At 42.6% G+C, this 144179-nt stretch overlaps 2 protein-coding genes across 10 annotated transcripts; both read left to right on the forward strand.

The window, feature by feature from the left end:
* The first annotated feature begins 16639 nt into the window (after nt 1-16639).
* LOC109416999 (uncharacterized) lies at nt 16640-108117 on the forward strand. 9 transcript variants are annotated; one of them, XM_019691116.3, is made up of 8 exons: nt 29086-29376; nt 77234-77785; nt 104079-104169; nt 104282-104450; nt 104720-104856; nt 104937-105134; nt 105195-105713; nt 105777-108117. In XM_019691116.3, the coding sequence occupies exons 2-8, from the start codon at nt 77682-77684 to the stop codon at nt 106029-106031; spliced, it is 1473 nt and encodes a 490-aa protein (XP_019546661.2). In that variant the 5' UTR covers nt 29086-29376; nt 77234-77681; the 3' UTR covers nt 106032-108117. The 9 variants fall into 9 exon arrangements, with proteins under 9 accessions (XP_029732444.1, XP_019546661.2, XP_062709371.1 ...); XM_062853387.1 differs by having other exon boundaries at nt 29087-29505; nt 77217-77785; nt 104279-104450; XM_029876583.2 differs by having other exon boundaries at nt 29087-29505; nt 104279-104450.
* Nucleotides 108118-117765: 9648 nt separating this feature from the next.
* On the forward strand, nt 117766-137036 carry LOC109408975 (2-amino-3-ketobutyrate coenzyme A ligase, mitochondrial). The gene is made up of 3 exons (XM_019682409.3): nt 117766-118172; nt 135693-135913; nt 135981-137036. The coding sequence occupies exons 1-3, from the start codon at nt 118124-118126 to the stop codon at nt 136998-137000; spliced, it is 1290 nt and encodes a 429-aa protein (XP_019537954.2). The 5' UTR covers nt 117766-118123; the 3' UTR covers nt 137001-137036.
* The last annotated feature ends 7143 nt before the right edge of the window (nt 137037-144179 follow it).

Below are 144179 nucleotides of genomic sequence, written 5' to 3' on the forward strand. Positions count from 1 at the left end.
AAAGCGGGAGCTAAAATCTACGAATGAGCAAGCTTAGCGTCTGTCGGATTCGTGATTTCGTACATGATACAACTCCATTTGTACTGTTTCAGCGTGGTGGCACGAATGGACCGTACATTTTACGCAAATTGCTTTCAATTTACGAAAATTGGTTTTACGAAGCATATTCGTTGAGCTTTTACGAAAGTATCCCAACTAACATTTTCAGCGCTATAAGCTTCAGTCATTTGCTTTCTGTTGTGTAACCATCGAGTAAAAGCAGTCAACGCTGAATAAAAGGAAAGCTAGTCAAATATAAATCATAAGCTAATACACGACTGCAAAACAAGCACCATACAGCTACCAAACTCGGTTTTCAGAAATCCATTACTTGTCACTGGGGCTGCCTTTACTCCACCCTATTCCAACTCCGGGAGATTTCCCGGAAGATGTGAAAACTTGAACACATCGAATAGGAGTCCCCACTAACAAAACAGCTGCTAGTATACAGTAAAATTCATTATACTGACAAATCCCCAAACCAGCAGCGCTTTAAAGGCCGTTATGCGATTTCATTACGGCTAGAAGCTGTAATAAAGAAACTGTTGGTTTACCAACACGGCTTGTCGGATATAAACATTATTGTCAAAACAAACTTTAAGCGGGATATATAGCTACTACACAAATTCTTTACAGCTATCCATGTATGTGCTGTGAAATTATTTGGGTTGCTTTTATTGCACTTTAATTCAATGCCGGAAGATTTGCCGGAAGATATGCAAATCGAGTAAGAGTCCCAGCCACTACAACAGCTGCTTTTATACAGTACGTTTTGTAATGTTGCCAAAACACAAAACAGCAGCGCTTCGTAGCCGTTTAAAGAACACTCTTTCAGCTAGAAGCTGTGAAGAAGAATCTGTTGGCGCCGTTGGCGCACCCACACAGCTTGTTCAATGTAAACATTCAATGAGAGTCTAATGAAGGTGTGGAAGAGACACTTCGTGTGCGTGAGATCCGTGTTTGGTGCAAAACATATCACTACTACAAGTAAAGCGAGCTCTCATAAGAACGCGTGTCAAATAGTGACGTCACTATTTGTGTTTACATTTTTCTTTGCTTACTAATACATAGCCATCTCTTCTTCTTCCTCACCTGTAATATACTCTCATTGGTAAACATTATTGCGTTTGACGTTTCACAAGCTTTTACAGCAAGATGAAGTTGGGTAAGGTTTCTTGTGGCAGAATTATGAAGCCTTGTCTGGAGTAAAACAAAACGGGCTATTTTCTATGTTATTTATATATAGCAGTGTGGCAGCGAGGACAGCATCGGGACCAGTGGATACGGAGATCGGGAGTTCGATTCCAAGTAGCGGCAAGTACTTTAATTATTCAATTTTAAAAATGATAATTCCAGTTCCACATGTATTGCATCACGGTATCCATAACCTAATTATATTTAATCGTTTAATTTGGGGATGCCGTAAAACTATTATTTAACAACTGCGAAAAGGCTGAAAAAGCGCCTTCTCAAGATGTTATTCAGTTAGTGGTTACATAGGAGCCGAGAAAAGAGCTATGACTAGCTGGCATAGAAGCTGATCGCACAGCATGTACAAGCTGATTAAGTTCGCCAGATTCATTGGTATAGGGCTTGCATAGAAGCTTCCTTCCATATGTACAACACAGTAACTCAGCATCAAGCCGTATTAAGGACGCTTTGTTGACGTTTACATTCGCAATAAATGTTAGTTGGGATTTTATCAGTGTATTTTCTATTATGGTATTTTAATCAATAGTGAACCCCTTTGTAGCTGAAATTATTTCTGATAATTGAAACAGCATGATATCCGAAGTAAATTGTCTTTACCAATAGTTGATTAACACTGCTTATACCAACAGGGTTTTTGTAACGTTTAGTACCGACGTGGAACTAATTTTTTTGCACATCCATATCTCAGCAGTTAGTGAATGAATTTCAATCTTTTTGCGTTGACGGAATCCTACACTATCCTAGAGAGGTGTAGTGAAAGCCGATTGGAATTTCATGCAGCTTCCGGTGAGAACCAGGCAAAACATTAGTTCCACATTTTTAACTTCTTCCGGTTCCGTTTTGTTCCCAGATTGGTTGTGAGTACCATGACTTTGTAGCGAGTTCTTTCGGAACTCTTCGACAAAATAGCAACATTCTGTCTTCGGCAAAGTTGGTCAGAACAACAACCACTTCCTGGTGATGGATTTCATAGTTTCGAATTTCCCCACCATGTGGCGCTAGTGTACATAGTTAGTTACTTCCGGCACGACTTTGGTGGGATATAGCACGAGATTGAAGCCGGTAGTAAGGGGCTGTTCATAAACCAAATTTTGGCCATCTCAGACCCCCCTCCCCCCTCGTAGACATTCGTCCATACAAAAATTTTGAAATTTGTTTGGAGAGTAGACTTTGGCCAGACCCCCCATCCCCCCAAAAAGTCTACGTGGTTTATGAATGGTCCCAAGATACGATCTTCGGCAAAGTTGTTCAGGACTATGAGTACTTCCAGGTCATGAAGAGTATAGTTCGGAATTTCACCAACACGTGGCGCTAGTGTACATACACACTTAAATTCAGAAATTGTTCTCGGTAAACGGTTTACCGAGAATCCAACAGCTGATATCTCGGTAAAATATTTACTGATTCTCGGTAAAAAATTTACCGAGATTTCGGTAAACCATTACCGAGTCTCAGTGAACTTTGCCGAAATCTCGGTAAAAAGTTGGATTACCGAGATCTCGGCAAAGTTTTAACGACATCTCGGTAAAACTTTTACCGAGATTCAGTGAAAATTATTACCGGATTCTCGGCAATCCGTTTGCTGAGGTCGGCGATTTAATTTAAGTGTGTAGGGGGATTAGGAGCATAATGGACACCCTAAGCAAATCAGTACGTAAGGGAGCATCCATTAAGTACGTCACGCTAAAATTAGGAATTTTCGACCCCCCCTCCCCCCTTCGTACGGGTTTTTCCTATACTTGAAACATTACTTGTCACACTTTCACAAACCCCCCCTCCCCCCTAAGACCGTGACGTACTTAATGGATTGCCCCTAAGACCTGTATAACAGAGTAAAACTTAACATATTATCCGTTAGCTTACATCTTTAACTTGTTTCCTACGTAATTCAATCATTTACAGCTTGTAGAATGCCTTTATTGTGAAGAAATAATGAATTGTAAACCGTGTGTTTTCCAGAGCTGACAGGAAAGGTACGGGACGAAATGGACACCCATCGGGGCATAATGGGCACCCCTGCATATGTTATGCTAATTCTTTGGTTACATCGACCAGTTAAGTAATCTGCCTACGGAGATCAATACCACAGATATAATCGGATTGATTTTTTTTTCCAAACTCTCTAAAACGCCTAACAGTATGCAATGCGCGTACAACCATTCGTAATTGCTAGTGTTCATTTCGCCCCGAATCGACTACAACATTAAAATTGCTATTTTAAGTAAATTCTGATCAAAAATTAAATATGTACTTCATCTATTGCTAAATCTTTGTTTACATGTAGATAAGGTAACAATTCACTTGTTTTTATGGTGGACACACTCCAACACTCGTAATACCTTATTTGATGCTGCTTCGAAATTATAAGAATTTCATCATATGAAAAACATATTTCAATTTAAATGGTATTTTGGTTATTTTGGAGCAATATTAATGGTACTTTTGAAAAATAGAACAATGACTTGTTCCTTTACACTTATGCATTAAAAGTTTAACATAAAATTCAACGGTTTCGGCAAAAACAGGGGTGTCCATTTCGCCCCGGGTGTCCATTATGCCCCTAATCCCCCAATCTACTTTCGGTATGACTTTGGAGGGATATAGCACGAGATTGAAGCCAGATAGGAAGGTACGATCTTCGGCAAAGTTATTCAGGACTACGAGTACTTTTAGGTGATGAAAAACATAGTTCGGAATTTCACCACCATGGGGCGCTAGTGTTCATAGTGACTTCCGATACGACTTTAGTGAGATATATCACAAGATACACACTTAGAAATTCTGAAATTTGCACGAAACGGAATCACCAAAAAACGTGAACGTTTTCAAGACTGAATCACAAATTAGACTCAATTTTATGCGCCTCATGTAAGTGTTGGTTGGTTGCGTTAGATGTCAACAATTCCGTTTCACCAGAAACGTAGAATTAGTATCACGTTCATCAGCCACCTTCTAACTCGGTGAAATAGCCGAGAGGTAACAGATGTGGCTCACGATCAGCAGATCCGGTGTTCGAATCCATGCATGACAATATTTTACTTTTCTATGTTTTATCTGTCAAATCGGTTCTAGCGATTGCTAGACGCTAAGAAAAAAATAAGTTTTATTTTGGGGTGTCTTGAAAGACGCAAATTTACATGTTTTAAGCTTTAAATTTGTATTTTTGAAGATACTCGTATAAGTCAGGTTCAGGACACTTAAAATTACATGATATTTTCTAGGTGTGAAGAAGCCAGATAGGAAGGTAAGATCTCCGACAAAAATGTTCAGGATTACGAGTACTTCCAGGTCATGAAGAGTATAGTTCGGAATTTCACCACCACGTGGTGCTAGTGTACATAGCTACTTTCGGTATGACTTTGGAGGGATGTAGCACGAGATTTAAGCCAGATAGGAAGATGCGATCTTCCTATCTGGCTTCATTTGATCTGGTCGCCATTTTTGGACTCTGGACAGCTTCACCATACCAAATATACCCATATTGCTTGGTTTTAGATCCTAATACTCCATTGAACAGCAGCCATCTTAAATGTTGAACCGCCATCTTGGATTTGAGACCGCCATTTTGGATATTCTGGTCGCCATTTTTCGACTCCGGATATCTTCCTCATACCAAATATAGCCATATTACATGGTTTCAGAGCCTACAACCCTATTGAACAGCCGCCATCTTGAAGATTAGGCTGCCATCTTGAATTTTGGGAATTTCTGGTCTCCAGTGTTCACTATCGCATAAAATATTTCAACCATACTAAGGCTGTGCAGTAAACTCGTTCAAAATCAACTTTCCGGCAGAAAATCTCCAATCACTGTTAACAACAAGTTCACGCAATAAGATATCTGATTCAGATGGAAGAAGTGGACGAAAACGGTCGATTCGTTGTGAATTTAGGCAATGAGCAATTTCATTTACCTGTTGTGCCGGGAATAGGGTCGAAAACCCTACGGCCAATTCCACCGGTGCTGGTCCGGATCAATGAAATGGCCATACCTCCGGAACGCCTCGACCGATCCGAACCATTTTTTATAGCAAGCAATGCGGTAAAATTCCGGTTTGATTCGAGGTCGAAAAATCGACCAATAGGAAGTGCCTTAAAAATGAGTGAACTTTTTTTGCGCACAGACATACATACATACACACATACAGACATCATCTCAATACGTGGAACTGAGTTGATTGCTATATGTGACTTGACTCCCCGCGCCTTCTATCGAAAATTCATTTTTTGAATGAACATATAGCCTTTCAGTATACTTTGGTGTAGGAGAAAGGCAAAACTCTTTAGAATATCCCAAAAGGAACTTCTGATTGAATCCTAGAGTTTCTTAAAATAATGCGCGTAGGAAATTCTGATGAATCAGAGTAATTCCTGTAGGAACTTCAGGAGGAACATCTGGGTGAATCTCAAACGAAACTCTTGGAGGAATTTCTTGCTTACCACAGAACGACTTTCGTTATGAGTACCTATTCCAGGTGGAATTCTTGAAGGAATCCCCGAAAAAACTCCAGAATTAAATTTCTTCGCAAGGGAAATTCGCGAAAAAATACCTGGAGGAATCTCAGAAGATACTTGTGAAGGAATGCCTTTTGGAAGGAAATATACATATCTTTCATTGTTAAGATGTTGTTCAAAGAAAAATCGCTTGGGGTCCTTCCTAAAAATAAGTCGAAAGGTTGGTTTCTCGTTCAATGCAAAATATTTACGCCAGATCAATTTAAATAATGCCTTCCCATATTAACGTACTGAATTCCAAATAACGCTTCATCGATTTACGCACCTAGAATGTGAATGGAATTTTAGATGTTTGTCGGCGTGGACAACTGAAAATCTCGAATTTGTAGGTATGTTATTCTCAAATTTTCTGTCTCAAGGAATTCAGAAGCACTGCTTTCAGTAGTAGTTATCTCAAGGTGCAATATCTTCCATTGCAGAGCTCAATGGTTCCCAATCTAGGGTCACGGACCACGCTAATTTCTCGAGAACTGAAAGTGTAAGGACAAAGTGGAAATGCTTTCTGGATTGAGTTGCATCAAGAAGCATTACAAATGATATAGTGATGCTGCAAAAATCAGCAGCTCCCTATATGTGGAATCGGTCCACGGCCATGGGGGTTTAGAGGGACCTCGGAGGCCTTTTAGGAAATTTCGGAGGATTTTCGGCGAGTTTCAGAGGCGTGACGTAGGAGTTTTCGGGGGTTTTGGAGGGTCTCAGGTGTGTAACATGGAGTCCACGGGGGTTTTAGGGGATTTGAGAGGCATTTCAGGATTTTCGGAGATCCCTTCACAAAAACCCTTGAACCCCTGACACCTCCGTAATCCCATTGAATTGCTCTTGAAATCCACTGCATGCATTTGAAATGCCCCATGAAACCCATTTGATTTAAGGGTCTCCTTATGCGACCCTGACCTGAAGTACCTCGAAACGGTACACTGAAACTCTGAAAAAGTTCTAGAAACCCCCTGAAATGTACCATAAAATCCCCTTGAAATGCTATCAAACGCTCCTAAAACCACTAGAAATGCTCTTAAAACGTTCTAGAAACCCTTTGAAACTCTCTAAAATGCCTCTGAAATACTTAGAAACGCTTCTGACTTCTGAGACCCCCTCCCTGAATCTCCCTTAAGCGTCCCTGAAACCCCATTAATCCCATTAAAATGTTAACAAAATTTGGCGGAACGCCATTATATAAAAGGCTTCTGAGATCCCACACTGTTTCCAAAGGCCTAATTTCGTGATCGAAATTATTTTAGGCATGAAAAGTTGTTTGATAGAGGTTTAGTGTCTTCGACGAAGTCTTGATTTATTTACGATAAATTTTAGTGATTCTTTCAGAGATTCATTATGAAACTTCACAATTGATTATTTAGGAAAGCTTTTTAGTGATGCTTTCGGAATATATTTTGCAGGGATTGCTACGTAATTTTTTCCTAGAGTTCGTTCGCGAAATCCTCGAAAGATTTCTTCAGAAATTTATGCAGTGATTAATTCGGAAATTCCTCTCCAGAGTGCCGAAGTCCGAGGCACAGTTTATCGCATGTTCTCTTTATTTGCGGATGGTCATAGGTTTGATATACTATTCTGGTTAATAAATATGAAGTTGGAGCCACAACATTATTTGAATATCTTTGCTAAAACTTGTTTGTGAATTATCATTACATTTTTCACGAAAACGAAAATCTGCCAAGAGAACAAAGCTTTTGCAATAATTATACTGGAACCTTCATTCTACTAGAACTGAATCTCTTAGAAAAACGCCATGAACATTCGTGGAAAGTATTTCTGTAGATATTCTTGGAGAAAGTGTTCCTGAAATGATCCTTGATCCTTGAATGCGGGAACTAGACTTGTTCCTTTCTATCTGGCTTCAATATTGTGATACATCTCACTAAAGACGTATCAGAAGCCACTATGTACACTAGCGTCACGTGGTAGTGGAATCCGGAACTATGCTCTTAATGAACTGGAAGTACTCGTAGTCATGAACAACATTGCCGCAGATCGCACCTTCCTATCTGGCTTCATTCTTATGATATAGCGCCACGTGGTGGTGTTAGTCGGAACCATGCTCTTCATTACCTAGAAGTACTCACAGTTCTGAACAACTTTGCCGAACATCGCACCTTCCTATCTGGCTTCAATCTCGTGCTGTATCCCACTAAAGTCGTACCGAAAGTAACTATGTACACTAGCGCCACGTTGTGGTGAAATTCTGAACTATGCTCTTCATGACCTGGAAGTACTCATAGTCCTGAACAACTTTGCCGAAGATCGCAGCTATCTATCTGGCTTCAATCTCGTGCTACATCCCACCAAAAACGTACCGGAACCTGCTTTAGGCGCTGTCCATAAACTACGTAGACTCATTTTGGGGTATCTCAGACCCCCCTCCCCCTTGAGGCAGCAGGGACGAAAGTCCTGGGGCCTGACGCACCCCCCCCCGCTTGCGAGTCAGCCGCTTAGTCGCCGGCTAAGAATAGGTCTACTAACCCCAATTCAAGGTGTCAAGCGACCCGTGCTGAGGAATGAGTGATCGAGGGGGTGAAAAAGATGCTCGATCTTTAACGGAGCCTGTGGGGTACCTGGGCACCCCCCACAGTAAGCTGTCCCTTACCGCGTTAATGCAGGGCTCTGGCGTGGTGGACATTCTTTCCCGTGCTACTCGTGGGATTTAATCATGAAGTCAATTAAAAATCAGAATCTAGGTGGAAATAGTGGTGGGATCAACCCCTTCGCAAGAAGCGGGTTGATGAGATCTCCGACAAGGAGAAGTGAGGAGATAGGCGCTGGGAGTTGCGTACGCAGCTCAAGCGTGGGTGCTCCAGTCCACTTCCCGGCAAGCCAGCCGGTGGAGGTTATGGACGGAGCGTGGTTGTTGAGGGCCGTCAACCGAGGATCCAAAGGACGGTCCGCAATAGAGGTGGCTGAGCAGCAGCTTGGCAAAATCATCGACTTTGCGTCCACTAAGTCGAACATAAGCAAGGACCTGAAAACAGCCTTGCTTCGACTTAGGGCGTCGATCGACGATGCCAAGCAGGAGCACGCGGCACTCGCGTTGCTGACTGCTGCAGCAGCGGAGCCTGCAAATGAGAAAGTGCCGAAGTTTACCCAAACGGAGGCCTTCTCCTTCGCAGGAAGTCCGAATAAGGCGGAAGCGACTGCTCGCGACAAACGGGGCAAGCAATCGCAGAAGCGGGCGAGGCAACCGTCAGGCGAGGAGCTGCCTGGCGGTGCCCGCAAGGCCAGGCGAATCATTACCCCGAAAGTCGGTAATAATGCCGGAAGGTCGGACCCCAGCCAGGGTTCCCGGAAAGCTGGGAAGGGTGGGCCTGAAAAGGCTGGCCCGTCCCGGAACGATGGGAACAAGGGGTTGCGACCGCTAGTGGGCCCTCAACAGCCACAGAGTAGGGCGATCCAAGGGGAGGACCCCCCTTGGACGAAGGTAGAGCGGAAGAGGAAGAAGAAGGCGAATCCGCAGGTAGTAGCGCAGGACGCCAAGCCAAGGCGTAGGAGGGCAGGTGCCAAGCGCGAGAAAGGCGACGCTATCGTCATCAAGACGGAACAGTCCAAGTACTCGGACGTCTTGAAGATGATGCGAAGCGACGCCAAGCTTGAGGGTCTTGGAGCCGACGTACGCAGTATTAGACGTACTCGTACGGGCGAGATGATCCTGGAGCTGAAGCGCCAGAAGGAGCACAAGGGCGCCGCCTATAAGAGGCTGGCAGAAGAGGTCCTTGGTGAGGGTGTGCAGGTGAGGGCTCTGACACATGAGGCGACTCTGAAGGTCAAGGTCATCGATGAGATCACCGAAGTGGAAGAGCTCGTCACGGCACTGCGGCAACAGTGCGATGTGCAGGTGGCCGCCGCAGCCGTTAAGCTACGGAAAGGGCCAGCAGGGACACAGATAGCTTTGGTTCAGCTACCTGTGGCGGACGTCAAAAAGTCCGTTAAAGTAGGGAGCATAAAGGTGGGTTGGTGTGTATGTCACCTGACATTCCACGAGCCACCAGAGGTTTGCTTCAGGTGTCTGGAACCAGGACACAAGTCGTGGGACTGCAAAGGCCCCGACAGGCGCAAACTGTGCAGGCGATGCGGCGCTGAAGGTCATAAGGCCCAAAGCTGCACGAGTCCGCCCATCTGCATGATCTGTACCGGGAAATCCTCGAACAACAGACATCCGATGGGTGGTCCAAGGTGCCCGGCCTTCAAGAAAGCCGCAGTGAACAACAAATCACAGTGCAGGTGACGCAGCTGAACCTGACCCACTGTGATGCGGCTCAGCAACTGCTTTGTCAGGCAGTTTCTGAGTGGGAGACGGATATCGCCATCATATCGGACCCATACCGAGTACCCGCCGGCAACGGCAACTGGGTCGCGGATGGGACCAGAAAAATGGCGGCGATATGGACGACGGGTAAATACCCCGTTCAGGAGTTGGTGTCTACTACCTATGAGGGCTTCGTGGTCGCCAAAGTAAACGGGGTCTTCTTCTGTAGCTGTTATGCGCCTCCGCGGTGGCCGATCGAGCAGTTCACGCAAATGCTGGACCGCCTAACGACCGTGCTAACAGGGCGAAGGCCGGTGGTAATAGCGGGCGACTTTAATGCCTGGGCCGTGGAATGGGGAAGCCGTTTCACGAACCAGCGGGGTCAGATCCTGCTAGAAACACTGGCCATCTTAGATGTCGACTTGGCTAATGTCGGTACCAAGAGTACCTTTAGTCGAAACGGAGCGGAGTCAATTATTGACGTGACCTTTTGTAGTCCTGGCCTAACAAGTAGTTCGAACTGGAGAGTAGATGATGGCTACACTCACAGCGACCACCTGGCGGTTCGCTACAGTATCGACTACAATAACAGCAGACAGCGGATAGAAGAAGAGGCGGCTAGGCCAAGGCCAAGCCCTCGCAGGTGGAAGACATCATACTTCGACGAAGGGGTATTTAGGGAGGCGCTCCGCCGTGAGCGAAACTTAATCGGTTTAGATGGCGACGAGCTGGTAGCGGTGCTCTCACGTGCGTGTGATGCGACCATGCCTAGGCGAGTCCACCCTAGAAATGGGAGGCCACCGGCTTACTGGTGGACCGACGCGATTGCGGACCTGCGCCGCGCCTGCCTACGGGCTAGGCGGCGGATGCAGCGAGCACGATCAGAGGAAGAGCGAAACGAACGGCGGGTGGTGTTCGCCGCTGCAAAAGCCGCGCTTAAGACCGAGATAAGAGCAAGCAAAAAGGCCTGCTTTGAGGGTCTCTGTCAGAGTGCCAATACGAACCCGTGGGGTGACGCCTACAGGATCGTTATGGCCAAGACGAGAGGTGTGATGGCTCCTACAGAGCAATCTCCAGATATGTTGGAGGGGATCATTGGAGGACTTTTTCCGCGTCATGATCCTAGTCCTTGGCCTCCTTTCGTAGGACAGCCGGGGACTGGGGCTGGCGATGAGGAGAGGGTCACCGGTGTGGAACTTGCGGGGATAGCTAAGTCCCTTAGCGTAGGTAAGGCCCCAGGTCCGGACGGAGTTCCGAACCTGGCCTTAAAAGTAGCTATTGCAGAAGCTCCCGAGATGTTCAGGTCTGCTATGCAGAAATGCCTGGACGAGGGAGTTTTCCCAGAAGCTTGGAAGAGGCAGAGCCTGGTACTATTGCCAAAGGCGGGGAAACCACCCGGAGACCCGTCGGCATATAGACCAATATGCTTGATTGACACGGCGGGGAAGGTGCTCGAAAAGATCATCCTCAATAGAATGTTGCGGTTCACCGAGGGCGAAAATGGTCTTTCGAGTAACCAGTACGGCTTCCGGAAGGGGAGGTCCACCGTAGACGCTATCTTGTCGGTTACAAAAACCGCCGAGAAAGCACTCGAGCCTAAGAGGAGGGGAATTCGCTTTTGCGCGGTAGTGACTCTGGATGTAAGGAATGCGTTTAATAGCGCCAGCTGGTCTGCTATTGCCGATGCGCTCTTGCGTCTGGGGATACCGGAGTACCTGTACAAGATTCTCGGAAGTTACTTTCAGAATCGTGTACTAGTCTACGACACGGAGGTGGGTCGGAAGTGCTTTCACATAACCTCAGGAGTCCCGCAAGGTTCCATCCTGGGTCCGGTGTTATGGAATGTCATGTACGACGAGGTGTTGAGGTTAGAGTATCCAGTGGGAGTGGTGATTGTCGGATTTGCCGACGACATTACGCTCGAAGTCTACGGTGAAACGATCGAGGAGGTAAAGTTGACTACCAACCACTCGATCAAGGTTGTGGAGGCGTGGATGCGGTCCAGGAAACTGGAGCTGGCTCACCACAAGACAGAGGTGATGGTTGTTAACAACCTGAAGTCGGAGCAGCAGACGGAGATCAGTGTAGGGGACTGTACTATCCTGTCAAAGCGCTCCGTCAAACACTTGGGCGTGATGATCGACGATAAGCTTACCTTCGGTAGCCACGTCGATTATGCCTGTAAAAGAGCCTCCACAGCTATATTGCGGCACTGTCCCGGATGATGTCCAATAGCTCTGCGGTGTACGCCAGTAAACGCAAGCTTCTGGCTAGTGTTGCTACGTCCATACTTAGGTATGGCGGCCCGGCGTGGGGCACCGCGCTAAGTACTAAATGCTACCGACGGAAGCTGGAAAGTACTTACAGGCTTATGTGCCTGAGGGTTGCGAACGCGTACCGTACCGTGTCACACGACGCTCTCTGCGTCATTACTGGTATGGTGCCTATCAGCATTCTTATCAGTGAGGACATGGAGTGCTTCGAAATGCGCGGCACAAGAGGCATACGCAGGACTGTCAGGATGGCCTCTATGGTCAAATGGCAGCGCGCGTGGGACAGTTCCACCAAAGGAAGGTGGACCTATAGGTTGATACCGAGGGTAGATAGTTGGATTAATAGGCGCCATGGGGAAGTCACATTCCACCTGACACAGGTCCTTACAGGACATGGTTGCTTCCGACAGTATCTACACCGTTTCGGGCATGCGGATTCTCCCGAATGCCCAGTGTGCAATGGTTTAGAGGAAACGGCGGAACACGTTTTGTTCGTGTGCCCGCGTTTTCGCACAATGCGTGACCGCATGCTTGCCACATGCGGGGAGGACACAACTCCGGACAACTTGGTCCAGAGGATGTGTAGGGATGAGTTTGGCTGGAACGCCGTTTCAACGGCTATTACCCACATCGTCTGGGAGCTACAGAGGAGGTGGCGCGTGGACTCGGAGAATGGCTAGTCCAGATGCAGTACAAGAGGTGGTCCAGGGGTTCGGAGTCGGCTTCGTAGGTCATACCGGTGCCCTGCGGTCGAGATCGACCCTTACAACGATTAAGTGGCCGCGGAGAGGAAGTCCCGGTAGTGGTGCTGTCGTGGCGTCGGTCTACTGGGTTGGATCCGAGCCCGCGGTTGGAAAGGGGTCCCCGGCAAGGGTCGGGGTAGGTGAGATCCTGCTGTCTGCAACCTACGGGTGCATCTGATAGGGCCTGAAGGGTAGTGATACCCTTCCTTTGCGGGCAGGTCAGATCGGGTTGCACGTGGGCATCAGTTCTTGATGTCCGCTCAGCAGTAGGGCGCGGGCGGGGTTGACCCTGCCCGCCTTCCGAGGACAAAGGGAGTGGCGAGGACCACTCGGGAAACTGGCTAAGCGCCAGCATGCTACCGTGATGGACTCTCCAAAGCGAGCCATCGATGTTCGTTGCTGCAGGCTACGCAGCTAACCTTGTGGGTGCGATGTGCACTAGCCCCTCTCTGAAGCAATACCTTCTTGGTGGTTCCGGAGAGACGTAGGGTTTGGCGACCATAGGAATGGTTTAGTGGGTACGAGGAGAGAGTAGTCCTGGATTTTACTTTTGTTGTAGAAGACGGCCTGTCAGACCTACACTACCCTAACCTTCTGTTAGGGTGTCTGTTGTGCAGATTATCCCCCTATGGTTTAGAAGGAAAAAAAAAAAAAAAAAAAAAAAGACCCCCCTCCCCCTCCGTAGACTTTTGTTCATACAAAATTTTCGAAATTTGTATGGACCGTAGACTTTGGCCAGACCCCCCCGTCCCCCCCCTTAAAGTTTAAGTAGTTTATGGACAGGCCCTTACTAGCGCCACGATGTGCTGAAATTTGGAACTATGCTCTTTATGACCTGGATGTACTCGTAGTCCTGAACAACTTTGTCGAAGATGGTACCTTTCTATCTGGCTTCAATCTTATGATATATCTCACTAAAGTCGTACCCGAAGTAACTATGTACACTAGCGCCACATGGTGGTGAAATTCGGAACTATGCTCTTCATGGCGTTGAAGTATTCGTAGCCCTGAACAACTTTGCCGAAGATCGCACCTTCCTATCTGGCTTCAATCTTATGCTATATCCCACCAAAGTCGTACCGGAAGTATTTACGTACACTAGCGCCACGTAGTGGGGAAATTCTGAACTATGCTTTTCATGACCTGGAAGAACTCGTAGTCCTGAACAACTTTGCCGAAGATCGCATCTTCCAATCTGTCTTCAATCTCGTGCTATATCCCACCAAGATCGTACCGGAAGTAGCTATGTACACTAGCGCTACGTGGTGGTCAAATTTTGAACTATGCTCTTCATGAAGTACTCGTAATCCTGAACATTATTATCGAAGATCTTACCTTCCTATCTGGCTTCTATCTTGTGATATAGCTCACTAAAGTCGTACCGGAAGTCACTATGTACACTAGCGCCACATGGTGGTGAAATTCCGAACTATGGTTTTCATCGCCTAAAAGTACTCGTAGTCCTGAACAACTTTGCCGAAGATCGCATCTTCCTATCTGGCTTCAATCTCGTGCTATATCCCACCAAAGTCGTACCGGAAGTAACTAATGTACACAAGCGGCACGTGGTGGTGAAATTCTGAACAACACGCAAAAAAAACCGTTCCGATATACGTGAATTCTCAATCACGGCAACGGGAACGAACGGGAACTATGCATAGCAACGATAACAACAATAAGACATGTACACCGTGAACTAGATTTCACGTTTTCTAGAACGCCCATATTGACAGCTGAAACTAGTTCCAGTTCACGGTGTATATTTGCCTGTTCTCACATTTGCGTTTGTTTGCTCACGTTTATCAGAACGGTTTTCTGAGCGTGTATACTCTTCATGACCTAGAAGTACTCGTTATCCTAAACATTTTTGTCGAAGATCTTACCTTCCTATCTGGCTTATCTTGTGATACATCAGCTGTTTAATGGAATTTTAGGCTCTAAAACCATACAATATGTGTATATTTGATATTGGAAAGATGTCTAGAGTTCAAAAATGACGATTGAAATATCCAAGAAATTGACCAAAATATCCAAGATGGCGTCTCAAAATTCAAGATGGCGACTGTTTAATGAAATTTTAGGACCTGAAACCATGCAATATGGGTATATTTGGTTGGGCGAAGAAATCTGGACTCAAAAAATAACAACCAGAATATCCAAGATGGCGGTCGAAAATCCAAGATGATAGCTCAAAATTCAAAATGGCTTCTGTTTAATGGAGTTGTAGGAGTCTGGAGTCCAAAAATGACGATTAAAATATTCAAGATGGCGACCAAAATATCCAAGATAGCATCTCAAAATTCAAGATGGCGGCGTAAACTTCAAGATGGCGGCTATTTAATGGAGGTTTAGGCTCTAAAACTGTACAATATGGGTATATTTGGTATGGGGAAGACAACCGGAGTTAAAAAATAGCGACCAGAATATCCAAGATCGCGTCGCAAAATTCAAAATTGTGGCTGTTTAATGGAGTTTTGGGCTCTAAAACCATTCAATATGGGTGTATCTGGTATGGGGAAGAATTCGGGAATTCAAAAAATGGCGACCTGAATTTCCGAGCTTCCGGACTCAAATCCAAAATGGCGGTTCAAAAGTCAAGATTGCGGTTGTTTCTCAAGAGTTTAAGGCTCAAAAATCAAAAGCTAGATAAACGATATGATCTCTGATGCCATGAAATGGATTTCTGTTAAACGTATGAAAATGCGACATGTTCATCAACATGTCACTTGAGTCGTGTTGAAATGTGTTTTCGAAATCACGAGAAAGGCGCCATCACCGCTAGGTGGATTAGTTAGGAGATTCTATGGTATTTTTCCAGTAAATCTTTGTTGAATCCTATCGTTTTTCCAGGAGTTCTTTGAAGATTTTCCGCAAGAGTTCTTTTTTGGTATTTGTGCAGCAGAAGCTCCTTCTTGGAACACTTCCAAGAGTTGTTAATGGATTCTAACTTCATTCGTCTTTGGAATTTATCCAATATTTCTCATTACGTTTGCTTCAAGAGTTCCTAAAGAGAATCCTACCGGAGTTTATTCGAGAAATCGTTCAGTAATTGTTTCTTGGAGTCTTCCAGGAGTCGCTTTTGGGAATCCTCCAGGAGTTCCTTCTGCCAATCTTCAGAAGTTCCTTGTGGGAGCCCGCCTGGTGTTGTTCATTTGAATCTTGTAGAAGTAATATCTGGCAATCCTCCAAAAGTTCTTTGTAGGAATCCTTCAGAAGTTCTATTAAGAATTTTCACAAAAGTTCTTTCAAGAAATTCTCCAAGAGTTCTTTTTGAGAAGCCTTCAGGAATTATGGGATCCCTTAAGGGTAACCCTCCTGAAATGGCCAAGCAGAATACAGAAGCATAAATCGCAGTTCGTCCAACTGTCAAATCAAACGCCTCATCAAAAAACAAACCAGTTCGCACCACTTGTCTTGCTGTCAAGCCATCTGAATGGTTCAACTATAGCACATCATATAGCATATCATCCATACCATAGAGAACCATTCTCCAAATGGTTGTCGTGCACTGTTTGACACTTTCTCTACGCCTGCTTGTTTCGCATTCCCTTTCGACACCTTAATCGTAATAAAGTCGTCTGGCGGAATCTAATTACCATTGCAAAACATAGAGCCGTCCGTCCTTCGTCGGACACGGTTAATAGTCATTGTACCAATCGCGAGACAGATGTATGTTTTTTTGTATCATTCTTTCGTAGTTTTGTTTTGAACACCAAACTCGGTTTGTTATTGTGTGTAATAAGAACGGAAGAACCGCGTCGATCCAATTCGTTCGTAGTCGCTTGATAAATTTTAATTACCATTGACGTGACGTGCACGCTGTAATAAATTTGAGGCTTTTGTTTTTTTTTTCGGTTCATACGGCGGTCTCGCGGTTATCAGTAGATAATTTGAGGAAACACAGGGTTTTATATTATGTAAAGTGCAATAAAATACGCTTTGGGGAACTCGAAGTTACGATTGGGTTCAGGTAAGCGTGTGAAGTGACCCTTTTAGATTGTTCACGATTTGCTTCAAGTCAATTAAGCGGTGCAATAATCCATCGTACTGGGAGAAAATGAGTAAACTAGCTGTGATTTCCCTTGCGTAGGGACGTAAGATCTCCGTCCTTGTAAATATACGTAGAACGTCGGTCCAGTGGAATTCGGTTTGGCGTAGTGTCGCCAGAGATCGATGTAGATATAGTAATTCATAAATAAAAACGGGAACCAAATTCCGATAGCAATATGATGAACGGGGAACGAAAGAATGAGTCCTTCAAACTGCTACAGTTGTCGGACGATTCCAAAAGTCTGTCAGACCTTGAACTGCCGGAGATCGTCAACCAGAGGAAACGGAAAGTGCGAAGGTTAGTCTTGAGATCGAGAGATGCGTGTTTTCTCTTTTTTTCTATTTTTAGAAACATCACAGACGTATCTAGAAGGCAGGAGCGAACAAGTTTTGAAATGATCCCTCGGGATCCATTCTTTAGGTACTGAACACTTCAACCACCTTCAGCCTTGAAGGTTCTAGAGCACCCAGAAAGATTTGGATACTCTCTTGCTGAGGATTGCGGACTGAAATTTGACAGCAGCCAGGCTGCTGCCAAACCTAAAAAATTATCAAAGTGTGCCAGGATACAAATTCGGTTTGCTTAGTCACGCTAAAGCAAACGAAACGTTAAATGACACACAAACTTTGCCATCTGACACAAACATATTTTTCTAACGTTTATCTGTACGAAAATTATGTGTAAAACATGCCCAATGTTTGCAAATTATCCTTTCAAGCCCATATAGAACCAATCGAGCTGAATATATACGTTTGATTGTAACTTTTGCTATTATTCATCTGTTTAAACTTTGTGTGAAGCAGTTCATGCGTGCACTTTGAAATAAATCTCCATGGAGATAAGCAACTCAACAACGGGGAGCACTGGAAGAAAACGTACGTGCTCAAATTGAATGACCAAAATAATTGAGTCCGCACACCTCAGCTCTCTTGCGCCTCCTAGATCCGCATATGATCGTGGCGTATTATACCGGCAATTTTCCACTTTCTTCGCTCACGTCTCAACCGTACATTTCAGAAAAACACGTACAAGGACAAACTCGGGCCGACACGATGACGATCACCATCGGTCAGCGGTGGCCGGATCGCACATCGACTGCAAAAACTTCGGCCTGTGGTTGGCCATACTAATGACGGTAATGTGGCTGTTCATCATATCGTACATCACGTCGGTGGTACACAGCGAGAACCGCCGACTAGAGATAGCAATACAGAAAGGTGAGTAAGTCGGGTGGATAGAATACGGCGTTGTTTGCCCATTGGAAGTGTATCGTATACAGCGGTAACAGATTGTTTTGCGCGGGGAAAGGGTGCTAAACGAGGTCGCTAATTTGTTTGCAGTGAAATGTTATGGATTTCCCTATTTAATAATGCTGAATGGCTTTTAAACCTTTGAAGCCGGAACTTTTCCAAGCGTTATTAAGGAACTTTTTCTACATTTTTCTGTTATTTTGGTGCTCAATAGCATAAAAAGGGTAGAATATCATTCAGAATATTTTTCTGGATATCCTAGGTCATTCAAATTGTTCTTGAGTTTAGATCGTAAAGTCTACGGATGTAACGGTAACTTCTTTCATTATACAAAACTATTATTTGTAATATATCATGCCCAGTAAGTCTTCTGTAAATTCAATAGGCAGTATCGGATCTGTTGGGCAGGGATGGGAACACTCACTTTCAAAGAGTTACACTCACTTGCTATTTTCTCAGCTCAGAAGCATGCAATCAAGAAATGATGTATGGACGACTTTTGCCTTGTGGTTTTGTCTAAAACTTTGCCGAATGGAGTAGGGGTCGTACACGAATCCCAACGTCGTGACAGAGCTGAGAAAGCAACTCTCCACGAGGTGAGTGTAATTTACATTCACCTCGTGGAGAGTTGCCTTCGAAGCTCCCTCACGACTTCGGTATGCGTGTGCGACCCCTACTCCATTCGGCAAAGTTTTAGACGAAACCACAAGGCAAAAGTCTTCAATACATCGTTTCTTGATAGCACGCTTCTGAGCTGAGAAAACTTCAAGTGAGTGTAACTCTTTGCAAGTGAGTGTTCCCATCCTTGCTGTTGGGTCCTGTCCTAGGTCATCCAAACTATTCTTGAGTTTAGATCCTAAAGTCTACGGGTGTAACGGTAACTTCTTTCATTATACAAAGCTACGATTTGTAATCTATCATGTCGTGTAAGTCTTCTACAAGTTCAAAAGGCAGTATCAGATTAGTCGGGATATCCTAGGTCATCCAATCTGTTCTTGAGTTTAGATCCTAAAGTCTACGGTTGTAACGGTAACTTTTTTCATTATACAAAGCTACTATTTGTAATCTATCATGTCCAGTAAGTTTTCTCAAGTTCAATAGACAGCATCGGATCAGTCGGGATATCCTTGGTCATCTAAACTGTTCTTGAGTTTAGATCCTAAAGTCAGCGGATGTAACGGTAACTTCTTTCATTATACAAGGCTACTATTTGTAAATCTATCATGTCCAGTAAGTCTTCTTCAAATTCAATAGACAGTATCGGATCTGTTGGGATATCCTAGGTCATCCAAACCGCTCTTGAGATTACACTCTAAAGTCTACGGGTGTAACGGTGGCATCCTTCATTATACAAAGCTACGATTTGTAATTTATCATGTCCAATAAATCCGGGGCCATGCAAACTATTAGGATGTTTAATATCTAGCATCTACAACAATTGCAGTTTCTGTTTTGACTATATAGAGTTATGTTACATAATCTATTATGCTTACTGGAGCTCACAGAATACAACCAGAGACTACGACATAGCTAAATTATCAAAAAATATTATTGTGTAACATTACTATCTGAAATGAAATCGCCTCATGTCACAGTGGTTGTTTTTATCGCTTCATAAAAGTAAGGAAGCCCATAATATCCCAAAAATATATAACAACGCTTATTGTTCCTCCAACTACTGTGGTAAGTACAGTAGGTTATGTAACCACAGACAAACAGACGTAACTCTTAGAGGAAATCCATCAAAAACTTTTGTCCGGTGTCATTTTCATGAGCACACTGCCAACTGTTGGTAGAACCGCGCGCGACACTGTCGGCCATGATGGATTTCGATTTGTTGTTTTGCTGACACGCACACTACTTCACAAATTGCCTGTAATTTTCGTTTGCATCATTTAGCAACGTGTACACTGGCAAACATCAAAGCGATTGAACACTAGCGCATCTGGTGGAACGATCGCGAAAATCAAATGAAATTTGAATTGATCGTAAAATGCATGTACCAAGCCGTTTTGAAGAGTGTTACGTCTGTTTGTCTGTGATGTAACACTATTCAACGTAGTGGAAAAACTATTATCACAAGTGTAGATCTGAAGCTATGGTCTTCGGAGTAGTGTTGTGGATCTGGAATATCTCAAAACAATCTTGAAATAACTCATGATATGCCGATTACAGATTACAGTTTTAAGTTTATTATGAGAATAACTACTGTTACTATCAAGAGCTGAACGTCAGGATATTTTGGACGACTCTTATAGGTAAATCCAACGGAAGCTAACGATCCCTCCGCATCTGGTGGCAGGAATGAGAACCCTACGAAAAACGTGTCTCCGCAAAAAAGTGCCATGGCGCAGCATAGGCAAAGTGCACTTTTTTCACTTTTTCGTATCGAATTCCGCATCGTAGAGAAACAAACGAGTACTTTTTGGAAAGAAAATTTACTCCTCTTTCAGATGCGTTCAGATCAGATAGGTACTTACGAACAATTTATGTGATTAATATGAGGAGCTCTTGCTATGCCTCCGGCGGGCGATCTTCCGGATTTTTTGTTAGCTGGCCAATCCGATGTCTGTCGGCGTTGGCATCAAGAATTATGATAATGGAAGCCATTGCAAATGGAAAATAGCAACTTGTAGAGCAAAAAATGAGTAAAATTTGACAACAAAAAATGACTTTTTTATGTAAAAAACGGTTTTCTCCTTATCTCACCAAGCGCCTCTACAATTGGGGGTCATCTGGATTAGCCTATTGTCCCAAAGGTTCATAATAATATATAGTAGACTTCAGGTTGGTCCAGTCACCTTGATTGATTATGAAACGTTACTCAGTATGTCAGATATAGCTGATGTTACGAGTGTAGACCTGAAGTTCTGAACTCCAATGTAGTTTGGCTAACCTGGAATATCCCTGTAATGTCTCTAAATGACATTAGAGATTTCAAGAGCTTCGCGTATCCCAGCAGATTATGCAATGCTATTATTTATGGCGAAAACACCTAAAGTTATTCTTGTAGATTTGAAGGACTTCATTATAGAACAGTTTGGACGATCCTGAATGTCCAAAAGGTTTGTAATAAGCTAGTAGATTTCAGATTGCTCCAGTAACTGCGGTTGAATATGTAACGTTACTCAGTATAACAGATATGGCTACTGTTACGAGTGTAGACCTGAAGTTCTGAGCTCCAAGGTAGTTTGGCTGACCTGTAACATCCCTGTAGTGCCCATAAATGACATTGTAGAGGATAAGAACTTCACGAATCCCAGTAGGGTATGCAACGCTATTATTTGTGGTGAAAATAACATAATAGGGTTACTCACTAAACAGATTAAATTGCTGCGTAAGCCATGATTTCCTGCTTATTTGAAATGTTTCGTGATTTTGCGAATGAAATAATCAAAGATTGCCTTGGTGATCGCGTCGTTTAATCGGTTGACGCTGTTTAGTGAATCCCCCTAATATAATTCTTGTAGATTTGAAGGACTTCACTATAGGACAGTTTGGAACACCTAGAACATCCCAGAATATAAAACACCTTTTGATATTCATGGCAAAGGTTAAATGAATACATATGAACGTAACCCACATCCAAGTTCAGCTTTTAGATCAACTGGTATGTCAATTATTTCCTTTTTTGTAAATTTCATGGTGTTCAGGATGTTCTAGGTTGTCAATGAAGCCCCAAATACGAATATATGCATTTTCCCTAACAGAGGACTGAATTTGCAGCAACTGTTGGATCTTAGAACTGCACCGCGCTTGCGTTGTATACGACAAGCGAGGTTTTTTGGTGGTGTTGTACTTTTTACAACGGCGCGCGTCCTCAAAGGTTAAGGTTCATATAATGTAATCGCATAAATCTCCCATAAAAACAGGTGATTCAAAATCGGCAGTCAATGAAAGAAAATATTATCCAACGGATGTTTTTCCTCACAAAATTCCCAAAATTGGGATCATCCAAGATATCGGTATAGGCAGGGCCGGATCTAAGGGGGGAGTGAGGGGGGGGGGGCTGGGCCCCGGGCCCCCACATTTTAGGGGCCCCCACAAAAACCATTTTTGATTCAAGTACTGCACAAAAATAAATAAAAACTGTATTGCTCATCGCGTTTGTACCTCCGAGGGGCCTTCACAATCGCTCGGCCCCGGGCCCCCACAATCCTTAATCCGGGCCTGGGTATAGGTCTTTGCGTTAATTTTTAGAGAGGAATTTGGAGTCTTCTATAAGTAATGTACAAAGGCACAATTTTAGTATTATATACACTCCCGTTCAAAAGTTTGGGGTCACCCCCTCAAAAACATGTCATTTTTTAGGCCCATATCTCCGCCAATTTGCGTCCGATTGGTTTCATTCAAAAGATAATAAGTCAAAGAAACTTTGAACATGATTTAAAAGAAACTTTTTCAAAAAATTTTGACCCCAAACTTTTGGTCGATGACATCAAGGATTAATTTACTTAATAACTTTTTCTAGATTTTTTAGCTAACTTCTGTAATAATCAGTTGAAAGCTAATAGAAAATGCGTCATATTACCGCTCTCATCTTAAAATTTGGTCGACCCAACTTCCAGCGACACGGCCGTAAGTTTACATTCATTTTTTAGAAAATTTGGCAACTCTGGGTTAAGTTTACATACAATTTTTTTTGAAAAAGTTTCTTTTAAATCATGTTCAAAGTTTCTTCCACTTATTATCTTTTGAATGAAGCCTAGGGTTTTGAAATCGGACGCAAATTGGCGGAGATATGGGCCTAAAAAAATGTCATGTTTTTGAGGGGGTGACCCCAAACTTTTGAACGGGAGTGTAAATAAGTGCAATATATACAACAGCCAATTCCATTATTTGACAAATAAAACCATGTAATCAATGTCCATTGAACAATGAAAACTAATGTGAAAATAATGATAACACATTAGAAAGGTCAAAACAATATAAAAAAAGTCACTACTGCAATTTGTTGTGAGATTCAAATGCCAAAAGCTCAACAAAACCCGCAAAGGCTTTGTGCTGCGAGCTGAAATGTGCAAGGACGGAGATGGAAGCCTCTTAATGGATGAACTCGAAATGATTGAAAGGTGAAAGCACTACTTCAATGAACACCTGAATTGTGCAATGTATGAAGGCATGGCATGGTTCAAGGGAGCTTATAAATGACAACGAAAGTACAGCAGAAGAATATAATGAACCAACTCCCATGCATAGGGAAGTTAAGAACAAACGTATTGGAGCCCTAGTTTATTATTGCATCAGAACCTCAGCTGCACAAATCTCAAGAAGCAAACTTCTAACGATAGTGTATCTTTTATTTTGCTTTTGCTCACCTGTGATAAGTTAGAAATAAGAAGATTCGGTGTGCTGGTGTAGTTTTTTATGAGGTTTGTGCGCTTAAAATCGCGAGTAGATGCAAAATTCGGCCATTGCTGCAACCATTATGGGATTCCAACGAGCTTGTCCTTAAGAAGGCATTAACCTGCTCGAGATGATAAGGCATTTCGCAAGAATCGTATGGCAGCTGAACTTATCAAGATGGGTTCAGATTACTTAGCTGCCTCTTAATAGTCGAGATCAAAGAAATCGTTCAGACAACCAATTTACACGTACATATAAAGAAGTTTATGGTCGCGTTATACGTAAAAGATACGTGAAAGTTACATCGCATAAGATATAGCCAGAGCCGGATCTAAGGGGCGCCCGGGGGCTATTTTAGGGCCCCCTACAAAAACCGTTTATGCTTGCTAAACATTAACTTTATGTACATTTCTTAATTTTGCTTTGGCTGACCAAGCCATGTGGGAAATTACACCGTTGAAAATGCTTTGACATCCATGTGCACAGCAGAATATGTGCTCGATGAACAAATTGAGATTTGAATGATGCAAAGAAATCCACGTACTCCGGTGAGACTCGAACTCGCGACTCCCAATTCAAGCTTTGAACAGCCCACCATAGTACGCCACTGGCTTCCAAAACCCACCACCAGATGGACAAGCAGATCTTGTTGGGAGCCTGGAAGGAATGACGATAAAAAAATAAAGATGGCCGGGTTAACAGGCACAATGATGAGACAGGGACACGAATGGTCTAGGTCGCTGACCAAGTATGAAGGACAGTGACCCATTTGGACTACCCCCCCCCCCCTTTGTTGGGAAGTTCGGACAAGTCCCGCCGTCAACCGAGTCCATCGCCGTATTCGGCAACCCGAAGACCAGAAGGGCCTGAGAAAGTCGGCATCGCTATCCCGCAGGTCACCGAAGCGCAGAGATTGGAAAGCCGCCTTCGTAGGAGATCAGGTGGTGGTGAAAGGTGGTAGAAGAAGGAGCCCCGAAGAAGAAAAGCAAAGATCAGGTTAGAGTAGGATTGAGAATGTGGGAAAGTGTAGAGAAGAACCCGGAAAAGTCCGAGAATAAATGTGCGTAAGAATGTCCCAACTAACATTTTCAGCGCATAAGCTTCAGTCATTTGCTTTCTGTTGTGTAATAATCGGATAAAAGCTAGTCAAATATAAACCATAAGCTAATACACGACTGCAAAACAAGCACCATACAGCTACCGAACTCTGTTTTCAGATATCAATCACTTGTTACTGGGACTGCCTTTATTTTACTCTATTCCAACTCCGGGAGATTTCCCGGAAGATGTGAAAACTTGAACATATCGAATATGAGCCCCCACTAACAAAACAAGCAGCTACTATACAGTACAATTCGTAATACTGACAAATCTACACACCAGCAACGTTTTGAAGGCCGTTATTTAATATTAATACAGCTTGAAGCTGTAATAAAGAAACTAGACCAACACGGCCTGTCGGATGTAAACATTATTGTCAAAACAAACTTTAAGTGGGATATATAGCTACTACACAAACACTTTACAGCTATCCATCTCTGTGCTGTGAAATTACTTGGATTAGTTTTTTTATTGCATTTAATCCAACTCTGGAAGATTTGTCGGAATATATGCAAATCGAATATGAGTCCCAACCAATAAAACAGCTGCTTTTACGTTTGTACGTACGTTTTGTAATGTTGCCCAATACAAAAAACAGCAGCGCTTCGTAGTTGTTTAAAGATGATTCTTTCAGCTGGAAGCTGTGACGAAGAACCTGTTGGCGCAACCACACAGCTTGTTAAATGTAAACACTATTGCGTTTGACGTTTCACAAGCTTCTGCAGCAAGATGAAGTTGGGTAAGGTTTCTTGTGGCACAATTATAAAGCCTTGTCTGGAGTAAAACAAAACGAGCTAGTTTCTGTGCTTTTTATATATAGCAATGTGGCAGCGAGGACATCATCGGGACCAGTGGATACGGAGATCGGGAGTTCGATTCCAAGTAGCGGCAAGTACTTTAATTATTCAATTTTAAAAGCGATAGTTCTAGTTTCACATGTATTGCATTACGGTATCCATATCCTTATTATATTTATTCGATTAATTTGGGGATGCCGTATAACTACAGTCAGGTCTTTTTAACGCGGTTTTTATTTACGCGGCCGCGTAAATGAAAACTCCGTACAAAAAAAAAAATCATCATCTTATTTTTGCACGATTCGTTGAGAAATGGTAAGATTTTTTTTATGCGGTTTTTTGAATTTTGAACTGAGTTTTTTTTCACGCGGTATGTATCCCCCGCGTAAAAAAACCTGACTGTATTATTTAAAAACTGTAAAAAGGCTGAAAACCCGCCTTCCCAAGATGTTATTCAGTTAAACCGTATTGAGGACGCTTTGTTGACGTTTACATTGACAATACCCTGTTGGTTTGAACGACACCTCATGGAAACCAACGGGGTTCATTTTTTAATTTAAACTTCTAGTAACCCTGTGGGCATCGAAAAACACACTGATGGCAACCCTTTTTGCTTTTTGTTTTGATTCTGCGTTTCGTTTCACTCCGTTCCATGGCCAGAATGACGTTTGAACCATTTTTAGTTTAAACGATGTGCAGATTAGAGGGGGTCAAATTAAAAAGTGTTCAGATTAGATGAGGTCAAACCAACGGGGGTAGACGGTATATGTTAATTGGGGTAACATAACATCAGTTATTTTTTGTACTACAGTGCAGGGAATCGTTCCTGCCCGCAATTAACTGGTCGAGAAGCATTCCGACCCTGAGGTGTTGTTTCAGTCTCAGGAAGGCTACTGAGCTATTCGGCAGTTATTACTCTCAATAAGTTTAGGGGGGGTTCTATCAGGAGATCTCAGGAACCTTTCAGGCGGTCCCGATAGGTTTCAGAGGGTTACCTGGAGGTTTCAGGGGCGTTTCAGTATGCTTTCAAAGGCCTTCAAGGGAATCCGATGCGGTTTCAGAGGTGATCAGGGCGTCTCAGGGAGGTTCCATGTGGCCTCAGGGGGCGCTTCAAGGGGTCTCAAAAAGTTCTAGGGGATACCAGAAGATCTCAGGGGCATTACAAGGAGGCTCCAGGGGTTCCTAGGGGCAATTCAGAGGGTTTAGGGAGGGTTTCACGAGACTTCCAGGTGGCCTCAGAGACGCATCTCAGGGGCATTTCAAGGGGCTTAAGGAAGGTACCAGAAGATTTCATGGGCGGTTCAAGAGAGTCACATGAGGTTTCAGGTGGTACCAATAGGTCTTAAGGCGAAACTGGAAGCATTTCCTCACTTTTTGGTTTTTGATTTTTTATTAAATAACGAAGCAATATTTTCAAAATCGGTTTTCGTGCACATGTAGAGTATGGATCAAGGTATCTTCTGTTTTTTTTTGTAGTGGAAAATGTTTTTCGTTTTCACAGAAACCATTTTTGAACAAAATTTCACAAAAAAAATGGTTTCTGCAAAAATGGAAAACATTTTCCATCTCAAAAAAATTCAGAAGATACCTTGATCCATACTCTACATGTGCACGAAAACCGATGTTTAAAATATTGCTTCGTTATTTAATAAAAAATCAAATACCGAAAAAATGAGAAAATGCTTCCAGTTTCGCCTTAAGGGCGTTTTAAAGAAGTCCCAGGGAATTTCGAGAGGTACCATGAGGTCTCAGGGGCGCTCCAGGGGCATTTCATGGAGCCTCAGGGGGTTCCGTTGGGCCTTTGCGATGCTTGAATGGGTCTCAGGATATCCAGGTAAGTTCCAGAGGATCTCAGGGGCGTTTCAGAGGGTTTAAGGGGCAGGGTACGGTCATGAACCAGGTACACCAAAACCAAATCCACTCCTCCCTCGTTCATACAATAATTAGAAAATTTGTACGGAGCGTAGACATTGACTAGAACCCGGGGAAGTTCAAGAGCGCCTCAGGGGTGTTGCAGGGAGGCTAAGGTGGTTCCAGGAGGTGTTTAGGATGCTTCAAATGGTCTCACTAGATCTAGGCACCCCATGAGACTTTCTTGAAACGCCCCTGAGATCTCCTGGTACCCCCTTGAAACACCTTGAAATGCCCCTGAGACCCATCGAAGCGGTCCTGAGACCCCCTTGAACGCCCATGAAACCCCCTGGGACCCTCTTGAAACACCCCCGAGGTTTCTTGGTACCCCTTGATACTCCCTGAAATGCCCCTAAAACGCCCCTAAGACCATCTGGAACTGCCCTGGACACTCCGGAGGCCCCTTGAAGCGCCTAAGAGGAATCCCGCTGAGCCCCCTGAAACGGTCCTGATACCCCATCGGACTCCCGTGAAGGCCTCTGAAAATCCTTTGGAACGTCCCTGAGTTCTACCAGGTACCCTCTCTGAAACTCCCTGGGCTGGGACCTCCTTGAAACGACCTCAAGATCTCCGATACCCCCAAAACCGCCTCTGAGACCCTTATGAACTCTTCTGGAACTCCCTGAGACGCCCTGATGCGCCCCTGAGTCCCATCGGACCCCCTGAAACCCCCCTGAAACCTCCAGGCGCCCCCTGCAACCGCTTGAGACCACCAGAAACGCCCCTTTAACCTCCCTCTACTCTACCTTATAAACGCCCCCTGGCCGCCGATGCAATTACATGTTATTGTGCACAGTATTGGTTCTGAATTGCTCTCCTCTTTTTGTGCAGGTCATAAAAATGGCGCAAAAATTAAAAGTGCATAAAAAAAACCTGCATAAAAAGAGGTTTTAGAGTATACAGTATTTTACCATATCATTTTGGAGTCAAACAGATGTTGATCCTTTTGCTCAATCCTTGTCAATTCCTGTGTACTTAAAACCTTGCACAATCACCAACGGCAGTATACTGCCGTTTTACATATAACCGTCCCATGTAGATAGGAGAATTCGTTGATCAGAACAGCAGTATACTGCCTATGATCGCATATCTGTCCCATATGAAAACTCAGCAAATATGGGACTGATGTGCGATCATAGGTAGTACAACTCATCGAATAGAGTATCCTTGAATGTTTAAAATCTTTCGCTGCACGATAATGCGATTCCATTCGTGCAAAACTTCCTATCGAAAGTTCCTTAGATTTTTCCTCCTTCTTAAACCAAAACTACTCTTGCAAAAAGCAAACATTTTCCGGAAAACTCACTAACAAGAAAAGCTCTCTCTCACATTCCTTTGTACAACAGTAGGCCTTCATCACGCAAAAAAAAATGCACACATTTCTTTCTAGTAGTGGATCTGTGTTATACAAATACATATTCTTTACACAGACTTTTAAAACCGTATAAAAGTTTGAAGTTACGAGAATAAAAAAACAAAGGATTTGCTTATAAGATATTAAGACGCTGAAAACCCGCGTAGTTACCTATCACATGACTCGATTTGGAGTGATTTAATTTAGCGTGATCCACCATCACCGAAAAGCTCTGTCTCTGAGAGAACAACCGAGTTAACTGTGCTCACGGAACTCGATAGCAACTCGGTGGGTGCTCCCAGCCAGCAAAGGCCATCACATTTTTCCACCCCAATCAGTTATCGCTCGGAATCGGTAACACTTGTACGGTCGTCGTCGTAGCCGTCGTCCCTAGACCTCGTGGAGACAAAGCACGGTGTCCGTGGCCTTCCCAGAAGAGCGGGAATCCCCCGTTCCTTTGGACCGAGTGTGTGTGAGGAAAAAAGTTTAACAAAAAAACAGAACTTCGGGGTGGAAAATTCTTCTCGTTACTAGTAAGTGTTGATGCGGGGAAAAAAAGGACGCGCGTGTCCTCGAAGGAAATAAAGTGGAAAAGCGGAGATGCCAAAATAAGGAAGGGTTGAAAAAGTGTTGAATTTTGCAGCGGAGTCCCAAAATTCTTGGTGGGTTATTGCTCCCCATTTGTGTGCTTGGAACCCCTTGCCTGGCTCGTATGTTGATGACATGGAAAGGAAACAAGTGTTCTTGGCTGTGAGTGGTTTATGATAGCACGTCTGAAAGACGAAAATATATGAAAAGTGATACTTGGTCGTGGATAAAAACCAAGCACATAGGAGGGGAAGAAACACAATCGATATCAACCAAAAAGTTGTGAGAAGTGCTAGAAAGCCAAACGGAAAAAGTTCCTCTTGAGGAGCCCCAGAGTCTCCACAGTGGGGAAGAGAAAAAGCCATCAGGATGATCCATCTCGAAGCTATAAAGGTGAAACCTAGGAAAACAGAAAATTCCGCCCGTAATTGTGTGAAAAGTGAAAAGTTTGCTCTTCTTGTATTGTGCGATGGGTCTTGCTCACGTTCAGTGCTTGGCGGCAGTGTAGATACGTAGGTACTCCTACGTGGGAAATTGGATTAGAACGAGCAAGGTCGCATTTTCGGTAGAGACGGCCCACTGAAGACGAATCGTGATACAGTGGCATACTTTTGTATGTGTACCAGGCACCTTTCTAATAATGAGTTAATTTGGAAATACCTAACAGAAAAGATATTGATTTCCCAGCAAGACCGAAACAACAAAAAAGGCTTATTTTAGCATGTTGTTTTATCAGTTAGATACAGGTAATCCAAAGATCCCTAGGATATAGCATAGCACAGTTTTTATCAGTGTTATCAAAATTATCTTAAAAATCTATATATCTATATCGATATAAACTGTTTTGCAGAGTGAAATACTTCTCGAAGCAAGAACCTACTGCTAAGGTTATAACTGCGTTCCAATATCAGTTTGGTCGAATATTTGGTCGAAGTAGAAACCATCTGTGTAGGTATACGGGCCCTAACGGTAAACGCGTGGATATTCAACTAGAGAGGATCACGGGTTGAATTCCCAGTCGGTCGAGGTACTTTTCATAATGCTAATTTCTGGAAAGGCCCAGCCTTCTAAACTGTGTAACAAATAGTTAACTTTCAAGGCATAATTTAGAAATACACCCTTGCTGAAAATGCCATCATTCCTAGCAAAAACTCTTGACCAAATCTTAAGGAATTTCCATTCTTAGTTTGTAAAACATGTTTTGAAATACTTCTGATGTGTCGCAATATTTTAGGTAACGATGTTATACACGTCCCTAGGCAACTTGTAGGAGAGTTGTTAAGGTGTGTAGGTCCAAAGCGTTCACTTTCAACAACGCTTTTTTTCTCACCTAGAAGAACTTCAAATTAACGCCCCAGGTGTCTCACAATTTAAATCTTTTAATAAATTTGTTATCAAAGGTCAAGTTCCAATAAAATAAGCATGATTTGACGAAAAAAAATGGAAGTCTTTGGTGTAGTTCAAAAAAAAAATCTTCATTGTAGGTTCTAAATATCTGATAATTTTCTCGAGTTCTATTTCAGCACAACTTCTACGCTATCGTTATATTCTGATCCCGTTGTTAGATACAATACAGCTCTAAACAAGTGAAAAAGGTGATAACCACTCAAGAAGAATAGAAAAAGGACTTATAAATTGGGGCAGAAATATAACCCGATAAACGCCTTAAAGTATGCAATGCATGGTCCTTGTAATTTCATGTAGTTTTGACTGCAGTGTTCAACCTTTCTCAAATTATTTTTTTTTAACAAATCAAATAAAGAGTGCTCACTATGTGTAGCATAACCAAACGTTAGAATACTGTAGAAGTTAGATTTTGCGCAGATAATGGTTTCTAATAAAGTAATTGAGTTTTTTCTTCGTTACCCCACAAACTCTCTTTACGTACTCACCATACGTAAACTTTTCCGAAATTTTGCATGTTTTAAAAAGAAAATCGTGTTAAATACTGTTCCTTTTAATTTGTATCCTTTGACAGATACGTTTTTAGACCTCAACTATAAGATCGTCTTCAGTGTCTCGTACTTACAGGTATTCCATTAACGTGGAGCGGACCTGGTGTGATGGTTAGAACACTTGACTATCGCGCCGAGGACCTGGGATCGAATCCCACTCCCGACATACTCACAAAATGTGGGTTCTTCCTTCGGAAGGGAAGTAAAGCGTGGGTCCCGAGATGAACTAGCCTAAGGCTAAAAATCTCGTTAATATAGAAAAAAAAAAGGTGACCCCTAATTCAAGGTGTTATGCGGCTTTATGCTTACCGTACCTAGGAATGAATGGTTAGGGGGTCTTATGAAAACCTAATAGCAAACGGAGCCTGTGGAGTACCAGAGCACCCTCCACAGTATTTTGCCCTTACTGCGCTAACCGGATCAATAGCGCGGATGAGCTTGTGTTTCTCCGAGACAATCAGCTGCCCTTCTTCAATCTCATACACGAGGCTGAATAAGGGCGGGATTATGAAGATGTTATTAATTAGTTTAAAATTTCACCTATATGGTTTCGCATTATGCGTTTTACACAGTGTATTCTGTGCATCCTCGCCTTTGGCGCATTAGAATCGATACCGATCTGGCTTTATTGTTGCTGTTCTTTTTTGTGCTGTAATTGTTAAGAGCTTAATCTTGTCTAGTTTGGGTAGTAGCTACGGTTAAGATAGTTCAGATCAATCTTAGCATTAGCATTAGCATTAGCTCAGATCAATCTTCAAGTTCTTAGCCCAAGAACCTTACTTTCGTAAGGGGAATTTCTATCTAGGAAACTTTGTGAATCCGGTGTTTGCTACTTTCAGTAAAAATGAAATGGCAAACTCACGTGTCCTGCCTCGAGCATGTGTGCTTGTCAACAACGCAATCGTTGCTACACTCATCTCTGAACTAACTACTAGAGATGTATGTGCTATCACAATCGATGTACCTGTTGGAAACCTCAACAGGAAATACGTCTATAGTTCGGTTTATTTACCGCATGATGAACCATCCCCTACGGATGCTTTCAAGCAAGTCATTGCATAGTGCAAGGCCTTCCGCTAATTGTTGGCAGTGATGCTAATGTTCTCCATATAATCTGGGGCAGCTCAGATATCAATTTGAGAGGCTCCAGTTTGATGGAATACTTAAGTAGGACAGATCTTGGATTACTTAAAATGAAGATATGACGAAGCCACACCTCAAATTTTCAAAAGCACAAATATGAGGAACCGATAGTTGGATTGCGCTGAAAAGTTGATCGATTGGTTACCCGCTGATGGTGACCAATCGATCAACTTTTGAGCGCAAACCGACACTCGGTTCTTCAGATTTGTGCTCTTGAAAATTAGAGGTATGGCTTCGTCATACCTTCACCTTAACATAGGCTTCCGCCCAACCTTCATGGTATCTGCTAGAGAGGAAGTGTTAGACATAACGCTTTGCTCTAGCAGAATTAGTCCCGAGCTGACCAATTGGCATGTGTCAGATGAAGAATCTATATCTGACATCTTTTTTGAACATGTGAATGTTACTTCGCAAACTTTGCGTTTCAGGATAACCCGGTCAAACAACTGGGATCTCTTAACCGATTTGGTTGCAGCCAAATTTCATGGATACACTCCATCCATTGACACTCCATGTGGTTTAGATGATGCCGTTGATATTACAACGACCTTCATCATGGAAGCTTTTGAAAAAGCTTGCCCTCTGCGGTCCTCTGTGAAGACCACAAGAGAACCCCCTTGGTGGAACTCTATCTGATCTGGCGAAGCTCAGGAAACAATGTAGAAAGAGTTGGAACAGACGACGTTCGGCTGGATCGGAAGCGTTCAGGTCGGCTCGCAAGGCTGAAAAAACCGTTGTACAAATGTTTCCAGTTTGAGTGAAACCAGTCGGTTGAACAAAATCCTTGCAAAATCTAAGGGTTTTCAAGTAAACGAACTTCGTTTGCCAAATGGTGATTGCACTTCCTCTGATGAGGAAGTTTTGGAATGTTCATTCAATACACACTTCCCCGGATGTGTGGATATTACATTTTCTGATGAACCTGATATCTTTTCTTGTAGTTAAGGCTCTCTAGCTTAGGCTCAGAGTATCATAACTTTAGAATCAATTGAATGGGCACAAAATAGTTTTGCTCCTTTCAAATCTCCTGGGGCAGATGGGGTTCATCCTATTTTGCTTCAGAAGGGATCTGATTATTTTAAACATGTTTTGAAAAAAACTACTTGTTTGCAGTTTTGCTACAGGGTATATTCCCAAATCCTGGCGGGGTATTAATGTAAAGTTTATTCCGAAAGTAGGTCGTGCGTTGTATGAATAAGCAAAGAGTTTCAGACCTGCCCGTTTGAACTCTTTTCTTCTGAAATGCTTAGAACGCATTGTGGATCATCACATCCGTGATGTTCGTCTGGCCAATGTGCCTCTTCATGTGAACCAACATGCTTACCAATCTGGAAAGTCCACTGTGACTCTTTTACACAAAGTTGTTTGCGATACCGAGAAGACATTTGCTCAAAAGCAATCCTGCTTAGGTGTTTTCTTAGATATCGAGGGTACCTTCGGCAACGTGCCTTTCGATGCCATATTGGAAGCCGCACGGGGTCATGGTATCTCCAATGATTTCCAATTGAATTCACCAAATGCTCAAAAACCGACATCTTTTCTCGACATTGCGTCAAGCGGCGATTAGGAAATTGAGTGTTTGTGGATGCCCCCAAGGGGGAGTCTTATCACCACTTTTGTGGAATCTCGTAGCAGATACGCTATTGAGGCAACTCAATAATAGCGATTTTCCTACTTATGGTTTTGCCGACGACTACCTAACATTATTAGTCGGTATGTGCATCAGCACCCTTTTCGACCTGATGCAAAACGCTCTTCAGGTAGTTGAGGGTTGGTGTCGCCAATTAGACCTTTCGGTAAATCCAAGTTAAACATCTATTGTTCTTTTCACAGAAAGGCGAAACCGTAATGGCGTTCGACCTTTGCGTCTCTTTGATTCTGAAATCGATGTGACTGAACAGGTAAAGTACGTTGGAGTCATTCTTGATTCTAAGCTTTCCTGGACACCTCACATTGAGTTCAGAATCAAGAAAGCTTGTATGGCCTTTGGGCAATGCCGGCGAACCTTTGGTACAACTTGGGGTCTAAAACTCAAGTATATCAAATGGATTTACACAACTGTTGTTCGTCCAATATTGACCTATGGATGTCTTGTGTGGTGACAAAAGGGCAAAGTGAGAACGGTCCAATCAAAATTAGGCCATCTCCAAAGGATGTGCTTAATGGCGATGTATGGAGCGTTCTCTTCAACTCCCACGGCAGCGCTCAAAGTTCTCTTTGACGTTGCCCCACTACACATTCATCTCAAATAAGAAGCACTTTCTTGCACTTATCGCCTATGGGTACTCGGTTTACTATAGAGGAAACTTCTGTGAACCGCAGTTCAACACACACCTCGTTGTTTCCACTTTTGGTGAATTGGGAGAAAGTTGTCCTTGCATCAAGTGATCTTACAATTGCTTGTAATTTTCCATGTAGGACATTTTCCACGAAATTCCGTTACCGAGAAGAGTGGACATCTGGATATCTGGAGAGAAGTATTTCAGACGGCATTGTATGTTACACTGATGGCTCCCTCCCCTTTAAAGGAAGGGCTAGGGGCTGAATATACGGACTACTTCCGTTCAGGTAAATAGGTCTGGTATTCGCCTGATAACCATCCTAACGGAATCCTTGAATTTCCTTTTCTATACGACCTCGTACCCGTTGTTAAGAGCGGTCTCACACGGCGGTTCGGAAGTCAAGATGGCACCCGAGCCTTATAGCAAAGGATACGCCATCGTCCATTCCCGGACAATCTTCTCAGGCCAACCAGTTATCGCATAAGATGTTGAATAAGATGTTAAAGTGGAGGCGATATGCGTACATCATGCGCCTAAATGGAGGCATGCACGCATATGGCCTCCACTTTATCATCTATACGTATACGTAACGATTACCGGTTGCCTAGGTAGGCCTGAATCGTCAACGAGGAGTTCCCCTCTCGGCCGTCCAAGGTGGCCATGCCACGGCCGGCCAATCGTGTCTACGAGGGAAGATGCGTGACGCCTTGGCCCCATATCGACTATGCAAAATTTCAGCTCGCTCGGAGAAACTATATTTTAGCGCCAACCATTTTAAGTTTTCATAAGATTTATAGAAAAACCGTGTCTGGTTCGTAAAACCTTGAACATCCCGTTGGGTGTTTGTTGTTCACGTATTTCTCGGAACAAATCAATCACGTGGGGTGGGCGGACTCGTGAAGCCTTGTGCCTTATAACCTTCGCCGTCGCAACACCTACACTGGTTGTGATAGGAGCCTTTTCAGTCCCATGACTTATGTCCTGTTTCCATACACCCGAAGCAAACCTTCGGTGGCTCGTGCAAGGTCTGTTGACAAACTGAACAGTCCACCTTGAGCTTCCCTAGTTTAACGGACTTATTTGCGTCCGGCGCAGGTAGCTATACCAATGCTACCTGTATCCCTGCCGGGTCCTTCCGTAGCCGAACGGCTGCGATGGCCACCTGCGCCTTGCACCGTTTCAGCTGTGCCGTGATAACCTCTTCCGCATCAGTGATCTCTTCCAGGTTCTTCGTCTCAGAGTCACCTCCGCTGTAAGTGCCCTCACCTTGACACCCTCGCCAAGGACCTTTTCCATGAGAGTTTAGTAAGCGACGCTTGTCACGCTTGAGCTCGAGGATCATTTCACCCGTACGAGTACCTACGTCTAATACTTCGCACGTCGGCTCCCAGATCCACGAGCTTGGCGTCGCTCCTCATCGCCTTTAAGATGTCCGGCTCGGACGAGTCCGAGTGTATGTATCATTCGGAGTTTAATAAAACATTGTATAATGTTTTAAACAAATATGGATGCAAGTCACTGTATTTGAAGTCAGAGAAAGAGAATAAACCAGTGTGTTGTTGAAGGCAGTAGTGGAAAACTAGAGAATCCTAAAAGGAAAACTCCAAACAACGACTACGACGACGGCAGCCTATAAACACAAAGAGACGAAAAACTGGCACACGAAAGGATGCTTCTATGCTCAAGCACCGACTGGGCTCGTTGTCGCCGTCGTTTTCTCCATTTTTCCATCGTTCCGCTTTGACTAGGAACAAGGATAGGAACTGAGGTTCCGCCAACGACGACGACGACGACTGCTGCTACCGCCCACACTCAGTTTAGGCACTTGGGTTTGGGTGTCACATTGAATACGCATTTTCTCTCGTCCGGCGAACGACGAGCTTTGGCGGTGGGTGGCTGGGTTGCATGGAGCAAAGACAGAGTGTAAACGTACCTACATTCCAACTACTACCTATAGGAACCCCCTGGATAATGTGCTTTTACGTCTGCGATTGTTAACTGCTGCCGCAAGGTTGGACGGTAGGGATACAAGTTTTGCGATGCTAACAGCAGTTCTGAATTTAAGCTCTGAACTGGCTAAATTCTACATTTTCATTGCATTCTCTGCACCGGAGGTCTGGTAAATTTATAAGAGTGACTACCAACTAGGACAAAACCTGCTTCTAAGCTTATTGTTCTATGAGCGCTTCCACATTTATTAACTGAGAACATTATCTGCCAAAGATTATTTTGAATTTGTACATCGTGTGGTAGGCACAAAAATACTCTATGTCCGAGGAAACAAAGCAAATTTCCATTATCAAAAATTCCTGGACCGATCGGGAATCGAGCCCGTCACTCTTAATGCTGAATACCCATACATTTATCGCTGCGGCTGCTATATGGGCTTTAGGGGAGACTGAGGAGACTTGATCCCTGGGGAGACTTGTTCCCCCCATATTTGCTCGGAATCAAAAACATTTTTCTTCTAGCATATTTTTTCTAAAACTACTCCTGGACAAACGACTATGTTTTGGCTACAAGTGATTTCGATTGTACATTGCATTATTTTTTAACGGCTGATGGTTTGTTTTCAGTCCTTCAGAAATCTTTTAGGCGATTCCGAAAAATCTCAATAACTTTGTGAAAATTGAACCAAATGGTGTCAAAATTTCACAGCACATATTTTAAATAAAACACTTTCAAACTTATTTATCCAAATAAGGCTGTTGTTAACATATTTTAATTAATTCAGCTTAGTATACACAACAGTGACATGGGGAGATTTGATCCCTCGAGGATTACACACACATTATACACATGTGAAAAATAAAATTCTATTCTGAAGCCTCTATTTACTTGGAATTCTAGTCTATTCAACGATAAAATGTGTCAGATAATAATAACTTTTTTTTTTTTTTTTTATCACTCTTTGGCGAGCGTTCGTGCGAGACAGTCGCAACTTTTCGTTCGTCCGGTTTGTCTCCCGATACTATCCAGTTCGGTGGCTTTTTCCAGTGCTAGTTTTCCGAGTGATCAAGTGTTGAAGTGAAAATCCCTAGTGGGACGCGTGCGGTTGGCTAGGCCACAATTTTTGCCGCAAAAGTTCGTTTAGTTTGAGTAAAGTTCACGTTTTCATTTTATCACGTGGCGCATTGACCGATTATCGAGCACATCAGTGCAGCACCCCCCGCACACCGCGCCGCTCGCGCGGCCGTGATCGGCTTTTTCCAGTGAGTACCCAAGCTCATCGTCGTCGACAGCAGCAGCCCACCGAGAGAAGAGCAGAGAGCGTTCAACCGCCGCACACCAGCGCAGCGTCGGGCGCTCAGCAGCAGCTCGCTTCCTCCCTGTGCGGGCCATCCGATCGCTTGGACCTGTCGTCGTCGAGCCTGTGGCTAAACAGAGTGCACAAAGATAAGTACATAAAGTTACCTCTCGTTGTTCCCCCCTCTCCACTGACTCTTTGATTAGATTTAATTTGGTACATAAGCAGTTTTTTCTCTCTTTTCCTGTAGCGTTAATTTTGTCCCTTGTTTTTTGATTATTTCTCGTCCCTGTGATAGTGGTAGTTTAAGATTTTTGAGTGACCCGTGGTGGTAGTTAGCTACCACAATGGGCGATGATGATGATGGCGGGGGAACATCGTACCGCATCAACGAAGCTTCGTTATTGGCATCGGACTGCTCGAGCCAACAAGGCGATGTAAATGCTAATCCCTTTGTCTCCCTTCACCCTGGTGCTTCTGCAATGGACACCAACAGTAAATCTGTTTCGACGTCCCCCCGCCTCAAGGCCTACCCTCCCGACTTTGGCGGGCCATATGTTGTTTTCTTCCGACCCAAAGGCAAACGTTTGAACACCGTTCAAATCAGCAAGGATCTGACTAAGCGGTATTCTTCCGTTGTCTCCATTGACATGGTCGGTACAGCTAAGCTTCGGGTGACAGTAGGCGACCGAAAACACGCTAATGAGATTGTGGCCTGCGAGTTGTTTACACTTGAGTACTTCGTTTACCTACCAAGCGCGTCGATAGAGATTTCGGGGAAGGTCGCCGACGCATCTTTGACCTGCGAAACGATCATGCAAGGCTGTGGTCGTTTCCATAACCCTTCTCTCCCTCCTGTCCAGATACTGGATTGCCGGCAACTGCATTCGGTGTCCCAGGAGGGCGAGAAGAAGGTTTACACACCATCTGAAGAATTTTCTGTGACCTTCTCCGGATCTGCATTACCAGATCTGCTGGTGATTGGCAAACTTCGGCTACCTGTGAGGCTGTATGTACCGAAGGTAATGAATTGCATCAATTGCAAGCAGCTGGGCCACACCGCCCAGTACTGCAGCAATAAACCTCGCTGTGCAACATGCGGGGAGAGACATGTGGACGGTGCGTTTAAAACGCCGCCCAAGTGTGTTTATTGTGGCAGCGACCGTCCACATGATCTGATTGATTGCCCAAGGTACATACAGCAGAAAAAACATCAAAAACGATCGCTGCAGCAGCGATCACGGCGAAGCTACGCCGAAATGCTGAAAAAAGCTGCCCCGACCGTTGTGTGAGATATAAGATGTACTGCATAAAGCTGTGGAAAGGAGATTGATCACAGCAGGCGATATAGCGCATTTGAATGTGATGCGAACTGTCAAGCAGACAATGTTAGCATCCCTGCTTGCGTAGCAACAACTCCAGGCGTCACCCAACCGCGTTCACTCTTGCCACTTGCGAACCGACGGCAACTTGGGTAAGTTGTGTGTGCTGCACGTGAGGGGTGATTCCTTCCCAGTGAAATACTAAACTCCACATTGGCGATTTCCTGCCAGTTTTTTCATTTAATTGAGGAAATGGAACCTATATTTTTGCTGGGAGGAATCACCCTTCAATGTGCATGCATTAGTGAACAAGTGAGGGAAACACAAAACCCATATGTGAAAAGTGGAAGTTCGGTGTTATATTTTTCGGGGACGTAGCTCCCGCTGGAGCATGCCTGCGGAAAACTGTTTGTGCATGGGCAATTATCGACGGGAAAGAGTGTGAAAGTGCAACAAAAGAACGAATTCCAGCAGCGCTAGAGTGATCGAATCGTTTTGTTTTGTGCTTACAGCGTGTTGTTTGTCGTGGAGGAAGACTCCCGGCAATGTCCGCTTACGAAAAGCTAGGTTAGAAAGATCCTGTTGTTTTGCTTCGCGCAAATGTCGGATCGGAAGCTTACAGCGTGTTGTTTGTCGTGGAGGAAGACTCCTGGCAATGTCCGCTTACGAAAGGCTACGTTAGAAAGATCCTGTTGTTTTGCTTCGCGCAAATGTCGGATCAAAAGCTTACAGCGTGTTGTTTGTCGAGGAGGAAGACTCCCGGCAATGTCCGCTTACGAAAAGCTAGGTTAGAAAGATCCCGTTGTTTTGCTTCGAGCAAATGTCGGATCGGAAGCTTACAGCGTGTTGTTTGTCGTGGAGGAAGACTCCCGGCAATGTCCGCTTACGAAAAGCTAGGTTAGAAAGATCCCGTTGTTTTGCTTCGAGCAAATGTCGGATCGGAAGCTTACAGCGTGTTGTTTGTCGTGGAGGAAGACTCCCGGCAATGTCCGCTTACGAAAAGCAAGGTTAGAAAGATCCTGTTGTTTTGCTTCGCGCAAATGTCGGATCAAAAGCTTACAGCGTGTTGTTTGTCGAGGAGGAAGACTCCCGGCAATGTCCGCTTACGAAAAGCTAGGTTAGAAAGATCCCGTTGTTTTGCTTCGCGCAAATGTCGGATCAGAAGCTTACAGCGTGTTGTTTGTTGTGGAGGAAGACTCCCGGCAATGTCCGCTTACGAAAAGCTAGGTTAGAAAGATCCTGTTGTTTTGCTTCGCGCAAATGTCGGATCGGAAGCTTACAGCGTGTTGTTTGTCGCGAAGAGAGAGTCCCGGAAATTTCCGCTGACGAAAAGCTAGATTAGAAAGATCCCGTTGTTTTGCTTCGTTCAAATATCGGATTGGAAGTTTGCATCGTGTTGTTTGTCATGGCAGATAAACATTGGCAATGTACGCAAAAAAAATATTAGAAAAATCACGTAGTTTGGTTCGTGCAAATGTGGTATCGAATGGTTCTTCTTCTTCTTTTCTGGTCGCGGCCATCAGCTGTCAGCCGCTGTTGTGTAGGGCTAGTTGCGATGACTATATGCCCTATCGAATGGTTACGATATATTATTTATCAAAGAGTGTCGTCAATGTCGGCTGGCCAGAAGAAGGATTATGTCAATGCAGTTTGTTTTCTGAGACTAGTGTTCCAATGAATGGCAAGGGAATAAACTTGATCTATAATGTATTTTATCAGATATCTCGAATATAAACGACGGAACAATGGGATAAATTTGAGTATAAGATTAAATAAAGACTCAAAGAACAAGATTTTTTTTCTGGATCACCCAGTACCAAAACGGTAATTTCTTTAAAATACTACAAGTATAGAGGCTTGCATTACCAACATAACTAACGAATTTAGATACAATTTGTAAGCATTGCCACCAAAATTATTTCGCGAGCAAGGACGGCTGTATCGAGCGACCTCGAACGAGAGAAAGAGAGAGAGAGATGATGATGACGTCACTGTGCAGGCTCCTATTGCTCGTCGGAAAATATCATTCCCACAATTAAGAACTAAAATGTTCGAGCTATTTTGAAAAAAGTAGCGGCAGCATAGTCAGAATGGTACCTCACAATGAAACTGTATCCGGTAGCTTCATGGCAGCAATTGCAACGTACGCGATGATGTAATATAACAGTAAATTATTGCCCGTTGTGATGATTTATAGATTCCGACGCAAATGATTAGGCACATTTTCAGCGTAGGTGCGTGATAAATGTTTGCTTACAATGCAAAACTATCACCAAATGTGTACCTAGCAACACAGCGTAAAATATTCACCAGGACGCGGTCTGGTTTTATATCTGTGGGCCCACGCAACTAATTTTCGCGCAGGAGTCTAAACAGGTGGAATCTCCGCAATATGTTAAATCGTTGTAAGTAAACACTCCAAATTGAGATACGGAAATTCATTTTTTTGTTAAAAATGTGTGAAACTTCTTTAGAGTAGAAGGAGGATGTGAGATATAAGATGTACTGCATAAAGCTGTGGAAAGGAGATTGATCACAGCAGGCGATATAGCGCATTTGAATGTGATGCGAACTGTCAAGCAGACAATGTTAGCATCCCTGCTTGCGTAGCAACAACTCCAGGCGTCACCCAACCGCGTTCACTCTTGCCACTTGCGAACCGACGGCAACTTGGGTAAGTTGTGTGTGCTGCACGTGAGGGGTGATTCCTTCCCAGTGAAATACTAAACTCCACACGTTGAATCCCGTAACATCTACTCGTCTTTATCTCTCGATGATCAGGGCTCTGACTCTGAGGTCGGGGACGGGGTTCCCTTTGTTTTCAAGGGTGAAACGAGGAAACGGATGAGGCTCCAGAGACCCACCAAAAAACCTCGGAATCTGCCTAGCAGCGACCCCCAACCCACCATGACAAATTTGAAGAGTGGTAAGAAAGCCACAAAACGTTCCCCTCCGGGATTCAAAATCCAGGACGAACGAGACTTTCCATCACTCCCGGGAACATCTAAAATCCCAGATGTCCCACGTTTTTCGAATTCTCAACCGGAAAGACAGCATTCGGAGCACCAGGAGCAACCTCAGGGTGCGCCATTGTTTACGCTCTCTGGCATTGTAGACATCATCCTCAGCTTCTTCAATGCTTCAGACTCCGTGAAGAACATTGTAAAAGGACTTCTTCCTTGCGTGACCCCTCTTTTGAAGCAGTTGGCTTCTAAAATGCCCCTCCTTGCGACAATCGTATCTTTCGATGGCTAATTTAACCACCGAGGTCGAAGATACGATTTTGGTTCTACACTGGAACTGTCGTAGTATTACACCGAAATTAGACGTTTTTAAATTTTTAGTTTACAATTTACAATGCGATGTTTTTGCACTATCCGAAACATGGCTGACACCTGATGTAACCTTACCTTTTCCCGATTATAATATCATTCGCCTTGATCGATCCGACTCTTACGGAGGGGTGCTTCTAGGGATCAAGAAGCAGCACTCATTTTACAGAGTCGATTTTCATCCGATGACAGGCATTGAAGCCGTCGCATGTGAGGTGACTATCCGAGGTAAAACCCTCAGTGTTGCCTCCATATATCTTCCACCGAGAACTGCAATATTTCGCAGGGATCTCGCCCACATCTGCTCGGTTATGCCCGAGCCTCGGCTGCTCATGGGAGATTTCAACTCCCATGGTACAGGCTGGGGGGAACTGTACGATGACAGCCGTTCAACGTTGATATATGACCTCTGCGACGACTTCAACATGACAATTTTGAATACCGGAGAAGTTACACGAGTGGCACCTCCAGCTCAAGATGGCAGCCCTAGAAACAGCCGATTAGACCTCTCAATCTGTTCGAGCTCACTATCGCTGGAGTGTACATGGAAGGTTATCCAGGATCCTCATGGTAGTGATCATCTGCCGATTGTTGTTTCTATTTCCAATGGGTCACATCAACCTCCATCTATCGACATCGCCTACGATCTCACCAAGCACATTGACTGGGAGAAGTACGCAGAAGCAATTATCGACGGTGAACGACGGTGAGAATCGGTAGAAGTCCTTCCACCGCGGGAAGAGTATCAGTTTCTATCAGAACTGATCATCAGTAGTGCGCGTCAGGCACAACGTCGACCAGTGCCAGGTCCGTCGGTTCGCAGGAAACCCCCCAATCCGTGGTGGGATAGTGAGTGTACAGAAATATATCGCGAGAAATCCGCGGCGTTCAAAGAGTTTCGGAAACGCGGTTCGGTCGAAAACTTCAAGCGGTTCGCTTCCCTTGAAAGCAAGTTCAAGAACTTGATCAAGGCGAGGAAAAGCGGTTACTGGCGTCGGTTCGTCGAGGGTTTGTCGCGCGAGACTTCGATGAGAACTCTTTGGAACGTCGGTAGAAGAATGCGTAACGCGTCTTCGGTCAACGAGGATCGAGAAAGCTCTCCTCGATGGATCCTCAAGTTCGCAAAAAAAGTTTGTCCAGATTCCGTGCCCGTGGAGCGAATAATTCGTGATGTTTCCGACGATAGGGACCACATGGATAGGCCGTTTTCAATGATTGAATTCTCACTTGCTCTTCTTTCATGTAACAATTCCGCTCCAGGAATGGATCGAATCAAGTTCAACTTGCTTAAAAACCTCCCCGACGTCGCTAAGAGGCGCTTGTTGAACTTGTTCAATCAGTTCCTGGATAACAACATCGTTCCGGATGATTGGAGACAAGTGAGGGTGATAGCTGTTCAAAAACCCGGGAAACCCGCGTCGGATCATAATTCGTACCGTCCAATCGCGATGTTGTCTTGTCTACGGAAGCTGTTGGAGAAGATGATTCTCTTTCGACTGGACAAATGGGTTGAATCGAATGGCATGTTGTCAGACACACAGTTTGGTTTCCGCAGAGGCAAAGGTACGAACGACTGTCTTGCGTTGCTTTCTTCAGAAATTCAGCTTGCCTTTGCTCAAAAGCAGCAAATGGGCTCAGTGTTTTTGGATATTAAGGGTGCTTTTGATTCAGTTTGTGTCGATGTTCTTTCCGACAAACTACACGACTGTGGCCTTTCCCCAATTCTTAACAACTTTTTGTATAATTTGCTGTTTGAGAAGCAGATGAGTTTCGCTCATGGTGACTTGACAGTTTCACGAATTAGCTACATGGGCCTCCCCCAGGGTTCATGTCTAAGCCCCCTTCTTTACAACTTTTATGTTAGAGACATAGATGATTGTCTCATGGAAAACTGCACGTTAAGGCAGCTTGCGGATGACTGTGTTGTCTCTGTAACGGGATCAATAGCAGTCGATCTGCAAGGACCACTACAGGATACTTTGGACAATTTGTCTACTTGGGCTCTCAAGCTGGGTATCGAGTTCTCTCCGGAGAAAACTGAGATGGTTGTCTTTTCTAAAAAACACAAACCGGCAAAGTTTCCGCTCGTTCTGATGGGTAAGACAATCACTCATAGCATGTCTTCACAATACCTCGGCGTCTGGTTCGACTCCAAATGCACCTGGGGGAAGCACATTGTGTATCTGATACAGAAATGCCAAAAACGAATCAACTTTATGCGAACTATTACCGGAACATGGTGGGGAGCACACCCGGAAGATCTGATCAGGCTGTACCAAACAACCATTCTATCGGTTTTAGAATACGGTAGCTTCTGTTTTCAATCCGCGGCGAAAACACACTTGCTGAAGCTTCAACGGGTTCAGTACCGTTGCCTTCGGATCGCGTTAGGTTGCATGAACTCGACTCACACAATGAGTTTAGAGGTACTTGCTGGTGTACAGCCTCTGACAGACCGCTTTGCGGAGTTGTCGTTCCGGTTCCTCATCCGATGCGAGGTTGTGAATCCGTTGGTCATAGAAAACTTCGAAAAGCTGCTCGAACAGAATCCCCAAACTCGTTTTATGAGTGTGTACTACTGGTACATGACGCTGGAGGTAAGCCCATCTCCGGTTAACACCAATCGTGACAACTTCTCAGACTTCGACAGCTCCTCTGTGGATTTTGATCTCTCTATGAAGGATGAGATCACCGGTATACCGGAATCTTTTCGTTCCATAGGTATTCCACAAATTTTTGCAAGTAAGTTCGGGCATGTTAGCGGGGCCAGACAGTTCTTCACAGATGGTTCCAAAACCGATGATTCGACTGGATTCGGTGTCTACAACGAATTTCATAGCGCCACCTTTATGCTTCAAAAGCCATGTTCGGTATATATTGCTGAGCTAGCGGCTATATACTACACCTTAGAGTACATTCGCACTCTCCCACCTGAGCACTACTTCATTTTTACCGACAGTCTAAGCTCTCTGGAGGCTGTTCGGTCAATGAAACCGATGAAGCACTCAGCGTACTTCCTGAAAGGAATACGCCAAGTCTTGAGTGCTTTATCCAAACGCTCATACATCATCACCATAGCTTGGGTCCCTTCACATTGCTCAATTCCGGGCAATGAGAAAGCGGACTCTCTGGCTAAGGTGGGCGCTAGCGAAGGCGATATTTATGAGCGTCAAATCGCCTTCGACGAATTTTTTGCATTGGCCCGTCAGGAGACCTTGATCAGCTGGCAACACAAATGGAGAGATGGAGAGATGGGTAGATGGTTGCACTCCATCATTCCACAGGTGTCGAAGAAGCCATGGTTCAAAGGGTTGGATTTGAGCCGCGATTTCATTCGTGTAATGTGTCGGTTGATGTCCAACCACTATTTGTTGAACGCACATACCTTCCGTGTTGGACTCTCAGAAAGCAATCTCTGTGTCTGTGGCGTGGCTTACCAGGATATCGAACATGTCGTGTGGGGATGCAATGAGTATCGTGAGGTCAGATCTGAGCTACATGAAATTCTCCGGGTCCGAGGAAAACAACAGAAACCCGTTAGAGAAGTGTTGGCAGGACTTGATTTGGAATACATGAACCTGATTTACCAGTTTTTGAAACGTGTTGATGTCAGAGTTTGATGTAGTACGTTCCTTGTTTTCGTTGTCCGCCTTTTGGTTTTGTTGTTCGCCCCTGTCTGTCGTCACCCCCTTCCGTTTGTCCTCTTCTTGTCGTTTTCTACCGATAAAGTCCTTTCTTTTTGGTTCCGTTACAGATATGGACAATTTGTCCCATCAAAGTTTTAGTATAAGTTAGCAAATAATTTAGTTTTAAACCCATAAATCCATCCTTCCCATTTTTTTTTCTTCAATCCTTAACCTCGAAACAGCCGCGAGTACTTCGGCTTCCCAAACTAACATAGTTTTAAGGCAGTAATAAATTGTAAAATGTATAACCATTGTAAAAAAAACAAAAGATTTCGGCTCAGTTATGCCCATGTGGCGCCCGAGCCTTCCAAATAAACGAATAAGTAAAAAAAAAAAAAAAAAAAAAAAAAAAAAAAAAAAAAAAAAAAAAGTAATAACTTTAGTACAAACCAAAAAAAGGGGGATCAAGTCTCCCCATTTTGAAAATACGGCATATCCTTAAAAATTTAAGGAAATCTTACAATTTCAAACACTCCATATTCACCGAAAATACAAGAAAACTCGAAAAGAAAATGAATAGGAAGATTCTGGAATTATTTTCCCTTTAAATCAGTGATTCCCAAAGTGGGCAAAATCGCCCACTTTGGGGGCGAAAATCAGGCCAAGGGGGGCGAAAATTTGAGAAATTAAAATTGGGGGCGAAAATACTAAAAAGGGGGGCGATTTTTTCAATGATTGGAAAACATCAAAAGTATTGAATTACAAGTCGAGAATGTGAATTGAATCATAAAAACTCCCTGACATTCAAACTTATAGGTCAAGTTTTGTCTAGGATAATAAAAAAATGCTGTGACTATTAAACATAAGCGTCGACCTAATTTTACAGAATTATTGGTATTTATGTGGAATCTTTGGAAAAATTGCTACACAAGACTGCTACACGCATTTCTGAAGGGTTTGTGTGATTCTGGAAATCTAAATAAAAATATATTTGGAAACTCCTATAATGAACATTCGTGAATCGTGATTAGTTTTTGTCAAAATTATGAAAAGAACATAGTTTTTTTTTCGCGAATTGATGAAAAAAATTGCGTTTCAACTCGGAGGCGGACTTATTCATGGAATTTCCAAGCAAAAACATGAATTTCAGATGAATTTCAGAACACTTTTCTGATAAAATTCGTATTACAGTGTTTACAGACAACTCCATTTTAAAATATTTCAGAGAAGCTTCTCGGAGGAATTCCAAAATTTGAAAACATTCCAAAAATTCTGCGTAAAATTTCATTTAAATCTAGTCATGAATGCTGCATTTTTACTTATTTGATAATTTAAAACACAGAAAGCATTCAAATTTATACGAAGCTCGTTGATTTGAATCTGGATGTGGATTTGGAGAAATGTAACTACATTTGAAAATACACCCTTATTTATTATTATTATTATTTTTCCTTTATTATCGAGATTTTCAGCCCTCAGCAACACACCGATACTTTTCTGAGTTGCACTTTTTTCACATAACATATGCTTGTAATTGTTTTCAAATTCTCCACCAGTCTTATTTGACTACTTGTGGCCAAACATTGTCTTTCAGTTGTTGAAAAAGTCCTTTTAAAAGCAATGATAAAACATCTGGTTGGGAATACCGAGTGTTCATATGTGTTGAGAGTTCGTTCTATTTTGATTAATGAATGTTCAATTAACAACGGTTTGAAAAGTATTTAATTTAATGAAAATGAGAGTGACACAGATTTAGATACACTGAATGGCACTGCTAGATTTGCCACAGTAGCGCTTTTAAAGGCTTTGGCTAAGCACAGTTTCAGCCTGCTACTATAGAAAAAATAAAATCTCACCTAGGGGGGCGAAAATATTTTTTTGAAGCTCCAAGGGGAGGGGGCTTTAAATAAACCATGTGCTGAAAGGGGGATCAAGTGTCACCCATTTTTGAAAAATACATCATACGACATGCCTCCATAAAAACACAGTTTTGAAAACTTTAACAATAATATAAAGGCCTTCTGTTGTGTATTAACTTGCAATAGATGTTTACCTGCCATTTCGTACGGAAATCGGATCTAGTTTTGTGTTTTTTCTTAAAATTTCAGGTAAGTTAAGAAAAAGGGATCAAGTCTCCCCAGTCTCCCCTACTCTTTTCACAGGCGAATTTCGTTCGATGGGCTATGTTTAGGTGGGCTACATTTCAATTGGTCGCCCGCTAAATGGGCTATAGCCCAATTAACAGTGTAAATTGGTCCGCGTTCAGTCAGAGTGGACTACGCGATTTTTCGGGTAGGTAAAGATAAGCTGAGGGATTCGTTAAACCTGAACTTTTCGACGTTATTTTGATGTACGTGTGTCATTACATCAAAAAATAATAGTATTTCTGAAAATAATACCAGAGATTTGAAAGTTCAAGTGCTTGCAGGACATTTTCTCGAAATCATTGGAAAACAAATGGTCCGGTCTGATTTAACACCGACCAATTGAAGTGCAGCAGCCATGGGCGTAGCCAGCGACCCCCCCCCCTCTCCTGGCCACCAGATTTATTTTTTAAATCGAGCCAACTCAAAGATTATCAATAACTCAGAGTTCCACAAAAAATATCTCAAAAACTATTCTAATAATGAAGGTTTTTATCCACAATTATCAAACCTTTTTTACTCGAGAACCACAGGAAATTTCGCCATTAGAGAACCACTTCAATCTTATCATATAATTTTACCAAATAACAAGCTTGGTTGAATGACTAAATTTTGTGATGTTTATTTATGGAATACAAAAACAGCATGCCAAATTTTCCAGATATGCCGGAACCGGTTGCGGTAGGCGAAATGAAGGACTTTGTAGAACCATATGCTGCTATAGAGTGCAGTAATGTGCTACTGCTACACGAATTTTCACTAGTATTCAATTCAAACAAACGTCATTCTAAGAGCAAGATACCTGGGATTTCCTTGCGATTTTTTTCAAGGACACGTTCACAAATTCCTTTATGCATTTATTTAGGAACTTCTTCATGGATTCTTTCAGAAATTGCACAAGGCGCTCCTCCAGGAGTTTCTCCTTCGTAAAAGCTTCTATGGTCATCTTGCAGGGTTCCGGTAGTGGATGCTGGGTCATTAGGCCGAAGGTCATTAGGCCGAAGGTCATTAGGCCGAATGGTCATTAGGCCGAATGGTCATTAGGACGAATGGTCATTAGGCCGAATGGCCATCAGGACGAATTGAAAGTTAGCCATTGTTTTTACCTTTTCCAACAATTTTTGACAAAAACTAGTTTAACAATGGAACTAGAAAGAATAGCCTATGTTTTAAAGAAGGAAAAATTTATGAATTGAATATCAGCAGTTTCAGCGCCAAAAACTATTTCAGCAATGATACTAGAAAGAACAGCCTATATTTAAAAGAAGGAAAAATTCATGGGTAAAATATCAGTAGATTCAGCATCAATGAAGTATCTTCGTGCCTGTCACACGATACACACATGCAAAATGGTCATTTGCAGAGGAAGCTCCCAGTTAATAAGCTGAGAAGCAGGCTTTGTCTCAGTGGGGACGTAACGGCAAGAAGAAGACCCAATGACCATTCGGCCTGATGACCATTCGGCCTTATGACCATTCGGCCTAATGACCATTCGGCCTAATGACCATTCGGCCTAATGACCTTCGGCCGAATGGCCTTCGACCTAATGACCTTCGGCCGAATGGCCTGACACCCCGGTAGTGATTGTTTCGGGCTTTGTTCCAAAAAATGAAAAAAGAATTCCTACCATGATATTCAGAAATTTTTACAGATACATTACATTACATTTTCTGCAAGGATGCATCGACGAATTCCTTCTGTAATTTGTGCATAGCTTCCTTCAGTGATTCTATCATGGATTGCTGCTGGGATATCTATAGCCCAAGTAACAAAATTAAATTTATAATGCTTTTGAAGTATTCTTCAACACCTGTTCTTTAAAACCATGCATAAACCAAATTGTTCTGCAAAACGACATCAACTCAACCATAAACCCGCCATAAGACCAAATAGGCCCATCCTAAGATGCTCTTGGAGAGTTGTTTTTAAATTTCTCATAAAACTTGTTGTACTTCCCAAGTTGTCCTCAAGGCGAATTGCTTGTAGAATTCTTCAAGTGCACGATAAAACGATAATAAATTTGTCAGTGTTGTTGCTGATGCAGCTTTTATGTCGACAGAAAAGTTTGGTGAATTAAATTGAAATTAAAAACACAATGAAAATGACACATTATTGTAATCGGGATTTATTTATTATACAAATTGGAAATATTTCCGTGGTGTAACAAGGATGTCAAATGCCAAGCATAATTCATCGTATATATGTTGCAAGATACTTCCAAAAATAGCAACGCGCTTCCATTATAACGCACTAATAAAATATTTAAAAATATTATTCATGGTCATGCGAACATTGCTCATGAGTTTTCTCAACATGGCTTCCATTGAAATCTAGACCGGTGGTCGGTCCATCATCGATGGTTTTAATCAACATCACCAAAGGATCATCTTAAATTTCTTTCAACTCATGCCAGAGCGAAAAGCATAACTCAAGAACACTAGAATTTATAACGTTCTCAATGCAGCCTGGTTGGCCTCCGTCAAGAACGTCTTAAATTTATTTCATCTTATGCAAGGGTAAGAAGTATTACTCAAGAGTACTCAGGTTTATAACGTTCTTGAGTTAGGTTTATGCAAACTCCGCCAAGAACGTCATAAATCCTGTACGCCAAATTGTAAACAAATAATAATCTATCGCACCGCGGTGGATTTTGTGAATCTCGTCCGATGAATTTATTTATCAGCCCGGTACCGTTGCCAACCAGGCAGACCTTTTTCGATAACTGGCCTTGATGCGGTGCAGTGCCTCATTCCTCCGGTCAGCACTTCCAACAGGTAAGTAGTTGTTGATTTTGAAGATCGATAATTGGAACCCCGATTGCACGGGAATCGACGTCCTGGATGACCATACCCACCCCATTTCGGATGCTGCAACCGGAGGAACTTGGGACTGCACCGCGTCGCGGTTGGGTTTCCGGGTAGGTGTTCTTGATTGGCAGCAACCATACGCGCCAACTTGTGACGTATTTGGGGGGGGCGAGGCCTCTCAAAATCAACGAAATTCGTAAAATTTCGACGCAGTTCATCTAGTTTAGGCATATTTACGTGAAAACTAGTACATTGAGCTAAAAAAAGTTGAATTTTGACCAATTTTGGAGAGCTTCGCCCCCCCAACTACGTCACAAGTTGGCGCCTATGGCAGCAACAATGGAACGACGAGAATCGAAATCTGATGCTTGAGTTTTTTCTTGTATTTTTCATGTACCAAACTGTTCTCATGCGAGAACAGTTGCACTTGACCAAGAACGGATGATTGAAGATAACTACAAGAACCTTATAAAACTGAAAATAAGTTCAACAGTTCTTGTTGTGTTCATGGTTTTATGAACTGAACCTCAAGTATTCTTGGAGGTGTTTTTAAAACCACATATTGACGAAGAATAGTTATGCTCAGCTGAAACTCCGATAAGATCAACTAGAATATGCAATGTTCCGATAAAACTATCATAAAAACAAATAAAACCAAATAGAATTAAGATTGTTACTTGGGAGCGGTTCTTCCAGTGAAAACTAATATTCCTTTGGGAGTCCATCCAAAGATTCCAACAATAATTCGTCAAAAAATTATTGCAGACATGGACACAGAAACTGTTCCAGGAATTTGATACGAAAGATTTCCTGGGATTTCCAAAGGAATTCCTCATGGAATTTCTTCAAGAATTCCTCCAGGTTTTCCTTCAGGAATTCCTTTAGGGATTCACCCGGGAATTTCTTCTGTGTTTCTTTCAACTCCAGAGATTATTTCAAAAATTCCCCCAAGGATTCCCCCAGGAACACTTTTTAGAATTCCTTCAAGGCATTCCTCTTGGAATTCTTTCAGGAACTCCTCCAGAAATTAATCCAGTACTTCGTCCAGGGACTGTTTAGGGATTTCCATAGGAATGCCTCTAGAAACTGCTTCCGGGATTCCTCCTGGGGTTTCCTTAGGAACTCCTGCAGGGATTCCTCAAAGAGTTCCACCACGAAGCCTTCTTGGAATTCCTTCAGGATTTCTCCAAGGATTCCATCTGCATTTTCTTCAGGAATTATTCCTGGAATTCTTTCAGAAATTTCTCAAGGGATTTCTTCACGAGTTTCTTCAGAGATTGCTCCAGGAATTATTCCAGGGATTTCTTCAGAAATGCCTCTAGAGAATCCTCCAGATATTCCTCCAGGAATGCTTCTAGAAATTTCTCCGTTACCCAGGAATTTCTCCAGGGTCTCCTCGAGAAATTTCTCCAGGAATTAATCGAGGAATTCCATAATTTATGACGTCAGCAATTCATCCAGAAATTTCTCTAGGAAATTCTTCAAAAGTTCTTCCAGGATTATCTCTAGGAATACCTTCTACAATTTTTTTCAGGAATTGCTCCAAGAATTCTTCCAGATTTCCCTTCAGAAATATCTAAACAAATTTCTTCAAGTATTCTCCCTGGGATTCCTTCAGAAATTCCTTCGAAGATTTCTGCAGGAATTCCACCAGAAATTTCTCTAGAAATTCCTCCAGGGATTTTTCCAGAAAATCTTCAGGGGATTTTTTCAGAAATTCTTCTTGGAAATTATTCAGGAATAGTTTCAGGAATTTTTCAGAGGTTCCTCCAGGCATTTTTCGAGAAATTTCTCCTGAAATTCCTTCATAAACTGCTTCAGGGATTTTTCCAGGGATTTCTCCTCGAATTTCTCCAGAGATTTTCCCAGGGATTCCTCCAGAAGTTTCTCTAAGGATTCTTCCAGCAAATCCCCTAGGGTTTTTTTCATAAATTTTACCAGGAGATTCTCCAGGTATACATTTAGCAATTTTTCAGGGATTCCACTAGAGATTTCCCAGGGATTTATTCACAAATTTCTTGAAGGATTCCCCCAGGGATTCCTTCAGAAATTTCTTCAAGGATATCTCCAGGTATTCCTCCAGAAATTTCACTATGAATTCCACCAATATTTTCTTAAGGGATTTTTTCAGAAATAGGAAAATAATAAAAATCTCCCAGAACCCCTCTAGAGATGCATCCAGAAATGTATCCAGAAATTATTTCAAGAACTCCTCCAGGAATTTCATGATGGCTTCCTCCTGTGATTCCCACAGGAATACTTCTTGGAATTCCTCCAGACATTCCTCCAGGATTATATCCAGAAATTTCTTCAAGGATTCAGCCAGGGATTCCATCAGGAATTCCTTCGAGGATGTCTCCAGGAATTCCTCCAGAAATTCCGCTAGAATTTCTCAAGGGATTTTTTTTTTTCAGAAATAGAAAAATATCAGAAATAGCAATAGAAATCTCCAAGAATTCCTCTGGAGATTGCTTTAAAAATTCATTCAGCAATTATTTCAAGAGTTTCTCCAGAGGTTCCTCCACCAATTCCCACAGGAATGCCTCTAGGAATTCCTCCAGGATTTTATCCAAGAATTTCTCCAGGAATTCTTTCAGAAAATACCTCAGAAATTTCTTCAGGAATTCCTCCAAGAATTTCTCCAGGAATTGCTTCTGGACATCCTCCAGAAACTATGTCAGCAATTCCTCCAGGAATTTCTTCCAGGAAATTCTCCAGGAATACTATCAGACATTTTCAGGAATTCTCCAGAGATTCATCCAGTAATTGCTTCAGGAATTCTTCCAGGGATTTCTCCACGAATTTCTCCAGGGATATTCCCAGAGAATCCTCTAGAAATTTCTACAAGAGTTCTTCCAGCAATTTCTCCTGGAATTTCTCAAGGATTTTTTTCAGAAATTTCTCCAGCAATTCCTCCCAGAATTCCTCTATAGATTTCTGGATCCAAGATTTTTTCCAGGGATTGCTCCAAGAATTTTTCCAAGGAATTTCTTAAGGAATTCGTGCTGGGTCTCATCCAAGAATTCTTCCAGGAATTACAGCCTGTGCACTTTAGAATCGGTACACTTACAGTCGGATGCAGATCAAAAACGGTTTGACCTAGAAAAAATGTTGTAAGAAGCAAATGAAGCTTATCTATTGTATTTTGCAGGAAAAAAAAAATAATTTTGCTGTTTTTATTTCTTTAGGATAAAATTTTGAGCTGATTGTGTAATTCATGCCATTTTCTTTTGCACATACCAATTATTGTCGTCACTTGCAAATTTCACAGCATACGGGCTGGTATTTCCACAAGAAACAAACCTCAATTCATCAAAGAAATGCAAGTTACGACATTGAACTCTTGACAAATATGGTTTACAAGACCTTAATCAACGTATTGCCTCATTGTCCATTCACGCTATATTTGAAGCGTAATTTTATTAACAGCTCAATTAACAGTGTAAATTGAAGTGCAGCATCTTATGGTGTTTGCGCTATTTGTCGATCCTTCTGCCCTGTGATACCACTTATTCAAGTCTGACAATTATTTGTACACAAAACACAAGGCAATCCATGTGGCATGACGTTGTATAACACTACCTGTGGTGCTGCAATCGATAAGCTTAACCATGAAAAAAAAAAGACATGAAACCATTGGGAAAACTCTCCCTCATTCACGTGGTAAACAATTCATATCAGTCCAAAGACTAAGCTAACATCCAGGTATGTATGTACACCACAGACTACCTACTGACGATTAATCCATGATAGATAACGATTCACGCTGAAATGGGTTCAATAATGGCTCACCTGCTGGCATTGTTTACTCTCGAAGCTTTTGCTCAGTGAGCAGCAGGCTCTGTTCCAATTGAGATGTTAAACCAAAAAAAAATATATGTGGAAAAATGTTCCACATATTATTAATACGTCTCTCAGTGGTGGTAAAATTGTATGCCTCTCGAGACGGATCCATCACATCTTCCTTGGTCGAATCAGCAGCACGAGACAAGATGAAATTCTGAATATTTTACATATTTATGTATAGGAATGTTCTCATACGCGTTGATATGCTGCTGTCGAGCGTACACACTACCTCTCAAAAGTACATGGACTAACATAGGAGACAATAGTGGTAATCACGTTCAAATGTATGCGTGTATGCAATCTGAATAGCCTTTGAATTCTCGTGCATTTTTGTGTATGGAAAAATGCACGCTAGTGTTCGTGTGTTGAAATGTCACTTATCTCTTATAACCCAGTGATAACCATGATGTGTTGGCACACTACATGGTGGTAGTGAACAGGCGTCAAAAAGGAGCGAAAAAAATGCGAGCGCCGTGAACGACCAATTGACAAACTACTGAGTATTTGAACTATCCGTTATAAATATGAACGATGGAAAGTGAACAGAGTATGACGTTCATCTATGTTGTTCATATGACACTGTAACAATTTTGATATCTTCTTCTTCTTCTTGGCGTAACGTCCTCACTGGGACAAAACCTGCTTCTCAGCTTAGTGTTCTATGAGCACTTCCACAGTTATTAACTGAGAGCTTCCTCTGCCAATGACCATTTTGCATGTGTATATCGTGTGGCAGGCACGAAGATACTCTATGCCCAAGGAAGTCATGGAAATTTCCTTTACGAAAAGATCCTGGACCGACCGGGAATCGAACCCGTCACCCTCAGCATGGTCATGCTGAATACCCGTGCGTTTACCACCTCGGCTATGTGGGCCCAAGATTGTTGAATATCTCGGAACCCTGTCAATTTCAAACGGTCCTATTTCCAATCAAACTAATTGGAGGACAAAAATGGTCAACATAGCTGAAGACGGAACATCAGCAGAACTTCGATATATCTTACTTCTAACTTTTTACGGAGATCAATTTTTATCTCAACACTCTCGATAGGAGTTCACACTTCCAACAGGTAGTGTATCTATAATACTCCGATATGAATTATTAACACACGTACCTCCTCCGGGATGCGACTTTTGCACTTTTCGTGACCCCCTGGTTCGGTCGATATGGCAAGAAGATTATTTATGACATACATCAGCAGCACGCTTCGCGTTCGATGACATTGTCTGCCTCGTCCTGGCCGGGTCGATCTGCATCGGGATGTCGCATCACATGACTTTTGACGCCACTTTCCTGATACTTCGTACCACATGACAAATGTGTGACGTATTCCATTATAGTGATACTTTCGCTGGAGGGAGGGATAGAGGGCAATGGCCTCGAGGGTAAATCACCAACACACCCTAGAACACACCTTTATCGGATTCAATATTAAATAGTATCATTTGTTAGACATTCAAACTAGTGACAACTCAACAGTATTTGCTTGATACCTTAGCAAAAATATCCACAAAATTAAGGTGCACCGGGGTTTAAATAGTTTTCAATACAATTTGTGATATTTTTTTCTCTGCCAAAAAAAAGTTTGATTCTATAACTATGTGATATGACATTCAAATTGTTTATAATGATTGAATAACATCATGTTAATCTGCTATTTCATCTTACCCCACCCATTTCAACTTGCCCCGGTGTACCTTAATGCTTCTTGTTAGCGATTTTTAGCAATTTGAAAAGCTGGTTCGTGAAACGTAAGTGGAACGATGGACGTCATATTTGAATAACCCCTAACATGGGAAGCGTAGGCACCAACAACCATGCGCCTCCATGTGTTTCTAAATATCCTTGTAAACATTTGTCAATAATAAAATAACCAGAAAAACTTAATTGCAAGCAAGAAAAAACATAAGTAAAGTTGTCTATGTATTTCCATTGGGTACAGAATTAAAAGAATTTCTAGAAGCATACTCTATGCAAACTCATCTTGACACCATTCACCTTTAGTAATGATCAAATCACATTCAGGTATGATTTTATTAGTTGGGCTGTTTTACCCAACATTTTGGAATTTGCTTCTTTATTGGTTTCAATGTGCTAGACATTGGCCAGTTCTTCCACTGGTACTGACTGCACAGTAGACCTGTTCATATATGAACACACTCATTGGTCAAGTAAAATTCCTTAATTTTATGATAAAATGAACTTCTGGTCGGTTTTGTGATGTTTGGCTTTTTTTAACTTTGAAAATCATAACTTTCAAACGGAAAACTTACAGGAATGATTATAGCTCGAAATCGAAGCTCATCATATCTCTCAGGCAGCGGTCGGAATTTTTGCTCATTCTCACGAAAATAGAATTCTCCCTCACGCCAATTTTCAGCGAAAATCTGGCTTGAGAAATCTCCCGCACAAAGAGCAGAGCGAAAACATTTTTTCACTCACTCCCAAAGGTGCGAGAATTTCGCTTGCCCTTTGTCGGCCGAATATGTTGTCTTTCCTTGACTCATATGACGCCGACGAAGATTGGTTTTATGCATTATATTTTCTACACCCTCTGTGTGGTTGGCGTGGTGGTGTGGATAGAGTGCGCGTGTCGCGTATGTTTTTAGTAATATTCCAGGTTCGAATCCCGTCGCGGGCACAATTTTTGTTAATCTGCTTTGAAAAGATTTTCGTGAAAATTGGGTGAGAGAAAATTTAGCAGAACGAAAAGAAAATATCTGCAAGTTGAAGCGATTTTCAGTTATCATGAATCGCTACTCTCGAAAGAAGTGCTGGAGGGGAAAAGTGTTCCTCAAGCAAAATAGTGAAAATAAGCTCTCCCGCCGCCGTGAGAATAGCCATATTTCGTATCGCTGAAACGAAAATTACGAACCCTGCTCAAGAGTCACTCATACAGTGATAGACATTCGTTTAGCCGAGAACAAAAAAAGTGTCAGGAAACTCATACAAAAGATTTTATGATAAAACTTTTTTATCGTAGTAATAGTATATCTAGTACAGTTTTATAAAAAAGTGATACATTAAACTTACATATACACTGAAACAAAACTGAGGGTAAAAACCCTTCAAATTTCATGTTTTGCCTAGACATTCGTTTAGCCGAGGTAAATGAAAAATTGGTTTTCAATAGATTTTTTGCAATTTCGTGAGTATATTTCGAGAATATACTCCAAGGCATTTAGTTTATGACGTGTTAGCAAGATATTTGACCTTAAATTTTATTTATTTGTGAAATTCGGAGAAATATTATAAAAAAATGTCCCGATAAGGAGAAGCGGCGATAAAAAAATTATTTAAGAAAACTGATTTCTGTAAACACTCAAACGTAAGCTAGATTAGCAGTTTAGAAAATATGGCACAGAATTATTGTCAGAAATGTTCAAATTATTGCATAAAATGTCATGAAAAAAATAAGTGTATTGGTTTTTGGTTGGTTAAACTTTAAAATGGGATTGATAAAAGCTAAAATAAATAGTTCTGCATTGAAACAAATACGTGCCCTAATGCCTGTGGAGTATACCTGTTTGATACTACCATTACTAAATGAGATAGAAGACTGCAAAGTGAAAGAACTGCAAGAAGTGTCAGATTTTGTGTACCCTGTTTATTCAAAAGCAGATGCTCATACAAAAATGCAAGATTTGGTTAAATAATTGGCTTATTTCATTCAATCTGAAGAAATATATTATAAATGAGTTTTAGTTGTGAACCACATTCATTTTTAACATGATTTATTTGAAAAGAATGTCTAAATTATGAAACAAGTAGTTCATGCTAGAAATTTGAATACTTTCGGTGCCAGTTCTCGAAATATGAGCCGTCCAATGTATATTATTTCAGCCAGAATACAGTCTAGAAGATATTGGGAGCTATTAGAAGACGTAATAGTAGTAAACGCTGTGATTTATGCAAGTGAAACCATCATATTTCATCAAAACAATACTTAAATACGTGATTTTTTGATGGTTTGTGTTATTTTTTTCCTGTTAAAAACGTTGTTTTCGCAAAATTTCAACCTGCTTTGGTCATGAAACTTTCATTAGATTCTTTTGAAAAACTTCCGATAAAAATAACTACATCAAATCTCTATTGAGAAACATTTAAAATATTATGACATATTTATATGAGATGCATGCAAAATTAATATGGCAACACTTCCAAAAACGATCTAATTCATGATTTACAAGTCGATCTATAATGCAGATCACCATACAAAATGACTTTGTTGGATATTTGATAATTTGATAATTTGGATAATTTGATAGTTTTTTATTATGGAATTCTAAAAATTGTACAATTCAGCTAAACGAATGTCTAGGCAAAAAATGACATTTGAAGGGTTTTTACCCTCGTTTTTGTTTCAGTGTATATGCAAGTGTGATGTATCACATTTTTATAAAACAGTACTAGATATACTATCACTACGATAAAAAACTTTAATCATAAAATCTTTTGTATGAGTTTCCTGGCACTTTTTTGAAATTTGTTTAGCCTCGGCTAAACGAATGTCTATCACTGTACAAACCTGAAAAACCTGAAAAACCGGGAATCCTCAGGGAACTTTATTTAACATGGAAAAACCTGGAATACTCAGTGAATATCGTGAATACTCAGGGAAAATTTGCACGGTTAAAAAAATAAAACATTGGGTCGTACGAAAAAAAAAGTAGCTAGTACTCAGAAATAGAGCACATAATGTTTACTGTGATGGATATGTTGGATATGAATTAAAAAAAATGTAGTGTTAGTGTATCCTTCTAGAAAATCGACCATAACGGTTTTTCCAGGTTTTTTTTCTGGAATTTCTTTGGAAATACCTCCTGAAATTCCTTCCAGGGCTTTTACTAAACTCCTTCCGTATTTTTTCACGCCTTTTTGAATTCATTCCGGAGTTTCTTCCGGATACCTACCAGCATTTTTCCAATATCCGATCATTTTTTTTTTTTCAGGATTCTTCTTTGAGAAACTTCCTGGATTACGGAATTTCGATCAATTTTTTCTAGAATTTTAACGGGGATCATACATAATATCTCTAAAGGTTTTCCCAGCATTGCTCCCAGAATTTCCGCGGGTTTCTACCAGGATTTTTCCCGAGATCTTCACAAGAGTTTCTCTCAGGACAGGATATACCGCAGATGTTGTCGCGGAATTTCTGTTAAAGTTTCTCTCGTGATTCCGGGGATTTCTACTAAAATACCTCCAAGAGTTTAAGAGTTCAAGGCTTTTCCGCGTAGTTGATTATCTATTTTTTGCAGTGATCCACCTGAGATTGTTTTCTTACAGATTTTGTCGGCATTATTCCCAGAGCTCTTCTCGGAATCTCTAACAGAAATTATCCCAAGATTCTGGATGCTCCATTTAGGGATTTCTTCAAAAATTGCTTCCTGCGTTCTTTCAGGATTTCTTTCAAAGATGTGATGTGATTGCAAAGCATTTGATCTTGCCTAGTTTGGATAGTAGCTACGATTAGGATAGCTCAGATCAACCTTCAGCATAAAAGAACAGCAACGATCAATCTTTGCAGACTTCTGCAAAATGGTACAGCGCATGTGGCCTTAGTCCAAGATTCTTCCTTCGTAAGGGGAATTTCTATCCAGGAAACTTTGTGAACCAGGTGTTTGCTACTTTCAGTAAAAACGAAATGGCAAACTCGCGTGTCATGCCTCGAGTCTGTGTGTTTGTCAACAACGCAATCGTTGCTACACTCATCTCTGAATGAGACAACAGAGATGTATGTGCTGTCACAATTGATGTTTCCGTTGGAAACCTCAACAGGAAATACGTCTATTGTTCGGTTTCATGTTGTACCATCCCCTACGCATGCTTTCAAACATGTCATCGCATACTATATTTCAAAAGGCCTCCCGCTGATTGTTGGCAGTGATGCCAATGCTCACCATATCATCTGGGGCAACTCAGACATTAACTTGAGAGGTTCCAGTTTGATGAATACTTAAGTAGCACAAACCTTGGATTATTTAACATAGGCAACCACCCACCCTTCATGGTATCTGCTAGAGAGGAAGTGTCAGACATAACGCTTTGCTCTAACACAATTAATCAAGAGTTGACCAACTTGGATCTCTTCACTGATTTGGTTGCGGTCAAAATTTCATCGATACTTACCATCCATTGACACCAAGTGATTTAGATGATGTCGTTGAAACCACAACTTTTTTATCATGGAAGCTTGTAAAGAAGCTTGCCCTCAACGGTCTGTTAAGACCACCAGCAGAACCCCTTGATGAAACTCTGATCTGGCCAAGCTCAGGAAACAATGTAGAACGAGTTGGAAAAAGGCAAAGCTCAACGGTCGGCTGGAAAAACCTTTGTACAAATGTTTCCAGTTTGAGTGAAGTCAGTCGGTTGAACAAAATCCTTGCAAAATCTAAGGATTCTGGAGTGAACAAACTGCGTTTGCCAAATGGCGATTTCACTTCCTCTGATGAGGAAATTTTAGAATATTTATTCAGCACACACTTCCCCGAATGTGTGGATATTACATCTTCGGATGAGACTGATGTATTTTTTTGTAGGTATGATTCTCTAGCTTCGGCTCTGAGTATCATAACTATAGAATCGATTGAGTTTGCTACTTTCAAACCTCATGGAGCAGATGGGAGATATCCTAGTTTTGCTTTAGAGGCGATTTGATTATTTCAAACATGTTTTCAAAAAACTACTTGTTTGCAGTTTTGCTACAGGCTATATTCCCAAATCCAGGTGGGATATTACTGTGAAGTTTATTCCGAAAGTGGGTCGTGCGTCGTATGAAGAAGCGACCCCTTTTCTTCTGAAATACTAAGAACGCATTGTCAATCATCATATTCGTGTTGTTCATCTGGCCAACGTGCCTCTTCATGTGAACCAACATGCCTACCAATCTGGAAAGTCCACTGTGACTCTTTTACACAAAGTTGTTTACGATATTGAGAAAGCATTCACTCAAAAGCAATCTTGTTTGGGTGTTTTCTTAGATATCGAGGGTGATTTTGATATTATTGGAAGCCGCACGGAGTCATGGTATACGGTCAAAATTTGGTCACGCAATTTTTTTTATAACTTTAGACTGCGTACACCAAAACAGCTGATTTTTGAACCAGTAATGCTACATTATATGTAGCTTATACCATAAAATTTTCATCAAAATCGATTAAGTATTGGTTGATATATGTATAGATAAAACCATCGACCTACCTTTTTAAAATTTTGTACAAAGGCGCTCCATAGTAAATTTTCGGAAATTGAAGGTCAGTAAAGCACAATTTTGATTATAGAACTACCAATGCTGCTCCGATTTTTATCAAAATTTTACAGTATAATACTATTACAAAAATATGTTCTTAGTAAAATTTTCAGCCATTTTGTATGAATAATTTCAAAGTTGTAGCAGTTTGACCGGGTGCCACTTAAGCAAATATAATTTTGTAACGGCTGGATCGAATTGAATGAAATTTTTACGCAAAATTTTGAAATGCATACTTCACATACAGAAAAATTTTCATTGAAATCGGTTAAGTATCTCTGGCTCTATAAATAAAACAGTAAAAATGTGTTCTTATTTGTGAATCCTCTTTGCACAAAATTTTAATATTGCAGATCTCAGGGTTCAACAATATCTCCGCAAATACTAGACCGATTTTGATGAAAATTTTATGGTACATGCTACATATAATGTACCATTACTGATCCAAAAAATCAGCTGTTTTTGTGTACGCAGTCTCAAGTTATGGAAAAAAATGTGTGACCAAAATTTGACTTGACGTGACAAAATTTGACCACCTAAACAAATATAATTTTGTAACGGCTGGATCAAATTGAATGAAATTCTTACACAACATTTTGATATGTATACTTTACATACAGAAAAATTTTCATTGAAATTGGTTCAGTATTTCAGGCTCTATAAATAAAAGAGTAAAAATGTGTTCTTATTTTTTAATCCTTTTTGTACATAATTTTAAAATTGCAGTTTTCAGGATTCACAATATCTCCACAAATACTAAACCGATTTTGATGAAAATTGTATGGTATATGCTACATATAATGTACCATTACTGGTCCAAACATTAGCTGTTTTGGTGTACGCAGTCTCAAGTTATGGCACAAATTGTGTGACCAAATTTTGACCGTATCACCCTTTATCTCCAATGATTTCCAACTGGATTTACCAAATGCTGAAAAACCGACATCTCTTCTCGACATTGCGTGAAGCAGCGATTAGGATATTGAGTGTTTGTGGATGTCCCCAAGGGGGAGTCTTATCACCAAAGCTTGTTTGGCCTTCGGGCAATGCCGATGAACCTTTGGTTAAACTTGGGGTGTAAAACCATAGTATATCAAATGGATTTACACAACTGTAGTTCGGCCAATATTGGCCTATGGGTATCTTGTGTGGTGGCAAAAGCACGACGTGAGGACAATCCAATCAAAATTATGCCATCTCCAAGGAAAAAAAGGCACTACACCGTCTTCAACCAGAGGTTGTAAAGACTGAATAAGACTGAACATTAGACAACGGACAACACATATAACAGCCAGTGGCCCATTGGAGAATTTTCCGTTTGACGAAAAGTTTTCCCCGACTGGAGCGGGAATCGAACCCACACTCCGAGCATTACGAAACGTCTAGATGACAGACGCCTCTAGCCGCACGGCCACGAAGCCCGTTGCGTTTAATCTTTTGTCCTAGACAAAAACCACAAAATCAACTTTTTTGGAAGTTTCTGCCCATTTTGTTTAGAATTGATTAGCTTAACATCGGCTGTGAATGGTGGATTTCCACGATGTAATTCATGCTCGACCATTAGCCTTTCTATGTGATTCATCCCTCATGTTTATGTGCATCGTTTCGTAATTCTGAGCACATTTTTATTGATCCTTTTGAATGAAAATCGATTCAATAGAATTAAGATGTTTTGCCCAAAAATTATCCATGTTCTTTGTGTTTCCATACAATTTTTGAAGAACTTAGACCCTTTGAAGGACCGCATATTTTGGAATGATTATTTTTAATCAAAACAATCTTTTCGAGATTTTGAACTAGGGTCTTGTACCATTCGAGCAGGTGTACCTATTTTGGGCACTTGCCGCTATAACTAAGTAAATTTCAAACCGATTCATTTGAATTTTTGATACTGTACGTGCCCAATTCTATAAAAAAAATCAAATCAATCGGTTTGAAATTGACCTAGTTATAGCGGCAAGTGCCCAAAATAGGTACACCTGCCCAAATGATACAAGACATTATTACCATTTCCATTTTTTGCTAAATGGGATGGGCTAATTCGCATTTTAGTTCGACCTTCCCCAACGTTCTTATAATAATGCGCTGAGTTGCTGCAAATTTTCAAATTTAATTTGAAACTCGATAGAGGACATCGATGGACTTTGTTTATTATCTCTAGGGTCCCGATGACGATCATCCCCAATCAATCATGATGGATGGATGAACAAAGCGTCATAAGGAACAAAAGATCATCCTTTTTGTGCGTGGTGTCCAGGCAAAACTTTCTTGATTCAAGAGCACTTCTAAGCATTGCTTTTCCATCGAAACGAAACCTTTGACCTTTCGGCTTGTTGCTTTTCCCATTTCATTTTTCTAAGCATGTTGGAATCAGCGAAACGAATGTAGCATATGTCCTCCCACACGTTAAACTTGAGGATGATTTATTGATTGCGTATACTGTAGTAGGAATTGCGTGGCAGAAGGCTATCACTCGAAGTTAAAACAATATTCCTTTGCCTTCCTCATATTTGGTAAACTGGAAAATTAAATTGGATTAGATTGGATCTTTTTTTCTGCTTTCTAAAACCAGTGTTTACGCATTGCTATTCTGTAATATTGGCGATTGATTGATTGATTGATCTATTCGTACTTAATTCATTTTTTTTACTTCCATGGTGTACATTCTGGCCAATTAGCTGGCAAAGAATGCTCTCAGTTAATAATGGTTCTAATTCCAATTATGTTTATGGAGGTTCTGAGAACCTTCATAAAATATAATTAATTTTATTTTCAAACTCAAAATATAATTAATTTTATATAAAACTCATATTTCGATTTGTTATCGACATCGAAACAACCCGTCGTCCTCAACCGCACAGAAGTGTGCACTTTCACCTTCTGGTCACGTAGTGAGAGAGTAGCTCACCATCAAAGAAGTTCAAGGTTTCGTGAGCGGTTGCATTTTTGTAGTTCCCTTTTCGCAAACTAGGTAATGATTTACTTTCGCTACAAGCTCCATAGAATGGTCAAACAATTTGAATACCATATCTCAATTATCTTTTTCATTGGATTACTAATGTCATACCAACAATTTTATTGTCGCTGGACGTAATTGAACTTTTTAAGGGATGGGAAAATGTGGAATAGCCATTATGGCTATGAAATGTAGGAGTATAAAGAATGGAGTTTTGAGTTGTCACAAGAATGAACAATATGATTTAGTTGTAGACGGTACCTCAGTCTTAAAATTTCAAAAACAAAAAATTGTGTTATTGTATTATCATATACACGGCACACAAATGAACACAACGAAAAAAAAACTCAGTCCTCGTTCATGCTCTAATAATCTTGCCCATTTGCATTCCGTACATTCTACGTACAGAATTTTGATTGCAATTGTAGAACGAAAGAACAACTACCTACATATTTTCACCGTTCCCCGCACTCAATCTGATAATATTCTATGGTTCCTTCCGTTCCGGAATGAAACCAACCGAACGAGTGTCTTTGAATTCCTGCCGAGCAGTCTATCTACAAAGCCAAATGCCAAAAGGTGAAAAACTTCAAAGCAAAAGTGGAAAACGTCTACTGTGCCACCCTGACTGTTTATTTTGCATCGAGTTTTTTTTTTTCTATTTTTCCGTCGTCTAGAATGAGTTTCTTGTTGTTTCACGGGACAAGGTCGACGACATTGGCATGGGGAAGTGGAGACGCTGTACCTTCCCGAGTTGCACGCGCTTGTTGGTGTGGTTCTGAAGGATACGCTTCATAGAGGCTAAGAAATAAATTATCCAGAAACCTATTTTGATTGAATTATTTTCTTGGAAATCGATGTTTTGCATTGCCAAGGAATTCGAAGTACCATTCAAGAAAATATAAATATGTACATACACAGTATGCAGAAAACTTTAAAAATTGCATCTTGAGGTAACATGTTGTACGGCACAGACGTAACTCTTAGAGAAAATTCATCAAACACTTTTGCCCGGTGTTTTTTTCATGAACACCCTTCCACCTATTGGTAATATCGCGTGAGGCACTGTCGGCTATAATGGATTACGATTTAACGTTTGTGTAGTACGCACTCTTACACAAATTGCCTGTAATTTTCGTTCGCATCATTCAGCAACGTGTACACTAACAAACGTCAAAATATCGAACACTAGCGCTCCTGGTGGAAGGATCGCGGAAATGAAATTTAGATTCATCGTTAAATGCATTTGGAAGAATAAGGATTGATCTTATGATTTTCGGCTATGCATACATACATACATTTATTTGTTCACATTTAAGACAAGACATAATCAACAATAGTATGCCACAATACTCGGTTTGTTGCTGCCGCTCTCCATCCTCGGTCGCGCCCAATGCTCACCAGGTCACGCTCCACCTGGTCCGCCCATCGTGCTCTCTGCGCTCCACGCCTTCTTGTGCCAACCGGATCAGTTTCAAAGACCAACTTTGCAGAGTTGTTGTCCGGCATTCTTGCAACATGCCCTGCCCACCGTATCCTTCCGGCTTTGGCCACCTTCTGGATGATGGCTCCGCCACACACCGTTCTCCTGCACACCGCTCGAAAACTCCGAGTGCTTGCAGGCCTCCTCGAGCATGGTCCATGTCTCGTGCCCGTAGAGGACCACCTGTCTTATTAGCGTTTTGTACATGGTGCATTTGGTGCGTGAGCGTGGGTGAATCTTTTTCGACCGCAGTTTCTTCTGAAACCCGTAGTATGCCCGACTTCCGCTAGTGATGCGCCTTCGAATTTCACGGCTCACGTTGTTGTCAGCCGTCAGTAAGGATCCGAGGTAGACGAATTCCTCCACCACCTCGAAAGTATCCCCGTCTATCGTAACATTACTACCCAGACGGATCCGGTCGTTTTCGGTTCCGCCTACCAACATGCACTTTGTTTTTGAGGCATTCACCACCAGTCCGACCTTTGCTGCTTCGCGTTTCAGGCGGGTGTATAGCTCTGCCACCGTTCCAAATGTTCTTGCAATAATGTCCATGCCATCCGCAAAGCACACAGATTGACCGGATTTTATGAAAATCGTTCCCCGGCTGCAGTGGCGTAGCCAGAAATTGTCTCTGGGAGGGGTTTTCAACGGTCAATGATACCTTTTCTGATTTGATACTTACATTTTGTAAAATGTAATGAGCAATTGTATGCGTAGTGTGGAAATAGCGGCGCAGCCGAAAAATTTTTTCGTCGCAAACCGCTTTATACTGAAAATTTGTTCCACAAATTTTGGCTCTGGGGGGGTTTTAACCCCAAAACCCCTCCCGTGGCTACGCCAGTGCCCGGCTGTTGAGCCTGGTTCGTCGCATAACACCTTCCAGAGCGATGTTGAAGAGTAGGCATGAGAGTCCATCACCTTGTCTCAGTCCCCGTCGAGATTCGAATGAACTGGATAGTTCACCCGAAACCCTTACGCAGTTTTGCACACACACTTAGAAATTCTGAAATTTGCACGAAACGGAATCACCAAAGAACGTAAACGTTTTCAAGACTGAATCACAAATTGGACTAAATTTTACACGCATCATGTAAGTGCTGGTTGGTTGCGTTAGATGTCTACAAATTCGTTTCATAAGAAACGTAGAATCAGTATCACGTTCATCAGCCTCCTTCTAACTCGGTGAAATAGCCGAGAGGGAAGAGATGTGGCTCGCGATCGGCAGATCTGGTGTTTGAATCCATGCATTGACTTATTTTACTTTACTTTTATCTGTCGAATCGGTTCTAGCGATTGCTAGACGCTAAGAAAAATAAGTTTTACTTTGGGGTGTCTTAAAAGACGTAAATTTACATGTTTCAACCTCTAAATTTGTGTTTTTGAAGATGCTCGTATATGTCAGGTTCAGGACACTTAAAATTACGTGATATTTTCTAGGTGTGCACCGTCCATCGTTGCTCTAATCAGTCTAGTCAGCTTCCCAGGAAAGCCGTTTTCGTCCATGATTCTCCATAGCTCTGCGCGGTCGATACTGTCGTATGCAGCTTTGAAGTCGATGATAGGTGTTGCATTGGGACCTGGTATTCACAGCATTTCTGGAGCATTTGCCGTACGGTGAAGATCTGGTCCGTTGTCGATCGGCCGTCGATGATACCAGCTTGATAACTTCCCACGAACTCATTTGTTTTAGGTGACAGACGAAAGAAGATGATCTGGGATAGCACTTTGTAGGCAGCATTCAAAATAGTGATCGCCCTGAAGTTCTCACATTCCAAATGGTCGCCTTTCTTGTGAATGGGGCAGATTACTCCTTCCTTCCACTCTTCCGGTAGCTGTTCGGTTTCCCAGATCCTGACTATCAGCCAATGCAGACAGGTGGCCAACTTTTTTGGGCCCATCTTGATGAATTCAGCTGCGATACCATCCTTACCAGCTGCTTTGTTGGTTTTGAGCTGGTGAATGGCATCCTTAACTTCCCTCAGCGTGGCAGTTGGTTCATTTCCGTCCTCCGCTGCACTGGCGTCGTCGTTTCCTTCGTTGCCGTGAGCTCCCGTGCCTACGTTCTCCACGCCGTTCAGGTGCTGATCAAAGTACTACTTCCACCTTTCGATCACCTCACGTCCGTCCGTCAAGAGGCCTCCGTCTTTATCCCTGCATATTTCGGCTCGCGGCACGAAGCCGTTGCGGGATGCGTTGAGCTTCTGATAGAACTTTCGTGTTTCTTGGGAACGGCACAACAGTTCCATTACTTCACACTCCGCTTCTTCCAGGCGGCGCTTTTTCTCCCGAAGAGGCAGATCTGCTGTTTCCGCTTCTGTTTATAACGTTCCACGTTCTGTCGAGTCCCTTGCTGCAGCATTACCGCGTCTACGCAGTCTTTATTAAATCAAACCAAAATTTAAGAATTTGCCCAACGTTTCAACACTGGTTCGGTGTCATCCTCAGGGGATACTGAAATTCGATGTTTACTTTTACAATTATGTGTTAATTTTTAACTTATAGGCCTTATATGACTGATATGACAATGTGTTTTGTTGTATGTCCAATGTTTAGTCTAACGGTAACTGTCAGGTTTGGTTGTTTCTGTGAATTTAAAATTTGTTATGTTATGAAATTGTTATAATCATCAAATCTACCTCTTTGCATCTCAAACGACATAACTTATTATTTTTTCTCGCACATCTTGTTTCGGCAAAGGCGCAATTTGTCTTTCTTTCAGTTCGTCTTATGGACACATAATTGCAGACCTGAGGATGACACCAAACCAGTGTCGAAACATCCGGAAAATAGCATAAATATTGTTTGATTTGATAAAGACTGCGACAAATTGTACGGTCATCTATGCTCATGCTCAAATCGACTTACAGTGTCATCTAGGAGCTGCGCTGATAAAAAATAAATAATTGTACATTAAGGGGTCAAAAATTACCCCAAAGAAGTATCCCTGTAGCAATTCCTGAAAGGAATCCCTGAGAAGTTCTTGACGAATTTCCAGGAGGCATTCCCGGAGAACTCTCAAATAATGAAATCTTTGGAAAAATCCCCGAATTCACCTGTAGGAATACCTGGACGAATCACTGAATTGTATTCAAAAAGAACTTTGTGGAGGAATTCAATGAAGAATTCCTAGGAGAATTGCATTTCCTAGAAAAATTCCGTGAATAATCCCTAGGAGAATTCCAAAAGAGTCTTCCATAGGTGAATACCTGAACTAAATGCCTGAAGGAATCCCTGAAAGAAGTATTCCTGATAGGATTCCTGAGTAAACTTTTGCAGGAACTGCTGCAGGAGTTCCCGAAGAAATCCTTGGAAAAAATTTAAGCAAGTTCTTGGAGAAATACCAAGAAAGATTTCTGAAGAAATCCCAACATATATTTCAGAAGGAAATCCCTGGTGGAATTCCTGAAAGAACCGTAGCATAAGTCGTAAAACAATCGTTGAAGGAAACCCTCGAGGCACTCCCGGCTTTTCTGAAGAATGCTCTTTAATTTTATTTTTTTTGCAGGAATCCTTAATATACTTTTCAAAGGAACACCCTCAAAACTTCCCTGGAAGTTCTGGAGGAGTTCTTGAGGAAATGCATGAAAGACTTGTTGAAGGAGTTTTTGGAGAGAGAAAATAATCTCCGGATACATCCCAGAAAAAATCGCAGGATAAATTTCTGAAGAAATTCTTTTGCCGGAGTTACAGGGTGTATTCTTGAAGGAGTTTGTGGATGGATTCCAGAACAAATTCATGGATGAACTCCTAATGGATTTCTTGGAGAAAATTGTGAAGGTAATCGTAGCTGACATTTTGGCTCCTGTATGTGTTCCCGTAAAATTATTTTGAAGTGCTTCTAAAAGAATTCCAGGAGGATTTCCTGAAGAAATCCCAAAAAGAGTTCCTGGAGGAATCCTTGGATAAAAATCAAAATAATCCTGGGAGCTGTTCTTGTAAAAATCTTGAAAAGAATTCTGAGTGAATCTCTGGAGAAATTTTTAAGATAATCCCTGTAGAGATTTCCAAACGAATTCCTAAAAGAATTTCTGTAAGAATTCCTGAGAAAAAATTGAAGAGATCCATATCCACGATTTGAGGACGAATTATTGAAGTAATCCTGAGATGAACAATCAAAAGATTTTATATAGAAAATTTTAAAGGATTGCTTGATTATTTTTTGAATAATTTCTTGGGAAGATGGAACTATTAAAGCTATCTCTATCGGAGCTCTGGTAAATTCCTTTATGACTTCCTGGAGAAATTAATGAAGAAATACCTGGAAGAAGTTCTGAAGGTATCTCTGGAGGAAAGCATTAAGAAATTCTTGTTTTTTTCGCTTAGCAAGACGTTTATTTGATTTGAATACTAGTGAGTTTTGAGCTACTTACTTCACACTCGCAGCATATTGTTCTAAAAAGTCCTTCTCTTTCTCTACCGGAACCGGTTCCAGCATTTCCGGAAAATTTGGTATGTTGTATTTGTATTCCATGAATAATTTAGCCATTCAACCACGCTTTTTATTTGATAAAATGATATGGTAAGATTGAAGTATTGATCTTGCGGGGATATACTTGGCGACATATTTTGTGGTTTTCGCCAAGGGCGTAGTCAGCTTTTCGGTCAGGGGGGGGGGGAGGCTAGCACCCTTAGCAAATTTGTACCACTAGCTTTTATAACTAAACGCAACACGATAAAATTGAATATAACATTACATTACATTATAATCCTAAAGCATTGTTTAACCCTTCTGCAGTCACGCTATTGTATTTTGTACAATACGGTAAAAAAGGTCGCTGATCTACACAAATCAACGTGGGGACATTTTTTTTGGAAAATTAAGGATTTTATTTACTCGTGCATTTTTTGCTCTGATTTTTGTTAATGTCTACAAAACATTCATAGTAAATTCTAATTGAACTCTATTGGAAATAACGAACTCTCTGGTTAGTCCTCAAACTTAAAATTTCCGGGTTCCTGTATGCGTCCTTTTTAAATTATCTTCCAATACTATTCGCTGAAGGAATTACTCCAGAAATTCTTGAAATAATTTTAAAAAATCATCAGGTAATCCTGGAGAATTTCTTGGGTACATCCATGGAAAGATGATTAAAGGATTTCTGAAATTCCCAAAGGAACTCCTGAATATATATATATATATATATATATATATATATATATATATATATATATATATATATATATATATATATATATATATATATATATATATATATATATATATATATATATTAGGAACCTGAGAGAAATTTCTGAAGAAACCACTTGAGGAATTCCTGGAGCAATCCCTGGAAGACTTCCTAGATAAATCCCTGAAGAAACACCTGGATGAATCCCAGGAGCAATTCCTAAAAAATGACTTAAGGAATGCTCTGTAAAATCCCTGTAAAAATTTTTGAAAGTATATTTGAAAGAATTCCTGTATAAATTATGGGAGGAAAACCTACAAAAATTTCTAAAGAGATCTCATGAGGAAATCCTAGACGAAGTCTAGATGAATTTCTGGAGGATCTTTGGAGGAATTCTTGGAGAAATTCCTTGGAAAATCTCTAGAGAGAATCCTGGAGGAATGCATTAAGGAACATCTGAACAAATTCCTGGAGTAATTTCTTGGATGAATTCTTGAAATAATAACTGTAGAAATCTTCCTGAAGAAATTCCTGAGGTATTTTGTGGAGAAATTCCTGGAGAAGTTCCTGGAGAAATTCTTGCCCGGAAGATTGCCTGGAAGCATTCCTAGAGGTATTCCTGTGGGAATTGCTGGAGGAATCTCTAGAGGAATTCTTGAAAGAATTACTTAATGAATTTCTAGAGGAATCTCCTAAAATTTCCGGAAGATCTCTGTTTCTGTTATTTTTCTATTTCTAAAAGATTCTCTTGAGAAATTCCTGGAGGAATTTCTAGCGGAATTTCTGGAAGAAATCCTCAAAAGAATTCCTGAAGGAATCCCAGGGAGAATCCTTGAAGAAATTTGTGGAGAAATTCTTGGAGGAATCTCTGGAGGAATTCATGAAGGAATAACTGGAAGAACCCCTAAAAACTCCTGAAGGTATTCCTGGAGAATTTCCTAGAAGAATTTCTGAAGAAATCTCTAGAGGATTTCCTGGAAGAATCCTTGGAGGAAATTCTCGGAGGATTTCCCGGAGGAATCTTCGAAGGATTTCCTGGAGAAATTCCAGGGAAAATCCCTGGAAGAATTCGTGGAGAAATCTCTGGAGGAATCCCTGAAGCAATTCCTGATGGAATCTCAGGAGAATTTTTTGGAGAAGTGCCTGATGGAATCTCTAGAGGAGTTGCTGACATAATTTCTGAAGGATGTCCATTGTCCAGAAGAAATTCCTGGAGGAATTCCTGAAGAAATTACTGAGGTAATTCCTCGAGGAATTCCTGGAGGAATTCGTGGAGAAATTCCTGGATAAAATCCTGGAGGAATGCCTGGGGGAGTTCCTAGAGGTATTCATGTGGGAATTGCTAGAAGAATCCATGACGGAATTGAGAAAATCCTGGAGGAATTTCTAGCGGAATTTCTGGAGTAATTCCTGGAGAAATCCTCGAAAAAATTTCTGAAGGAATCTTCTGGGAATCCTTGAAGAAATTTGTGAAGAAATCCCAGGAGGAATTTCTAGCGGAATTCCTGGAAGAATACCTGAAGGAATTCCTGAAAAAGGAATCTCAGGAGAAATTCCTGGAGGAATCCCTGAAAAAAATCTGAGGGTATTCTTGGAGAATTTCCAGGAAGAATTTCTGAAAAAATCCCCTGGTGATTTTTTGCTGACATAATTTCTGAAGGATGTCTAGAAGCAATTCCTGAATAAATTCCTAAAAAATTGCTGGAGGAACTTATGAAGAAATTCTTGGGGTTATTCCTGGAAATTTCCCGGAGGAGTTCCTGGAGAAATCCCTGGATAAAATCCTGGAGGAATTCCTGTAGGTTTTCTTTTAGGAATTTTTGGACGAATCCTTGAAAGAACTCCTGGAGGAGTCTCTGGAGGAATTCTTGCAACAATTACTGGATGAATTTCTAGGGGAATCTCAAGAGAAACTATGGGAGAAATTTCTTAAAAAATCTTCTGAGAAATCTAGAGAAATTTCCGAAGGAATTCCTGGAAGAAATTTCTGAAGGAATCCCTGGAGAAATTCTTGGAGTAATTTTTGGATGAAATCATGGAGGAATGCCTGCATGAATTTCTGGAGGAATCCGTGAGAGAATTCCTGAAACAATCCCAGGAGAAACTCCCCAGCCAACACGAAGTCGTATATGATGCAGAATAGGATGCTAAAGTAGAGGCCGAATGCGTACATGCTTCCATTTATCCGCGTTTAAAGTGTACATATATCGCCTCCACTTTCGCATCCTATTCTACATCATATGCGATCGTGTGTTGGCTGGGTCCTGCAAGAACTCCTGGGGAAATTCTGAAGGATTCCTTGGATGATTTTTTTGGGGAATCCCTGCAACAATTCCCAGAATCCCTGGAATAATTCCTGCAGGAATTTTTGAAGAAATTCGCGGAGGAATCCCTTGAGACATTCCTGGAGGAATAAGAATTCCTGAAGAAATTGCAGATGGAATCTTTGGAGGAATTCTAAGAAGATAATCCATGAAGGAAACCCCGCAGAAGTTTCTGAAGAAACCCCAGGAGGAATCCCGGAGTCAATTCCTAGAGGCATTCCTAAAGGAATCTCTAAACGGTCCCTGGTAGAAGTACTGGAATTAATTCCTGGAGGAGTTCCTGAAAGAATTCCAAAAGGAATTCCCGGAGGAATTCTAAAAAGTGTCCCTTGCAGGTATTTCAAAATAATCCCTGTTGTTCCTGAAAGAAACACAGAAGAAATTCCAGAGTGAATCCCTGGAGGAATTCTTGAAGGAAAACCTGGATCAATCCCGGAAGCAATCCCATGAGGGATTCTTGAGGAAATCCCAGGAAAGCTTCATTAACCTTTCAGGACGCGCGCTATCAAGCAACCAAAACTGCACTTCGCTCGCGCTGTATACGATGAGCGAGTTTTTTTCGGTAGTGTTGTACTCTTTACAATAGTGCGCGTCCTGGTAGAATTTCTGTAGGAAAAAAAATTGAAGGAATCTGTTACTGCCAGCACTGCCCCGCGGTGTAACCGTAACTGAACGGTGTAGCTCCCGACAGGCTGTTATTAGAGTGACTGGAAGGGAGAGTGGCGCCATGTTCCAATTTTGACAGGTCTCCTGCTCGTTTGGAACGGGAATTTGTATGGATTTGACAGATGATCGCTGTTCCAATTTTGACAATGACGCCACTCTCCCTTCCAGTCACTCTAGCTGTTATGTCATCCGCGGGAATGTCAGTCAACCGAATGACATCCATAAGCGTAAATTGTCACTTGTTCTTTGTAAACGTGGTGAAAGGGCATGCGAGTACGTGACAATGTGGAAACTTATAGGAGAATACTTGAATTTATTATTTCTTTAAACTATTTACAGCTGAACTTATAAGCTAACGTTAGAATCAAACTGAACTTAAACCTAAACAGTATCACAGTTGGTGGTTATCACAGTGAGTTCGATATATTCTATTAAATACTAAATCTAACCTTAAAATGAAATATCACAGATAGGCAGCGTAGGCGAAATCTAAGGCAAGACAGTAAAAATCTCTTTGAGATTAGGCTCCCCGAAATTTGTAAGTCATACATGAATGTGCTAAAACTAAAACTAATTTGCTAATAAATTTGTAGCTTAAAGCTGTATACGCACCAACAAGCGAGTTTGCGATCTGCTAAAGACATCGGAAGAAGCCCTTTTTTGTTCTGGGAACAGAATCCATGTCTGCAATATTTTTTGGACGAATTATTGTTTGAATCTTTGGATGGACTCCCAAAAGTATGTTTTGCAGAGTGTTTTAAGGAACTCCTGGATTAATTTTTAGCTAATCTCTGGTAAAATTTCTTGTAAGGGTTCCGGGAAGATATTCCTTCGAATTATTCCAGATTGAATTATTGGTACAGGGATGGAGAAATACTTGAAAAAATCTCTGATGGAACAGTTGCAAAAATACTAATACCTAAAAGAATTTCTATTGACATTCCTTTGGAAATCCCTGTAAAAATTCCTGGAGGAATCCTCGAGAAAAGTACTAGAACAATCACAGAGGGAAGCTCTAAAGACATCCCAGGAAAAATTCCCGAAGATTCCACGACCACACAGCCCCCCCCCCCCCCCCCCCTCTGCCCCCCTCTGGCTACGCCCATGGTTTTCGCTGCGACGTAGTGTTCTATGATCTAGAGCGTGTCTATAGAGCAACCTTCCGGTAGATACCAAATCCAAGCCAACAACGCTAGATACTTCAAACGACCACTATAGATAAACTACTTGTAAATTATTTTAGTACAAATATAAAAAAATGTTTATTTCCATGACCTCTCATAACCATTTAGCTAGGCGCACCACGATGGCGTAGTGCACGTTCAGCGAGCCTGTCTGGGTCCTTTTGACCTCAACATCCTACTAGGGTTAGACCAGAGATTATCATCAAGGTCAGGGATGGAAAATTCCGCGGAGCTTCATAAACAAAATGTCATGACAATTTTCTTTTTATACCACTTCTGGTGTAAATTTCTGTCCGTACGTATCACCCATAATGCTGATTAGTTATAGGTAATCAATGATGTCGTCGATTAACATTAGTGCAGTAAAATTAGCAAATAACGAAATTACATTTTTATGACATTTGCCGTCCATGGTCAAGGTATAAAGTTTCAATTTTGAATCAATTGTAATTTGAACTGCATTGATATGCATAGTATATTTTCAAACAAATTAGTACGGCAGTATTCAAATTTACTTCATGTTACGGTAGATAAAGCTAAACTTTATGCTTTTTTCGTAATTAAAAAAAATGCAATCACAGGAGATTAATTTGTCAAAAGTTTCACTCTGAAGGAAAATCTTGCTTTATCAAACAAATGCGTCAGTTTTACTTCTGTTCTACGCGCAATGCTAAAGTTCTGGAAATAACGTTCACCACAAATGGTTAAATTGTATTCCCATCGTACAGGCAAACGGCATAAAAATCAATTAATCATCCTTACAAAGGTTCACACTTGTCGTCATGGCACTACAAATGTAGAAATGAAAGCTGTTGTTCGTACCTGTTGGTTTACGGAATAAGCCGAAATTCATAATAAATCAGACGGGAAATCCAGCAGGTACCTACCTAGGTGGAAAGGGAGGTGATGAAAAATCACTTTTTCGTATAGTGAGGCATCCATTCGTGACCAGTCCCACGTCATCGTCGGCACCTGAGGGAGCGACTCGTGCTTAGCCAGATTGCGGAGTTTTGTGTCCAAGTGAAAATGTAATCACATCTGGCTCTCCCCACAACTTGTTGATATCGATCCAATGACAATTGATTTCAGTTTTATGCTTTTCACAGTGATATGAAAAACTCATTTAGTGCAAACAGTGTGAACTCTACCGTGAAACATCGAAACAGAAGAATGAGATTCAGACAGTGATAAACAGAATTTCAACGAACGTTAACGATTTCCAACGATGTAAATGTTAGGCCAATAGTCGCCACCCCGGCTGTCGCGTTGGCTCGTACCTACAAATCTGCACTTAATGTCTTCTTGAACCCGTCGTCATCTTCAACCGAGTACAATTTCCGAAACGTGTGGTGATATAACAGTTGTTCAGAAATTATTTAGCTTCTGCTTCGCAACTGCGCTTTTCTGCTCAAACACATCAATCAGCGCAGCGCCACCACCAGCAACATACGTGACAAACGCTGCAACTATTATCATCATTACCAGTATCAGCCCGGCAGTAGTGACCCGAAGGTGACCTTCGACGGAGCCACCACCCACCACTACCAGCTCGAGATGGAAACCGTTGGGCACGTGACGGTGCCGCTGCGGGTCGGCGGCAAAAAGATGCGCAAACGGCGCGAACTGGATGCACTGGTGGCGCACTCTCTCGCCAAAAGGTAAGGAATGATGTAGAAAATGTTGCATGGTTGTTTGTACCTTTTGGATCGATCTGTGTTTAAATCAGTTACCGAAACTATCTCAATTGGCAATCTCTAAATTTGTTATAATCTTCAATATTCTTTGTGCACTTGATACATCTCGTGATACAATCATCTTGTGGTGTAGTTTCAAATGATCTCCATCTTTAACACTGCCACTAAGTCTGCCTCTTTCTCTACGTGCAATCATGTGCTTCGCCTGGGCCGAGTTTTTTGTCAAGCCTATCCTCGCTGTATATCCCTTCAGATGATCAAAAACTTTCTCCAGTGCCCTGCGATGGATACCCATGAGGTTTAAACGTTTTATATCGTCCTTAGTATACGTTCGTTGTTACTGTTATCAATCAACAAATTTTCGATATGCTTCTCTCAACTGGCTGCCACCCTTTGTATTATGTGTCAGCAAATGTCCATCCAAGTCATTGTGCATGGCGGACACAGTATTGTGCCGCGTACTATACCGCATTTAGTTCACCACTGGTTGATGGCTTCGGCGCACTATTTCTTCGATGTATGCTGAATAAGTGCTCTGAAGACACCGAGTCGATTGGATGCAATCGCGCACTTTTATTTTCATTTTCGCATTCTTGAAAACTAGTGCGATAGTCCAGTGGTGAACTAAATGCGCTATATTGACAACAGCAAAAAACCTCCGCATATCGTTCGGATCCATGCTTTTCCAAGCTTCATCAAATATACTCTCTTCGTGCTGTCGATTTTTGTTGCGGCCAGTTACATTCATCTCCTGACCGCATTCTTCTTGTTCATCACTTCTTGACGTTCCTCGTCGAACTTTCTTTCGTTCACATCGCTGATCGATACCTGTTCTCTCTGTTATGTTCTTGTCATGGTCATAGATAGACTGCCTGATCTTTTGGCATTTTCTACCTATTCTTTCGCCTTGCTTCTGATGGTACCTTTTCTTCTGTTATTATTTGTTGAACTAGTGACGAGGGACAATCTCGTTCCAAGTTTTACTACGAGTCTATGATTGAACCCATATTGTTTCCTCCCCTGTTAGGGATATTAAACCACTGCGTCCAATAAGCTGAGCTTTTGTGGCATAAACCATGATAGGATCTGATTTGTTTTTACTTCTCTAAGAAATAGGAAATAGGTAATGTATACTATGTAACACATCTTAACTGAATACACCTTAGAGGGGGCATCCATTAAGTACGTCACGGTCCTAGGGGGGAGGGGGGGTTTGCAAAAGTGTGACAAGCAATGTATTAGGCATAGGAAAAACCCGTACGAAGGGGGGAGGGGGGGGTCGAAAATTCCCAATTTTAGCGTGACGTACTTAATGGATGCCCCCAGAGTGTATTTCAGTCATCAACAATCATTAACGCAAACACAAGGCTGCGTAAGCGTATGCGCAGCATTGCAGGCAACACTGCTGTCAAATGTATAAATTGAATAAATCGAGCTGTCTGGCTCTCTTCTATTTGAAACTTCAACCGATCAACAAGTGTTATTTTGAGTCTACAGAAATTCCCCTCCCGAAAGTGATAATTGAAAAAGTATTCTAATTGCAAGACGTCGTTCTTCGTTGGTTCCTCCCAGTTGGCCGTACTGTAGTGAAATTCTCTGGTTCCGGATAACCAGACAGGAAAGTGGCAACGAGGTCAACTGGTGCGGCGGAGCGTTTTTTTTTTTTGGCGTACTCGGACGGCTACTCGGAGCAGCAACACCCCATCATCCGCGATCGACGCAGCGGCGGCGGCGCTAATAGGAAGTAATTACGGTGAGAACGACACGGTGCACAGCATAAATCCCGAGGTAATAAGGGAAAAAGTGAGGTGATAACGGGGGCAAAAAAGTGATTTTCGGTGAAAATTTTGTTAATTCCGGTGGTGTGAAAGGAGTGAAAGGAGTGAAACGCCATTTGCTTTTGGTGGCGTAGGCTGTGTGAAAGCATAAAAGACAATTACCATTGTTGGTTTTCTTTTTATTTGCTTTTGTGAAACGCAACCATTTTGTTTTGATTTAACATTAACAGTGCTTTCTTTTTTCTATTTTGGAGGATAAATCCACAGCGAGCGACAATCCGGTTGATTTCGGGTGCTGCAGGATCTTCGCTATACCTGACGAGTGGCTGGTGATTCCCTTCCCGCTGGGTGGCGGACGGTTTGTTTTCTCCCCCCGCTGAGTGTTGGACGATTCATTTTCTCTTCCCGCCTGTAAATTGCGGTGAGCGTGACGTCGATCGGTGAGTAACAGTTTTGTTTTTCTATCTGGTTTTGAACATTAGACTGGTTCAATTTGTTTTGCATATTTTTTTGTGAAAAGTTTGAAAAGTTTTTAAAATTAGTGTTTTTTATTGTTTTTGCTTAGATTTTTGCAAAATGGCGTATGTAGTGGCTCCAAATATTGAACCCTACCGAAAAGGCCAATCTTTTGCGGGATGGATGCGTCGTTTAACGTTCCATTTCCGAGTAAATAAAGTACAGGAGAATGATAAGAAAGATCAGATGTTCATTCTGGGCGGGGACTACTTGTTCAGCATGGCCGAAAAACTGTATCCAACCGAGGCACTTTTGGATGAAGTGGCTTACGATGAGCTGGTTCAAAAGCTCAAGGAACGTCTTGATAGAACCGATTCTGTTCTGCTACAGCGTTATCATTTTGGCTCAAAGCTGCAACAACCTGGTGAAACGGCAAGCGATTTTGTTTTTACTTTGAAGCTCCAAGCTGAGCATTGCGAGTTCGGCGACCAGAAGAACCGACTCATTTTGGATCGTCTTCTGGTTGGCTTGACGGATAACAATCTTAAGCATCGCCTCCTCACTGAGGACAGTGCCAAATTGACCCTTGCTCAAGCAGAAAAGATTATCGCTACCTGGGAAATGGCGGCGACTCATACTAGAGCTTTGGCGAACAACGATGGTGTCGGCTTGGTAGGTTTTGTAAACGATAGATATTCTGTGACTGGAGGAAGAGGAGCTGTTCTTCAGCGAGTGAGGGACTTAGGCCAGAGTTATCGTGGCCCGGTGAAAAGCCGACTCGGTGCGCGGTCAGAAATCCGGCCGGCCGAGGATTACCGTCGACAGGATTCCCGAGTTCGATTCCAGCGAGGCACCACAGGCACCGAGATTCATGTGCTGGCCCATCTAATCGCAGAGTACAGCGAAGTGACGAGCAGTGGCCGGTAGATCAGCGCTATTGTAGCTACTGCAAACGCAGGGGCCATGTGCGCAGGAAATGTTACAAACTGAAGAACGAGAGGAACAGCGAGGTCAACCATGTTGGAACCCAGGAGGCAGAGAGCAGCACCGGCAGCTTGACCCAGCTGGCCGAGCGTTTAGAACGGTTGAGATCTGGTAGCTGCTTGGGTAACTGCGACTCAGGTAAATTAGAGTGCATGCATGTTTCTTCTATTAATAAGATTAGTAATCCTTGTTTATTAAATGTTACTATTGAAAATAAAACTGTACAGATGGAGGTTGACAGTGGCTCTTCTGTTACAGTGATGGGCAAAAATTTGTTCACATCTAAATTTGATCTTCCTCTAGTCAAAAATTCAAAGCAACTGATTGTGATAAATGGTTCCAGGTTAAAAGTTTCTGGTGAAGTTGGTGTTAGAGTTAAATATAATGGTAAATCAGCTAATTTGACGCTTTTAGTGCTTGACTGTGACTACCAGTTCATTCCTTTGCTGGGTCGACCATGGTTGGACGAATTCTTTCCCAACTGGCGAAACTTTTTTGGTAATTTGATGCCATTGAACAACATTTCAGTAAACCAAAGTGAAGCACTAATAGCTGAAATCAAACTAAACTTTTCTGACGTTTTTGTCAAGGACTTTTCTAAGCCAATCAAACATTTTGAAGCTGATTTGGTTTTAAAAACTGACATTCCTATTTTTAGAAAGGCTTACGACGTTCCTTATCGTTTAAGGGAGAAAGTTTTAAAATATTTGGACAAACTTGAAGCAGAGAAAGTGATTACTCCTATTCAAACCAGTGAGTGGGCATCACCTGTAGTTGTTGTCATGAAGAAAAATAATGACATACGACTAGTAATTGACTGCAAGGTTTCTATTAATAAGCTCATCATTCCAAATACTTATCCTTTACCTATTTCTCAGGATATTTTCGCTAGTTTGGCTGGGTGCAAGGTTTTTTGTTCTCTTGATTTGGAGGGCGCATATACACAACTGTCTTTATCTAAGCGATCAAGGAATTTATGGTAATTAACACAATCAAGGGTCTTTTTACCTACAATAGATTGCCACAAGGGGCTTCCTCTAGTGCATCTATTTTCCAGCAAGTTATGGATCAAGTATTGCAAGGTATTGACAACGTTTGCGTCTATTTGGATGATGTGCTTATTGCAGGAAAAGACTTAAAGGATTGCAAAGCTAAACTTTATAAAGTTTTAGACAGATTGTCTAAAGTAAATATCAAGATTAACTGGGACAAATGCAAGTTTTTTGTAACTGAATTGGAGTATTTGGGTCATATGATAAGTGATAAAGGTTTAACGCCATGTTCAAGCAAAATTGCAACAATACGGGAAGCAAAAGTTCCAACAAATGTGACTGAATTTAAGTCCTTTTTAGGACTTATCAATTATTATAACTGTTGGTACTGGCAGCACTGTTGGTCACGATACCGTGACGGCCGAAACGACCGGTGACAGATTTGTCAGAATGACAGGGCACAATGACGGATGAGAAGACAGAGATCTGATGTCATGCAATCTGCTATCTATTGTGTGGTACTTATCCAGTTGACGTCTTGACTAATAATAATAATTCCGATATTCGATAGTTTGAAGCGTTGAAAACTTCAAACTTACATGGGTGAGACATTGAATTCGAAACCGACTATCGTCCGTTAGCCGCAATCTTTAAGCCGATGTCACTTTTTCTCAGTAGCATCGAGAGATGGGTGCGTAGACTACAACGCTACAACCGTTCGAATTTAGGAATGAACATATGCCCGAAAAGCAAAACGTAGCAGATCTATCTCGTCTCGAGATTCGCCTTACTCAACGGAAATCTCCGTTCCTGAGGCAGTCTACCTTATAGGCAAACTTTGTAATTTTGTCGCCTAACTCAACGGACAGAAGCCGTTCCTGAGGCAGTTCACCTCTAGGGCTGAACTTGGTAATGATGTCGCCTAACTCAACGGGTTGAATCCGTTCCTGAGGCAGTTCACTTTTGAGTTGAACTTCAATATTTTTCGCCTGACTCAACGGATTGAATCCGCTCCTGAGGCAGTTTACCTTTAAGGTGAACTTGAAAATTGTTTCGCCTAACTCAACGGATGGAATCCGTTCCTGAGGCAGTTCCTTGCAAAGGAACTTGAACTTGGTAATGTTGTCGCCTAACTCAATGGATTTAAACCATTCCTGAGGCAGTCCACCTTTGAGGTGAACTTCATTGTTTTTTCGCCTAACACAACGGATTTAATCCGTTCCTGAGGCAGTCCCTTACAAAGGAACTTGTTATTTTGTTTTCGATTCAGGGAACCGAAGTTCGTTGCCTAGGCAACAACTTGTTTGGCTTGATTTTTTTTTCTCGCAGGATGTTCCATATTTTCGGCACAGCAGAAGATTTCCTTCTTGATGGTCAGCTTCACTTGCAGCACTTGCACGTCCTTCAACGGACAACGGATCTTGATTGTTTTTCATTATCTGGATCCCCAAAACCGCTGAGACGTCTTGCAATCACTCCGATAATCGTTTTTTTTTTGAAGGTTCAAATAGCAAACGGGGTTCGTTCGTCGCCAATGTGGTACTTATCCAGTTGACGTCTTGACTAATAATAATAATTCCAAAAGCTCGGCCTACTTATTGATGTGCTAAACTACCACATATTGTATAATTACAACACGTGAATTAGTCGCTAAACTTGAAGCTAAACTACACGCTAAATGGTTAGTTACCTAAAAATAGTTGTTCCTAATCTAAAAGTGTTAGTGGTTCATGCAGAGCAGAACAACACAAGACACGAAGAATACGGGAAAATTGTCCTTAAATCTACACATGCAAACCGATTTATGTGAGTACAAAACTTATAACTATCGAATTACTCTAAAACTAAAACGAATAATAAAATTGCAGCAAAAGCTACATTACAACTAACAAAAACGTTGTGATTTGCTTCGACGAAAATCGACCTTGTGAAGGGCAATTCTAACCTCCCGAAAATTTGGGAACAAATCTTTTGATAAATCGACAGCAGTTGATAAACGCGTCGATATGGAATCAATTCCATCAAAATCTCTTCCCGAGATGCCCGGTGACCAATCGCTGCACCACGCACACACGCTCGACGAACATCGGTCAGACTGCGTACAGTGTGATCGCCTGAACGGCGACGAAAACATGGTGCAGTGCGATGGTTGCCAAACTTGGTGGCACTTTTCGTGCGCCGGAGTAACCGATTCGATTAAGGATCGCTCTTGGTCTTGCCCAAAGTGTCAGGTGGATGACCTGGGCAGCATCGCACGGACATCTCGTGGATCCCGATGCTCGAACCAATCCGGACGGTCCGCGAGAATCAATCTGCAGCTTGAGAAGCTTAATGAGCTCCAAGCAATCCAGCAGAAGTTTGTCGAGCAGAAGTACAAACTGCTCGAATCCCAACTGGAGCTAGATGAAGAGAGCGAAAGTGGTCGAAGCAAACGCAGCAAAGTGAGTAAACAAGCCAGCATCGCGAAAGTTGCGAATTGGGTGAAAAGTTGCGCTGAGCAGAAGGAGGACGCCATCATTCCTCCCACTTCAACGGAGACAGGCCGTCCGTCGTTGCCGCCAGCCCCTTCCAACCAACCGAAGCCAGTTACCGCTACCGCTAGCAGTTACGTCACAGCCCAAGTCCAGCAGCCAGATAGTGGGAATCAACAGAGTCCGCTGAAGCATCCTTCGTTGCCAAATCAACGATCGTTCGGAGTGGCTCCAGCGACAGGAGCCCTCATATCCGGTCCGACCCAGGACGGAGACCCAATCAGGCAGGCCGTCTTCAACAAGGTGACAGGAACCGTACCTCTAGCGCAGTCTACTCCTGCACAAATGTCTTGCACTGAGCAGGCATATAAACAACCTCCGCCGGCCCCAGCCGTGGTGTCCAAATCGACGACAGTGCCTTCGACGGCGCCAGTGTGCGCACTACCAGAACCGGTTTCAACAAAATGCTTCACGTCGAATCCGAGTTCGCTTCCCGCTATGATGCTTCCGCCTAACCCGCAGCTATTCGCTGCCCCGCAGCACCAGTTGAACTTTATACCGGAGAACCCCTCAACCGAGCAGCCGTTTGTCAGACCTCCTTCGGCGTCTGTACAGGCCCCGCCGCAGTCTTTGGTGGAACAGAGGATGCCAGAGATTCCACGTCCAATCGTTCCGCACCACCAACAAGGGAATTTGGGCCCATATCACGTTGGCGCCCCCATGCCGCCGATGCTCCACGCCACGTCGACGTTACCGCCTGCTGCGGTACCATATCGTATATGTACCAACGTATCCTGTATTCCAGCCGATGTACCAACATGCACCACCGTCGGGACCTGCGCCAACCGTTGGAAATCTGGCGGCAGCCCCGCCGGCAGTCGCGTCTTCATTCGCGGCCGCTACGCCTCCATCATCGCCGCCCCCGCCACCGCAACCCGAATCTCCTAATAGAGAAGTATTTTTCCCTCAGCCACCAGGTAAGCCAGATAATAATCCTCTGCCAGTAAATGTTCAGCCGCCTAGTAACGCCGGCAACCTTCAGCATCTAATGAAGCAATTTGGTAGCATTGCTCTATCGCCTTCGCAAGCACCATTGCTAAATGCAAATATAGCCACTTTTGCCCCCTCCCCCTCGCAGTTAGCGGCCAGACAAGTAATGCCGCGCGACTTGCCCCCCTTTTCTGGCAATCCTGCCGATTGGCCGGTATTCATAAGCAGTTTTATGAACACTACACTAGCTTGTGGGTACTCCAGTGCCGAAAATCTTTGCCGCCTTCAGCGAAGCCTGAAAGGCGCGGCCTATGAGGCAGTTCAAAGCCGATTGCTATTGCCGGAGTCAGTGCCACACATTATGGAAACACTCCACATGCTTTACGGTAGACCAGAGTTGCTGATTTCAGCACTCTTAGACAAGGTGCGTTCTGCTCCGTCACCAAAAGTTGAAAAATTCCAAACCATTATTGATTTTGGAATGTCCATTCAGAGCCTCTGCGACCACCTAGAGGTTGCAGGACAAGCCACACACCTGTCAAACCCCTCCCTCCTCGCGGAACTTGTCGCCAAACTGCCACCACATCTCCAAATTGAATGGGGTTCTTACCTCCAGGGATTCTCGGAGGTCAATCTCAAAACGTTCGGCCTCTTCATGTCCAGTGTAGTGAAAGCAGTGAGTAAAGTGACAGTGTACGCTAGCAGCAGTGGAAGACCAGGTGCCTACGTGAAGAACAATTCGAAGTCGAGAGGAAGTGTTAACAGCCATCATAGTGATCCAGCATCCAGTTCCGGAACCAATGTGCCGCCGAGTCGCGATGAAGCAAAGCCGTGTGCCGCCTGCAAGAACGCCGGTCATCGTATCCAGGATTGTCGCACCTTCAAATCGCTTTCCGTGGACGGACGCTGGAAGTGTGTCCAGTCAAATGGACTGTGCCGAAACTGCTTGAGTTCGCATGGAAAAAAAAGCTGTAGAAAAACCAGTAACTGTGGGACAAACGGTTGCGGATTTCGTCACCATCCGCTTCTACACTCGAATCGCAGCAACACCGAAACGCCAATACAGCCGTCGGTGAACACGGCAGAAAATCACACTCATCGTCAGGTGACACAGTCGCTGCTCTTTAGAATTCTTCCTGTGACGTTGCACGGGCCCAAGGGAACAGTGGATACTTTCGCGTTCCTCGACGATGGATCCTCTCTAACGCTGGTTGAAGACAGTCTGGCCAAGGAACTTGGAGTCGAAGGAGTAACAATGCCATTGTGTCTGCTGTGGACGGCGAACGTTACACGCACGGAACAAGGATCGCAGCAAATGTCGCTGACCATTTCATCCGCCGATGGAAAGAAGTACTCACTACAAGAAGTTCAAACTGTTCAGGAGTTGTCGTTGCCCATGCAAACCCTCTCGTATGATCGCCTGTCCGAACAATTTGCACACCTTAAGGGTCTTCCAGTTAGAAGTTACACCAAGGCAGTACCGAAGCTGCTGATCGGAGTTAACAACTTGGACTTGATGGTTCCGCGGAAAGTGCGTGAAGGACTGCGGCGCGAACCTGTTGCTGCGAAAACCAGGCTGGGGTGGTGCATCTATGGAGGGACAGCAAGCGATGGCCAAAGATCATCAGTCAACTACCATGCCTGCGGATGTACGTCGGATCAAGCCCTACATGATCTCGTCAAGGACTTCTTCACTACGGAGGAAGTCATCATGCAGCCCGTCGTTCCCCTAGTATCCGAGGCAGACAAGCGCGCTCAACGAATAATGGAGGAAACTACGATCCGAGTAGGCAATCACTTCGAGACCGGCCTATTATGGAAGTTCGACCACGTAGAGCTTCCAGACAACTACAGTATGGCCCTTCGACGTTTAGAGTGTCTAGAGAAGCGTATGGATCGGAACCCGGATCTTCGAGAAGCTTTGCAACGTCAACTGGAAGACTATCAGCTGAAAGGCTACGCGCATCGTGCCACAGAAGCGGAGTTAGCTAGCGCCGACATTCGTCGAGTATGGTATTTGCCGCTAGGAGCGGTAGTAAATCCTCGAAAACCAGGCAAGATCCGAATGATTTGGGATGCTAGAGCGGCCATAAACGGGATTTCTCTGAATTCGGTACTGCTGAAGGGTCCTGATCAGCTGACATCACTTCCTGGTGTTCTTGTACGCTTCCGTCAGTTTAAGGTGGGCGTCTCCTCCGACATACGAGAGATGTTCCACCAAATCTTCATACGTAAAGAGGATCGTCACTCGCAGCGGTTTCTATGGCGGAAGAATCCCGCCGACAATCCCGACGTGTATCTCATGGATGTCGCCACATTCGGCTCAACGTGTTCCCCTGCGTCTGCTCAACACATTAAAAACAAGAACGCTAAGGAGTTCCAAGAGATGTATCCCCGAGCAGTCGAAGGCATAGTGGACAACCATTACGTAGACGACTCTCTGGAAAGCTACGAATCAACGGAGGAGGCGATCAGGGTGTCCCAAGAAATGCGCTATGTTCACGAACAGGGCGGTTTCGAGCTGAGGAACTGGCTGTCAAACAGTAACGACGTTCTGACCGCTTTGGGCGAAACTAAGTCAGCAGAAGATAAAAGATTTGCGGCGAACAAACAAGGCGAGTATGAGCGAGTTCTCGGACTGTTGTGGTTAACGCTGCAAGATGCCTTCAGCTTCTCGACCGAGATGAAACCTGAGATCTCCAGTCTGATTACGACCGGCGAACGTCCTACAAAAAGGCAGATGCTGAAATGTCTGATGTCACTCTTCGATCCGCTGGGATTGCTGAGCCTCTTTGTAGTGCACGGGAAAATTCTACTGCAAGAAGTGTGGAGAACGGGAACACAGTGGGACGAAAAGGTTACCGATGATCTCTACCTACGGTGGAAAAATTGGACGCAACTGTTCGATGCTGTCAGTGAACTCAAAATTCCTCGCTGTTACTTCTCAGGTGCAACCAAAGAACGGTATCAAAATCTACAACTACACCTGTTTGTAGACGCCAGCGAGTCGGCGTACTGTGCGGTTGCCTATTTCCGGACGATCAACGATGAAGGAATTGCCGAATGTGCACTCGTGGCAGCCAAAACAAAGGTGGCCCCGCTGAAGACTCAATCGATTCCGCGCTTAGAACTGCTGGCCGCTGTACTTGGCGCACGATTATCGAAGTTCATCGAGGAGAATCATACCCTGCGGATCACCAGGGAGGTGTTTTGGAGCGATTCAGCAACGGTCCTTTCATGGTTACGAGCAGATCATCCAAGGTATAAACAGTTCGTCGCGTGTAGAATTGGAGAACTACTGACGATCACCGATGTGGAAACTTGGCGTTGGGTTCCCTCCAAGCAGAATCCGGCAGACATTGCGACGAAGTGGGGAAGTGGTCCGGATCTTAACGCAAACAGTGTCTGGTTCAAGGGTCCGGCATATCTTCGGAAGCCCGAAGCAGAGTGGCCCACGCAAACTATTTCTACGCCACCCACGGAAGATGAGCTTCGCCCATGTTATGCGCACAAAGCGATACAGATCCCGGAACAGCTGGTAGACATCACCCGCTTTTCTCGGCTATCCAGAGCAGTTCGCGCTGCCGCCTATGTATATCGTTTCGCTGAAAATCTGAAGGAGAAAATCGCTGGGCGCGAACGGTTCGTAGGTCCTTTGACCTCCGAGGAACTTCGAAAAGCAGAAAGTCTGCTTATACGCGACGCCCAATGGCAATGCTTTCCGGATGAATTGATGGTTCTACAACGAAACAGTTTGAAGCCGGCGACCGAGCAAACACCGTTAGAGAAAAGCAGCGCCATTTTTCAACTCTGTCCAATCTTGGACGATCAGGGCATTCTTCGAGTGGACAGTAGAATCGGAGCGGCTCCAAACGTCGATAGGGAAGCAAAGTTCCCGGTTATCCTTCCAAGAAAACATGCGCTGACTACTCTACTGCTAGATCACTACCATCGTAAATACCGTCATGGGAATACCGAAACAGTAGTCAACGAAGTCCGTCAACGATACTACGTTCCACGACTCCGGACGGCGGTAAGCAGTATGGCCAAGACTTGTCAGTGGTGTCGAGTCTACAAGTGTTCACCGAAGATTCCTCGCATGGCACCGTTACCGCTGGCTCGGATGGCCTCCTTTGTAAAACCCTTCACGTACACGGGTCTGGACTTCTTTGGACCGCTGACAGTGAAGATCGGAAGGAGCAGCGCGAAACGCTGGATTGCTGTATTCACGTGCCTAACAATAAGAGCGGTGCACGTGGAAGTGGCGCATAATTTGACCACGGACTCCTGCATCAAATGTATCCGACGGTTCGTCTGCCGCAGAGGGGCGCCTGCCGAAATCTACTCGGACAACGGCACAAATTTCCTGGGTGCCGCTAGACTGTTGAAGGAGCAAGTGGAGCAACTAGCCGTCACTTTCACGGGAACTACTACCAAATGGGTGTTTAACCCGCCAGGCACTCCGCACATGGGCGGGGCATGGGAGCGTATGGTTCGCTCCATTAAAACTGCTGTCGAGACGGCGTGCAACAACAACCGCAAGCTGGACGACGAAGCATTGGTCACTTTCATGGTGGAGGCTGAATCCATAGTAAACAGCCGGCCTCTAACCTATCTGCCGTTGACGTCGGAAGAAAACGAGGCAATAACTCCGAATCACTTCCTGCTCGGCAACTCAAGCGGAGTCCGGCAACCGATAGCTGAAGCAACAGATCCGGCCGAAGCCTTAAGATCATCGTGGCATCAACTGCAGCATCAACTAGACGTGTTCTGGAGGAGATGGATAAGGGAGTACCTCCCAACGCTGACTAAGCGACCAAAGTGGTGTGGTGAAGTTAATCCCATAGCTGAAGGACAGTTAGTGCTGGTAGTTGGCGATGGACGAAGGAATGAGTGGGCAAGAGGTCGAGTAGTGCAAGCAATCAAGGGGGCAGATGGAAGGATTCGGCAAGCTATCATACAAACTGCGAGGGGACTTGTACGCAGGCCTGTGGCTAGGCTGGCGATATTAGAGGTTGATTCTGGTAAAACTGGACCTGGTGGCCAGTGTTACGGGGGAGAGAATGTTGGTACTGGCAGCACTGTTGGTCACGATACCGTGACGGCCGAAACGACCGGTGACAGATTTGTCAGAATGACAGGGCACAATGACGGATGAGAAGACAGAGATCTGATGTCATGCAATCTGCTATCTATTGTATAATTACAACACGTAAATTAGTCGCTAAACTTGAAGCTAAACTACACGCTAAATGGTTAGTTACCTAAAAATAGTTGTTCCTAATATAAAAGTGTTAGTGGTTCATGCAGAGCAGAACAACACAAGACACGAAGAATACGGGAAAATTGTCCTTAAATCTACACATGCAAACCGATTTATGTGAGTACAAAACTTATAACTATCGAATTACTCTAAAACTAAAACGAATAATAAAATTGCAGCAAAAGCTACATTACAACTAACAAAAACGTTGTGATTTGCTTCGACGAAAATCGACCTTGTGAAGGGCAATTCTAACCTCCCGAAAATTTGGGAACAATAACAAATTTATTCCCAATTTGTCTTCAAAGTTGTATTACTTGTACAATTTATTGAAGAACGACGTGAAATTTGTATGGGACAGTAATTGCAATAAAGCCTTTGAAAATTCTAAAAAAATGTTGCTTAAAACTAACTTTCTTGAATTCTATGACCCTGAGAAACCAGTTGTTGTAGTCACAGATGCATCTGGCTATGGTTTGGGTGGAGTAATTGCTCATGTTGTTGACGAGGTTGAGAAACCAATTTGTTTCACGTCTTTTTCGTTAAATGCAGCACAAAAGAAATACCCCATATTACATTTAGAAGCACTTGCACTAGTTTCAAGGGGAATGACATATCCTTTTCTAACCAGAATATCCGCATTTATCCGTTTCTAACCGTCGCTAACCGTTGCTAAGGGAGCTGCTAAGTGAGCAGCAGTTAGACGCGGTTAACGACGGTTAGAAACGGATAAATGCGGATATTTCGGTTAGAAAAGGATATGTCATTCCCCTTGACTAGTTTGCACTATTAAGAAATTCCATAAATATTTGTATGGTCAAAAATTTACAGTTTTTACCGAACCATTAGTGGGGATTTTTGGTAAAGAAGGCAAGCATTCAATATTTGTGACAAGAATACAACGCTACATTTTAGAACTATCAGTGTATGATTTTGAAATACAGTACCGTCCTTCCGCAAAAATGGGCAATGCGGATTTCTGTTCGCGATTCCCATTGGAGGTGGCAGTTCCCAGTGCATATGATCAAGAATTTGTAAGAAGCATCAATTTTGGGGACAACTTGCCTATAGATTTCTCAGCTATTGCTGAAGAAACAAAAAAGGATACCAGTTTACAGAAAATTATGGGTTTTATGCTCAATGGTTGGCCTAAAAGGATAGACAAGCAATTTGTTGATATTTTTACGAATCGGAATGATTTGGAAGTCGTTGAGAAATGCTTGTTATTTCAAGAAAGGGTTGTAATACCACAGGTATTGCAAGGCGACATTCTAAAACTTTTACATGGCAACCATGCTGGTATCGTCAAAATGAAAAGATTGGCAAGGCAAACGGTTTACTGGTTTGGAATCAACACAAATATTGAAAGATTTGTTGCTGCTTGTGACATCTGTGCAAGTATGGCAATCGTTCCAAAGCAAAACATAACTTCAAAATGGATACCTACCTTGCGACCTTTTAGCAGAGTTCACATCGACTTTTTCCATTCTGAGCATCGTACTTTCTTGCTGATGGTAGATAGTTTCTCTAAATGGTTGGAGGTAGAATGGATGAGGAAAGGTACAAACACTTCAGAGGTTTTGACGAAACTTATTGAGTTTTTTTCTCGCTTTGGATTGCCGGACGTCATAGTGTCGGACAATGGTCCTCCTTTCAACTCTCATACATTCAAAAGTTTTCTTCAAAAGCAAGGCATAAAGGTTTTGAACAGTCCTCCATACAATCCTGCTAGTAATGGCCAGGCGGAGCGACTTGTTAGGACGGTGAAAGATGTGCTCAAGAAATTTCTTTTAGAGCCAGGAATGTTAGAGTTGAAGTTGGAAGATCAGATAAACTTATTTTTATTTAATTATTGAAACAATAACTTGACGTTGGAAGGTAGTTTCCCTTCTAAAAAGGTGTTTGCTTATACACCAAAAATGTTGATCGATTTGGTTAACCCAAAGAAACACTATAAGCAAATGCTGGTACCACATAACCTCAATGATGAAGCAAAAGCTAGTCAAAACGAAAATACTGATCAAACTGATCAGTTAGAAGCACTGATACCAGGGGATATAGTGTGGTACAAGCATAACATTCCACATGTACGCGAAAAATGGATAAAAGCATCATTCTTAAAACGGTTCTCTAAAAACTTATTACAGATCATGGTTGGAAACGAGGTGGCTACTACGGCGCATCCAACACAAATCCGGCTCGTTAAGGACGGCCATGGATCGGGTCAGCCAAGACGATCGGTACGGGTGGTCGAGACTGGTCGGTCAATGCCGGCTACCGTCGAACCCGAGAGACCGCCTGTGGAAGGAGTCGATGTCTGGCTGCTACCAGATCGGAACAGTGATACAGAAGAAAGAGGACAAAGTGATGGAATAGCAGATAGAAGTAATAGAGAAATAGCAAGTGATGCATTCAGAGAGCGTAAGAGTAGAAAAAGAAAGTTTCCGTCGGAACAGGTAGAGCTTAATGGCCTACCCCGGCGTTCGAAAAGAACTAGAAAGATTATATCAGATAATGATTTCGAATATTACTAAATGTTATTTTTTGAATTTGAATTACTGTTCAATCGTTTGCAAGAGGGAAGAACTAATGTATACTATGTAACACATCTTAACTGAATACACCTTAGAGTGTATTTCCGTCATCAACAATCATTAACGCAAACACAAGGCTGCGTAAGCGTATGCGCAGCATTGCAGGCAACACTGCTGTCAAATGTATAAATTGAATAAATCGAGCTGTCTGGCTCTCTTCTATTTGAAACTTCAATCGATCAACAAGTGTTATTTTGAGTCTACAGAAATTCCCCTCCCGAAAGTGATAATTGAAAAAGTATTCTAATTGCAAGACGTCGTTCTTCGTTGGTTCCTCCCAGTTGGCCGTACTGTAGTGAAATTCTCTGGTTCCGGATAACCAGACAGGAAAATAGGGAAGAGGAATCTGCTCAACATACTCCAGAGAGAAAGCTCAGGTAGTGAGGAATGGGACTTCCTCCGACGCCAACGAGTGAAAGTCGACAGCTTACTCGACCTAACCCTAAAAGACTAAACCGTGCCCATAACTGCCAAGCCCATCATCTCTGAGACATAGCTTCGGAGAAAAGCTTCCTCGAATTCGGTTTACAGCTACCGGCACTGTCGTATTGTCTGCTTCCTAAGTAGCCTGTCCTTGGAAAGCGGGGTAGGGCCGATAGCTACACTGCTTCCCACTGCACCGAGTGTATCAAGAGCGTATGCTGCACGCATCGCTATTTGACCTCCCCCATATGAGGCTTTATCCGTTTCGCTTACACCGCAAAATACATATAAACATGGGGCCTCCGTCTACCCCAGACTTTATCGGGACACCATTCCATGCAACGGGCTCATATCCATCCAACCTAGTTGGCTGCCAACTTGTCGCGACACAACAGCGGTATACCAGGAAATCTTCAGCGTGACCAACTGTCCTAAGGGTCGAGTTCGACCACAGGGTGCCAATATAAATTGCGTATCCAAATTCCGAAACATGACACCACCTTATGGTTGCAACTGACCTTGTCACTCCTCCAGTCTACGTGCCACCTCCTCTGTAGTCAGCTAAGCCGACGTCCACCGAAAACTTTAACCTCCACACCTCTTCGTACATGATGTTTTATAACGATGGAACGTTGCGAAACTCCTGAGGTTTTGTGAAAGTACAAGTGGGTAGGTCTTCCGAGAATCTTGTATGTTCTATAGTTATAGTATATAGTAACTATAGTAACCGAGTATCCCAAGGTTGAGGAGCACATCGGCAATATCCACCTGACTGGCACTATTGAACGCGTTACTTACATCCAGAGGGTCATCACTGCACAGCAGCAAATTACCATCTTACGGTGAAGAGCTGTCTCGATCGTCTTTGTAACCGACAAGATAACGTCTACAGGTGAGTCTACGGTCGACCTCCCTTCCGGAAGCCGTATCGGTTATTTGAGAGACGCTTCCGTGCCGAGCAAACATATTGGTCTACAATATGTCGACGGTTCTTCGGATGGCTTTTCCGCCTTTGGCAATAGAACCAGGCTCTGCCGCTTTCAAACCGCTCGGAAAACCAAGATCAAGAGAACTCCGTCCGGACCTGGGGCCTTACCTACGCTAAGGGACTTTGCTATCCCCGCAAGTTCCTCATCAGTGACCCCTTTCCTCATCGCTAGCCCCAGCCCCCAGCTGTCCTACAAAAAGAGGCCAAGGACCTAGGATCATGACGCGGAAAAAGACCCTCGATGGTCCCCTTCAACATCTTTGGTGGTTGCTCTGTAGGAGCCATTACATCTGTTGTCTTGGCCATCATCTTCTTGTAGACATCGCCCCACGGATTGGCACTCTGACAGATACCTTCAAATTAGGCGAATACCACCCGCCGTTTGTTTCGATCTTATTCAATTCGTGATCGATGCACCTGTCGCCCAATCTGTAGATTCATATGGTTCATAATAACTTGAGTCCCCCAGTAAGCCGGTGGTCTCTCATTCGTAGGGTGGACTTGCCTAGGCATGGTCGCATTGGTCGCATGGTCCACACGCGAGAGCCACCACGGTCGTCATATAGTCAAGCATCTTCGTAAACTGCTGGATCGACTACCACGGAAGCGCATAGCAGCTACAAAAGAAGACCTCGTTTAAATTTGAGACCACGAAGCCCTCGTAAGTATTAAATACCAACTCCTGGACGTGGCATTTATCCGTCATCCATATCTATTTTTCCGTACCCATCCGCGACCCAATTGCCGTTGCCGGCGGGTACTCGGTTATGGCCTTCGTCACCACATCACCTACACAGCTTGCTCTTGTCAGGGCCTATACAGTCCCATGACTTGTGTCCTGGTTCCAGACATCTGAAGCAAACCTCCGGTGGCTCGGGCAAGGTCGCGCTTGAGCTCTGGGATCATCTCACCCATACGAGTACGTCTAATCGGGTCTCCAGTTAGCGTATTGGTTAAGGCTATGGATTGCCAATCCGGAGACGGCGGAATTCATTCCCGTTCCGGTCGATAAAATTTTGTCGACTCCCTGGGCATAGTGTATCATTGTACTTGCCAAACAATGTATAAATACATGCAATGGAAGGCAAAGAAAGCCCTTCAAATGGGGATGTTGGATCGTTTCGGACGTTTTCGGAGGGTTTTGTAGCACACCGTTTATGTGGTTAAGTGAGCTCAAACTGTATTAGAAATTACTTCAGTTATTTTAAGGATCTTCAATCAATAAACTTATAGCTACTTACAATTGGTCTCCTAGTTGGAATTCTCGATTTTGGCAATAGGATGACGGACTGAATTCATGAATTAAAGAATCTTACAAAATACTTTTTACTCTGCCTTTTTCGTGTAATGCAAAGAATGGTGTTGATAATGATTAGCAGGAATTTTGGCAACTGACGTCTATCAGCGTCTGACAGAACTTTGACGGAAGAAAGCGCGAGGTTGTGCGCTATCGGATACCAGTGGCGTAGGGTTGCCCCCAACATCCCCCGACCCGTAATGCACGTCCATCCCTTCCGGTGGTCCTGCGTTACCCTCAGCTTCTTCGTTGTCCGCTGCCTTGACACGTAGAATGGCAACCTTAGTTACCGGTCGCCGTAGCACTCCTCCGCTGGTTTGCACTAGGACCTGTCTGCACCGTCCATCCCGTCCTTTGATTGTGGAAAGAATCCGCCCACGCAGCCATCCGTTTCGGATCGACGGATCAACGATGATTGCCAGGTCTCCGATCTCCGGCTCCTTGGAGTCTTCATACCATTTGGTACGGCCAGCTATAGTGGGAAGGTATTCCCGCACCCATCGATTCCAAAACTGGTTCACCAGGTTCGTGGTCAGTCTCCAGTTAGTCCTGAGGGACTCCGGGCGATCTGGAATAACCTCCGGCGGGTGAGTCACTCCCTGCGAGCTCAGCAGCAAGAAATGGTTCGGCGTTAGAGCTGCTTCCGATTCTGCGTCCAATGGCAAACAGGTCAGGGGTCTAGAGTTGACTATTCCTTTCGCCTCAATCATCAAAGTCAGAAGAGTCTCGTCGTCCGGGTTTCTGGTAGTCGTTAGGGCCGCAAAGGCAATCTTGATGGACCTGACAAGCCTCTCCCATGAACCCCCCCATGTGAGGGGCCGATGGCGGGTTGAATACCCACTTGGTGGCAGCGTTGGTGAAGACGGCGGATAGTTGTTGATTCATCTCTTGTATCTGCTGTTTAAGGTCATGACTCGCACCCAGGAAGTTGGTGCCATTGTCGCTTCTGATCTCCAGGGGCGCGCCTCTTTTTTTTTTTTTTTTCCTTCTAAACCATAGGGGGATAATCTGCTCAACAGACACCCTAACAGAAGGTTTGTAGGTCTGACAGGCCGTCTTCTACAACAAAAGTAAAATCCAGGACTACTCTCTCCTCGTACCCACTAAACCATTCCTATGGTCGCCAAACCCTACGTCTCTCCGGAACCACCAAGAAGGTATTGCTTCGGAGAGGGGCTAGTGCACATCGCACCCACAAGGTAAGCTGCGTAGCCTGCAGTAACGAACATCGATGACTCGCTTTGGAGAGTCCATCACGGTAGCATGCTGGCGCTTAGCCAGTTTCCCGAGTGGTCCTCGCCACTCCCTTTGTCCTCGGAAGGCGGGCAGGGTCAACCCCGCCCGCGCCCTACTGCTGAGCGGACATCAAGAACTGATGCCCACGTGCAACCCGATCTGACCTGCCCGTAAGGAAGGGTATCACTACCCTTCAGGCCCTATCAGATGCACCCGTAGGTTGCAGACAGCAGGATCTCACCTACCCCGACCCTTGCCGGGGACCCCTTTCCAACCGCGGGCTCGGATCCAACCCAGTAGACCGACGCCACGACAGCACCACTACCGGGACTTCCTCTCCGCGGCCACTTAATCGTTGTAAGGGTCGATCTCGACCGCAGGGCACCGGTATGACCTACGAAGCCGACTCCGAACCCCTGGACCACCTCTTGTACTGCATCTGGACTAGCCATTCTCCGAGTCCACGCGCCACCTCCTCTGTAGCTCCCAGACGATGTGGGTAATAGCCGTTGAAACGGCGTTCCAGCCAAACTCATCCCTACACATCCTCTGGACCAAGTTGTCCGGAGTTGTGTCCTCCCCGCATGTGGCAAGCATGCGGTCACGCATTGTGCGAAAACGCGGGCACACGAACAAAACGTGTTCCGCCGTTTCCTCTAAACCATTGCACACTGGGCATTCGGGAGAATCCGCATGCCCGAAACGGTGTAGATACTGTCGGAAGCAACCATGACCTGTAAGGACCTGTGTCAGGTGGAATGTGACTTCCCCATGGCGCCTATTAATCCAACTATCTACCCTCGGTATCAACCTATAGGTCCACCTTCCTTTGGTGGAACTGTCCCACGCGCGCTGCCATTTGACCATAGAGGCCATCCTGACAGTCCTGCGTATGCCTCTTGTGCCGCGCATTTCGAAGCACTCCATGTCCTCACTGATAAGAATGCTGATAGGCACCATACCAGTAATGACGCAGAGAGCGTCGTGTGACACGGTACGGTACGCGCTCGCAACCCTCAGGCACATAAGCCTGTAAGTACTTTCCAGCTTCCGTCGGTAGCATTTAGTACTTAGCGCGGTGCCCCACGCCGGGCCGCCATACCTAAGTATGGATGTAGCAACACTAGCCAGAAGCTTGCGCTTACTGGCGTACACCGCAGAGCTATTGGACATCATCCGGGACAGTGCCGCAATAGCTGTGGAGGCTCTTTTACAGGCATAATCGACGTGGCTACCGAAGGTAAGCTTATCGTCGATCATCACGCCCAAGTGTTTGACGGAGCGCTTTGACAGGATAGTACAGTCTCCTACACTGATCTCCGTCTGCTGCTCCGACTTCAGGTTGTTAACAACCGTCACCTCTGTCTTGTGGTGAGCCAGCTCCAGTTTCCTGGACCGCATCCACGCCTCCACAACCTTGATCGAGTGGTTGGTAGTCAACTTTACCTCCTCGATCGTTTCACCGTAGACTTCGAGCGTAATGTCGTCGGCAAATCCGACAATCACCACTCCCACTGGATACTCTAACCTCAACACCTCGTCGTACATGACATTCCATAACACCGGACCCAGGATGGAACCTTGCGGGACTCCTGAGGTTATGTGAAAGCACTTCCGACCCACCTCCGTGTCGTAGACTAGTACACGATTCTGAAAGTAACTTCCGAGAATCTTGTACAGGTACTCCGGTATCCCCAGACGCAAGAGCGCATCGGCAATAGCAGACCAGCTGGCGCTATTAAACGCATTCCTTACATCCAGAGTCACTACCGCGCAAAAGCGAATTCCCCTCCTCTTAGGCTCGAGTGCTTTCTCGGCGGTTTTTGTAACCGACAAGATAGCGTCTACGGTGGACCTCCCCTTCCGGAAGCCGTACTGGTTACTCGAAAGACCATTTTCGCCCTCGGTGAACCGCAACATTCTATTGAGGATGATCTTTTCGAGCACCTTCCCCGCCGTGTCAATCAAGCATATTGGTCTGTATGCCGACGGGTCTCCGGGTGGTTTCCCCGCCTTTGGCAATAGTACCAGGCTCTGCCTCTTCCAAGCTTCTGGGAAAACTCCCTCGTCCAGGCATTTCTGCATAGCAGACCTGAACATCTCGGGAGCTTCTGCAATAGCTACTTTTAAGGCCAGGTTCGGAACTCCGTCCGGACCTGGGGCCTTACCTACGCTAAGGGACTTAGCTATCCCCGCAAGTTCCACATCGGTGACCCTCTCCTCATCGCCAGCCCCAGTCCCCGGCTGTCCTACGAAAGGAGGCCAAGGACTAGGATCATGACGCGGAAAAAGTCCTCCAATGATCCCCTCCAACATCTCTGGAGATTGCTCTGTAGGAGCCATCACACCTCTCGTCTTGGCCATAACGATCCTGTAGGCGTCACCCCACGGGTTCGTATTGGCACTCTGACAGAGACCCTCAAAGCAGGCCTTTTTGCTTGCTCTTATCTCGGTCTTGAGCGCGGCTTTTGCAGCGGCGAACACCACCCGCCGTTCGTTTCGCTCTTCCTCTGATCGTGCTCGCTGCATCCGCCGCCTAGCCCGTAGGCAGGCGCGGCGCAGGTCCGCAATCGCGTCGGTCCACCAGTAAGCCGGTGGCCTCCCATTTCTAGGGTGGACTCGCCTAGGCATGGTCGCATCACACGCACGTGAGAGCACCGCTACCAGCTCGTCGCCGTCTAAACCGATTAAGTTTCGCTCACGGCGGAGCGCCTCCCTAAATACCCCTTCGTCGAAGTATGATGTCTTCCACCTGCGAGGGCTTGGCCTTGGCCTAGCCGCCTCTTCTTCTATCCGCTGTCTGCTGTTATTGTAGTCGATACTGTAGCGAACCGCCAGGTGGTCGCTGTGAGTGTAGCCATCATCTACTCTCCAGTTCGAACTACTTGTTAGGCCAGGACTACAAAAGGTCACGTCAATAATTGACTCCGCTCCGTTTCGACTAAAGGTACTCTTGGTACCGACATTAGCCAAGTCGACATCTAAGATGGCCAGTGTTTCTAGCAGGATCTGACCCCGCTGGTTCGTGAAACGGCTTCCCCATTCCACGGCCCAGGCATTAAAGTCGCCCGCTATTACCACCGGCCTTCGCCCTGTTAGCACGGTCGTTAAGCGGTCCAGCATTTGCGTGAACTGCTCGATCGGCCACCGCGGAGGCGCATAACAGCTACAGAAGAAGACCCCGTTTACTTTGGCGACCACGAAGCCCTCATAGGTAGTAGACACCAACTCCTGAACGGGGTATTTACCCGTCGTCCAAATCGCCGCCATTTTTCTGGTCCCATCCGCGACCCAGTTGCCGTTGCCGGCGGGTACTCGGTATGGGTCCGATATGATGGCGATATCCGTCTCCCACTCAGGGCGCGCCTCTTCGTACTACGAACCGTCGTATTGCCATCTTACACGCCTCCGTAGTCAAGGAATGCACTACCTCTAGGTGGACAGTCCGGATGGTGAGGCATGTAAAGAGCGCCACCCACCGCTTGACCAGAGAGCGCCCGACCTTGACCTGAATGGGACCGAAGTAATCCAACCCCACAAAACTGAAGGGCCGAATGTACGGACTAAGGCGCGCCTTCGGTAGGGGAGCCTCACGCGGACACACAGGCTTAGCTCTGGACACCTTACACTGCATGCAGTTTTTTGACAAGCTTTTCAGCAGCGCACGTAGGCACGGGACGTGGAACCGCTGACGAATTTCGTTGATCACCGTCTCGTTATTTGCGTGAAGATAGTGTCGATGATACCTTTCCACGACTAGATTGGTTAGCCGATGTCTTTTTGGGAGGATTATCGGGAATCTGGTGTCGAACGGTACGAAGATCGCACCGGCAATTCTCGTGTCCATTCGAGCTACACCGCACTCATCAACTTCATCATCAACTTGTTTATGGTCTTTGTTGATGTTGTTCAGAGCGTTCATGATTAACGAAAAAAATAATCATGATTAATCATTGATGATTAAAATTTCAATATCTGTTATTAATGATTAAGATGAATGATTAATTCGGTTTTTAGGATGAATAATGATTATGATTAATGATTAAATTTGTTTTTATCTGTGATTAGTGATTATGATTAATGGTTAAAAATGGCTTATTGATTAAAAATCATGATTAGTCATGATTAATCAATCACAGAAAACTGTAAATGATTAATAAAAATTAAATCTGAGTTATTTAAAATATATTAGAAATTTCAAATATACAGTTTTCTGTTCCCAAGTAGAACGCTCAAGTAGAATTCCTACTTTTTTCGCAAGTATTTTTGACATCTGAAGCATTACTTTTCCTTAAGGAATAATAGGCAGAATAATGGACTATTTTTCGCAAAGAAAAGTGACAGCTTCATTAGAACCAATGTTACACTTTGCTTGCCGGCTGCGAACTGATCAAGTAATTTTGAAGTGGAATCATTACATACTTGACCATTACTTGTTCTATCTTTTTGTTCAGTACGTACAAAGTTGAAACTAGCCTTAGAAATGTATCTCTATATTGGCTGTGGGTGCATAAATTAAAATGGGCATAAAAAAGAGGTTATTTGTGCCTAACTTAAGTCAGGGCTTTAATCAGCGAATGTAGTTCGCCAGAACAGATCTTGCTCCTGGAAATTTGCGATGGAGCCAAGGGGATTTCCAGGAAGTTCCAATGGTCTTCAGGGGTGTTTCATTAGGTTGTTTAAGGCCATTTCAGGAGCATTTTAAGGGCGTTTATGAGCATTTCAATAGTATAAAGAACATTTCAGAGAGTTTCAGAGGCGTTAAGGGTTTATTCAAATTGATTAATGATGCTTTCAAGGGCGTTTCAATGGGATTACAGAGGTTTCAAGAGCGTTTCGAAGCATTTCAGATAGGGTCATATCAGGTGAGTTTCAGGAACATTTTGGGGTTTCAGGGGCATTTGAAACGGAATTAAGGGAATTTCAAGGGCGTTTCAATAAGATTATGTAAGTTACAGGGGTGTTTCAAAGCATTTCCGGGGCGTTTCAAGGGTTTTCGTTAAGAGGTCCCTGAAAACCCTCTGAAATTTTATGAAACGCCCCTCAAATCCACCTGAAAACCCCACGGGCCCCACGTAATTCACAGAGACCATTCGGAAGCACCGAAAACACCTACGTAACGACCCTAAAACTCGTCAAAAATAATCATAAGTCCCATAAAATTAACTTGGACTCCATGTAACGCATCATAGATCCCCCGAAGCACCTGAAACGCCCATGAACCTCATATAACGCACCTGATACCCGCATCCTCCCGAAAACACCTCCGTAGCGCCTGCAAAACTCGCAAAAAATAATCTAAAATTTCCTGAAATGCCCCCGAAATCCCCTGAAAACCCCGTCGGTCTCATGTAACGCACCTGAGACACTCCGAAACCACGATAGCGCCTGCGTAATGCCTTTGAAACCCACCGCAAAACCTCTGAAACTTCCTGAAATGCCTCCGAAATCTCCTTCAAACACCCTCTGAACCCCACCGAAAATCCTCTGATATTTCCTGAAATGACCCCGGAAATGTCCCTAAGACCTGCTCCAAATATCAATAACCTCAGTGTGACCTCCAGGTACTCCCCTGAAATCCCTTTGGATCTCCTGAAACGCCTCTAAGACCTCCTAAAACGCCCCCGAGCCCCTAGAACCCCCTAAAATTACCTTTACCTCAAGGTACCCCCTGAATCCTTCGAAACACCCATGAGACTTCTTCAAACCCCTTGAGTCATCTTAAAATGCCCCTACAACCTTCTGGTGCACCCTGGTCCCCATGAAATGTTCCAGAAACGGCCCTGAAACCCGTTAGAACTCTCCTAGATCACTCTAAGGCCACCTGAAGCACTCCTGAGACCTCCTAGAATTCCTGAAGCCCCCTGAGGGGACCGTAAAACCTTCTTACACGCTCCTGAGATCTCCTGGTACCTCCTTGAAACACTACTGCTATCTCCTGGTCATTATTACATTTTTTATACACATACACAATATAGCAGGGCATAAAAAAGATGCACAAACTGAAATGGCATAGAAATAATCTGCATAATAGAGGTTGTAGTATTTAGAACAGCATTTAAACCAATTCAAATTGGATCATACATAGAATGTGGCGAATCATTTTTTTGATGAATGATTAATGATTGATTAAAAAAATTTCTCATGATTATGATTACTGATTAATGATTAAATTGCGAAAGCAACGTGATTAAGATTAATGATTAATGATTAAACGATAATTTTTTGTGATAATGATTGATGATTTTTGATTAATCTTAATCATTAATCATTAATGATGATTAAATCTATGATTAATCATTAACACCCGCTGGTGTAGCCGATCAACTCGTTAAGTTGCTCATGCTGCAGTTCAGCGCTCGCATGAGGTCTGCACCACTCATCTGCGCTGCCACTGCTGGCTGGCGCTGTACCGCCTCGTGTCGCTGATGACCGCTCATTGAAGGTCACTCCAGCTTCCGCTTTCACTACTTGTCGGGGCGCTCGCACCAGTCCACCTCTCGTGAACGTGAGTCGATTGTGCTCTCTTTTGAATTAGATTTGTAAGTCATGTCTGTTGAAGGAGTCGCCAATGAATGATCATAATGATCTGCGGAGTAGGTATCGCTATGAGGTAGGAATCCGTAAGGCCCAGAACTATGCTGGACATGATCATGTACAACAAATAATGATGTTATTTGTTTAGTTGCCTCAAGACTGTACAATGGATAGTTTCGGAGTTGATATTGATTGATTGAAGCGAGACCTACGCCAAGGCTATCTAACCATTCATTTCCCATCCGCAGCTCAGGAAAACGTCACATCGCCGGAAACGGAATCGCATCCCATGATCAGCTACTATCGAACTCAACTGACGACCAGGAAGACTACTCATGGGTTAGTTGGATACCTTAGGTTGTCGTGTAGATAAACCCATGAACTAACCCTTTCCATCGCTTTTTTTCTACTTATTACACTAACCTTACCGGATTCCCACCACCCCCAGCAGCCCAAGGTACGAACCCAGTCCCGATGTCGGAGGAAGCGCTTCTCCTGCGTACGGACGTGCGGCCCACTTATCCTAGTGTCCTGCATCTTTCTGTCGCTCGGATTCATGTACTGGCTGTACTTCGACATCAGGCAACAGGTGGCCGAGTACCGGATCCGCATCGAGCAAGGTGATTCGACCGTACTGGTTTACCACATTTATGATTGCCAATTTATTTGAGCTTAATAGTTTTGACTTTGCATATAGGGATATCGTGTATAGTTTGGTGAGACATTTCGCCACATATCCATTCAACAAAATCGCAAAACAATTGTTACCGCTGTACCTCAACGGCTTCCCCTAATTGCATTCTGATTGGCCCTGACTAATCGATTGTCTTTTCCTTCTTTCTTCCCCGTACCCCTTCTAATACGGATTATCCCTTCGGTACTTGTGCAGTGTCAGCCACTAGTCAAAATGTGCCGGAAGCCTTACAAAAGTGGCACGAAACGTCGAAAAACCTCGAGCAAAACCAGACCGCCCTGAATGGGAAATTGCGCGAGATTCAACAAGTGCTGAGCAATTTCTCCACCGAGGTGAGCAACAGACACGCTGCAACAAACGAGGTTATGTATGTTTCTTGTCCTACATTTCTTGTCTTGTGTTCCCATTTCAGCTCAAACAGCTACGAGACACGATAGAGAAAAAGAAAGAAAACTCCCAAGAAGCGCAGCTCAACAGCTTGAAGTCGAGCGTGGCCGGATTGGGGTCCAAGATTGAGGATGCCCTCACTCGGATAACGGCCCTGGAGGATCAGCACACCAAGGATCAAGGCGAGCAGAAGACGCTCCGGAAGAGCGTGGATGATTTACAGGTGAGTTCTAGGGCTAGCCCTTACTGATCAAAACGTTACAAATGTTCACGGTCGTTGCAGGTTCTTCTCAACCAGGTGCGCAACAATTCCACGCCGACTTCGATGGACAATACGCTGAACAACGCGACGGAGCAAACGATTGCCAACATTCGGGAGCAACTCACTGCTCAGATCGACAACATGTCGCAGAACTTCACCGGCGAACTGCAAGCGCTGAAGCAGAAGAACGGCTGGCTGGACCGGGACCTGCGCAGCCACAAAACCAGCATCGACGAGTTGATCGAGAACTCGGCCAACGTTTCCTCGCACGTCAAGTCCGTGGAGAACATCTGGGTGGATATGAAGGCAAACCTGACGAGTTTGGAGGGTAGTGCCAAGCAGATGAGCGAACAGATCGAGGCGCTGCAGAACGCTACCAACGGGCTCAAGGGCAGCTTGGGAACGGTTCGCGAGCAGTGCGACCAGTACGGTGGACAAAACCATGTGATAAACGGCGAAATCGAAGCCATCAAGGCGCGGCTGGAGAAAGCGGAAAGGCGAGAGGTGGCACCGACGAGCGCTTCTGTGAATAGCACGGATGTAAGATTTCTAGGGAGTTTGTAAACAACCGCTCTGCTAAAAAAAATTGTATTTTCTTCGCAGACTGACAGGGACGCTATTTCGAAGCTGCACCAGCTGTTCGACAGTTCGCCAACTCAGTCGACGTCGCAAGCGGCGGGAGGCGCCGAACCGGAATCGCCTACAAGTCGGCAACCGGCAACGGCAGCAGCGCCATCTGGCGGAAGCCCAAGCATCAGTAGTAGTAGTAGCAGCGGCGTCGCTACCCCTACAACGGCCGCTAGTCCCAGTTCGAACAAAAAGACCGAGCCCAGTCCGAACGGTGGAGCCGGAATGTAAATAGGAGGTTAGAAAATTAATTACGAGACATGATGGGTTTGACGCCATCTTTGTGTCGTGTCGATTTTGCCAATTTTAACTCTTTCCACACATACACACATAGATTCATATTTGGATGGGAATTGTTGTTGAACTGTTGCTGGAATGGTGTTAACGCTAAAATTAACTCTTCAAGAAGTTCTGCCGTTCAAAGTGTGCAGATCAACTATAAATCTTTAAAGGCAGTAGCATTTGACAGTGACACATTACACATAAAATTTCGAAAAGTTTGTCTTCAATCTCGGACGCCCTTGTTGCGTGTTCGTGTGTTTCAAACAAAGCATGCCAAGTATTCGACAAAATTCATAAATTTTGGACGCCATTTTTATCTCGTACCTCTTTTTTGAAAGGATCACAATTATGATAACCAGAGCAACAGTTCAACGTTCAACAGTGATTCTCATTCTCATGAACATACAGCAGAAACGTGTATTTACGGGAACGCTGAAAGCGGTCTGTTTGAAAGAAAACAAAAAAAGATACAGTTAGAATAATCTGTAACATTAGCGAAACAAACAATTCGTCAATGCAAATTGCAGCACGTGTTGATTAAGTTTTAGCGTTATGAACCAAAGTTGTGTTTATTTTTATATTTTTACATATTTTTACCTTTTGAGTGTAGATGAAACTGCGATGGTTAACTATAGTACTGAGAAGGTTTTTTTCCTGATTAATGAAAAAAACAATTGAAATACCTAGTTTTCCTAAATACATAGAAACAATGGCAGCCAACGACGATGATATTATGCCGGTAAATACATGTAGATCAAAAATTCTAGTTCATACTTAGTGAGTGGACGAAACAAAAAAAATGGCCACAGTAAAACGTCAGCGAACAATAACAAATCAAAGCTAGAGGGATCCACAGAAGTGTGCAATCTATAATACTTTGTTTGAATAATTAGCTAAAAAGAAACGAGTAAAAATCTTGAGATTTCTATTTCCCTAACCCAGTCCAAAGCCGGTAGAAGTCGAATTAAATTTTAGTAACATCGAATTTCTACAAATTCAATCAAATTCTATAACTGTAACTGTGACAGTAGGAACGAAGCGACAAAACAAGTGACAAAAACTTAAAATGCAAAAAAAAAGAATGTTTCCCTGTTATGTGAGAGTACCTAAGTAAATCTGTAAGAATAACATAATATGTATGAAGCAAATCGAGAGCAATGCAAATCACAAGCATGATTTCCATTGGCGTGAGATAGAGTTTAGATGCCGTAGCATATTCAAATGATGGCCGCTATAACGTTCTTATTGATCCTGTGCACTATCTATCCAAAAAACACGTTTAAGCCTACCAAATAACCAAAACCAAATCCATAGCAGCTATTTCCACATTTTTGCAGGAATCAGGAAGCAAAAAGAAGATCGGCAGTCGAAGTTCGCGCAAAACTGATTAATCGTGTACCAAACTTTGACAGCTGCTCGAATTAACATTCACAGTGTTGTGGTTGCTGAGATTTCTTTTTGCTTCTCGATTTCCTAAGCTGATCCTCGTCTCTAAATTAGAGCTTAATACAAAGCGATACTCAAAACAAATTGTAGCAAGCACTCAAATGGCATTTCTGTTGCAATCACTTCTGCAAAAACCAAACAAATAAAAGAACAACACGCCAAACACAAAAACGAAGCGGCTATTAGAGTGCTTAGATACACGCAGTGTCTTTTCGATTCGGCGAAGCTAAATTTACGCAAATCAAGTTGGCAACACTCACGAAAACGCACCTTTTGTAGCATCACAAAGCAAGCGGCATTTTTGTACTTAGTTGCAGTAGGATTTTGATTCGAAAAATGGTCAAATCACAATTAGCTACATCTTTTTTTCGTACGGCACCAGGTACTCGTTCGTAGGCAAAATATAGTTACATATAGAGAGCGGGTAAAAACAAAAAGAAACAAAACAAACTGAAAATTGCGAAGAAACGTTTGCATTCTCTGTAGATACAGTACCTACCTACCTACCTTTCGAAACCGATTCATCTTGCTGCTTGCGATCCCCCCAGAGAGCAAAATATATAAACAAAGACACATTCAATTCCAACAACTAGGCCTTATTACTTTTTCCACGATAAATATCACATTTCTTTTTTTTTACTTATAGAGGAACGATACTTCAGCAAAAATATTCACTAAGCTAATGTGTTTTCATAATAATTGAAAAGAGACGAACCAGCCAAGGGCTAAAAGTCTCTTTAATAAAGACAAATCAATCAATCAATAACACTAGTTTACAAAATAAAACGAAAGTCGTGAACTTCCGTCAACGACCAAAATTTTGAAGCATAATTGAGCGCTGATTTCGAAACCGTGCTTCAAAAAATTTAAAGTAGAACGGTTTTTGAGTTTTAGCTCAATATCGAGTTTTGCAACTTTTTAAAATATGGAATTTAATAAAATTCAAATATCTTCTGTTTTGTTCAACCAGATTTACATCTTTTTCCATAAATTAAGAGCTGAATATAATACAATTCGATCATCTGAATGCAGGTTTTGCGTCAGATTGATGAAATTCAAGATATTGACGAGTTTTGGGGACAATCTCCTTAAATTTTAGCAAATTTTCCAAAAATATATGAAGAAATGTATTTTTTTCAATAAGAAAAAGGCAATTTAAAAATTCTTTCTCAACGTTTATTTGAAATATCATATGTAGGCGAGTTACAGTAAAAAATTCAGCTAAATCGGAGCATTGATTACGGGTTAATGAGATGTGTGAAGTGAGCGACTTTGCTTAAAAATAGAACAAAAATCGATTACAAATCATCATCCTTGTATTCATCCTTGTATGGAAAGTCGAAAAAAATTCCGCTCTACTGTATTTTTTTTTTCCTTTGCGTTTTCGAACCCAGGGCATGATTCTACACCAAAAACGATCATCAGCTTACCGAGTTCAAAAATGCTGTAAACTAGTGTAATTGGAAGTGGTGCAAAAAGGCTACCTGCCATACCCCAGATGCCACTTCATGAAAACATTCAAAAATTACGTCCATCATTTTTTGGGCATTTCCTTCGCCCCTCTGGCTTTTTGGTATACTCAATACATGCAGTATCATCTCCTTCCTCGCTAAACGATGGTCGTTATATTTGAGTGACCCCTAATATGTATACACTGAACGGCGGTTTGCGGTGAAAATTACTATTCTGAGGGTCAATTTAAATACACAACGCCACTAAAAATTTGTGCAGACTGAGTTTCGTTTCAATTCAACAGAATTATGTTTTCAATTTTACCATGGACTCGATTTTCAATTAAAAAAGTTTCTGTTGGCAACCGGATTCGAACCAAGAACCTTGACATCACCAGGCTCGCACGCTACCACTCGGATATCGAACCGGTTGATGCGAGAAGAAACAAAACGCACACAAGAAGCGTTGGTGGGTCGATGATCATGATTCGCCATGGTAAATTTAAAAACATTTGTATGCTTGTCATTACCGCAAGCTGCCTTTCAGTGTAGCGTAGGCAGATAGGCATCAACAACCATGTGTTTCTCAATCTCTTTGAAAACACATGGCTGATAATAAGATCACCAGAAAACCTTAATTGCAAGCACGAAAAACCGGAAGTTTACAATTTTCATTGGAAAATCAAGAGATTTTCTGTAGGTTTGGCAGCTTAGCTTCTTTCTAGAAGAATGTTTTATGCAACACAGAGACAAATGTCGTTCGTTTGATACAAAAATATTCATGTTTTTTGGTAAACTGATAAAAATTTTGAAACCAACATTTTAATTTTTAAAACTAGCTCAATTACATATTGATTTCAATCATACCTGTGATACTCTCCGGCTTGACATATCGAATGATAATAATTTTCACCGGCATGACCTACTCAGTTATGATTATTGTCACAAAACTACCACATCTCCTTTTGTCAAAATAATAATGCAATTTTTGGCCTACTTCACAGATTTATCCCCTATTTTGCCCTGCATCAGTCAATTTTATACTGTTGAAAATGCTTTGACATCCATGTGCACAACAGAACACGAGCTCGATGAACAAATTGAGATTTGAAATTATGAAAAGAAATCCACGTACTCCGGTGAGACTCGAACTCACGACTCCCAATTCGCTAGACGGGCGCTTCTATTCCTTCAAGCTACGGAGTCACTCGACTATCTCCGTCGCCAGCAGGCCTAGAACTGAACTCGATTCCACAATCGCACATGGTTATCTTCTTTTCACAATCCAAACCCCCTTCGGATGGGATTAGATGAACATCTAACACATTGTCTGTTGTGCACATGTATGTCAAAGCGAGAGAGGAAGTTATTTTTAATTGTCGAGAGCTTCGGCACTGCCTCCCAATCACTTATTGGTATGGCAATTAGTGTGCAGTCGGACTCTCGACGGGTCGGTCCTCGGCCGACCGAATACGGTAAGGGTGACCGTAGCACCTTACAAATGTCAATTTCTTGATTTTGCTTTGGCTGACCAAGCCATGTGGGAAATTACACTGTTGAAAATGCTTTGACATCCATGTGCACAACAGAACACGTGCTCGATGAACAAATTGAGATTTGAAATTATGAAAAGAAATCCACGTACTCCGGTGAGACTCGAACTCACGACTCCCAATTCGCTAGACGAATTGGGAGTCGTGAGTTCGAGTCTCACCGGAGTACGTGGATTTCTTTTCATAATTTCAAATCTCAATTTGTTCATCGAGCACGTGTTCTGTTGTGCACATGGATGTCAAAGCATTTTCAACAGTGTAATTTCCCACATGGCTTGGTCAGCCAAAGCAAAATCAAGAAATTGACATTTGTAAGGTGCTACGGTCACCCTTACCGTATTCGGTCGGCCGAGGACCGACCCGTCGAGAGTCCGACTGCACACTAATTGCCATACCAATAAGTGATTGGGAGGCAGTGCCGAAGCTCTCGACAATTAAAAATAACTTCCTCTCTCGCTTTGACATACATGTGCACAACAGACAATGTGTTAGATGTTCATCTAATCCCATCCGAAGGGGGTTTGGATTGTGAAAAGAAGATAACCATGTGCGATTGTGGAATCGAGTTCAGTTCTAGGCCTGCTGGCGACGGAGATAGTCGAGTGACTCCGTAGCTTGAAGGAATAGAAGCGCCCGTCTAGCGAATTGGGAGTCGTGAGTTCGAGTCTCACCGGAGTACGTGGATTTCTTTTCATAATTTCAAATCTCAATTTGTTCATCGAGCACGTGTTCTGTTGTGCACATGGATGTCAAAGCATTTTCAACAGTGTAATTTCCCACATGGCTTGGTCAGCCAAAGCAAAATCAAGAAATTGACATTAGTCAATTTTATGTTATCTCTGGAGCAATCACGCCTTTGACTACCTGCAGCGACGCCGCGCTTACGCTGTGTACCACAAGCGTTCATTTTTCATGGTGCGTGTACCACAGAGAACAGACGTTTATCTTCGCTTTCTGCCTTGTGTAAAACTTTGTAACGGTCATATCAGAGTATGTGGTTATGCTCCCGTTGCGCGGCGCTAGCGTCCCATCACTTACATTGTTGTGTTGTCAAATTTGTTTCCAGTGCTCGCCGCTTTTAGCCGTTTGGCGCTCGTGTCGCTTTGTGGGCTAGTGTATTTTAACGATGAACACTGCCATCGTGGGGTCAAATCGACTTTATATGTGGAGCAGTCTCCGTTGGTGTCGTTGAGGTACACTTAAATCCTTTACACACGATTTCTACGTATTTTTGTTCGAGCTTAAATGTCTGTTCTCTGTGCGTGTACTCAGTACACGACGCGACCGCTCCCGGGTTATCTGTAGTATAAGACCAGATTTGCACTGTTTTTGCAATTCATTTATCAAAATCTTTCAAAATTGGACTATTTATCATAACTTGTTTTTAAAATAACCACATTTGTCGATCATGTGTGTTGGAAGATATGAATAGTTCATTTCTCTTTACAATTTATGAAACATTTCTATTACTTTATAATAAAAGTGAACATATTTCTTATTTGACTTTTCTATTGTTAATTAAACTCCCTTTTTATAGTTCAACCTTATTTTCTATCTCCCGGCCTAGCCGATTAAAATGTCAACTGACGCTTTTGTTTTTGCGTCTCCATCTTTGGAGGCAAGACATTATTGCCAGCCCCGGCTGGCCCCGGCCGGAATTCCATCCGCCGCTTTGGCGTCTCCCTTCTCTGAGGCGAGACATTATTACCACAGACGTAACACCTTGAACGATTTTCATGGAAATCCATCGCCCAGTTCACACTCCATCACCTGGTGGAAAAGTTGCACGAATCACTGTGTTGTGCAATATCGTCAAAAGAAGGCGCTAGTGTGAAACGTCAAACGCATAGAAAAACGATGCGCGCGCCTCTGGTTGTGAAAGCCACAACTATGAAAATTTAAAATGATCGTTAAAAGCGTGGTTGATGGAAATTTTGCAAATTCCTGAAGCAATTCTTTCGAAAATATTGAAAAAAATCCACTAAAAGTCTCATGAGAATCCCTTCTGAAATTCCATAACGAATTTCTTTAAAAATCTTTCAAAACTTCCTTGAAAAAATATTTCGGAAATTCCTGAAGAAATGCTTTTTGTGATTTTTTATTTCCTAGAGGAAGTCATTCGGAAATTCTTTGAAGAATTCCTTTAAAAATGCCTTGATAAGGAAAATTCGGAAATTGTTAAAGGAGTTCGTTTGGAATTTTTTTTTGACTTATGTCTGAAATGTCTTATGGAATACCTTCGGAAATTTCATGAGAAATTGTTTGATAAGTTCGTTGAGGATTTTTTTTGTTTTTTTTATAAATCTTTACGAAATCCCTCAAGGAATTCCAGCGAAAGATCCTTGAGAAGTTTCTTCGGAAATTCCTCAAGAAATTCCTTCAAAAATGTATTCCGAAACTCCTACCAAAACTTGAGAAACTTCTTCAAACATTCCTTCAGAAACACGTTTGAGGATTATGTGAGAAAATCCTAAGGAAATTTTTTGAGGACAACCGTCAACATTTTTTGGAGGAATTCATTCGGAAAGTTTTGGAGGTATTTCAAGGCAAATCCATAAGAAATTTCTTTGGAAATTCTGGGAGGGATTTCTTTGGAAATTCGTAGAGGAATTTCTTCGGAAATTCAGGAGAAAATCCTTTGAAAATTCCAGGAGAAATTTCTTTGAAAATTCCTGGAGGAATTCCTACGGAAATTCCTGGACAAACTCCTCCGGAAACTCATGGAGGAATTCTTCGGGAAAACCTTGAGGGATTCCCTCGGAAATTCTTGGAGGAATTCCTTCGAGAATTCGTGGAGGATTTTCTTCGGGAATTCTTGGAGGAATTTCTTCGGAAATACCTGGAGAAATTCCTTCCTGAAATTTCTGGATGAATTCCTTCGGAAATTCATGGAAGAATTCCTTCAGAAAATCCTTAAGCGATTCCTTCGCAAAAGTCCTGGAGGAATTCCTTCTGAAATTTATGGATTATTTATGAAATTCGGAAATTCGTGAAGGAATTCCTGGAGAAATTCTTTCGAAAAACCCTGGTGGAATTCCTTTGGACATTCATGAAAGAATTGCTTCGGAAATTCCGGCAGGAAATCCTTTGAAAATTCCAGGTGAAATTCCTTTGAAAATTCGTGGAGGAATTTCTTCAGAAATTCGTGAATGAATTCTTTCGGAAAATTTCTGGAGCAATTCCTTCGAAATTCATGGAGGAACTCCTACGGAAAATGCTTTAGGATTTCCTTCGCAAAATTCCTGGAGGAATTCTTTCAGAAATTCATGGAGGAATTCCTTCGGTATTTCCTGGAGGAATTCCTTTGGCAATTCATGTAGGAATTCCTTCGGAAAATTCTTTAGAAATTCCTTCGCAAAATTCCTGGAGGAATTCATTCGGAAATTCATGGAGGAATTCCTTCGGACATTCATGGAGGAATTCCTTCGGGAATTCCAGGAGGACATCATTTAAAAATTCCAAGAGGAATTCCTTTGAAAATTCCTAGAAGAATTTCTTCGGAAATTCTTGGAGGAATTCCTCCGGAAATTCCTCGAGGAATTTCTTCGGAAATTCGTAGAGGAATTCCGTCGGAAAATTTCTGAAGGAATTCCTTCGGAAATTCATAGAGGCATTGCTTCGGAAAATCCTTTAGAAATTCCTTGGCAAAATTCCTGGAGAAATTAATTTTGGCAATTCATGGAGGAATTCCTTCGAAAATTCATGGAGGAATTTCTTCGGACATTCATGAAGGAATTCCTTCGGAAATTCCAGGAGGAAATCCTTTGAAAATTCCAAGAGGAATTCCCTTGAAAATTCCTAGAAGAATTCCTTCGGAAATTCCTAGAGGAATTCCTCCAGAAATTTGTGGAGGAATTTTTCCGTAATTTCCGGGAGGAATTTCTCCGGAAATTCCTGGAGAATTTCCCTCAGAAATTCCTGGAGGAATTACCACGGGAATTCCTGGAGGAATTATCTCGGAAATACATGGAGGAATTCATTCGGAAAATCCTGAAGGAATTCCTTCGCAAAATTCCTGGTGGAATTACATCGGAAATTCATGGAGAAATTCCTTTGGAAATTTCCAAAGGAATTTCTCCAGGAATTTCCGAAGGAATTGCTCCACGAATTTCAGAAGGAATGCATCCAAGAGATTCCGGAGGGATTTCTCCAGGAATTTCCGAAGAAATTCCCCTAAGAATTTACGAAAGAATTCCTGCAGGAATTTCCAAAGGAATTCCTTCATGAATCTTCAAACGAATTTGTCCAGCAATTTCCGAAGGAATTCCTCCTGGAATTTCCGAAAGAATTCCTCCAGGAATTTTTGAAGGAATCCCTAACGGAATTTGTAAAGGAATTCCACCATGAATTTTCGAGGAAATTCCTCTTGGAATTTCCAAAAATAAAATCCAAAAAGACTTTCCGAAAAAATTTCTCCAGGAATTTCCGAAGGAATACCTCCAGTAATTTTCGAAGAAATTATTCCAGCAATTTCCGAAGGAATTCCTCCTGGAATTTCCAAAGGAATTTGTCCAGTAATTTCCGGAGGAATTCCTCCAGGAATCATAAAAAGCATTCCTCTAAGAAGTTTAGAATGATTTTTTTCCAGGAATGTCCTAAGGAATTCATCCAAGGATTTTCTCAGGAATTTCTCTATAGATTTCTGAAAGAAATTTTCGAGGGAACCCTCCAAGGAATTTCCGAAGGAATGCCTCCAGAAATTTCCGAAGGAATTCTTCCAGGAATTTGCGAAGGGATTCCTCCAGGATTTTTTGAAGGAATTGCTTCAGGAATTTCCGAAGCAATTCCTCCCGGAATTTTCGAAAGAATTCCTCCAGGAATTCCTTAAGAAATGCCTTCTGGAATTTCCGAATGAATTCCTCCAGGAATCTCCAAAGGAATTCGTCCAGAAATTTCCGAAAGTATTCATCCAAGATTTTTCGAAGGACCTCGCCAAGGAATTTTCGATGGAATTCCTCCAGTAATTTCCGAACGAAGTCGTTCAGGAATTTCCGATTGAATTTCTCCAGAAATTTCCGAAGGAATTCTTCCTGGATTTTGCGAAGGGATTCCTCCAAGAATTTTGGAAGGAATTCCTCCAGGAATTTCCAATGGAATTCGTCCAAGAATTTCCGATAGGATTCCTTCAGGAATTTCCGAAAGAATTCCTCTAGGAATTCTTAATGGAATTTCTCCTGGAATTTCAGAATGAATTCCTCCGGGAATCTCCAAAGGAGTTCGTCCAGCAATTTCCGAAGGAATTCCTCCCGAAATTTCTGAAAGAATTCCACCAGGAATTTTGTTAAGGAATTCCTTATGGAATTTCCGAAGAAATTCCTCCCGGAATTTCTGCAAGCATTCCTTCAGGAATTTCCGAAGGAATTCTGCTAGGACTTTCCGACGGTATTCCTCCAAGAATTTCCAAAAAAAAATCTAAAAAGAATTTCCGAAAAAATTGCGCCAGGAATTTCTGAAGGAATTCCTCCAGGAATTTCCGAAGGAATTCCTCCAGGAATTTTCAAAAGAATTCGTCCAGCAATTTCCGAAGGAATTTCTCCAATAATTACCGAAGAAATTATTGCAGGAATTTCCGAATGAATTCCTCCTGGAATTTCCAATAAAATTCGACTTGCAATTTCCGAAGGAATTCCTCCCGGAATTTCCGAAACAATTCCTCCAGGAATTCCTAAAGGAATTCCTCCTGAAATTCCAAAGGAATTCGTCCAGCAATTTCTGAAGGAATTCCTCCCGAAATTTCTGAAAGAATTCCTTCTGGAATTCCGCATGAATTCCTGCAGGAATTCCGCTAGGAATTTCCGAAGGAATTCCTGCAAGAATTTCCAAAAAAAAATCCAAAAAGTATTTCCGAAAAAAATCCTCCACGACTTTCCGAAGGAATTCCTCCAGGAATTTCCAAAAGCATTCCTCGAGGAAGTTTGGAATTATTTTGTCCAGGGATTTCGTAAGGAATTTACCTAAGGATTTCCTCACGAACTTCTCTATGGATTTCTGAAAGAATTCCTCCAGGAATCTCCGATTTTCCCAAGGAACTGCCCAAGGAATTTCCAAAGGAATTCCTCCAGGAAATTCCGAAGGAATTTCTTCAGGAATTTCCGAAGGAATTCCTTCAGGACTTTCCGATGGAATTCTTCCAGGAATTTGCGAAGGGATTCCTCCAGGAATTTTGGACGGGATTCCTTCAGGAATTTCCAAAGGAATTCCTCCAGGTATTTCCGAAGGAATACCCTCAGGAATTTTTGAAGATATTCCTCCAAGAATTTCCAAAGGAATTCCTGCATACATTAAAAAAAATACGAGGATGCAGGAGAATTCTATTTTTACTAGTCAAAAAACAGCTCTGATCATCTAAGTTTTTCGGTTAAGTTAGAATATTGTTGCTCGGTCAGGGGGGGGGGGGCACGGCCCTCCCCTGATCCCCCCCCCTGGCTACGCCCTTATCGTTTTGCAGTCTTGGAAGGTATGATTCATAATTTTCTACAAGAAGAGTTAATCGATTTAAATTAAGGAGACAAGGAGCGACCTCTGGGATTTTTTGTCTGAAAGTCTAACTTTTCCCATAGTAAATCCTATGCAAACATTGAACCGCTTGCACTAAATTATAGTTTCATCGAATGCGCTGAAATTTTGTACAGTTCATATGGGACCTGAATGGGATCTACACAAGCATGTCCCATGCTACCCGAGCAGGAATAAATAACTGACTCAAACCTAGAGCATACCAAAGTCAGGTATCATACCAAGACAATGTATTGTTTGGTTATCCTGGTATTGAAAATAACTTATTTTGATATTTTGTAGGTATTAATAAAATACCTCAACGAGGTATTGGTTTGATGTTGAGGACTGCTTGAGGTATTATTCAATTATGGAAAAATAGCTATTTATATGGAAAAATCGCCGATTATTATTTAGGTATTGCAATACCTAAAGTCATTATTCACGCGTTATGTACAGAATACACACCAGTTATTATTTTAGGTATTTTACCTCTTATGCAGGGCTACTTATTACCTCATTCAGGTTGTAGGTATTCGGTTTTCCATACCTGAGTTAGGTATTCTTAAGCTATTTTCTCCTGCTCGGGTAGTGTCCACAATTGGTAAACTTGCCCTAATATAGAGCAGAAAAACGCATCAGATATCGCTAAGCTTGCTCTGGCTTACTCCTCACACAAAAAGTTTTCTCGAGAGCTAAAGTCCGTTCGCAAGTAGAAACCACTGCAATGCTATTAGCGCGCGGCCGATCTTCCTTCAGTCCTGTTTACTTCGTCGTCCAGACCGGTTGAGCAGTTTGTAGCAACCGCGCTTGCTATTCGCCTGACAACCCGCGAAACTCACGGCGACGGCAGTCTTCCTCGTTGTCCCGCGACAATTTAATATATCTCGTTGTACATAGCAACGGCTGCTAACGCCTACTGAGAGTTGTGCCCGTCCGACCATATTAAATTGGTTCCAATTTCGCCGAGTTAATCAATTTAGGAGTGCTACGATTGCCAAAAGTGCGATAGTACTGGAAGCATATTAGCTGTTAGACCGGTAGTGCGTTTAACTCAGTACACCTTCTGATCTAGTGGAATCAGCGAAATTCAAACATGTTGCTAACCAAACAGTTGCTGAGCAGAAATGCATTGGCTGCATCAGGTAGGTTTATACCGTGCCGTGTCTTATCAAACGAAAAACAAACGATATTCAGTCGGTTGTCTCATTCAGTGCTCGGCAGGAAACCGGTTCCGCGAAAAAAATGCGAGAAAGACAAAAATGATAAAATATGCATCAAAGTAGCGCGATGAGCATAAGCAAATTGTGATCAAATTAATGCTATGCAGGTGAAAAATTTGGAACCATAGCCAAAGGAATGGAGACGCATGGTATCCAACCATGCGTATAGTTCAATTTCGTGTTCAAAGGGAATCGCTCAAGAAAGTCCTTGAGCGATTTCTAACAGACACTTTCTACAGAGACTGCCATTTGAATTATCATTTCTTCGCAACTGCGTACTGCGATCGAAAAAAATCGGCTTCTTGAGCGATTCAGGCAAGGAATTTCGCATGCATCAAGATAGGCCGAAAAATTCCTTCCGAACTGCAAACTGCCCTTATGGAAGAAAGTGAAATAAAACTTACACTTCTTCACCGTACAATGGCGTAGATGATTTATTGACGTTGATATGAAAATGTGACTCCGGAATTTCGGAATATAAGAGTGTTGGATCATTTGGACAACGCGTCAAATGGTCCCAACTCCCCGCAATTGGCATTCTATACAGGTATGAAAGAGTTTAGAAGAATCTGGATTCCAGTCTACGAAAAGTTCAAATGCATCCCACTTGACGGTACCTGCAAGATAATTATCAGTTTCGGACTCTGCGTTCAGAAATAGTCTCGGAAGAGAAGATTTATGCAACGTTTTGGGGGAGCGAACGTTGAAATGTGACGAGAGCAATGATTGACACATTCAAGGTCAGCCGAAAATGTGCGTCACTTTTGGTCAGTGACTTTTGGTTGGAAAATGTCGCTTCAAAAAATGCGGGTCGAGTCGGGGAATATTATGGCTTGTGCCTATGAAATCTCAGTAAGCCAGCTGTTGGAACGTTACGAATGAATTTTGTAAAGTATGCTGATTTTTGGGGTTAAGCGAGTAAGCGAGCTTAAAGCTGTTTTTAGTAGAGTTCATGTTTAGATCTAATCTAGATTAGATTAGAAATCTGTCTACAGATTTTTTTTATTCCTTGTTGGGTATACAGGGTGTTAGGTTCATGAGTGCAAACTTTTTAAAGGGTGATAGAGGACCATAAATGGTGAAAAAAAATGTTCTACGCATATGGTCAAATCTCAACCGTTACGTAGTTATTGAACTCCCAATGTTTTTGACTCTTATTGCCTTAACTGGCTATAACTTTAAAATGGTCAAACTTGTCGCAGTTTTTTTACCCTTATTCGAAAGATTATTGAATTTTCTATCAAACGGCGTCATTGAATCGATTGGTTTAGTTAAATAACTAAGTTTTCTAGAGCAAAATAGCTAAAAATAGTGTGTTTTAATTTGTTTGTGTCAATTATCTTTGAAACATGCGTAATAAATCAGAATTCTTTCTTTGGCAAAGTTGTGGCCCCTGTTCCAATCTACAATTCGTTCTTTAACGCCAAATTTGTAACCTTTATCGTTTTCTTGCAATTTTGCTTTAAATGTGCGGCACAGTGCGCGAAAAGTGCTTATAATGACGATTGCAAATTTATGATCTGAAATTCGGGGATTAAATCGAAATTGCAAGAAAACGATAAGAGATAGAAGTTTGATGTCATAGAACGAATTGTAGAGTGGAACAGGGGCCACAACTTTGCCAAAGAAAGAATTTTAAATTATTACGCATTTTTCAAAGAAAATTTACAAAAACAAATTAAAACACACTATTTTTAACTGTTTAGCTTTAGAAAACTTAGTTATTTAACTAAACCAATCGGTTCAAAGATGCCATTTGATAGAAAATTCAATAATCTTTCGAATAAGGTTGAAAAAACTGCGATGAGTTTGACCATTTTAAAGTTACAGCCAGTTAAGGCAATAAGAGTCAAAAACATGGGGAGTTCAATAACTACGTAACGGTTGAGATTCGACCATATGCGTAGAACATTTTTTTTTCACCATTTATGGTCCTCTATCACCCTTTAAAAAGTTTGCACTCAGGAACCTAACACCCTGTATAAGCCACTGCGACCAGTTTTTAGAATCTATTGTCTACAGATTAGAAATCTATCTACATTGTATCAAACAATTATCCGTACAGTATTTTTTGGTCAAAATCATACGTCAATCAAAAAACGCTGAAATTTTGACCAATAACTGGCTGGCCAAAATGTTTGGAATAGGCAACTTTTTTACTCTCACAAAAAAGTTCAACATGCTGTAAATTTTCATACTTACTCGATACTTGATGGGCTACAACTCGTAGCGGTGAGTCTACGCCGAATGAAATATCCGCCTCCACTGGCCTCGGTCCTGGGCCAATCGCTTCCAGTCGCCCTGAACGTTTAGAGTCCTTAGGTCCTCCTCAACTGCAAAAAGCCAACATGTGCGCGGCTTTCCACGAAGCCGACGACCCCTTCCTGGTTCTCTGCTGAATATAATTTTAGCTTGTCATTCCTCCGGCATACGAGCCACGTGTCCAGCCCACCGCAACCTGCCGTGTTGTATTCGCTTCACTATATCCAAGGGCGTAGCCAGCTTTTCGGCCAGGGGGGGGGCGAGCACCCTTACACTGAAAACCACTTTGCAGTAACAAGGAGTTCAAATACTTCATCACTTAAAAAAAAATAAAAGTGAAGTATGGGTAATTAACAGGAATGGTTCAATGGAGGAATCATATATGATTATAATCCTGAGGAATTCCTCAAGATATTGCTTCAGGAATTTCTTTACAAATGCCATCATGAATTTGAATTTATCCAGCAGTTTCTCCAGAAATTTCTTAATTATTTTTTCCAGGTTATTTTAATGTAGATATTCCAGCAGAATTACCTGCAGAAAACTTGCATTAACTCTGTTGGGAATACCTTCAGAAATTTCTTCAATAATTCCTCCAGAAGTTTTATTACGAATTTCACCATGCATTCTTTTGAGAATTTCCCCAGTAATTCTTTACAAATATCATTCTTAATTCCAGCAGAAATCCGTTTGAGAAGCTCCAGAAAAAACTTTAAGAATTTCTCCGGGAATTCTTTCAAAAATTCCAATCAAACTAAGATTCCTTTCCTTGAGGAATATCCTAAGTAATTTTTGGAGAAATTTCTTCGAAAAATCCTTTAATGAATTCCTTCGGAATTACCGGAAAAAATCTTTGAAAATTTCTAATGGAATTCCTTCGGAAACTCCTGGAGAAATATCTTTGGAAGTTGCTAGAGGAATGCATTCGGAAATTTTTAAAGGAATCAATCAAAAAATAATTTCAGGAATCCTTGAGGAATTCCACCGGAAATTCCTTGACAAATTCTTCAGAAATTTCTTGAGGAATTCCTTCATTTCTAAAGCTTCTTGAGAAATTCCATAAGACATTCCTTCGAGAGTTCTTCTACGATTTCCTTTAGAAGATTCTTCGGGAACTCCTTGAGGAATTTCTTTGAAATAGATTTAGAATATTCCTTGAGGAACTCCTTCGGAGTTTTGGTGAGGAATTCTTCCGAAAATTCCTTGAGGAATTCCTTCAAAAATTCTTTGAGGAATTCATCCGGAAATTTCTGTGAGAATTCCTTCCCAAATTCCTGAAGCAATTCTTTCGAAAATATTAAAAAAAAAATCCACTAGAAGTCTCATGAGATATCCCTTCTGAAATTCCATAAGGAATTTCTTTAAGAATCTTTCAAAACTTCCTTGAAAAAATATTTCGGAAATTCCTGGAGAAATGCTTTTTGTGATTTTTTAATTCCTAGAGTAACTCATTGGGAAATTCTTTGAAGAATTCCTTTAAAAATGCCTTGATAAGGAAAATTCAGAAATTGTTTAAGGAGTTCGTTTGGAAATTTTATTTTATTATATGTCTGAAATGTCTTCTGGAATATCTTCTGAAATTTCGTAAGAAATTGTTTGATAAGTTCGTTGAGGAATTTTTTCGGTTTTTTATAAATCTTTACGAAATTCCTCAAGGAATTCCAGCGAAAGATCCTTGAGAAGTTCCTTCGAAAATTCCTCAAGAAAGTCCTTCAAAAATGTATTGCGGAACTCCTACGAAAACTTGAGAAGCTTCTTCAAACATTCCTTCAGAAACACGTTTGAGATTATGTGAGAAAATCCTAAGGAAATTTTTTGAGGACAACCGCCAAAAATTTTTAGAGGAATTCATTCGGAAATTTCGAGGTATTTCAAGGCAAATCCATAAAAAAATCTTTGGAAATTCCGGGAGGGATTTCTTTGGAAATTCGTGGAGGAATTCCTTCGGAAATTCAGAAGAAAATCTTTTGAAAATTCCAGGAGAAATTCCTTTGAAAATTCCTGGAGGAATTCCTACGGAAATTCCTGGACAAACTCCTCCGAAAACTCATGGAGAAATTCTTCGGGAAAATCCTGGAGGGTTCCTCGGAAATTGTTGGAGGAATTCCTTCGAGAATTCGTGGAGGATTTCCTTCGGGAATTCCTGGAGAAATTTCTTCGGAAATTCCTGGAGTAATTCCTTCGGAAATGCCTGGAGAAATTCCTTCGGAAATACCTGGAGAAATTCCTTCCTGAAACTTCTGGAGGAATTCCTTCGGAAATTCATGGAGGAATTCCTTCAGAAAATCCTTGAGCGAATCTTTCGCAAAAGTCCTGGAGGAACTCCTTCGGAAATTCTTGAAGGAATTCCTGGAGAATTTTTTTTGAAAATTCCTGGTGGAATTCCTTCGGACATTCATAAAAGAATTCCTTCGGAAATTCCGGCAGGAAATCCTTTGAAAATTCCAGGTGAAGTTTCTTTGAAAATCCCTGGAGGAATTCCTTCGGAAATTACTGGAAGATTTCCTTCGGAAATTTATGAACGAATTATTTCGGAAATACCAGGAGGAATTCCTTCGGAAATTGCAGAAGGAATTTCTTTGAAAATTCCTGAAGGATCTCCTTCGGAAATGCCTGGAGGATTTCCTCCGGAAATTTCTGAAGAAATTCATCCGGAAATTCATGGAGGAATTTCTCTGGAAATACCTGTAGGAATTCCTTTGAAAATTCGAGGAGAAGTTTCTTCAGAAATTCGTGAAAGAATTCTTTCGGAAGATTTCTGGAGCAATTCCTTCGGAAATTCATGGAGGAACTCCTTCGGAAAATGCTTTAGGATTTCCTTCGCAATATTCCTGGAAGCATTCCTTCGGAAATTCCTGGAGGATTTTTTTTTCGGAAATTCGTGGAGGGATTCCGTCGGAAAATTTCTGGAGGAATTCCTTTGGAAATTCATGTAGGAATTCCTTCGGAAAATTCTTTTGAAACTCCTTCGCAAAATTCCTGGAGGAATTCATTCGGAAATTCATGGAGGAATTCCTTCGGACATTCATGGAGGAATTCCTTCGGAAATTCCAGGACATCGTTTAAAAATTCAAAGAGGAATTCCTTTGAAAATTCCTAGAAGAATTTCTTCGGAAATTCTTGGAGGAATTCCTCGAGGAATATCTTCGGAAATTCGTAGAGGAATTCCGCCGGAAAATTTCTGGAGGAATTCCTTCGGAAATTCATGGAGGCATTCCTTTGGATAATCCTTTAGAAATCCCTTGGCAAAATTCCTGGAGGAATTTGTTCGGCAATTCATGAAGGAATTCCTTCGAAAATTCATGGAGGGATTTCTTCGGACATTCATGAAGAAATTCCTTCGGAAATTCCAGGAGGAAATCCTTTGAAAATTCCAAGAGGAATTCCCTTCAAAATTCCTGGAAGAATTCCTTCGGAAATTCCTGGAGGAATTCCTCCGGAAATTCCTAGAGTAATTCCTCCAGAAATTTGTGGATGAATTTTTCCGTAATTTCCTGGAGGAATTTCTCCGGAAGTTCCTGGAGGATTTCCCTCGGAAATTCCTGGAGGAATTGCCACGGAAATTCCTGGAGGAATTCTCTCGGAAATACATGGAGGAATTCATTCGGAAAATCCTGAAGGAACTCCTTCGCAAAATTCCTGGTGGAATTTCCGACAGAATTTCTCCTGGAATTTCTAAAAGAATTCTTCCTGGAATTTCCAAAAAAAATCCTTCAAGAATTTCCAAAAGAGTTTCTCCAGGAATTTTCGAAGGAATTTCCAAAGGAATTCTTCCAGGCATTTCCAATTGAATTCCTCCGGGAATTTTTAAAGAAATTGCTCCAAGAATTTCCAAAGGAATTTCTCCAGGAATTTCCGAAATAATTGCTCCAGGAATTTCCGAAGAAATTCCCCTAAGAATTTTCGAAAGAATTCCTGCAGGAATTTCCAAAGGAATTCCTCCATGAATCTTCAAACGAATTTGTCCAGCAATTTCCGAAGGAATTCCTCCCGGAATTTCCGAAAGAATTCCTCCAGGAATTTTTGAAGGAATTCCTAACGGAATTTGTAAAGGAAATCATCCATAAATTTTCGAGGGAATTCCTCTTGGAATTTCCAAAAATAAAATCCAAAATACTTTCCAAAAAAAATTCTCCAGGAATTTCCGAAGGAATACCTCCAGAAATTTCTGAAGGAATTCCTCCAGGAATTTCCGAAAGAATACCTCCAGGAATTTTCGAAGGAATTCTTCCAGTAATTTCCGAAGAAATTATTCCAGCAGTTTCCGAAGGAATTCCTCCAGGAATCATAAAAAGCATTCCTCTAAGAAGTTTTGAATGATTTTTTTCCAGGAATGTGCTAAGGAATTCATCTAAGGATTTTCTCAGGAATTTCTCTATAGATTTCTGAAAGAATTCCTCCAGACATTTCCGGAGGTATTCATCCAAGATTTTTCGAGGGAACTCCCCAAGGAATTTCCGAAGGAATTTCTCCAGAAATTTCCGAAGGATTTCCTTCAGGAATTTCCGAACGAATTCCTTCAGGAATTTCCGAAGGAATTCTTCCAGGAATTTGCGAAGGGATTCCTCCAAGAATTTTGGAAGGAACTCCTGGATTTTTTTAAGGAATTCCTCCAGGATTTTTTGAAGGAATTGCTTCAGGAATTTCCGAAGCAATTCCTCCCGGAATTTCCGAAAGAATTCCTCCAGGTATTCCTAAAGAAAATCCTTCTGGAATTTCCGAATGAATTCCTCCAGGAATCTCCAAAGGAATTCGTCCAGCAATTTCCGAAGGATTTCCTCCCGGAATTTCTGAAAGAATTCCTCCAGAAATTTCCGAAAGTATTCATCTAAGATTTTTTGAAGGACCTCGCCAAGGAATTTTTGATGGAATTCCTCCAGTAATTTCCGAACGAAGTCCTTCAGGAATTTCCGATGGCATTTCTCCAGAAACTTCCGAAGGAATCCTTCCAGGATTTTGCAAAGGGATTCCTCCAGGAATTTCCAATGGAATTCGTCCAGCAATTTCCGATGGAATTCCTTCAGGAATTTCCGAAAGAATTCCTCCAGGAATTCCTAAAGGAATTTCTCCTGGAATTTCCGAATGAATTCCTCCGGGAATCTCCAAAGGAATTCGTCCAGCAATTTCAGAAGGAATTCCTCCCGAAATTTCTGAAAGAATTCCTCCAGGAATTTTTTGAAAGAATTTCTAATGGAATTTCCGAAGGTATTCCTCCCGGAATTTCCGAAACAATTCTTTCAGGATTTTCCGAAGGAATTCTGCTAGGAATTTCCGACGGTATTCCTCAAGGAATTTCCAAAAAAAAAATCTAAAAATAATTTCAGAAAAAAATCCTCCAGGAATTTCTGAAGGAATTCCTCCAGGAATTTCCAAAAGAATTCGTCCAGCAATTTCCGAAGGAATTCCTCCCGAAATTTCTGAAAGAATTCCTCCAGGAGTTTCCGAAGGAATTCCTCCAGGAATTCCGCTAGGAATTTCCGAAGGAATTCCTGCAAGAATTTCAAAAAAAAAATCCAAAAAGTATTTCCGAAAAAAATCCTCCACGACTTTCCGAAGGAATTCCTCCAGGACTTTCCGAAGGAATACCTCCAGGAATTTTCAATGACATTCGTCCAGCAATTTCCGAAGGAATTCTTCCAGGAATTTCCAAAAGCATTCCTCAAAGAAGTTTGGAATTATTTGGTCCAGGAATTTCGTAAGGAATTCACCTAAGGATTTCCTCACGAATTTCTCTATGGATTTCTGAAAGAATTCCACCAGGAATCTCCGAAGGTATTCATCCAAGATTTTCCCAAGGAACTGCCCAAGGAATACCCGAAGGAATTCCTCCAGGAATTTCCGAAGGAATTGCTCCAGAAATTTCCGAAGGAATCCTTCAGGAATTTCCGAAGTAATTTCTTCAGGAATTTCCGAAGGAATTCCTTCAGGAATTTCCGATGGAATTCTTTCAGGAATTTGCGAAGGGATTCCTCCAGGAATTTTGGATGGAATTCCTTCAGGAATTTCCAAAGGAATTTCTCCAGGTATTTCCGAAGGAATACCCTCTGGAATTTTCGAAGATATTCATACAAGAGTTTCCGAAGGAATTCCTGCATACATTGAAAAAATACGAGGATGCAGGAGAAAACAGCTCTGATCATCTAAGTTTTTCGGTTAAGTTAGAATATAGTTGCTCGGTCAGGGGGGGGCCACGGCCCCCCCCCCCCCCTGCCCCCCCTGGCTACGCCCTTGACTATATCCATCTCTTTATATACCTGGTACAATTCGTAGTTTATGCGACGCCGCCAGATGCCGTCCTCCAGTTTACCGCCAAGTATTGTTCGCAGCACTTTACGTTCGAAGACTCCAAAGGCTCTCCGATCAACTTCTTTTAACGTCTATGTTTCATGACCGTATAAAGCGACCGGGAGAATCAGAGACTTGTACAACGCGAGTTTTGTCTTCGTTTGCAGCCTGCGGGACCTCAGCTGGTTTCGCAGACCGAAAAAGGCCCGATTTGCAGCCGTAATCCTTTTTTTCACCACGCGGGTAACATCATTGTCGCACGTCACTAGAGTACCAAGATAAACAAATTCATCCACAACTTCAAACTTTTCCCCACCTAGCACCACTACGTCACCACTACAACGGCCGGACCGACGTTGAACACCAGCAATCATGTACTTAGTCTTTGTGGTGTTGATCGTAAGCCCTAGCAGTCTCCCTCTTAAAAGGTACGAACGCCTCTTCCACGGCCCGACGGTCGATTCCGATGATGTCGATATCGTCCGCGAAGCCCAGGAACATACGCGACTTCGTGACAATGGTTCCGCTCCTGTGCACACCAGCTCTCCTTATCGCTCCTTCCAGTGCTATGTTGAACAGTAAGTTCGAAAGAGCATCGCCCTGCTTCAATCCGTCAAAGGTAACGAACGATGACGAAATTTCATCCGCAACCCGTACACTTGATTTCGATCCATCAAGCGTCGCACGAATCAGTCTAATCAGCTTCGCCGGAAAACCATGTTCGATCATAATCTGCCATAACTCGTTTCTCTTCACTGAATCGTACGCCGCCTTGAAATCAATAAACAGATGATGGGTCTGCAAGTTGTACTCTCGAAATTTATCGAGAATCTGCCGCAGGGCGAACATGAACAACTGGTCCGTCGTTGATCGACCCTCACGAAATCCTGCCTGATATTCGCCGACGAGGACTCCTCAATCGGCCTCAGCCTGTGGAACAGAACTCCGGACAAAATTTTGTACGCTGAATTGAGGAGTGTTATTCCTCTGTAATTCGCGCACTCCAGTCGATGCCCTTCTTGAAAAGAGGGCAAATGAGACCATCTAACCAACTAGCAGGCAGTTTTTCCTCCTCCCATATCTTCAATATAATACGGTGTAAGAGTTGATACAGCTGCTCACTACCGTGCTTGAGAAGCTCGGCCGGGAGTTCGTCCTTCCCAGCAGCCTTGTTGTTCTTCAGTCCCCTAATGGCTGTCTTGACCTCGTCTAGCGTTGGAGGTTCCACAGCTTGTCCGTCGTCGTCGATTCGAATTCTGTCCGTCACTCTTCCACTCCCACCGTTCAACAATACCTCGAAGTGCTCTCTCCACCTGGCAGCCACCATTGTCTTGTCTGTCAGCAAGTTTCCATTACGGTCGTTGCACATGACGGGAGAAGGCGCTGTTTTTCTCCGCACGCCATTGACAGTTTCGTATAATCTCCGCATAGCATACTCTCTTGCGCCTGAGCAATCACATTTTCCTCGTGTTCTTTTTTCTTTTTGCGGTGGATTCGTTTTTCGGCTACTCTTGCTTCCCTATATCGCTCCCTTCTCTGCCGGGTCCCCGACACCAACATCCGGCTTCTGGCAACATTCTTCTCGTCCATTACTCTCTGGCACTCCTCGTCGAAATACCCGTTTCTAGTTCGTCTTTGAGCAGTACCTATCACCTCCCGCGCTGCTGTACTCATCGCTCCGTGGATAGACTCCCACAGAGTGTTGAGATTATCGCTCTCGTTGATCTCACTTATCCACTCGTCCAGCTTCTGGTGATAGTCAGCTACCGTACCGTCTGCTGAAAACCGCTGGATGTTGAAACGCATCAATCGCCGGTTCCTAGAGTCCGACACGGTTGATAACCGAGCTCGAATCTTACTAACTACGAGATAGTGATCTGAGTTGATGTTGGGACCTCGAAAAGTTCTAACATCAATTACGTCCGAGAAATGTCGGCCATCTACCAGCACATGGTCGATTTGCTTGCAAGTCTCGCCGTTTGGGTGTCTCCAGGTGTGCTTGCGGATATCCTTGCGTGCAAAGTAGGTGCTACTAATGGCCATCCCCCTGGCGGCAGCAAAGTTGACTAATCTCAGGCCGTTGTCATTAGTGACGGAGTGAAGGCTCTCCGTACCGATGATTGGACGGAAAAAGTCCTCTCTTCCGACCTGTGCATTGGCGTCACCGATGACAACCTTAACGTCGTGTTTTGGGCATTCTCCATAGGTCTTGGCAAGACATTCATAAAACGCATCCTTCACATCATCGGTTTTCTCGTTTGTCGGCGCATAGACATTGATCAGGCTGTAGTTAAAGAATTTGCCCCGGATCCTCAATACACAGATTCGCTCGTTGATCGGCTTCCACCTCATAACTCGCTTCATCTGTTTCCCGATCACTATGAATCCGACCCCATGTTTTGCCTTATCGCTGCCGCTGTGGTAGATGTTATATTTGAACGATGTGTTGGCGACGGGATCCACCGCCCAGAATTCACGTTCACCAGTTTTGGGCCACCGCACTTCCTGTATAGCAGCCACGCACACACCAACTTTCTGCAATTCACGAGCCAAAAGGCTCACTCGTCCAGGTTTATTTAAGGTCCTGACGTTCCAGGTACCGAGTTTCCAATCATACTCCTTATTTCGTTGCCGGGTCGGTTTCCGAGAGTATCGTTCGCATATTCTATTTCTTACTTCATTTTTCGTAGTGTTGAAAGGCTTCAACAGGCTACCTTACCGGGGTCGCGCTGTCTACATTGCGTTGGTGGGGCTGCCACCTTAGGTATAGCTGACGCGATACAGCGTTTCATATTCAGCCGCTGGATGCCAGAACAGACGCTGTTTGAGCCGCACCTCCTTGGTGAACAGACGCTCGCGACGTACCTTCTCAATCTAGCTGAAGTCAGAAGGACAACAGTGTCCAGGCTGCACTACCAGCTAAGCACACAACTCTTAGCTGGCGGTCTTTGTCATCGCTTGACCCGTGGAAGCATGAGGTAGGAAATTTTCATAGAAGGCATCAAAAGTTCTCAAAATTTGACTGTTTGTCAACCTATTATATTTATGTTCATCTTGAAAGGATTAAGGACTGTTTGCAGTTCAGATGGAATTTCTTGGCCTATCTTGATGCATGGGAACTTCCTTACCTTAATCGCCCAAGAAACCGTTTTTCTTCGATCGCAGTACGCAGTTGCGAAGAAATGACAATTCAAATGGCAGTCACCCTAGAAAGTTTCTACCAGGAATCGCTGAAGAAGTTTCTTGAGCGATTCCTTTTGAACTCGAAACTGCGCTTTAAAAGAAAAATACATTTAGTATTTTTGTGTGGTGTTGTAAATTTGACTTTTTTTTTCTTCATATGGGTGAAAATGTCCAACCGGTTTAACTGTAATCGTCGTGAGAAAATATTACATTTTATAACGTCGTATCAAGTATCAATATATTGATGATAAACGTAAACAAATTCATTAAATTCGATTCACTGGCTTCGGAGATATGACAGTTCAAAAATTAGTTCTAAAAAAAAGTGTTTCACGAGAACGGTTCAAGTTTCACAAAATTTTCACCAATGAGGCACATGTAATAGGCTGACCAACAGTCAAAATGTGAGATTATATAAAAATATGAACTAAAACAAAGTTTTCCACAAAATTTTTCACAGTTGGGGAAATTCGTAAAGAAAAGCCGGAAAAAACTATGCCCGAACTCGAGGAAAATTTTTAAAAAAATATTTTTGAGAAGGTTATTTCATTGGCTTTAATCGCTGAAATTTTTGGAATGCACTTTTTTTTCGTTTTTGAGTTATGACCAATTATGTTTAAAAATGTCCAAATGTGCCATATAAGCCATTTCTTTGAAAAATCATAACTTAAGAACGAAGCATCGTAGAAACAAATTTTTTTTTATGAAAACAAATTTTCTCAGGAATCAAAAAAAAATATGAAGTGGAAAAAGTTTTCCACAAAACTTTCTACCGTTGAGAAAATTAATAAAGAAAAGCCGGAAAAACTATGGCCGAACTCGAGGAAAATATTCAAAAAAAATATTTTTGAGGAGGTAATTTCATAAGCTTTGATCGCTGAAATTTTTGGAATGCACTTTTTTTCGTTCCTAAATTATAGGCTTACATGGTCATTTTCCACAAAATTGGCCTTAATTCAGAAAAAAAATAAAAGTGCATTCCAAAAATTTCAGCGATCAAAGCTTATCCCAGTGAATCAAAATTCAACCATCGCGCAACAATAATGACAATGTCGCAACCTGTATTTGTTGCGACAGACAAACCCATGCGACATAAGTTTGTCCCAACTTGAAAATAATGGGATTAACATCGTACACCACGAGTTTAGAGATTTTTAAGCCTTGCATTGCGATTTTCGGACGGTAATTTCGAGTCGGTAAACACTGCAATTCTGGTGAAGCTCTATCATCAAACAGTTTCGACTTTGGGTTAGCAATAATTGATTATTCACGAGTTGAAAAGTTCGCAACAAATTCAGCTTCCGTTTTGTCTGCAACAAAAAATTTCGAGATCATGTCATTATCTGTTACCAGTAGGGATAAAGAGTAATCGTCGCACCTTCTTTGTTGCTTGTTTTGTGTGTTCTCTTCACTGGCTTATCCCTGTCGGGACGAACCAGCACAATCGTGCTGTTTTTCGGCATTGGATTTACACATTTTTTCAATTGTTTTTTCCTCAAAATATGTGATGTAAATAATTTTTATGCAATTCAGTATCATAATTTATATTTTATCCCCGAGATGAACCAGCCCTGGGCTGAAAATCTCGTTAATAAAGATGATAATAATAATATTTTATCTAACTTATTTCGGTATCATAATAGCCATTTTTTCCGAACTGGTTCATTATGCATCTGAAATGAGTTGTATAATGAAAAATAGTTGTATAATGTTTATAATGCAACTCATTTGAGTTGCATTATGAACATTATGCAACTCAAATTAGTTGCATTATGAAAAAAACATTGCATAAAATTTTGTATGGAACTCGTTGCAAAACTCACATTTTTCAGCACTCTTCGACTAGTGCTGAAAAAATCAACTTTTTGCAACTCGTTACATAAATAACTATTATGATCGAGTTACTACTATAACTTGTGATTCTGAGCCTCAGTTTTGATTGGAATTGTTTATAAAAAACGCCACAATAAGTTAAACAAAAAGTAAACAATCACCCTAGAAGTTGAAAAATGTTTATCTGTCGTTATGTTATGTTATGTTATGTTATTTTTAACTAAAAATTTTGAAAGAGGGAAAAGCTCCTTTGAGTGATTTGCTCATTTATCTGTCGTTTTTTTATACATATTCGTTTAATCCAGGTATGCAGAGATAAAAATCGATAGAAAAAGAGTAGTTCTGCAAAACAACAAAGAAAAAGTGGTGCTTTTTTGGAAAGCACAAGATTTCGCGGTGGTCAAAGTGGGACTAGCACAATTGTGCTGTTCTGTCCCCAAAGCGGTCCCAGTTCCGTCGAAAATTGCTTATTGTTAGGCGTTTTATGGTATAGAAGAGTGATTTGATATACAAAGTGTTAATTTGTAAAAATTTGTACGAGTTTTCTAAAGAACTTTGAATACTTGGGTGAATAATATTACTCAATATTCTTGAAATCATGAATTAAATTGGAACAAGAATTTGCTGTTCTTATTATCTTCTTCTTATTCACTTCTATGATTTGAATACCCTGTTCCTAGATTTAAAATTATACGTCTAAACTTCTACAAACTGAAACTTTGCAGTGATTGAATAATTACAATAAATCTTCTGTACCATAAAGCGCCTGATAGTAGGCTATTTTTAGCAATTACAGACTGTTTCAGAAATAATAAATACACTTTGTTTATTACATTAAATGAACTGTTCTAATGATTTTTACCAACTTCTTTCAGAGTATGGCATATTGTACTCCATATTTTTATATTTCCTTTCAATTGTCTTGATATTTTAAAGAACTATCGAGTTCTCTAACAAATAATTTATTTTTTTCAAATTTGCATTTGCACAAAGGTGTTTTTTAATGATTTCAACATTATTCATCACTAAATACCAAAAATTATCTAATTTTTATCACATTCACTTTCTCAACAAGTTGTCTAAGGAATGCCTTGATCAAAATTTGGAAAAAATCGATAAAGGCATTTCCACAACATTTTTTCGGAGATCAAGTTTCTTATTTTTTAAGGTTTTCTACGAAACATAAGAACTACCACACAGTTTCTTAGCTTTCCTGAACGCATTTAATCTAAACAAACTATTTTTTTAGCTCATTCGATCCTTCAGATGACAAAGCTTGTCATACCATAAAAAAGGAAAACCGTAAGCAATAATTAAAACATTCGTTTGCTTAACGTTTGTTGCTACTGGTGTTGTTGAGAAATTTGAAACAAAAAAATTGTATTGAGAAGGCCCGTAATGGTGGTTCTTGATCACATATTCCAGTAAAAATTACGCTTACCAATCGAGAAATATCTTTTATTATCAATACAGCAATTTTTATTGTGTTTGGAAATGAAATATTTTATCTGTGAGATTTTTTTCTTTTCTACTATGTTACATTTTTTGACCACTTTGTGCAACAACAAAATTGGTATTATTTGCTTCGTTATCATGTTTACTATGAGAGCTAGAAGAAACTTTTTTGGATATTGTGCTCAAATTGAAATGGCAGTAAATCGTTAGTGTATTTATAATTTCTGAAACAGTCTATACTTAGAGAACATCGACCGGCTTGAGGACGAAGCAGCACAATTGTGCTGGTAATAATTTGACCCCAAAAAGTGCATAGGTGGATAAAGTAGCCGAAGTAAAGAAAGTTTAATTCTAGAGGACGTTAAGTTTATAAGAGAAAATTTGCAACAATATTTTTTTGAAAATTTTCCGCGAATTCGGGCATAGTTTTCCGGCTTTTCTTTATGAATTCTGTGGAAATTTTTTTTTAAGTTCATATTTTTTTGAATTCCTGAGAAAATTTGCTTTCATTTTCATGAAAAAACTTTGTATCTACGATGTTTGGTTCTTAAGTTATGATTATTCAAAGAAAAGGCTTATATGGCACATTTGGACATTTTTCAACACAATTGGGCATAACTCAAAAACGAAAAAAAAGTGCATTCCAAAAATTTCAGTGATCAAAGCTTATAAAATAATCTTCTCAAAAATATTTTTATTTGAAGATTTTCCACTAGTTCGGGCATAGTTTTTGCGGCTTTTCTTTACGAGTTTTCTCAACTGTGGAAAATTTTGTGGAAAACTTTTTTCAGTTCACATTTTTTTTTATTTCTGAGAAAATTTGCTTTTATTAAAAAAAAAACTTTGTACCTATCTACGATGCTCCGTTTTAGAGATGATTAATCAAAGTAGGTAGTGTCAGGGGAAAACAAAAAAAATCCACCTGAGTTATCCGGGGAAATAGGCGACCCTGAATTTTTCTCATTTTTTTTTTTGTTCATATATCCATGAGCCCTTCCTGTGGAAAAAGTTTCACGCAAATTTGAAACCCTTCGGCCCAATTTGTACGATAATAAAAAAAAAAATCCCCTAAGGACGTTTCTTCAGAAACTACTCCAGGGATTCCTTGAGGAATTCCTTCAAGGATTCATCCAGGAATTTCTGCGGGTATTCCACCAACATTTTTTTCAGGGATTCTCCCTGGAATCCCTCTGGGGATAATTCCTCCAAGAATTCCACCGGGAATTCCTCCAGACATTCCATGAAGGATGCCTACAGGAATTCATCAGAATTCCTCCGCATATTCTTCCTAGATTTCTCTGAGATTTCTCCAGAAATTTCCTCCAGAATTCCAGACTCTCCAGAATTCCTCAGACCGATTCCAGAATTCCTCCAGTTATTCCACTGAATTAGGCTATACTCTGGATTCTTCGGATAATATCGGAATTCTCTGAAATTCCATTGAATTCTCTGGGTATTTCTCCAGAAATTCCACCAGAAATTTCCCGGAGATTCCTCCTGGAATTCCCCAGAGATCTCCTCAGGAATTCTTCGGGTATTGCTCCAGCATATTTCCGGGATTCTTCAGGAATTCTTCTCTCCTTCACCTTTAGTGGTTCCTGAGCACTTCCACAGTATAATTGAAGGGCTTTCTTTGCCTGCCATTGCAGACCCTCAGGAATCTTCTTGGGTAATTCCAAGAATTTTCCCCTGAATCTTCCAGAATTCCTCAGGAATTCTGAATTCCAGAATTCCTCGAATTCTTCCAGGAATTCCTACTATTGGGATTTCGTCCTAGAGTAATTTCGGGAGAATATCTGGAGATATTTCTGGAGCAATCCCGAGAGGAATCCATCTCGCCAGCAGCGAGTTCTATGTTCCTCATAAGGAGCTCTTAACAAAATTCCCAGAGGGAACTCCTGACGGAATCTTCACAGGAAGATCCTGGCAGCATCGTCATATGGAATTCTCGGCCAAAGGCTTTAGGAACTTTAGAGAAAATTCCTGTTGTAATCTCCAGACGGGTTTCCCGATGGAATCCCTAGCTCAGTCTTCACCACCAATGCTTGAATCCTCGGTCGCAAAGAGAATCGACCAACGAACGTAAACTGGATCTAAGCAAAAAGGATTCTCCGTCAATACTTACTTTGAGCCTAGGACTGAGATCATCCGGACCTCTTGTAGCATACGTTAACGCCGATTGAGTGTGCGATAAAACAGACCGGACATCTTATGTACAGCGCACTACTTCGGACGTAATGTTCAACGCATAGGAAAGGCAGCGAAAGTCAATGAAGTTATTTCGAAAACCAATTTAAGTCCAAATCTAGAAAAACGTGCGCTGGAGCCGGCTTTCTTATACCTGATATCCGATCACAATTGCATATTGTGTCGTTTGTTCCACCTGTTGAATAATTCCATTGCCTCGTCTTGCTTTCTTTCCAGGAAATCTGAACACCCTGCAGGTGCTTCGTCACGCGAGCAGCGTAACTGCTGCCAGCGCACACTTCCGCCAGATCGTCCAAACCCAACTGGATGAAATCGAAAAGGCTGGGACCTACAAACGGGAACGAATCATCGTTTCACCTCAGGCCACGTCCATCAACGTGGAGGGCTCCCAGGGTAAAATCCTCAACTTTTGCGCCAACAACTATCTTGGATTGGCTGTGAGTACATGTTCTCCAGATCCAGAACATCCTGGAAAGATTACCCAATTCTCGCATTCTCTTCCAGTCCCACGCGGACGTCGTTGACTTCAGCAAGAAAGCCCTGGATGAATACGGCGCCGGACTGAGTTCGGTGCGGTTCATCTGCGGCACCCAAGACATCCACAAGCAGCTGGAGAAGAAGCTATCGGAGTTCCATCAACGGGAGGACACCATCTTGTACGCGTCCTGCTTCGATGCCAATGCCGGAGTCTTCGAGGTGGTACTGACCCCGGAAGATGCCGTGTTCTCGGATGAGCTGAACCACGCGTCGATCATCGACGGGATTCGACTTTGCAAGGCCAAAAAGGCGCGGTATCTCCACAGAGATATGGCCGATTTGGAGGAGAAGCTGAAGTCGACAGATGCCCGCATCAAGATGATCGTCACGGATGGGGTGTTCTCGATGGACGGAAACGTCGCTCCGCTGCCGGAGATCTTCGCCTTAGCGGAAAAGTACAACGCCCTAACTTTTGTGGATGATTGCCATGCGACCGGGTTCTTCGGAGCGACCGGAAGGGGGACGGAGGAGTTCTACGGCATGCTGGGACGGTGCGACATCATCAACTCGACGTTGGGCAAAGCTTTGGGAGGAGCTGCCGGAGGTTACACCACTGGGCCCAAGGAGTTGGTAGACTTGCTGCGGCAAAAGTCTCGCCCTTACCTGTTCTCGAACTCCCTTCCACCTCCGGTGGTGGCCAGTGCCATGAAGGTAATCCAAATGCTGATGGAGTCCAACAAGTTGACGGCCCGGGTGCAGAGCAATACGAAACGCTTCCGGGACGCCATGACCAAGGCAGGGTTTACGATCTCCGGCATGGATCACCCAATCAGTCCGGTGATGCTGGGCGATGCACGACTGGCATCGGTATTTGCCGACGAGATGCTCAAACGGGGAATCTACGTCATCGGATTTAGCTATCCGGTGGTGCCGAAGGGTAAGGCCCGTATCCGGGTGCAACTGTCGGCTGCTCATACGGATGAGGAAATCGATCGAGCGGTGGCCGCATTTATTGAAGTGGGCAAGCAGCTTGGGGTGATTTCGTAAACGAATGTGGAAACTGATTAAAAAACTGATTTTTAATTTATTTGTTGGTATTAGTAGTAGATATTACTTCGAAATCCTTATCATTGCTCAGAGGCGTTTTACACTAACCGATGACGACACCACGTAGAATATTTAGTCGTCTCATACTCGTACTTCAACTTTCGATGATTATTACCGCGCGTCGAAGTCGAACACCGCGGCTCAACATCGAGCGGCTGTGTAACGTAGAAGTGGCGCAACAGTTAGCAGTGGCCCTACCAGCGGAAGAGCAGTTTGGCGGAGCTACACTACAAGACGGCTGGAGGGATATCTGATCCGCCATAGGGAGTACCTTGGCTGCAGCACTAGGCATCCCGTCTCCGAATTACAGAAACGAAAAACGAGAAGAATGCAGCATGGGCGAGAATGCTGCAGCAGCGTACGAGGGCGAATGAGGCACGTTACAGACAGCCGCGGAAACAGGCAGAACTCAGTCTTTCGGAGAAAGATGCGCCAGCAGGAAGAACGAGATCACGAAGCGATGGAAGAGCAACACCGCGCTAAGGATACACGGAAGTTCTACGAGAAGCTGAACCGCTCGCGCAGAGGCTTTATGCCACGAGCCGACATAGGGTATTGTACCATTTGGGCAGGTGTACCTAGGGCACTTGCTGCTGTATCTAAGTCAATTTCAAACCGATTGATTTATTTTTTTGTATTGAGTTAGATACTGTACGTGCCTAACTCTGTACAAAAATTCAAATCAATCGGCTTGAAATTGACTTAGTTATAGCGGCAAGTGCACAAAATAGGTACACCTGCTGTTGTGGTGGTGGCGATTCAATCGTAGCACAGCTTTTTTAGAGCAGATCAAACACAGCGTATATGAGGATCAGCTTAAACTATAAATAGGTTTATTCATTAATAATTCAAATTATTCTATAATATAATATGTTCTCACAATTCACAGTGCTTCTTTCCACTCACTATTTGCGGCTAAATCTTCTAGATTAACTCAATTCAATTAAAATACTACTAAATTTCAGCGAGCAATTCAATTGCTTGACCGTTTATGCAATCCACCTATTGTTTACAAGTTCTGTCACTTCGCTTAGGGTAACCATCCGTAGTTACCGCGCCAACACCTGCCTAAATGATGGTACAAGACCCTATGCCGAGACAATCACGGGAATTTTCTCAAGAGCGAGCGTGAGGTGGCCGAGAGGTGACGCAGCATTATGATGAGCACCTCAATGGTGACGTTGCAAGGTGGTGTGGTAACAGATCTAGGAGTATGTGCACAGGACGAAAGACTTCCGGCCCCTGACCTCCAAGAAATTGACGGGAGGTTAGCAGGTTGAAAAATAACAAAGCCGCTGGAGAAGATCAACTACCAAGCGAGCTTCTAAAATCCGGTGGAGAAGCACTACACTGGGTCATTACCAAGATTTGGGAGGAGGAAATATTACCGGAGGAATGGATGGAAGGTATCGTGTGTCCCATCTCCAAAAAGGGCGACAAGTTGGATTGCGAGAACTACCGCGCGATCACACTACTGAGCGCTGCCTACAAGATACTCTCTCAAATTTTATGCCGCCGTCTATCACCGATTGCAAGAGAGTTCGTGAGGCCATATCAGGCTGGATTTATGGGTGAACGCGCTACTACGGACCAGATGTTCGCCATCCGCCAGGTGTTATCTGGCATATCGGGCCCGTATGAAGTTGATCATCAATATTAACTTCTTTTCCCGATCAGCCTAGATAGCTGTGTAGTGTCGGTAGCGGTTAGTTCAACTGGCTAAGAATAGCACTACGGACCGCCTGTTCCAGTGGTAGGAATCCACTAATCAGGTGACCCCTAATTCATGGTGTTATGCAGCTTTACGCTTACCGTGCCTAGGAATGAATGGTTAGGGGGGTCTTATAAAAACCTAATCGCAAACGGAGCCTGTGGAGTACCAGGGCACCCTCCACAGTATTTGCCCTTACTGTGCTAACCGGAGCAATAGCGCGGTGGACCTTGTGTTTCTCCGAGACAATCAGCTGCCCTTCTTCAATCTCATACTTGAGGATTATGAAGATGTTATTAATTAGTTTAAATTTTCACCTATATGGTTTCGCATTATGCGTTTTACACAGTGTATTCTGTGCATCCTCGCCTTTGGCGCGATACCGATCTGGCTTTATTGTTGCTGTTCTTTTTTGTGCTGTGATTGTTAAGAGTTTAATCTTGCCTAGTTTGGGTAGTGGCTACGGTTAGGATAGCTCAGATCAACCTTCAGCACAAAAGAACAGCAACGATCAATCTTTGTAGACTTATGCAAATGGTACAGCCCAAGTGGCGTTAGTCCAAGAACTTTACTTTCGTAAGGGGAATTTCTATCTAGGAAACCTTGTGAATCCGGTGTTTGCTACTTTCAGTAAAAATGAAATGGAAAACCCACGTGTCATGCCTCGAGCATGTGTGCTTGTCAACAACGCAATCGTTGCTACACTCATCTCTGAATTAAGTACCAGAGATATATGTGCTATCACAATCGATGTATCTGTTGGAAACCTCAACAGGACATACGTTTATTGTTCGGTTTATTTACCGCATGATGAACCATCCCCTACGGATGCTTTCAAGTAAGTCATTGCATACTGCACTTCAAAAGGCCTTCCGCTAATTGTTGGTAGTGATGCTAATGCTCACCATATAATCTGGGGCAGCTCAGACATCAATTTGAGAGGCTTCAGTTTGATGGAATACTTAAGTAGTACAGATCTTGGATTACTTAACATAGGCAACCGCCCAACCCTCATGGTATCTGGTAGAGAGGAAGTGTTAGACATAACGCTTTGCTCTAGCAGAATTAGTCACGAGCTGACCAATTGGCATGTGTCAGATGAAGAATCTTTATCTGACCATCGTTACATCTTGTTTGAACATGTGAATGTTACTTCGCAAACTTTGCGTTTCAGGAATCCCCGGTCAACCAACTGGGATCTCTTTACCGATTTGGTTGCAGCCAAATTTCATGGATACTCACCATCCATTGACACTTCAAGTGATTTAGATGATGCCGTTGATACTACAACGGCCTTCATCATGGAAGCTTCTGAAGAAGCCTGCCCTCTGCGGTCTGTGAAGACCACAAGAGGAACCCCTTGGTGGAACTCCGATCTGGCGAAGCTCAGGAAACAATGTAGAAAGAGTTGGAACAGACGACGTTCGGCTGGATCGGAGGCTTTCAGGTCGGCTCGCAAGGCCTACCAGAAAGCTCTTCGGTCTGCTGAACGATCCGGCTGAAAAAACCTTTGTACAAATGTTTCCAGTCTGAGTGAAGCCAGTCGATTGAACAAAATCCTTGCAAAATCTAAGGATTTTCAAGTGAACGAACTTCGTTTGCCAAATGGTGATGTCACTTCCTCTGATGAGGAAGTTTTGGAATGTTTATTCAGTACACCTGATGTCTTTTCTTGTAGTTATGATTCTTTAGCTTCGGCTCGGAGTATCATAACTTTAGAATCGATTGAGTGGGCACTTAATAGCTTTGTTCCTTTCAAATCTCCTGGGGCAGATGGGATTTATCCTATTTTGCTCCAGAAGGGATTTGATCATTTCAAACACGTTTTGAAACAACTACTTGTTTGCAGTTTTGCTACAGGGTATATTCCCAAATCCTGGCGGAATATTACTGTGAAGTTTATTCCGAAAGTGGGTCGCGCGTCGTATGAAGAAGCAAAGAGCTTCAGACCTATCAGTTTGACCTCTTTTCTTCTGAAAAGCTTAGAACGCATAGTCGATCATCACATTCGTTCATCTGGCCAATGTGCCTCTTCGTGTGAACCAACATGCTTACCAATCTGGAAAGTCCACTGTGACTCTTTTACACAAAGTTGTTTACGATATCGAGAAGGCATTCGCTCAAAAGCAATCCTGCTTGGGTGTTTTCTTAGATATCGAGGGTGCCTTTGACAACGTGCCTTTCGATGCCATATTGGAAGCCGCACGGGGTCATAGTTTATCTCCAATGATTTCCAATTGGATTCATCAAATGCTCAAAAACCGACATCTCTCTCGACATTGCGTCAAGCGGCGATTAGGAAATTGAGTGTTTGTGGATGCCCCCAAGGGGGAGTCTTGTCACGCCTTTTGTGGAATCTCGTAGCAGATACGCTATTGAGGCAACTCAATAATAGCGGTTTTCCTACTTATGGTTTTGCCGACGACTACCTAACATTGTTAGTCGGTATGTGCATAAGCACCCTTTTCGACCTGATGCAAAACGCTCTTCAGGTAGTTGAGGGTTGGTGTCGCCAATATGGCCTTTCGGTAAATCCGGGTAAAACATCTGTTGTTCTTTTCACGGAAAAGCGAAACCGTAATGGTGTTCGACCTTTACGTCTCTTTGATTCTGAAATCAATGTGACTGAACAGGTAAAGTACGTTGGAGTCATTCTTGATTCCAAGCTTTCCTGGACACCTCATGTTGAGTTCAGAATCAAGAAAGCTTGTATGGCCTTCGGGCAATGCCGGCGAACCTTTGGTACAACTTGGGGTCTTAAACCCAAGTATATCAAATGGATTTTCACAACTGTTGTTCGTCCAATATTGGCTTATGGATGTCTGGTGTGGTGGCAAAAGGGAGAAGTGAGAACGGTCCAATCAAAATTAGGCCATCTCCAAAGGATGTGCTTAATGGCGATGTCTGGAGCGTTCTCTTCAACTCCTACGGCAGCGCTCGAAGTGCTCTTTGACGTTGCCCCACTACACATTCATCTCAAACAAGAAGCACTTTCTTGCACTTACCGTCTATGGGTACTCGGTTTACTAGAGGAAACTTCTGTGAACCGCAGTTCAACACACACCTCGTTGTTTCCACTTTTGGTGAATTGGGACAAAGTTGTCCTTGCTCCAAGTGATCTTACAATTGCGTGTAATTTTCCATATAGGACATTTTCCACGAAATTCCCTTCCCGGGAAGAGTGGACATCTGGTTATCTGGAGAGAAGTATTTCAGACGGCATCGTATGTTACACTGATGGCTCCCTTATCGAAGGTCGAGCAGGTGCTGGTGTATATTCTCGTGAGCTAAGGCTGTATCAGTCTCATTCACTTGGTAGACACTGCACCGTTTTTCAGGCCGAAATCTTTGCTCTTATGTGCGGAGTGCAATCAGCACTTCAGCAGCACGTAATGGGCAAAATAATATACTTCTGTTCAGATAGCCAGGCTGCTATTAAAGCACTTGCTTCGGCCAACTCCAGGTCGAAGATAGTTATCGCTTATCGAACTCAAATCGAGGAGCTGAATTCAGCAAACGCTGTTCACCTTGTATGGGTACCTGGCCATTCTTCCATCGCTGGAAATGAATTGGCTGATGAGTTAGCTCGCACTGGAGCATCACATGACTTCATTGGCCCTGAGCCAGCTATTCCGATATCGAAGTGTTGGGTAAAGCTTCAGATTCACACCTGGGCTGCTACTCAACACAGACAATACTGGAATAGTTTGGAGTCATGTCGTCAAACCAAATTGTATTGTACTGAGCCATCTCTAGGGGTGGCGAAGTATCTAACAAATCTGTCAAAGCAGAATTGCAGCATGCTGGTCAAAGCATTGATTGGCCACTGCCGACTCAGTTATCACATGGCGAATATTCAGCAAGCTGATTCATTTGCCTGTGATAGCTGTGAATCCGATTATGGAACTTCGTATCATTTAATATGTAACTGTCCAGTTTTTGCACAATTGCGTATCTGAGTACTCGGGAAACACTTATTAAGTGAAACTGACTTCAGAAACCTGAATCTTCAGGACGTTCTGTTGTTCTTGACCCGCTGTGGTAAAGAGCTATAGGCTCTCTTTACGCTTTATGCGTTATCACAGTGCCCTTCTCAGGGCGCTGTTTGAACCCATTGTGGTACGCTTTTGCGAGTATGACGATCCTATTCCCTTACCTGTCCTTGCCCATGTCCTATCCTTTTTCCTTCCTTTCTCCGTCAGGTAAATGATGAATAGGCTCGTGTTCATGGCGATGGCACAAATTTCCCGAATGGAGGAGAACGTGCCTCTAGAGCCGACATACTGATACCTGATACCTGATGTGCACAGGACGAAAGACTTCCGGCCCCTGACCTGCAAGAAATTGACGGGAGGTTAGCAGGTTGAAAAATAACAAAGCCGCTGGAGGAGATCAACTACCAAGCGAGCTTCTAAAATCCGGTGGAGAAGCACTACACTGGATCATTACCAAGATTTGGGAGGAGGAAATATTACCGGAGGAATGGATGGAAGGAATCGTGTGTCCCATCTTCAAAAAGGGCGACAAGTTGGATTGCGAGAACTACCGCGCGATCACACTACTGAGCGCTGCCTACAAGATACTCTCTCAAATTTTATGCCACCGTCTATCACCGATTGCAAGAGAGTTCGTGGGGCAATATCAGGCTGGATTCATGGGTGAACGCGCTACAACGGACCATATGTTCGCCATCCGCCAGGTGTTGCAGAAATGCCGCGAATACAACGTCCCCACACATCACTTGTTCATCGATTTCAAATCGGCGTATGATACAATCGATCGAGAACAGCTATGGCAGATTATGCACGAATACGGATTCCCGGATAAACTGATACGATTGATCCAGGCGACGATGGATCGAGTGATGTGCGTAGTCCTTTCGAATCTCGCAGAGGGTTACGGCAAGGTGATGGTCTTTCGTGCTTGCTGTTCACCATTGCGTTAGAAGGTGTAATTAGGAGAGCGGGGATAAACACGAGTGGAACGATTTTCACAAAGTCCGTTCAGCTGCTTGGTTTCACTGATGATATTGATATTATTGCTCGTAAATTTGAGACGATGGCGGAAACGTACATCCGACTAAAGAGTGAAGCCAGACGAATCGGATCAGTCATTAATGTGTCGAAGACAAAGTACATGATGGCAAAGGGCTCCAGGGAGGAATCAGCGCGCCCGCCACTCCGAATTTATATCGACGGTGATTAAATCGAGGCGGTTGAAGAATTCTTGTACTTGGGCTCACTGGTGGCCGCCGACAACGACACCAGCAAAGAAATTCAGATTCAGAGGCGCATTGTGGCAGGAAATCGGGCTTACTTTGGACTCCGCAGAACTCTACGATCGAATAAAGTTCGCCGTTACACGAAGTTAACTATCTACAAAACGCTGATTAAACCGGTAGTCCTCTA

This window comes from Aedes albopictus, chromosome 2 (assembly GCF_035046485.1).
Source record: "Aedes albopictus strain Foshan chromosome 2, AalbF5, whole genome shotgun sequence".
NCBI lineage: Eukaryota > Metazoa > Arthropoda > Insecta > Diptera > Culicidae > Aedes > Aedes albopictus.

Coding starts and splice junctions, on each gene's coding strand:
- LOC109416999 (XM_062853387.1), top strand. CDS start 77,682: ATGGAAACCGTTGGGCACGTGACGGTGCCGCTGCGGGTCGGCGGCAAA. Junction 104,857..104,936: donor TGAGCAATTTCTCCACCGAG/GTGAGCAACAGA, acceptor TTCCCATTTCAG/CTCAAACAGCTACGAGACAC. Junction 105,135..105,194: donor AGAGCGTGGATGATTTACAG/GTGAGTTCTAGG, acceptor CGGTCGTTGCAG/GTTCTTCTCAACCAGGTGCG.
- LOC109408975 (XM_019682409.3), top strand. CDS start 118,124: ATGTTGCTAACCAAACAGTTGCTGAGCAGAAATGCATTGGCTGCATCA. Junction 118,173..135,692: donor AAATGCATTGGCTGCATCAG/GTAGGTTTATAC, acceptor CTTTCTTTCCAG/GAAATCTGAACACCCTGCAG. Junction 135,914..135,980: donor ACAACTATCTTGGATTGGCT/GTGAGTACATGT, acceptor ATTCTCTTCCAG/TCCCACGCGGACGTCGTTGA.